At 49.1% G+C, this 115,717-nt stretch overlaps 7 protein-coding genes, 1 long non-coding RNA gene and 2 other non-coding genes across 28 annotated transcripts in view; 3 read left to right on the top strand and 7 right to left on the bottom strand.

Annotated features, from left to right (window-relative positions):
• The first annotated feature begins 503 nt into the window (after positions 1 to 503).
• JPT1 (Jupiter microtubule associated homolog 1) lies at positions 504 to 18,956 on the top strand. Its single transcript, XM_045490910.1, has 5 exons — positions 504 to 696; positions 10,733 to 10,875; positions 11,205 to 11,302; positions 12,210 to 12,228; positions 17,911 to 18,956. Exons 1-5 carry the CDS (start codon positions 641 to 643, stop codon positions 18,057 to 18,059), a joined length of 465 nt encoding a protein of 154 aa, XP_045346866.1. The 5' UTR covers positions 504 to 640; the 3' UTR covers positions 18,060 to 18,956.
• ARMC7 (armadillo repeat containing 7) lies at positions 2,640 to 43,100 on the bottom strand. 6 transcript variants are annotated; one of them, XM_045490900.1, is made up of 4 exons: positions 42,756 to 43,100; positions 42,518 to 42,661; positions 40,547 to 40,551; positions 36,573 to 38,330 (listed from the first exon to the last, which is right to left on the bottom strand). In XM_045490900.1, exons 1-4 carry the CDS (start codon positions 42,844 to 42,846, stop codon positions 38,238 to 38,240), a joined length of 333 nt encoding a protein of 110 aa, XP_045346856.1. In that variant the 5' UTR covers positions 42,847 to 43,100; the 3' UTR covers positions 36,573 to 38,237. The 6 variants fall into 6 exon arrangements, with proteins under 6 accessions (XP_045346852.1, XP_045346851.1, XP_045346855.1 ...); XM_045490896.1 differs by lacking the exons at positions 36,573 to 38,330; positions 40,547 to 40,551 and adding an exon at positions 2,640 to 2,674; XM_045490895.1 differs by lacking the exons at positions 36,573 to 38,330; positions 40,547 to 40,551 and adding an exon at positions 23,114 to 24,751.
• On the bottom strand, positions 4,202 to 4,286 carry TRNAG-CCC. Its single transcript has one exon. It is a non-coding gene; the product is annotated as a tRNA-Gly (tRNA).
• On the top strand, positions 21,285 to 23,112 carry NT5C (5', 3'-nucleotidase, cytosolic). Its single transcript, XM_045490892.1, has 5 exons — positions 21,285 to 21,510; positions 21,922 to 22,022; positions 22,106 to 22,166; positions 22,510 to 22,624; positions 22,742 to 23,112. Exons 1-5 carry the CDS (start codon positions 21,325 to 21,327, stop codon positions 22,894 to 22,896), a joined length of 618 nt encoding a protein of 205 aa, XP_045346848.1. The 5' UTR covers positions 21,285 to 21,324; the 3' UTR covers positions 22,897 to 23,112.
• A 1,716-nt stretch (positions 43,101 to 44,816) lies between the features above and the next one.
• Positions 44,817 to 61,768, bottom strand: SLC16A5 (solute carrier family 16 member 5). Of its 5 annotated transcripts, none has more exons than XM_045490835.1 (6): positions 60,313 to 60,425; positions 57,018 to 57,191; positions 56,500 to 56,758; positions 53,968 to 54,111; positions 47,617 to 48,426; positions 44,817 to 46,419 (listed from the first exon to the last, which is right to left on the bottom strand). In XM_045490835.1, the coding sequence occupies exons 3-6, from the start codon at positions 56,696 to 56,698 to the stop codon at positions 46,172 to 46,174; spliced, it is 1,401 nt and encodes a 466-aa protein (XP_045346791.1). In that variant the 5' UTR covers positions 56,699 to 56,758; positions 57,018 to 57,191; positions 60,313 to 60,425; the 3' UTR covers positions 44,817 to 46,171. The 5 variants fall into 5 exon arrangements, with proteins under 5 accessions (XP_045346791.1, XP_045346789.1, XP_045346792.1 ...); XM_045490833.1 differs by lacking the exon at positions 60,313 to 60,425 and adding an exon at positions 58,071 to 58,637; XM_045490836.1 differs by lacking the exons at positions 56,500 to 56,758; positions 57,018 to 57,191 and adding an exon at positions 61,649 to 61,768 and having other exon boundaries at positions 60,313 to 60,497.
• TRNAK-CUU lies at positions 50,970 to 51,042 on the bottom strand. Its single transcript has one exon. It is a non-coding gene; the product is annotated as a tRNA-Lys (tRNA).
• Positions 61,769 to 76,761: 14,993 nt separating the features above from the next.
• On the bottom strand, positions 76,762 to 84,052 carry LOC123604532 (E3 ubiquitin/ISG15 ligase TRIM25-like). 10 transcript variants are annotated; one of them, XM_045490803.1, is made up of 8 exons: positions 83,323 to 84,052; positions 83,127 to 83,240; positions 82,145 to 82,806; positions 80,024 to 80,119; positions 79,578 to 79,811; positions 78,522 to 78,684; positions 78,239 to 78,391; positions 76,762 to 77,350 (listed from the first exon to the last, which is right to left on the bottom strand). In XM_045490803.1, the coding sequence occupies exons 2-8, from the start codon at positions 83,140 to 83,142 to the stop codon at positions 76,788 to 76,790; spliced, it is 1,887 nt and encodes a 628-aa protein (XP_045346759.1). In that variant the 5' UTR covers positions 83,143 to 83,240; positions 83,323 to 84,052; the 3' UTR covers positions 76,762 to 76,787. The 10 variants fall into 10 exon arrangements, with proteins under 10 accessions (XP_045346759.1, XP_045346758.1, XP_045346760.1 ...); XM_045490802.1 differs by having other exon boundaries at positions 82,145 to 82,812; positions 83,127 to 83,170; XM_045490804.1 differs by having other exon boundaries at positions 83,127 to 83,170.
• Positions 84,053 to 86,692: 2,640 nt separating this feature from the next.
• KCTD2 (potassium channel tetramerization domain containing 2) lies at positions 86,693 to 103,318 on the bottom strand. Its single transcript, XM_045490864.1, has 6 exons — positions 102,918 to 103,318; positions 100,997 to 101,105; positions 97,955 to 98,046; positions 92,552 to 92,647; positions 90,377 to 90,502; positions 86,693 to 89,618 (listed from the first exon to the last, which is right to left on the bottom strand). The coding sequence occupies exons 1-6, from the start codon at positions 103,302 to 103,304 to the stop codon at positions 89,589 to 89,591; spliced, it is 840 nt and encodes a 279-aa protein (XP_045346820.1). The 5' UTR covers positions 103,305 to 103,318; the 3' UTR covers positions 86,693 to 89,588.
• Positions 103,319 to 103,448: 130 nt separating this feature from the next.
• Positions 103,449 to 108,877, top strand: ATP5PD (ATP synthase peripheral stalk subunit d). The gene is made up of 6 exons (XM_045490909.1): positions 103,449 to 103,578; positions 106,199 to 106,329; positions 106,605 to 106,701; positions 107,662 to 107,733; positions 108,469 to 108,531; positions 108,678 to 108,877. Exons 2-6 carry the CDS (start codon positions 106,208 to 106,210, stop codon positions 108,807 to 108,809), a joined length of 486 nt encoding a protein of 161 aa, XP_045346865.1. The 5' UTR covers positions 103,449 to 103,578; positions 106,199 to 106,207; the 3' UTR covers positions 108,810 to 108,877.
• A 4,919-nt stretch (positions 108,878 to 113,796) lies between these two features.
• The window catches only part of LOC123604594, a 4,676-nt gene continuing 2,755 nt past the window's right edge, over positions 113,797 to 115,717 (bottom strand). The window contains exon 2 of the long non-coding RNA XR_006715378.1: positions 113,797 to 114,901. This is a non-coding gene — a long non-coding RNA (uncharacterized LOC123604594). The remainder of the gene's footprint in view (positions 114,902 to 115,717) is intronic.

The raw sequence follows: 115,717 nt of genomic DNA, 5'->3' as shown, positions 1-115,717 counted from the left end.
GGCTTGCTTTCTGTTGCTGACTCATAGTGCTGCTGCTTTGAGACTGTCATGTTTCCAAACGGGACACACAGTAGGTATTCAATGAATGTCAATTTGCAGCAGTAATTTTCATCCCTTAAGGAGCATGCCCTTACTATCTCACCATGAGTAAGGCAAGTAAGTGAAATGGTCAAGACAAATCTGCCCTGGGCTTGGTGGGGGCTGACCGAGCTTTTCCCTCAGTCAGGTAACTTTTTTAAGTGACAGTGAGCACAACTTGTGCCCAACGCTGGGCAGGTTTGTCCTTTGTCCAATCATCACCAAGATTTGGGGGTGGGGGAGGGGGAACTTCCATAGACCCACCCTGACCAGGAAGGGGGCGGGTTTAAGCCGAGCAGGGCCACCGCAGCCCGTCGGGGTGCCGCCCGATGCTTGGCACTTCAGGGAACCAATAGGAACGAAAGAGCTATTTGAATTGGCCAATACAGGCACGGTGGGGGCGGGTTCTTTTGAGCCTTATAAAGGCTGCGGCCCGTGAGGCAGGCGGTGGTGGAGGCTCCTGCAGCGGTTGCTGGCGTTGCGGTGCGGAGCTGCTCTGCGCCCCTCGGACCCGACCCTCAGCACTCTGCTCCCACGCCAGCCTACCTCGCTCCTCGGCACCATGACCACCACCACCACCTTCAAGGGAGTCGACCCCAACAGCAGGAATAGCTCCCGGTGAGGCTGCGGGGACGCCCCCGCTCGGCGCGGGGCTCGAGGGCAGGGAAGGCCGCCGTCCGGCGGGGCCACGGGGGCAGGGCGGCGGGTCGTTGGCGGTGACGTGCCCTGGCTGTCGCGCTCGTGCCCGGCCGGGCGGCGGGGCTCGGCCGTCTGCTCCGTCTTTGTGCCGTCGGGCGAGCCCGTCGCGCCGGCCCCGCCCGACTCCCGCTTCTCTCCCATTCATTCCTCCCCCGGAGCGAGGGGTCGGTCGGGGAGGGCCGGGGCCGCTGGTCCTCGCAGTGCTGCAGGCTTTCGGTAGTCAGGCCAAGCGGACAGGGTTCGTTTCCTTCCCTTTGCGGTGCGGTTGACCGGCCCCAGGGCGGTGGTCTTGGCCCCCACGTGCCGGGGCAGCCCCCGGGGCGTCCCGGTCAGGCCCCATTGTCCCACCTCTGGCCACGCGCTCTTGCCTCTGGCCCCGGGCAGGTGGCGGTCCCCCCTCTCCCCCCCGGTGGCCACCCCCTTCGGCCGCAGCGATTGAGTCTTGCGGGCGCTTATCCACTGGGGCCCGCCCGGCAGGTGGCATTTGTGGTCGGGCGGGGCTGGTCATCGCGACCCCCACGCCCGTCCGGGACCCAACCGTCAGCCCTCTGCGAAGTGCTTCTCCTCTGCTAACAAAGGAAAGACCCCTGCTCCTTCCCCTCCCGCGCCCACCTCCGAACGCAAAAGGGGGGCGAGCCTGTCCGAGTGGGTTTTCTGCGCTCAAACCTTCGGACCTCGGCCTTTGCATCCCACCTCTTTCCCTCCCCCTTTTGACGTTTGTCAAACGAGTTCTTCCCTGGCCCGGGTTCCCTAGCAGGAGGAGGTTTCCTGTTCTTGGGCGGGGCCGGAGACATCCATTGTCTCTTCCGTACTATCTGCACCTGGGATGCCGGGGCCTTTCTGGCCACAGTCGCTACTGCATTAGGGGATGAGGGCACTGGGTGTTTGCACTGGGATCCTTTTCCAAGCCCTTGCCTGACTTGGTGGAAGGGTTTGGAACCGGCGGCAGGTGTCCACATTGTCTCGGCTAATTGCACACTGTTCTCTTTTAAGACGGGATACAGGCATCTGTGGGATCCTGCTCAGGTCTTGTAGGAAGCTTAGGTTCCACTTTTTCTAGGCATCTATTCTTCATTGATCACGACGTGCAGTCGTGTGCGGCCAGCCTGGGGGTCCTGGGCAAGTGGCACAAAGGGAGCCATTTTGTGGGGCTAAGAAGACAGCCGTGAAATAGCAGTGCCTCACAGGGGTGGGAGAACTTGGGGACAAAAAGCTGGCCTCAGCAGCGAGGCTTAGGCGGCAGGTTGGAAATGACACCCCTTTTCAACTCATTCCTTTCCCTTATACAATGTAGGAAAGTGGGAAAGATTTAAAATAAATTAGTGGGTCCTGGAAGGTTGGGGACCTTGAGGAGGATAGACCTACAAAAATACTGGTCACTCCCTCTTCTGTTGTCATTCTTGCAATGAGATCATTTTTTTTTTGCCGAGGACACTGGAACACGCCGAACCTTTCTTTTTGTGCCATGCGGTCAACTTTCTGCTGGTCAAACTGTAGTGACTGGAACATGAAAATTTGTACATTGTGTAAAAAAAATCAGATTTCATCTTTTGCGGTTGAGTGTAGTTTAGTGCTTCATAAAAAATTTCAGTAACCAGGTCAAAGGAATCCTCATGCTAGTTTTTTGATATGGATATTCGAAATGTGAGACCAAATGGTTTTGGGTTCTGCAGAATAAATGCTTTCATTCACCTTTTGTCATCAATTTCCCTCCAGTATCGTGATCCTAGGACTGGAGCTTTGTCCTTTTATTTACTTCCTACCTTTACTTCCTCTGTAATCTCACCTAATTTTCCTTCAGTTGTTTCTGCAGTAACATTCTTCTGGCTCCATAAGCACATTGTAAATTTAGTCTGGGACGGGATGATCTGCAAAGATCACATGGGAACTCTGGCATCTAGAGAAAGAAGAAAGAAAAAGTGATTTTTGTTTTTTTTAATTGTTATCCGTGGTACATGGGTCCATTTTTGGTGAGTCTCAAGTAGGTAATCCTGGTTTAGTTACCCTGTGTGGTTCAGAAAGAATAGGAGAAACTTAAAAAATAAAATTGGAATAATTTCTGTCTTATGATCCAAATCCTTTGTTTGGGGATGTCTCACTGTTACAAACGGGCTTTACAACACTGACGTCATCGGAGTAGGTATTACCTGCTCTTGCAAGAGGAACACAGACCTTTAAAAAGTTGGGTGCGCAGAGCTTTGACTTTCTTTTTAAGCCGGTGTTTGGGCACTAGTGTCTTTTTTTCTAAGGCCAAAAAATACTTCCCAGACCATTAGGGTTCTGGAGATTTTCATCTGGCTAATTCATGAGGGTTTAATTACGATGAAAAAGGAAAAAAAAAATCATTCTAATCTCAAGGGAACAAGTGAATTTTGATTTTATTGACTCTTTGTTGATTTGGGTACAAACAAGGGATAAAAACCTGGTTGCTTCAAACTTTAACATGAGAGAAAGCCTATTAAGAATTTATAATACACCTTTAATTATGATTTAAACCATTTAATTAAGCAAACCTAAAATTATCAACTTTATATAATGTATGCCTGAATACACTTATCTTAATTCATATAATGAAATTAATCCAAGTGGATATTTAATATCTAAAACTTGAAAAAAAAAGTAGAGTTATAAATATTTTTACATGTTACCAAAAACACAATGGGTCTCCCCAACCTCCCCTCCCCCACCACCTCCCCGCCCGAGGGGGAAAATAATGACATTTTTATTTAGTGCAATTTCTGTATTGAATTATACTGTGGACACACACAAATCTGTGATTCAGGGGAGGACGCTAGAGGACCTACAGAAGAAATAGAAGACACTCTAAGATTGGAAAACATGGAAACTAATCAAAGCACCAGTACATAGGTGTGTAGGAAAATGAAAGAGAAAATGGCCTTCTGTGCCTCCTGTATTTTAGCAGGTTGAGCACTTCTGTGCTGGCCAGAGACTGAGGATTTGGGTTCTGGTCCTCGTCACTGTCAGTTAACTAATGTTGGACAATTTCTTTTTTTTTTTTTTTTTTTTTTTTTTTTTCCAACGTTTATTCATTTATTTTTGGGACAGAGAGAGACAGAGCATGAACGGGGGAGGGGCAGAGAGAGAGGGAGACACAGAATTGGAAACAGGCTCCAGGCTCTGAGCTGTCAGCACAGAGCCCGACGCGGGGCTCGAACTCACGGACCGCGAGATCGTGACCTGGCTGAAGTCGGACGCTCAACCGACTGCGCCACCCAGGCGCCCCCGGACAATTTCTTCAGAGGCTCTCAGGGCTTGGCTTTGCCTCTTTAAATTTTTTTTTTTTTTTTTTACATTTATTTATTTTTGAGAGACAGAGTGAGACAAAGTGAGAGTGGGGGAGGGACAGAAAGAGAGGGAGACACAGAATCTGAAACAGGCTCCAAGCTCTGAGCTGTCAGCACAGAGCCCGATGTGGGGCTCGAACCCACCAACCATGAGATCATGACCTGAGCGGGAGTCAGACACTCAACCGACTGAGCCACCCAGGCACCCCAGACTTTGCGCTCTTTTTTTTTTTTTTTTTTTTTAATTTTTTTTTTTTTCAACGTTTATTTATTTTTGGGACAGAGAGAGACAGAGCATGAACGGGGGAGGGGCAGAGAGAGAGGGAGACACAGAATCGGAAACAGGCTCCAGGCTCTGAGCTGTCAGCACAGAGCCCGACGCGGGGCTCGAACTCACAGACCGCGAGATTGTGACCTGGCTGAAGTCGGGCGCTTAACCGACTGCGCCACCCAGGCGCCCCGACTTTGCACTCTTTAAAATGAGGCTGTTGAACTAGACAGAACAGAGCCCAGCAAACAATCACCCAAGGGCTAAACGCAGCAGGTACCTGATTTTTACAATTATAAATGGTTGCAAAAAAAAAGATTCATTTCATGACTTGTGGAAATTATAGGAAAGTCAGATTGCAGTGTCTGTAAATAAAGTTTTATTGGAAAATAGCTGCACTCGTTTGTTTGCATGTTGTCTGTGGCTGCCTCTGTGCCACATGACAGACCCCAATAGTTAAAATACTGCATGATCCACAGGCCAAAAATATTTACTCTTGGGCACTTCACACCAGAAGCCATCCTTTCCTCCGTGTTCTACCTGGTATTCTTTGAGCCTATGGAGAGCTCTACTAGTCTGCTTTATGGAGGAGGTTGAGGTTTAAGAGATGGGCCTGGTTTTGAGGGATGCTTGAGGAAAGGGTGGAGAGTGCTCTAGGCAGGAGTAAAGATGGGAGTAAATACCCCAAAGTGGAGATAAACCAGAACTGTTCTGGGGAACAGTGAGAAAATGACTGGATTGGTGAAGAAGATGGTAAGAACTAGATACGGTTGAGAGGCCATGTTGATAGTTTGTCACGTTACCTTGCATCTCTGCTGGCTTGTGGGTAGTGGCCACACGGGAAGAAGAGGCAGTGTTAGGGAGTCCAGGCCAGGGTGTCAGCAGAGGAGCCACGATTTCTGCTGAAAGATCCAAGGGGACACGGATGTCCACAAATGATCACATGCAGTGGCCAGTAGGAAAATTAGTACTGTCAAAAGAAAGATTGTCAGGGAGGGGAGCTTGGACTCCCACTCAGGTCACAATCTCACGGTTGGTGGGTTCGAGCCCCACATCAGGCACTGTACTGACAGCTCAGAGCCTGGAGCTTGCTTCGGATTCTCTCTCTCTCTCTCTGTCTCTGCCCCTCCCCAGCTTGTATGCTCATGCTGTCTCTCTCTCTCTCTCTCTCTCTCTCTCATTCTCGCTTAAAAAAAATGAATAAATGTTAAAAAAAGAAAGTTAAAAAAAGAAAGAAAGGTTGTCAGGGAATTCTGGAACCCAGAAGGAGTCTTTGAAAGAATTTTAGATTAGTGGCAATACAGAAAAATATGAAGTATAAAAAAGGACATTGAAATTCACCTGAAATCCTATCTGAGAGCACGAACCCTGGATGCCATTGTGGTGTGGGTACTTCTCAGGCCTTTATGTCTAGTTGTGATGCTAATAGCTACGACTGCTGCCTTCTAAGCACAATATATTGGATATTCTTAGAATAGTCTTATGAGGGGCGCCTGGGTGGCGCAGTCGGTTAAGCGTCCGACTTCAGCCAGGTCACGATCTCGCGGTCCGTGAGTTCGAGCCCCGCGTCAGGCTCTGGGCTGATGGCTCAGAGCCTGGAGACTGTTTCCGATTCTGTGTCTCCCTCTCTCTCTGCCCCTTCCCCGTTCATGCTCTGTCTCTCTCTGTCCCAAAAATAAATAAACGTTGAAAAAAAAAAAATTTTTAGAATAGTCTTATGAGGCAATTACTACTAACCTCTTTTGGTAGAAGATAAAAGCAGGGGCCACTGGGTGGCTCAGTTGGTTGAGCATCTGACTCTTAATTTCACCTCAGGTCATGATCTCAGGGTTGTGGGATTAAGTCCATGTTAGGCTCTGTGCTGAGCATGGAGCCTGCTGAAGATTCTCTTTTTCCCTCTTTCTCTGCCCCTTTCCTCTAAAAAACTGCTCTCTCTTTTAAAACAAAAACAGAAACAAAAGAACATTAGAAGAGAAAAGCAAAACGAAAGTCAAGCAGTTTATCTAAGATCACACAACCAGATAAATTTATCTCTGTACACGTCATTTTATGTAACACGTCATTGGGCTTATGTTTGTCTTCCAGCGTTTTTCTTTCACTGTGTTTTGGGTAACTTTTCATATCCACTAATGAAGGTAACTCTCACCCTAACGTATACAGCTTTCTGTTGTGTGGACATGCTTTGATAAGTAAGCCTTTGCTAATGGACAGTTAGGGTATTCCCAAATTTATTTGTAGATGAACATTTTTAAAGGAGTATCCTTGTATATATATCTGGTTATCTAATTAGGGCAATTTCTGGAAGTAGAAATGCTGGTTCATATAAAAAGCAAACAGTTGACACATATTATCAAAATGTCCTTTAGAAAGTTTGTACAGGGACACCTGGGTGGCTCAGTCTGTTAAGCGTCTGACTTCAGCTCAGGTCATGATCTCACGGTTCGCGAGTGGGAACCCGAATCAGGCTCTCTGCTGTCAGCGCAGATCCTGCTTGGGATCCTCTGTCTCCCTCTCTTCTGCCCTTCTCCCACTGGTGAGTGTGCGTGCTCGCTCGCATGCTCTCTCTCTGCCAAAAATAAATATAAAAAAAAAAAATTTTTGTACAAACAAAAGTTTGTACAAATGTGGTCCTAGTCTTGAAGAAAAGGGCTTTATTTCTAAGTACAAGATGAAAGCCAGAAACTGTGAAAAGATGGACGAATTAAACTTGGCAAAAATACACATAATCAACAAAGGATAACATCACTAGTATATGAAATGCTCTCAAAAAATAAGTAAAAGAGGGTGCTTGGGTGGCTCAGTCAGTTAGACATCCGACTCTTGATTTCAGCTCAGGTCATGATCTCATGGTTCGTGGGTTCAAGCCCCATGTGGGGGCTCTGTGCTGACCACACGGAGCCCGCTTGGGATTCTCTCTCTCTCCCTTTCTCTCTGCCCCTCCTCTCCCCTACCCTCTTCTCTCTCAAAATAAATAAATAAACTTAAAAAAAAATACATAAATTGGATAAATAATTTTGCCTAGCTGGAACTTACTTTGGTAAATAAAATGAGTGAGGGATATGTTTTGTTTTATCAAAATGATTAGTCAGCCCAATGCAGTTTTTCCCACTGATCTAACATTTACCCCAGTGGCAGTCATTCTGAGAAAGAACTCTTATCTTGACAGAATTCTGAGGAGAAACTGGCAAACTCTTCATTGTGGTAGGAATTAATGGATTCACTCATTAAGTGATAAAACATACTTAGGGGAGCCTGGGTGGCTCAGTTGGTTAAGTGTCTGACTTCAGCTCAGGTCTTGATCTCAAGGTCCGTGAGTTCGAGCCCCGTGTCGAGCTCTGCTCACAGCTCAGAGCCTGGAGCCTGTTTGTGATTCTGTGTCTCCCTCTCTCTGCCCCTCCCCCACTCGCGCTGTCTTTCTCTCAAAAATACATTAAAAAAATTTTTTTTAACATACTTAAAAATCAGATTTGAACAACTCATTAGCAAGCTTGATCCTAGTAGACATATAGAACATTAACAAATACACATTCTTTTTAAGAATATATAGATTTAGGGGCGCCTGGGTGGCGCAGTCGGTTAAGCGTCCGACTTCAGCCAGGTCACGATCTCGCGGTCCGTGAGTTTGAGCCCCGCGTCGGGCTCTGGGCTGATGGCTCAGAGCCTGGAGCCTGTTTCCGATTCTGTGTCTCCCTCTCTCTCTACCCCTCCCCCGTTCATGCTGTGTCTCTCTCTGTCTCAAAAATAAATAAACGTTGAAAAAAAAAAAATTTAAAAAAGAATATATAGATTTATAGAATTGAGTACATATTAGGCCATAAATCACATCTCATCACATTTCAAAGGATTCGTATCATACAGACTGTTGTCTGTGTTGTAGCTAAAAACTAGAAATTAATAAACCAGAAAGACCCCTGTGTTTGGAAACTGATACATGTACTTCTAAATAATGTATGGGTCAAAGAAGAAAATAATGGGAAGGAGAAAATATTTAGAGTGGAACAATAGTTAAAAAAACAAAACTTGGAATGCCTTTAGAGGGGCACTTAGGAAGGCATTTATGCTGTAAGTGTTTAATTTTTCCTTTTCTTATTTTTAAAATTTATTTTTATCTTTTTCACTGTTTTAAAAAGTTTAAATTTTAGTTGACATGCAGCGTGGTATTGGTTTCAGAAGTCATTGATTCAACACTTACATACAGCACCCAGTGCTCATCACAAGTGTCCTCCTTAGTACCCAGCATCCATGTAGCCCATCGTCCCACCCACCTCCCTCTGTCAACCCATAGTTCTCTATCACTAAGAGTCTCTTGTGGTTTGTTTCCCTCTTTTCTTTTTTCCCCCCCCTCTTCCCATATGTTTCCTTTTCTTTTCTAATATAAGGAGCTGTGTTTGCAAATGACAACTCTTCTTTATTTGGAAACTTGAATAAAATGGACATCCTCCTAGAAAAATATTTTTCAAACTGACTTAAGAAGAAACAGAAAACCAGACTACTCCTGTCTCCAGTAATAGAATTGAATCCGTAGTTAGAAAATCTTTCCTTCCATAAAACCATCTCCATTTTCTATGTTTTGAGCAGTGGCAGGACAAGTTAAATTGAGTTCTTCCAGGGATGGGACACATTGGTCAAGCCAAGCAGGAAGCTTTGGAAATGGACAAGTGCTGGGTTTCCTTGCTGAACCGAAAGCTATAGAGTCCAAAGGTGCCTGGTTATCGAACATTCTGTGAATCTTAACACCAGTTTCTCATACGGACTTCCTCCTTGTGGCTAATTGTTCATGTTTACTAGTGAGAATACTGTGGTGCAAGTGTATAAATGGGGCTCGCTGGTGATGCCTAGATAGGAAGAGACTAGTATCGCTCTCCATGGGCTTCTAAATTGGTCAACTTAACTTTTATATGTATAATCTTCCATTTTTAATTTTGGTGAAAATAAAAATGGAAATGCTTTCTGAATAAATAACAAGATATGCTTCTAAACTTTTTTGCAAATACATCCAGCTGATCCTATTAGGCAAGGTCTGTTAGGTCTTTTGCCATTATCTAAAAGGGGACGTCAGCCAGGCTGTTATTTGTGATAACTTTCAGGCTTTTTCAGCTGTCTTCATGTCAGAAGTCCTTACTACAAATATTATAAAACAGCATTTTGTATCTTAACATCCAGTGTTGAATTTTTAAAAACTTTCAGTTTTTTAATTGAGAATAATCTATTAGTCTCAGGTGTACAACATAGTGATTCGACAATTCTATACATTTATGAAATGCTAACCACGATAAATGCAGTCCTCATACAAATTTATTATATTCTTGACTGTATTCCCCATGCTGTACTTTTCAGCCCCATGATGTATTTATCTTATAACTGGAAATCTGTATTTCTTAATCCCCTTTACCTGGTTCACCCACCTTCCTACCTGTCTCCCTTCTGGCATCCACCAGTTTTTTCTCTGTGTTTGTGATTGTTTCTGGTTTTGTTTTTTAATGTTTTGTTTATTTTTGAGAGAGAGAGAGTGAGCGGGAGTGCGTGCATGTGGGGGAGGGGCAGAGAGAGAGGGAGACGGAGAAGCCAAAGCAGGCTCTGTGCTGTCAGCGCAGAGCCCAATTCAGGGCTCACACAAACTGTGAGATCATGACCTGAGCTGAAGTCAACACTTAACCGACTAAGCCACCCAGGCGCCCCATTTCTGTTTTTTTTGTTTGTTCATTTGGTTTTTTAGGTTCCACATATAAGTGAAATCATGTGGTATTTGACTGTTTCTGTCTGACTTATTTCATTTAGCATCATACCCTGTACATCCGACCATGTTGTCTGAAATGGCAGGGTTTCATTCTTTTTTATGGCTGAGCTGAGTAATATCCATTTTCTTTATCCATTCATCTATCAGTTGACAGGTAGGTTGCTTCCATATCTTGGCTATTGTAAATAAGGCCGCAGTAAATGTAGGGGTGTATATATCTTTTCAAATTAGTGTTTTTGTTTTCTTTGGGTAGATATCCAAAAGTAGCATTACTGGATCATATGGGATTTCGATTATTAATTTTTTCAGGAAACTCCATACTGTTTTCCACAGTGGCTGCACCAGTTTACAATCCCACCAGCAGTGCACAAGGGTTCCTTTCTCTCCACATCCTTGTCAACACTTACTTCTTGTCTGTCTGCTACTAGGCATTCTGACTGATGTGATCCAGTGTTGACTTTATACCACAACAGAATCAGTTCCCTTTTCCCATTAGCAGCTCTCTCTTGGAGGGGGTGGGGTGGGTGGGTGGGTAGGAGGAATGAATGGGTGAGGGAAATGAATTTGAAAGGTGTTTGAAAACATTTATGCTGAGAAATGTTTTGGCATGATCTGAAATGGATGTTTTTTGCCATTACTCCCAAGGGTTTTGCGGCCTCCAGGTGGTGGATCCAATTTTTCATTAGGCTTTGATGAACCAACAGAACAACCCGTGAGGAGGAACAAAATGGCCTCTAGCATCTTTGGGACACCTGAGGAAAACCCCCCTTCATGGGCCAAGTCAGCAGGTACTGCTTATATGTGTGACCACTGATCAAAGGTACAGACCCAGCATGAATAACTACAGTTGGTTTTGTGCTGAGGAGCAAAATCTAGCCCAACCATAATGAGATCAACAACAGTTAAATCTTGTCACTGGAGGAAAGCCTGGGAGAGGGGTCAGAATAGGGATTGAAGTCAAATTGGGCCATTTGGTTCCTCTGTAGAATTTTTAAGCTCTCACTTAACCTGTTTGCTCATTTTTTGATACAAGACTAACATGAACATCATTCACAAAAGAAGTGTTTTGCTTTCGGTCTTTCTGTCATAGTCCTTAAGAAAGTATGTTTTAATTCAGGTGCCAAGTCTAGTGGTGGCAGAGAGGATTCTGAGTCATCTGGACCCCAGAGAAGGAACTCTTCTGAAGCAAACTCTGGAGACTTCTTCGATCTGAAGGTCAGTGTGACAACACAGGGTTGGGGGGGAAAGAAAGGCTTTGAGGTTAATCCGGTTTGGAAATTGACTTCCTTCCTATTGTAATAAGAGCTTCAGTTCTGTCACTAGAGCCTTACATAGAGGTGACTAGGGAAGGGCCTGAGGCCATACTGGTGCTGGAAGATCCATAAAGAGAAAAGTCAGAAAACTGAAGTGACATGATTTGGGTTGGTTCACATGCCTCTTCTACCAGTTGGATCAGTCTCTCTCTTTTCACTATCGATTTTGGGAACTTCTGGATCACACTTCCTAAGTGGTATATAGTAGTGTGTGTGAGGTCAAAGACCTGACGAACGTTGCCCAGTTGTTCTGAGCTGAACTCGAGGAGACTGCAGCCTGGGTGTTATCATCAGTTGTCTGCAGAGGAACATGATCCCAATGTCCCCAGGCAGGTGTCTGGAAGCCTGGTAGGGTGGCCTCCTAAGTAGGGCCCTCTGAGCACACAGTGGTGTCAGCCGTCCCTGTGTGGAACCCTCTTAATGGACTTTGGAATTTATAGAGGCCCCTCAACAGCTAGATAAGGAAAAAGGAAAGGGAGCATGGAAAAATAAACTTACCAGTTTCACATTCTGATAAAAGATCCTCTGAAATGCTAATTGATATTAGGCCATCGGTATAAATGTTAAGGTTTTTTTGGTGTGTTGGGTATTGCTGGCACCGGGGCAATTTGTCATGCAGCAGTTTTGTATAGCATTGTCCCAAAGTCAGTATAAAGGTTGTAATGTAATTGTGTTGTGGCCTGACCCTGAACTTGACTGCATCAAAATGAACTTCCACGTTTGGTTTCAAATAGTAGCCTCTCAGAACTGTGACTGCTTTATTTGTTACAAAATTAAAATCTGAAGTAAAATTTTCTTTTCTTTTCCAGGGAGAAGGCGACATTCATGGTGAGTCTTTCTGAAGTACACATTTCTGGTTCTGTAAATGGTTTTAGAATAGAGCGGAATTTTTCCTGAAATAGTGTCTTGGGGAGTGAAACCTGGCTTTGCCCCAAGGGCCAGCACAGCATACCCTGGGTGGAGAGCAAAGAAACACAAAACTGGGAAGTTAGCAAACATGGCCACATGTGCATCCGCCGCAGTGAGAGCAAGGCCGGGAATGCACAAGAAAGGAAAAATGGAGAGTCCTTCACAGATATGTGTGCAGTAGTCGGGCTGGTGGGTGTTCCTGTTAATGAGAGCTTTTTAGTAAAAGGCTCTGGCATTTCAAGCTTGGCACACAGCATTTAATTTACAAACTTTGTTTGATTTTACACTGAGGTGCTTATTCAGCAAGACGTCGGCAACTCTGTGATCTCGTGGCTGATGATTTAGGAGGCAGATATAAATTTTCATCCATGTTACCAATTATATGTGGAAATGAGCTATAATCATTTCTTTAATGATGTTAAGTCTTTGAAGTATTTATTGGCACTTCCTTAACAAGTGCCAGAGAATGACTATTGCATGTAACGAAAGGCGTAAGTGTGTCGGGCAGCAGGAATCGGATGAAAGTTGACTCGGTGAAATGCAGCAGTCAGAAGGCCCTCTGGTCCGGAAGGAAGACCATTACATTTTGTGAGGCAGTCTTCCCGTGAAACAAGTGTTGAGGAACCAGACTCCTCTTCTGCCCTCTCACACAGCGTTTCTTTCTTTTAAAAACAAAATTTTTTTAACGTTTATTTATGAGACAGAGAGAGACAGAGCCTGAACGGGGGAGGGGCAGAGAGAGAGAGGGAGGCACAGATTCCAAAGCAGGCTCCAGGCTCTGAGCTGTCAGCACAGAGCCCGATGCGGACGGGGCTCGAACTCACAGACTGCAAGATCATGACCTGAGCCGAAGTCTGATGCTTAACTGACTGAGCCACCCAGGTGCCTCACAGACAGCATTTCTTGATGGGCACGGTGGGAAGAGAGTCTATTGGGCCTTTGTGAGCGTTACCTGGGTTCTTCCTCCGTGAACAAATCACTTTCTCACTGGATTGAAGATGTATTAGTTATTGTTCATGTCCAGTGTGTTCTGTCTGAAAAGACTCTTCCGGAGTTTAAAAAAAAAAAAAAAAATCTTGAAGTCTTTTCGTTCTGCTGCTTTTCATATTCTGAAATACTTCCACTAGCAGACCTTACTTAGCAAGAATTAGCTAATCCTTAGTCACTACTTTTGGGCAATGGATATAGTTACGAATTTGGGAAGCCTGGAGAAGGATGAGAGGGCCTTGATGGAGTTATTAAAAAAAAAAAATGTGTCACTTGACGTGCTACTAGTAATTCTCTCCCAGCTCGGTTTTTTTTCAGATTCTTCAGGTGAGTAGCACACTCATGAAATTGTCATGAAATGACAAGGGGCACAATGATTCAAGATCCATCTGGGGGAGTAGAGGTCAACCCCGATTCTGTTGCCAAATTTACTTCGAAGCCAAGCTATTCTGCTTGGTTTAAGATAGATTTGGTTTGGATATAAGGAAGATTGCCGTTCTCTCTTAGAGAATTAAACCTAGGGATGGCTAAAGGGAGCAGTGGGAAATCTGCAGCAGAGGGAGTAGGTCCGCAGAATTTAGGTACAAGTCTTTCCTGCCTTTAGGCAAGTTAGTCTGCTGCATCTCTTGCTGTTCTGATTCTTTCACCCTCGTAATGAACCACTTTATCATTTATCCTGACGTAGGTATCTGTTCAGTGCCTTGTTGATTTGCCAAAGAAGAAAGACAAGTCAGGAGTATATTAGATGTGTATTATGGTGAAGTGTTTGTTTAAAGTCCCGTTTTTCAGTCATTAGATTCAGCAAGCAAAAGCTTTCTCAGTCAATCCTGTATAAGTTTCTAAAGCCTCTCAGTTCCTGTACTTACTACTTCATTACAGACTAAGGGGACGTAGTAACAGACTAGCCTCTGTTCTTTTTGGCTGGAGCATTTCTGACTAGACAAAGGAGCATTTATTTATTAAAAATGTTTATTTATTGGGGGGTGGGCAGAGAGAGAGGGAGAAAGAATCCCAGGCAGGCTCTGAGCTGTCAGTGCAGAGCCCAACGCAGGGCATGAACTCACAAACCATGAACTCATGACCTGAGCTGAAGTCCAAAGCTTAACCAACTGAGCCACCCAGGTGCCCTGACAAATTTGAGCATTTATTTTTTTTTTATTAAAAAAATTTTTTTAATGTTTGTTTATTTTTGAAAGAGACATAGCATGAGTGGGGGAGGGGCAGAGAGAGAAGGGGATACAGTATCTGAAGCAGGCTCCAGGCTCTGAGCTGTCAGCACAGAGTCCAATGCGGGGCTTGAACTCAAAAACCGCGAGATCATGACCTGAGCCAAAGTTGGATGCTTAACCGACTGAGCCACCCAGGTGCCCTGACAAAGGAGCATTTAAATTAAGGCCTACTGTTGTTTATCCTCCATATGTGCTTTTTTTCTTTTTCGGCATGTTATCTAGTGAAAGACAAAACAGTTCCTTTAATAATGAAAGATGGGGGATACCTGGATGGCTCAGTCTGTTAAGCATCTTGATGTTGATCTGTTAAGACTCTTGATGTTGGCTCCAGTCATGATCTCATGGTTTGTCAAATCAAGCCCCGCGTCAGGCTCTGCACTGCGAGTGTGGAGCCTGGTTGGGATTCTCTCCCTCTCCCTCACTCTCTCTTCCCCTCTCCTGATCATGCACGTGCTCTCTCTCAAAATCAAAACAAAACAATAACAACAAAAAAAACTTTAAAAAAAATAATGAAAGACAAATATAAGAATGGTAGGTGTGAGCTTGATTTATCCAAAAATCAGTAGGAAATAAATGATCACGGTAGAGCTGCAAGGTAATGTTTTGTCCTTTAGAAGTACTCATAACTGCTTGATCCAGGCAGACAATGGATACCTGTGAGAGCCTGTGCAGTGGTGAGGCCAAGTCCTAGTAGCAGCAATGAAATTGCTTGAACTGATAGGCTGGCTGGCTCAAGTGGAACTCATGGCCCGTATTTGTCCATCTTGGATTATTTCAAATCATGGGTTTTGGGGTTTTGTTTGTATTTGTGGTAAATGGGACATATTTTTCTAGGTTATTCATGGGACACTTATCAGAAGACTTGGGTTCTCAGTGTTGATGCATTTAATCCTGCTTCCATTGCAAACAAGAATGTAGCAACAGGAAATTAAGGCGTGACCCTTTCTCACCAAGCTTTAAGTTAATTATCATGAGGGCTGTCATTCTGGAAAGCTCCATACTGATTTTTACTTGTAGTTCAATACTATAGAACATCATATGTGTTATGTTACTTCTATAGAATGTTACAAAAATTCTTAAAAGGAAATGTCAAAAGCAGCAGTAGCATATTTCTGAGATTTTGTTGAGTTTCTCATTGAAGACTTCTTCCCCCTTGGACTTCTCGGTATCAGTTCGCTAAAACTTGGTACAGGTGCTTTTAGGAACATGAGCTTTTAATGGTTAGTCTTTGGGGAACTTAAAGTACATTTTTTCAAAATTAGAACTTTTCATCAGTGTCAAATATGAGGGCCATATGAATTTCTTACATGGTATAGATCATAACCAGTATTTCTGTTTCACTGCTTCTAGGGCTTTGGAACACCTTAATCTAGGGGAGGAGGGAATAAATGTCTTTAAACCTTAAGGTAGTTTTCTCCCAAGTTTTATGAATTAGTGTTTGGTTTCTTTTTTTTTTTTTTTTTTTTTAATTTTTTTTTTCAACGTTTATTTATTTTTGGGACAGAGAGAGACAGAGCATGAATGGGGGAGGGGCAGAGAGAGAGGGAGACACAGAATCGGAAACAGGCTCCAGGCTCTGAGCCATCAGCCCAGAGCCTGACGCGGGGCTCGAACTCACGGACCGCGAGATCATGACCTGGCTGAAGTCGGACACTCAACTGACTGCGCCACCCAGGTGCCCCTACCTAGTGTTTGGTTTCTTACACTAAAGTTGCCTTTGTGTGTGTGTGAGAGAGAGAGATTGAGGAGAAGATATTTTAATTCTATTTTTTTAGCATTTATTTTGAGAGAGATAGTACATGCATACATCCAAGCAGGGGAGGGACAGAGAGAGAGAATCCCAGCAGGCTTCACGCTGTCAGGGCAAACAGAGCCCATCTCGGGGCTCGATCTCATGAACTGTGAGATCATGACCTGAGCAGAGATCAAGAGCTGGGCACTTAACCAACTGAGCCACCCAGGCACCCCAAGAAATTTTATTCTAAAAATTTTTTTAAATGTTTATTTATTTTTGAGAGCTACAGAGCACAAGTTGGGGGAGGGGCAGAGAGAGAGGGAGACACAGAATCTGAAACAGGCTCCAGGCTCTGAGCTGTCAGCACAGAGCGCAATGCGGGGCTTGAACTTGGGAATGGTGAGATCACGACCTAGGCTAAAATCAGATGCTTGACCGACTGAGCCACCCAGATGCCCTAAGAGATTTTATTCTAAAGCAGGTGTGAGATTATGCAACTGAATTGAGACCTGGCATTTTACTGTCACTTTGGACTTTGAACAAAGACTTCCATATTTTGGAAAATGCCTCATTAAGAATATATATTTGTTGGGAATTTCACAGATTAGTGAATCATCAAGCAGTCTCTAGGATGCTGGATAATAGTACACTAATTCTGAAGCCTTTAACATGGAAAGTACCTAGTTAATACATATGGGAGTGATCTAATTAATGGAGATATTACTAATCAGTAGGGGAAAGGTAGACTCTAATAAATGATGTTGGTACTATGGGTTATCTTTGTGGTTAGAAAAAGAAATCAGGCTCACCTAGTAATCATGGAAATGTAACATGAAACAGGAATGAAATAATATTTCACCCATCAGTTTGGCAAATTTTAAAGTGAGGTGGTTATCAAATGATGGATGTGCAAAGGTGTACGGACAGCACAGTCTGACACGGGTTGGGGGTAGAACGTGGCACAGCCTCCTCTAGGGAGGGCGATGCATAGTGTCTGTTCAGATTGAAGATGGTAGCCCTTGTTTCCCCGTGGGCACCTTTGCCAGTCTATATACATTCCAACTTTGTTTGGAATGGTTGGGTCGGTTCCGGTTTTCATGACTAGTACAGCTAATGCGGTACTGTATTATATCAAATATATTGAATCATGTGATAAAATACTATAAAGGAGTTACGTAGGGTAAATTATGACCATGTGTATAAATATGGGTAAATTTCCGAGTATAAAAAAAGGAAGTTGGTATCAGTACAACAACAACAAAACCCAGAAGTATATATTATCTGTTGGGAATAAAGTACGCTTCTAAGTAAGTATAACAGAGGGGCTAGAATGGACACAATTCCGAGTAGGGCCTCTGGGAGTCAGAAGAAGAGACCCACACGGAGGTGGACTTCTAATTTAAAATACTACATCTTCATATATTTGTACAATTTAGAAATGAGCACACACAGAAAAAGGCCTGGGGACAAATAAGGCAAAACACTAAGTGGTTAGTTTTGGGTTGTGGGAACATGGGTGAATGATTCTTGTCTTACATATCTCTAGGTATGATTTAAACCATCCTCCAAAAAACAAAAAAAAACTTAAGACTCTCCATCTTTCCTAGAAATAGTTGCTTAGTAAGCCTGAACCTCCTTCTGTTTTTCTAGAAAACGTGGACACAGATTTGCAGGCCAGCCTGGGGCAGAGCGAGGAGAAGCCCGTGCCCGCTGCCCCGGTGCCCAGCCCGGTGGCCCCGGCCCCAGCGCCGTCCCGAAGAAATCCCCCTGGCGGCAAGTCCAGCCTCGTCCTGGGTTAGCTCTGACTCTCTTGAACTCTGTCGTTTTATTTGTTTTCTCCATGCTTGTGAACTGCACAACTTGAGCCTGACTGTACATCTTTTGGATTTGTTTCATTAAAAAAGAAGCACTTTATGTACTGCTGTCTTTTTTTTTTTTTTTTTTTTTTTTTTTTTTTAGAACAGGTTTCTCTTTATCTGTCCTGATTCCTCCGGGTCTGTAGGCCATGGCATGAGTGTTTTCTAGTAGTAGATTGGAGGGAAAGTTTTGTGACACTTAGTATGGTGTTTTTAAGAATAATCTGGTTCCAAATGTGTTAGAGGATCTTTTGTACTGAGGTTTTTAAAACCCTTTTCTTGTCAGCTTTACTTGGGTTTACCAAGCCTTGATTGGGCAGACCAGTAAACAGTCCACAGGCATGTTCCTTCAGGCCCCCAAACACAGGGTTGTCTTTATGCCAAACCTACTCATTGTAGCCCTACCTTGTCCGTGCCCTTTGCTAAAAGCATCTTCCTGTGCCATATGGAACAGTAGAGGTCTGTGCCTCATGCCTTGCTGCCTGCAAAGCAAAAACAAAAACAAAAACTGCCTTTTTAATTTTTGAACCTTAAGAAATAAGCCAGATACTAACTCAACTAGCTGATGAGCTAAGCCTGCTGCTGTCTTGCAGAGGAAGGCTTCGATGTGCACTCAAAGTGACAAATTTCCAAGTGGTAAAGCAAGCGAGGGCGGTGGCCACACAGAAGTGGGTCTTCGTCATGAACAGACCCCAAGGGGGCAGTGCTCTTCTTAGATAACTTGAAGCCGTGTGCATGATGCTGGTGCTTGACCATGAACTGAAGTCTCATCCTTAACATGTGTGTTGTACTTCACAATCCTGGACTGTTGCTCAAAGTAAACAATGTGCAAATTTGGAACATCGTGTCCTGTGTCATCTTTTTGAGATCATTTCACTGTTCTACCTGTTCAGTTGCTTTTTTCTTTACTATAAATCCTGTTGCCCAAGAACCGATGAGTCACTAAAGTTAAAAGACTATTGGAAGGCCCAGAGAAGTAAGTGGGCTTCTCTCAAAAGAGAACAGGTTTACAGTCATAGCAGGAGTTCAAAATGCCAAAAAGATAGTTAACTGATACCTGTGCTAATAAAATACAGGGATACGGATAAATGATAAAATATTTATTAGGTAATATATTTTAGACTCTTCTACCCACTCTCTGTGCTGGGCGGTAACATGTAAGTTTTTAAGTCCTCTCCTCCATCAAGGTGCTTCTCAATGGTGGGTGGCTACAGAAGAGCACTCCAAACGAAGGGGAGGAGGATCTGAGCAGACAGAAGAGAGGAAAGCTCTTTGCGTTCAGGCAGAAGGTTCCAGATCAACATGCTATATTTATTTTAAATGTCCAAATTGGGCATTAAGACTTGGCTTTTAGGGGCGCCTGGGTGGCGCAGTCGGTTAAGCGTCCGACTTCAGCCAGGTCACGATCTCGCGGTCCGTGAGTTCGAGCCCCGTGTCAGGCTCTGGGCTGACGGCTCAGAGCCTGGAGCCTGTTTCCGATTCTGTGTCTCCCTCTCTCTCTGCCCCTCCCCCGTTCATGCTCTGTCTCTCTCTGTCCCAAAAATAAATAAACGTTGAAGAAAAAAAAAAAAAAAAAAAAAAAGCCTTGGCTTTTAGGTCTAGCTGCACTACTACCCAACTGTGTTCTTTGGGCTTGTCATCTTGGATCCAGTTTCCTATCTTAAAATGTAAGACCGTTGAGACGATGAGCATAACCACTGGCTTCATTTGAACTATTGGGACATTTCTTTGGGAAGAATAGATTCAGGGGGTGTAAAGCTTTTCTCCCTTAAGGTGCAAAGAAAGCATTTGCAAAATGGAGAATCAACAGCTTTGGTATAGGATCCGTCTGGTTTGATGAAAACAGGTTAGCCCCGCAAATACTAGCCTGAGTTATGGTTTCTATTGGAACCTCTTTGGAGGTAGGGAACCTGTCTGTACCCTTCTCTCTCTAATGGTGGGGATCCTGGAAAAGAGATGTCCCTGATTTGTGTCACACTTGTACCTTGGCTTTAAGTTTTTATTTTTTGAAGATAAGTGCCTAATCAAAATTCAAGTGTTGTGAGGGAGGGACAGCTCTGCCAATCATTCATATACTATCAGAACAGATTTTATGAAATTCTATGTAACATGTTTGCTAAGGGTGTTAAACTTTCTACTTAGAAAGCTTAGGGTTTACAAAGTGGAGTTGAATGATTTTATGATGATGGCAGAACAATCAGTATTTCGTTGACACTTTGGCCTGGGTATAAACTGGGTATAAACCCAGTTTGTGTGACTTGAATGGGAAGGAGGGGGAACATTGGAGGACTCACTATTGCCTACAGCGATTGTACCTCTTCTTGAGAGTTTTTTAATTAGATCACTTTAGAAGGAGAGGCTAGTCTCCCCTTTGTAATGTGTTTCAACACTGGTTTGGAAGTATTGGGTGCTCAGATGGGGAACTAGAGGAAGATGGGTCACTTAATCAAATCTGAGTTTATGGTTTGTAGGAAAATGTATTTGGACGTAGTCAGGAAGTTGAGAAAAATCTACAAAGGAGCGTCAACAAAACTTAGCCATGTTAGGCATTTTCTAGAGGGGGCTGTAACTGCCAATTCTAGAACAGCGGTGTCCCTTCCACAGAAAGGACCTTCCCCGATTACCTGAGCTTGTTGGAAATCGTGTCCTCTGGGTGGGACTGCATGCATAAAGTGGATGCTCCCAACTCTGGTGTATGAGTTCATCTCTTAGGAGCTCTACTCACACGAGTCAGGGGTCTTCAGCAGTCATTCACTTCAAAGTTACTGGGAGCCCCCATGATTCGGGTCTCAGGGAGTTCTGGCCCGGGATCCGGCGTGATCCTGTGCCCTGTCCCACAAGCAGGGAGTTGTGCCGGTGGCCCCGGGACTCGCGGTCGCGACTCTTAAGAGCGGAGCCAGCTCCACAGGATTCACCCATCGCAGAATTTGAGATCCGCCCTCGAGAGGCCCACGACCCGCCCGGGTCCGCTTGGGGTGAGCGGGTACGTTCCCCCGCGGAGTTCGGAGAGGTACACGTGCAGGCGGGCGCGCTCTCGGGCCGCCCCGCGCCGCCTCCAGGGGAAAGTCGCGCCCTCCCGCGAGGCCCGGCTCACCGGCGCCCATGCAAATGAGCCCGGTGCGCCCGCCCACCGCGCGCTTCCGGAAGCTGCGGCCCGCGCCTGCCCGCCCACCCCTCCCCCCCCCATCCCTGCCCGGCCTCTGCGGCGATGGCGGCGCGGCGCGCGCGGCCGGTGCGGGTGCTGGTGGACATGGATGGCGTGCTGGCCGACTTCGAGGCCGGCCTCCTGCGGGGCTTCTGCCGCCGGTTCCCCGGGGAGCCGCACGTGGCGCTGGAAAAGCGCCGCGGCTTCCTCGCCCGCGAGCAGTACCGAGCCCTGCGGCCAGACCTGGCGGTAAGTAGGGAAAGGGCGGGAATGCAACGCCGGGTGTCCGCGGGCAGGGAGCCCCAGTCCCCACAGTGTCCCCGGGAGCGAGGAGTCCCGACCCCGCAGGATACCCGGGAGCAAGGGCCCGGACCGCATAGGATGCAAGGGAGCCCGAGCCCCGACCCCACACGGCACCTAAGAATGGGAGCCCTCCCCTTGGGCAAGACTGTCTTCCCCCTTTGTTTAACAAAACCCTCCGTTTAGAATCCATTGTTCGCCCTGGACGAGAAAGTCTGTCAGAGCGCTTCCCCCTAAGCAAAATCGTCTCCCCGAGGCTTTGATTTGGAGACCAAAACCCCCCAGGAATCTTTTGAGAGTCCTCTCTGGGGCTAGATCTGCTGGAGGCAGAAGCTGGGACAAGAACATGGTATCTTTCAGGACAAAGTGGCCAGTGTTTATGAAGCCCCAGGCTTTTTCCTAGACTTGGAGCCTATCCCTGGAGCCTTGGAAGCCCTGCAGGAGATGAACAACATGCAGGAGTGAGAAAGGGCAAAGAGGGGAGGGGCGGTGGAGAAGAAGGGAGGGCACCACCCTAAGTCTAACCTGCGCCCCTTGCGTGCAGCACCGAAGTCTTCATCTGCACCAGCCCTCTGACGAAGTATGAACACTGTGTGGCCGAGAAGGTGCGACTGCCCCAGCGCTTGATAGCAAACTGCTTCCTAAATCCTGAGGATTAAAGTAAACTAGCAGAGGGGCACCCCGGGGGCTCGGTCGCTTAGGGCTCAGGCTCTGTGCTGAAGGTGCCTAGCCTACTTGGGATTCTCTCTCCCTCTCTCTCTGCTCCCCCTGCTCTCTCGCTCGTGCTCTCTCTCAAAATAATTAAACTTAAAAAGCCCTTTTTTTAAATAAACCGGCAGAAACACAGGAAGTGTGGGGGGAGGGGAGCAGCATCTCTCAAGGGCTGGAGACCCCACTCCCACCTACTTACTCACTGGCCCTGCTGACCGACCTGTGCCCCCTCCACAGTACCGCTGGGTGGAGAATCACCTGGGGCCGCAGTTTGTGGAGCGCATTATCCTGACGAGGGACAAGACGGTGGTCTTGGGGGACCTGCTCATTGACGACAAGGACACCATTCGAGGTTAGACCCGTTTTCCTGGCAACCTTCCAGGCATTTGGCCTGCTGGATTAGGGAGGGAGTAAAAATAACCAGATTATAGACTGCATCTCCCTGCCTTTCTCTTGCATCCTGTCCCAGGCCAAGAGGAGACCCCAAGCTGGGAGCACATTTTGTTCACCTGCTGCCACAACCAGCACCTCGCCCTGCCCCCCACAAGGAGACGGCTGCTCTCCTGGAGTGACAACTGGAGGGAGATCATAGACAGCAAGCGGGGGGGCCGGGACAGTGGGTAGTAGCTGAAGGAAGGGAAGGCAGGCCATCAGGGAACACCAGCAGAGCTGGATGACAGGGCAGTGCCATGGCGGTGGCCACCAGCACCGTGGAGCAGGGAGACACAGTAACCTCGGTTCTCACACGGCAGCCACCTGGAACCCCACAAGACGGCTGGCAAGGAATCATGGTGGGAAAACTGCTCAGGAACCTTTTTAATAAAACACTCTGGCTCACCACTCTTTAAAGGCCCTTTATTTGGGAAAGTAGAGGTACAGGAGCCCTAGGGAGGGCAGCTGGAATGCAGGCTGAGGAAGAGGCTTTCTCGTCCCTCCTCCTGTCCTCAGTCCCACCTCCACACCCATCTGGATACCATGCCTCTTGCATCTGCCATCTTTCATCGTGGCCATGGAGGTCAACCTTAAGGGACTGCAGAAGGGAGGCCAGGAAGCTCCTCATTGCTCCTGAACCCCAACTTCCCGTGGTCGTCCCACACCGCTTCCCCTGTGCTGGTCAACATACACTGTGGACTCTAAACCACAGATTTTTGTCAGGAGGTCCTCTGTGTTCCCTGAGCACCACTCTTGCATTTGCGAAGCCCTCCTGAGTCTGAGACTTCCAGGGCTGGGGACCTGCCCTCACTAACCCAACCCTGATGACAGAGGAGGAAGGCCAAGGCGTTCAGGCCAGGGCCATGGGGTGGCGAGGGCAGAATATGAAGCTTCAAGGGTCTGTGCCTTATTCTGATGTGTCCTCACCCTCATACTTGTGGTCTTAACACCTGATGGCCACCTTCACAGTCAGCAGACTGCATCACTCAAGAGTAGAGACCACACCTTCGTCTTTGAATCCCATGGTGCCCGGCAGATAGGCCTGTGTGGATAAACAGGTGATCCCGGGCCACAGAGTTCTCCAGGCCGGTGTCCACCATACCCAATGCCCAGCCTGGAGACCTTGTGGTGTAGGTACCCAGCTTCCATAGCCCTGGAGTGGGCATGACCAACTTCCCAGAGCTGGCTTCTCACTTGTATTCCTCAAGATTACTTCAGATATTTCTGTGAAAGGAGAATTCCTATTCCCTCAAGCATGAACAATTCTAATCCCAGGCCCAGCTGCTCCTCATGAAAACCCCCTACTGCAAGGCCTCTGGATCTAGGGTCCCAGCTGCTTCTCTCTCACATTAGGTTGAGAGCCTGGCTCAAGTGGGGGGTTGTGGGGGGGGGGGTAGGAGGCAGGCTCTTGACTTCTAGCTGGTTAAGGGTGCCAACCTATGGAAATGGCCTTTGCTCTCCTCCATGGGCCTCCAGGTCTGGCTCCCTCACTCATCTAATGCCTCTCATCACAGTGTAAATATGTGTCACACTGAGAAAACTCGCCTTTAAAATACCTTAAAGGGCACCTTTTGGGGAGAACACACTCAGTGGGAGCCAGGCTGCTCCCGCTCCCCGAGTCCCCACTGGGATCGTGGTCTTGTCTCTAGCAGTCAGGGTGTCAATGGCCACGAGATCTCCCTGGATCAGGGCTGCTGCAGGGCCTCAGTCCTTGGCAGTGGGATACCCAGGGCAGAGTGAGCTCGCCAGCTACGGGCTTCCGCCACCTGGCTTGGGGAACAGAAGTCTTCGAGGAAGATCTGGGCCAGGTTCCGGAGCCTGGTGTTGGCCGAGAGAGAGAAGCGCAGCATGCACTGCACCACGGGCATGGCAGTCAGCTCAGGGTGGGAGGCAGAGCCTGGCGAGCTCAGGTACATGATTGTGGTGACAGCGGACAGCACAGTCTCCTCGTTGGGACTGGACAGGCAGTTGATGATGAGGGGGATGCCGCCTGTCTGCAGGATGTGCTCCTTGTTGGCCCTGTCTGGACACAGGTTGCAGAGGCCTCCTGGGGAAGGGCAAAGGGAGACTGGATGCTCAGGCCTGGGCATCCTCCCACCGCCCCTCCCAGCTTCTCTCGGCCCACTTTGTCCTGAGAAAGGGCCCAGGCCTATGAGAAGGTGGCCCAGGGACAAGAGATCCAAAGTCCATTCTGGTACCCAGCCCTTCCTTTCAAGGTTCCCACCTGCCCATCACAGCCTAGCCTTCAGGAAGTGGGTACCAATCCCTTCCCCTCTTGGTTCAGCCAGTTCAATGGTTAATATGCTTTCCTTTTTTTTTTTTTTTTTAAAGCAAAAACACAGGGGCACCTGAGCGGCTCAGTCGGTTAAGCGTCCAACTTTGGCTCAGGGCATGATCTTGTGGCTTGTGAGTTTGAGTCCTACGTTGGACACTGCTGACGGCTCAGAGCCTGGAGCCTGCTTTGGATTCTGTGTCTCCCTCTCTCTCTGCCACTCCCCAACTCATGCTCTGTGTCTCTTTCTCAAAAATAAACATTAAAAAAAAATTAAAGCAAAAAAATAAAATAAAATCTGTAATACATCACTTCACAGAATTAAAAAACATAGGTAAGGTGATGGTCTCACAGGTGTATACGTGTCAAAACAGATCAAATCATATCCTTTAAGGATGTACAGCTTATACTATCTCAATAAAGCGGTTATAAATACTAGAAGCCAAATTACAAGCCATCTTAATCCTACCATCCATTTAACATTTGCTTTTCATTCCTCAGTTTCAAAATATGTGAATAAATATAAACATTTAATAAAAATGTGATATAGGCGCCTGGGTGGCTCAGTTAGTTAAGTGTCCAACTCTTACTTTCAGCTCAGGTCATGATCTCATGGTTTGTGGGATCAAGCCTTGAGTAGCGTGGAGCCTGCTTGGGATTCTCTGTCTCTGTCTCTATCCTGCTCATGTGTGTATGCTCTCTCACTCTCAAAATAAATAAGCTTATTTTAAAAACAAACAAACAAACAAACAAAACAAACAGGGTGCCTGAGTAGCTCAGTGGGTTGTGTCCAAATCTTGACTGCAGCTCAGGTCATGATCTTATGGTTCATGAGATGGAGCCTTGCACTGGGCTTTGCACTGACAGCACGGAGTATGCATGGGATTCTCTCTCCCTCTCCTCCTCCCCTGCACTCTCTCTCTCAAAATAAACAAACTTTAAAACACAAAACAACGTAGGGGTGCCTGGGTGGCTTAGTCGGTTAAGCGTCTGACTTCAGCTCAGGTCATGATCTCACAGTCCGTGAGTTTGAGCCCCGCGTCGGGCTCTGTGCTGTCAGCTCAGAGCCTGGAGCCTGCTTCGGATTCTGGGTCTCCCTCACTCTCTCTGCCCCTCCCTCATTCATGCTCTCCAAGTGAATAAACGTTGAAAAAAAAAAAAAAAAAAAGCCCCACAACGTATTTGTAAACATCTTTCCAGGCCCACAGATCTACAACCATGGCACCATCTAATGGCCATGCAGTGACTACCTTATGGATGCAGTGCAATTTATTTATTAAAAAAAATGTTTTTGGGGGGCGCCTGGGTGGCTCAGTCGGTTAAGCGTCCGACTTTGGCTCAGGTCATGATCTCGCGGTCCGTGGGTTCGAGCCCCGTGTCGGGCTCTGTGCTGACAGCTCAGAGCCTGGACCCTGTTTCAGATTCTGTGTCTCCCTCTTTCTCTGACCCTCCCCTGTTTATGTTCTCTCTCTGTCTCAAAAATAAATAAAATGTTAAAAAAAAATTTAAAACATTTTATTTATTTTTGACAGAGAAACAGAGCATGAACAGGGGAAGGGCAGAGAGAGAGGGAGACACAGATTCCAAAGTAGGCTCCAGGCTCTGAGCTGTCAGCACAGAGCCTGACATGGGGCTCTGGGCTTGAATCCACAAACCAGGAGATCTTGACCTGAAGTCAGATGCTTAACCAATGGAGTCACCCAGGTGCCCCTAGGGAAATGTCTTTAAAGGTTTTATCCAGTTACCCTCTAGGGACTTCTCACTGTATTTGGGATAAAATCTGAACTCCCCTTTGAGGTCTTCACAGCCCCGCACCATCTAGTCTGTCCTCTCTGTCCCTGTCACTCGCAACAGCCACCACCTCAGCCCATCCTTAGGGCCTTTGGGCCCCAGATTTTCACATGCTGCCTCCCTCATGCTGGGAATCAACCCTTCACTGCTCCCTCACCAGTAAGGTTTCCCTGGAATACCCACTAGCCACTCCCCACCATGACCATGGCACTCGCCTCATCACTGCACGTCTTCTTTATACGCTTAGTATTCCCAGAAACCATCTTGGCAGGTTGGTTTTCTTGCTAACTGCCAAGCCCCACCAGAAGGTACGTGCCTTGAGGTCAAGTCCTTGGTGCTGGGCGCAAGAGGCGCTTCACAAATATTTGTTGCAGGGGTTGTAAAGCAGTGAGCCGGGGGAGGGGGGGGTAAGGTGGGGGCAGGGGAGTAAGGGTGGAATGGCCGCGGGCTGGGGCATGGGACGGCTTCCTGAGGTGTTGCCCCCCCCCAGACTTCTGCAGTGCTGGCATTCGAGCTGTGGCTCAGAGGTGGCTCAGAGCACCTCCGAGGGAAGGAAGCAGCTTAGTGGCGCTCTCAGAGTCACGAGGTGAGGGAGACAAGGCACTCTGATGGGGAGCTCCCTCCCTATGGGACACTCAGAGGCCTGAGCATATCCTGGGGTCATCCTGTTGACTGCCTTCCATACTTGCTGTCTGTCCCTGTCACTGGACACCATAAGGCAAGGCCCTGCTTTCTGGTTTACTTCCGCAACCCAGGGACCTGCAATGGGGTACTCTCACCAGACACATGCTGGGAACATGACTGAACCCCATGAAGTGTTGCTATCACCCCTATTTCAGTGGAAGCTGAGCTGCTGAGTAACTTGCCCCGGGATGGAGTCCCAGGGATGGAAACCCTATGCCACTCTCATGGCACAAGTAGAAATGCTCTGGCAGGCCTCTGGCTTCCCGGACTCACCTACACCACGTCTTCTGAACTACAAGCGGTGAACCAGCCTCCTACCCACACCGTAGTCTAATGGCCCGGGGGCAGAGGGTAGGATTTATCTCCGCTGTAAAGTATGATAAGATGAATCCTGAGTCTCTCTCAGCTAGTGAGTCACCATCACACACAGATGTGCCTGGGCGGGACACTGCCACCCAGGCTGGGGGATAATCAGATGGCACGTGCTGGACGGTGAAGGCAGGAGGAGGCCTCAGGACAGCTGGCCCAATCTGCTCCCTGTCTGGAGACCTAGGAAGTCTCCAAGGGTGGATCCTGCGCCTGCCAGAGCTCACCACTGCCTGGGGCCCAACCACAGGCACTTCTTCAAGCCCCTCTGCCTTGCTGGCAGCGATCCTCAGAGGGGAGAACACGAAGGTCTGGAAAGAGAGGGGCTTGGGGGGGCAAGAAGTCTCAACACGAGCACCCAAAATGGAGCCAGAGGACCCAGGAGAAGCCCAGGCCGTGGGTGCTTTGAGCTTTCCCTCCTGAGTCTACCTCTGTGACCCTGCCCTAAAGAACTAAGGAGGGCTGTAGGAAGAGGGTAACACAAAACACTGGAAGCTTCCTAAACAATGCCCAACAATAGCAGGCTGGTTAGATAAAGTTCGTCCATCTGATGGAAGATTATACAGTTCTTAAAAATCATGTTTTCAAAGAATATTTAATACGGGAAAATGCTTACAACATAAGGTTGAGGAGGAAAGAAAGTCATCAAACTGTATGTACGATAAAAATGCAATAAAAAAAAGCCCAATAAGATGTCACCTCTTCTGAGAGCCTCCTGTGACAGCCCTAACCAGCCCCCTCCCCACCTTCATTTCCTTCCCTCACACCTAGTTACTGGTCATCATGTTTACTGAAGGTTGCCCCACTAGACAACAAATCCCACAAGGGTGGGAACTTTGTCTTGTCCCATGCTGTCGCCTCAGGCTGGCATATAACACATGCTCAGTAAACAGATACATTAAAAAAAGACAAGCTGGAAACACAGCAAAATGCTAACAATACTTATTTCTGTGCAGCAGGATTAGGAGTCATTTTTATTTTATTTTCCAAGTTTTCCTCCATGAAAAAAAATTTTTTTTGTAATCAGGAAAAGGATTTAAAAAAAACAAACCAAAAAAAAAGCTGAATTTCACCTAGAAAGTAAAAGCCAGGGCATGTGGGTGGTTCAGTCAGCTAACCATCTGACTCTTGATTTCGGCTCAAGTCATGAGCTCGTGTTTTGGGAGTTTGAGCCCCACGTTGAACTTGGGATCCTCTCTCTGCCCCTCCCCCACACGTGCTCTATCTCTCTCTGTAAAGAGAGCTTTCCTATTCTTCCTTTCTAATCTTATATTCTATTAAACTTTTGCTTGCTGCTCAAAAAAAAAAAAAAAAACCTCATCAAATGACACCATTTAAAAAAATTAATAGACTTAATATATAAAGTCTATTAATATATATTAAGTATTAAATTACATAATAATAGACTTAACATATAAAGAATATATATTACTGGGGCTCCTGGGTGGCTTAGCTGGTTGAGTGTCTTGATTTCAGCTGACTGACTTTTTTTTTTTTTTTTTTTCAACGTTTATTTTATTTTTGGGACAGAGAGAGACAGAGCATGAACGGGGGAGGGGCAGAGAGAGAGGGAGACACAGAATCGGAAACAGGCTCCAGGCTCTGAGCCACCAGCCCAGAGCCCGACGCGGGGCTCGAACTCACAGACCGCGAGATCGTGACCTGGCTGAAGTGGGACGCTTAACCGACTGCGCCACCCAGGCGCCCCTATTTGGGGTTTTAAATAATTTTTGTTCCAATTCTTTCACTGTAAAATCTCTTTTCTGAGTATGAAAGCAACACATGCTCTTTCTTTTATTTTTTTTATTTTTGGGACAGAGAGAGACAGAGCGTGAACGGGGGAGGGGCAGAGAGAGAGGGAGACACAGAATCGGAAACAGGCTCCAGGCTCTGAGCCATCAGCCCAGAGCCCGACGCGGGGCTCGAACTCACGGACCGCGAGATCGTGACCTGGCTGAAGTCGGGCGCTTAACCGACTGCACCACCCAGGCGCCCCTCAGCTGACTGACTCTTGATTTCAGCTCAGGTTGTGATCTCACAGTTCGTGGGACTGAGCCACACATCAGGCTATGTGCTGACAGTGCGGAGCCTGCTTTGGATTCTTTCTCCTTCTCTCCTCTGCCCCTCCCCGGCTTGAGCGTGTGTGTGCGTGTGTGTGTGTGTGTGTGTGTGTGTGTGTGTGTGTGTGCTATTCTTTCTCTCAAAATGAATAAACATAACAAAAAAGATTTAAAGTATATTACTATCAATGAAAGATGAACACAATGTAAAAAATGAACAGAGACATGAATAACTCTGCACAATAGGGCCAGCGTAGGACACAGTGCTCATAGCTACTTCTCAGAGGCAGGATCAGATGCCTCCACACACCTATCATGGCTAAAACAAAGCAGAACGAAAATAGTAAGAGCTGGTGGGAGGTGGGGATGCTGGAATTCTCACACACAGGGGGTATGGGGGTCTCACACTGCATAATGAAGGTGGAAAAGTATGTGGCAGCTTCACAAGTTAAACATCCACCTACCCTAGGACTCAACAATTTCACTTCTACGTAATTCTGAGAAAAAGGAGTACATACCTATACAAGAAAACTTGTGTACAAACTAACAGCTTTCTCCATAAAGGCTCTAAATTAGAAACAACTCAAATCTCCAGCAACAGGTGAACGGATGAACAAATTGTGGCATATTCATACAAAGACATGAACTAAGGACACTGTAAAAATCTGGATGGATGGGGCACCTGGGTGGCTCAGTCGGTTGAGCGTCCAACTTTGGCTCAGGTCATGATCTCGCGGTCCGTGGGTTCAAGCCCCGCGTCGGGCTCTGTGCTGACAGCTCAGAGCCTGGAGCCTGTTTCAGATTCTATGTCTCCCTCTTTCTCTGACCCTCCCCTGTTCATGCTCTCTCTCTCTGTCTCAAAAATAAATAAATGTTAAAAAAAAATTAAAAAAAAAAATAAAAATTAAAAAAAAAAAATCTGGATGGATATCAAAAACACTGAGTGAAAGAAACCAGACACAGGAGTACATCCTGTGTGATTGTACGCAGATGGAGTTCAAGAACAGGCAAAACAGGGGCACCTGGCTGGCTCAGTTGGTGGAGCATGTGACTCTTGATCTCAGGGTCGTAAGTTCCAGCCCCATGGTGGGTGTGGAGATCACTTAAAAATAAAATCTTGGGCGGCGCCTGGGTGGCTCAGTTGGTTAAGCGTCCGACTTCGGCTCAGATCACGATCTCACGGTCCGTGAGTTTGAGCCCCGCGTCGGGCTCTGGGCTGATGGCTCAGAGCCTGGAGCCTGCTTCTGATTCTGTGTCTCCCTCTCTCTCTGCCCCTTCCCAGTTCATGCTCTGTCTCTCTCTGTCCCAAAAATAAATAAACGTTAAAAAATAAAAAATAAAAATAAAAAAATAAAATAAAATCTTGGGGCACCTGAGTGGTTCAGTTGGTTAAGCATCCGACCTTGGCTCAGGTCATGATCTCATGGTTGGTGAGTTTGGGCCACATTGGGCTCTGTGCTGACAGCTCTGAGCCCGGAGCCTGCTTCGGATTCTGTCTCCCTCTCTCTCTGCCCCTTCCCTGTTCATGGTCTATCTCTCTCTGTCTCAAAAGTAAATAAGAATTAAAATAAATAAATAAAATATGGGGCACCTGGCTGGCTCAGTCGGTTAAGTGTCCGACTGTGGCTCAGGTCATGATCTCACAGTTCGTGGGTTCGAGCCCCGTGTCAGGCTCTGTGCTGACAGCTCAGAGCTTGGAGCCTGCTTCAGATTCTGTGTCTCCCTCTCTCTCTGTCCCTCCCCTATTCACGCTCTGTCTCTGTCTCAAGAATAAATAAACATTAAATAAATCAAATCAAATCAAATCAAGGAAGGGAGGGAGAAAGGAAGGAAGGACAGACGGACGGACGGACGGACGGACAGGTAAAACCCATGGGTTAGAATATTGGTTACCTGGGGGGGGGGGGGGGGGTGGAAGACACTAACTGGGAAAGGGACCTTTCTGGGGAGATAGAAACATTCTAGGTCTTGATTTTAGTGGTTACATAGATATACATATACCTTAATGAATTTAATAATCCAATAAACTGCACTGGATGTTGTGTGGAAATGCTGAATCACTATATCATACACCTGAAACTATTATTACACTGAATTTTAACTAACCAAAATTTAAAACCTTAAAAAAACAAGAAAAAGTTCAAGAAAAAAAATTCGTCAAACTGACACTTAAGATATGTGCACGTCACTGTAATGTTGACGGTGCTGCCATTTAAACCGTGGTTACCAAACAAAAGGGAGACCAAGTTCTGACTGGCTGATGAAAGTGTTTCAGGCAAACCAGACAAGACAAAAAAAAGAATAAGAGGCAAAAGCAGGGCTCTTCTAGACACACGGAACCACAGAAACCCCCAGGAGAGGCAAAAGAGAAAAACCCCAAGTAAAACCAAGGATGAGAAAGCCGAAGGCTCAGAGAGGTCAGGTAGGGGACCTCAGGTCACACAGCAAGAAGGGCGCTGATGCTGCGACAGGAAGGTCTAAGGATTGTTCTGGGGAATTAAATGAGGTCATGCCCTAGGAGAGAGTGGCCCAAGACTTTATGCCCTCTGATGACTCAGACGCCTCAGGGCACTGGGCTGGATACAGCCCATCCCAGATAAAAGTCTTCATCTGAGCCTATTTATTCTTGGGTTTTACTTTAGCATCTTGAAAACAGTTCTTTCTGAAATTTAAATGTGGAGAGACAGAACAGTACGTAGAGAAAGCTACCATTATGTGTAAAAAGGAGGGGAACAAGGTGACAGGCTTAGAGATGGAAGATAGGCTTCTCTGAAAATGCCTTGCACGTAGTTTTGACCTAAACTCATGAATGTTTCCCATCATAACAAACGTCAAATTACATCAAAAGAAGAAAAAACAAGGCTTTTCGTACTTCTGACCTATATTTCACTTCTGGAAACTTACTCTACAGGCATACCCCATACAGGGGAGAAATGACATACAAATAAGGTATTCCACCGCAGCACCACCTGTGAGGGCGAAGTGGAGACAACCTGAATGGCCACCCCTAAATGTGCCCTTGCTTCCGCTGCACAGAATAGCAGGCAGCATTCACAAAGAATGAGGCAGCTCCTTATGGGCTGATACTGCAGGTGCACGGAGACATGATGCTAAGCTAAAAAAAAAAAAAAAAAAAGAGAGAGAGAAAAGAAAGAAAAAGCAGAACATACATATCATATGCCACCACAAGTGTAGAACTTGCAAAAAGGTGTAAGTGTAAATACACATATTTGTTCATAAATCCTGAAAATAATCTCTGGGAGGATATAAAAGAAACTAGTAAATGGCTGCTTCCAGAAGAGGCTACAGAAGGTGTTACTGTTGACGACATATCCTTTTGAATTCTGTACCATGTGAATCAATCACGTATTCACATAAATTCACACACACACACACACACACACACACACACACACACACACACACCTTGCTTGGGTCCAGAACTAAGTGGAAGGGAAACTGGTCTCTGCAAGTCCAGGAGGGAGGGCAGAGACTGCCCCGGTCCAGCTAGTGTGGAAGGAAGCAGTGGGGTGAGAACACTGACATCACCCCCTTTCTGTAAGGGGAATCCTGCCACAGACGGATGGCTGAGGAATTCCTTTTTTTTTTTTTAATGTTTATTCATTTTTGAGACCGAGAAAGAGAGCATGCGCTCGAAAGAGAACAGGGGAGGGGCAGAGAGAGAGGTGGACATGGGGCTCCACACTGACAGTAGACAGCATGACATGGGGCTCAAACCCACGAACCATGAGATCATGACCCGAGCTGAAGTTGGGTGCTTACCTGACTGGCCACCCAGGCACCCCTTCCTTGTTTTTTGTTTTGTTTCATTTTATTTTACGTGAACTCTAAGCCCGCGAGGCTTGAACTCATGACCTCCGAGATCATGAGTTGAGTTGCATGCTCTACCTATTGAGGCAGAAGGTGCCCCGAGGAATTCCTTTTTAAGCAGAAAGCTGTATGATCCCAGGAGCCTACCTAACTCATCAGTGAGAGAAGGAGGTATAGTGAAGCCCCAGAATATGGAGGATGAAGCAAAGGTGGGCAGATCTAGTTAGATTCCTGGCACTGCCACTGAGGACCTAGGTGACCAGAGCAAGCAACTCAGTTTCTCTAAGCCTCAGTTTCTTTATCAGCAAAATGGCTCAAGATAATTGAAAGAATGTGATCAAGTACCACCACCACCCCCGCCACCCAGCACGCAGTACATGTGGACCAAGCATGCACCTGTTTATAGCCCCAGAGGCTGGCACAGGGCCATACCTTCAACCCACATGTACAGAAAGAAATGACACATACAGGTAGAGTTTAACAATGAGAATGCACGTGCCCATGTAACCAGCACCAAGGTCAAGAAGGAAAATAGTCAGCAACCCAAAAGCCTCTGCATGTCCCTTCCTGATCCAATTCTCTCCCATCAGAGGTGAACACCTTCCTGACTTGTAATAGTTTAATAATTTCTAATTAACAAGCAGGAACTTTTAAATTTTTAATAAAAAATAATTTTACTATATATACCCCTGCTATACTAATACTATAACTCACTTCCGCCTATTTTTGGATTTTACGGAAATATAGTTACACTGTACGTATTATGTGTGGAGCACCATTTGCTTAACGTCAGGTAAGATTACTACGTGTAGCTACAGATTGTTCATTTACCTTGCTAAGTGAGCAGTATGAATATCCCATAATGTCAGCATCCACTCTATTATTGACTGTTTCAAGTTTGGAACTGTTATAGATCATGCTGCTGGTGACATTTTTTTTTTTTTTTTTTTTTTTAATTTTTTTCAACGTTTATTTACTTTTTTTGGGACAGAGAGAGACAGAGCATGAACGGGGGAGGGGCAGAGAGAGAGGGAGACACAGAATCGGAAACAGGCTCCAGGCTCTGAGCCATCAGCCTAGAGCCCGACGCGGGGCTCGAACTCACGGACCGCGAGATCGTGACCCGGCTGAAGTCGGACGCTTAACTGACTGCGCCACCCAGGCGCCCCTGCTGGTGACATTTTTGCATGTGTCTGCATGTGCATGTACCCTAACCCTATGAATACAATTCTGGGTCATGGGGAGTGCCTGCCTTCAATTTTATTAAGTAGTATTTCCAGGGGGGGCGCCTGGGTAGCTCACCTGGTTAAGTGTCTGACTCTTGGTTTCAGTTCAGGTCATGATCTCACGGTTTGTGGGATCGAGCCCCATGTCGGGCTTTGCACTAATGCAAGCCTGCTTGGAATTCTCTGTCTCCCTCTCTCTCTGCCCCTCTTCCATGTGTGTGCGCTGTCTCTCAAAGTAAGTAAGTATTAAAAAAAATTTTTTTCCCCAGAGATTGCTGAGGATTTATCTTTGTCTTTTTTTCTTTTCTTTTCTTTTCTTTTTTATTTTTTAAATACTGGTCTTTTTCTGAGCACCACCACCATCTGGTGGCAACTACATGTATTGCAGGAAATAGAAACCGGGAAAGTAATTTAACAGGAATTCTGGGAAGCCACTTACTTGAACCCCGTTTTATTTATTTTTATGTATTTTTTAAGTAGGCTCCACGTCCAGCGCTGAACTCAAGACGTGAGCTAAGATCAAGAGTCAGACTCTTAACCAATGTAGCCACTTAAGTGCTCCCCAGAACCCTGATTTAGTAACAAAACTGCCAAGTATTCTGTGATATCCTAAGATTCAACCAGTTTTTTGGAGGCAGAGAATTCTCTTCTGGCATCTCTCTCTCTCTCTTTTTTTTTTTTTTTTTTTGTAAGTTTTCTGGCACTTTTTAAAGTTTATTTATTTTGAAAGAGAGAGATACAGCGTGAGCGAGCACAAGAAGGGCAGAGAGAGAGAGAGAGAGAGGAAGAGAGAGAGAGAGAGAGAGAGAGAGAGAGAGGGAAAGAGAGAATCCCAAGCAGGCTCTGCACTGTGTGTGTGCAGCCCCACTCGGGGCTTGAACTCATGAACCATGAGATGATGACCCGAGTTGAAATCAAGAGTCAGATGCTTGCTCAACTGACTGAGTCGCCCAGGCGCCCTCTCCTGGTTCCTTTGTGTCTCCATACATCTAGAACGCATGAGAGTCAACCAATAGTGCTTTGGGCAAACATTCCCAAATTAATGCCAAAGGCTTCATTTGGAGCAAGAGCTCCAAATTCTTTCACTCATTTGAGTATTTACTGAGATCCAGGCTTTTTATCTGGCTCTCTGTAATTCACCCACTCCCACCTCCCATCCCAAACAAGGGCAGCTCTGGCCCGAACCACTGCTGTCTCCCAGTGGCAGCTCCTCTTAGTGGGCGATCAAGCAAGGCCCCGGGCTGTGCACGGATAGCGTGGAAATGGCAAGGTGCAGTGGAAACAAAGAACAAAGGAAGACGATGCTCTGTAGTTTCAGCATTGGGTCTGCCAGCTGGGTCCCCTGGGCATGGAATTTGGATCCAGGGAGACTGGGTATATTCCTGGCTCCAGTCATCACTAACAGTGTGAGCCCCAGGCAATGGACCTAACCTCACTAAAGAGCTGTTTCCTCATACATAAAGAGGGCTGAGTCCTACCTGCCTTGCGGCTGGTGACACATTCAGAGACCTTGCAGGCAGTGCTGGTACAAGGTGGGCATGTGCTGGCAAGTGGTGGGCACACCGTGGGCAGACAGTAGGCATCCAGAAAGGCAGCTTTTATCATAACAGCTCCCAACCAGAGCCCTTCACCCTGAGGGGAAAAAGGCAGCCAGGACTACAACCAAAAGGTAAAACAGTTCTACAGTTGTTCTAAACGGGCAAATCCACAAAAGAAAAGGCCAAGAAAGGGGAAGGTACAGAGACTCAAAAATCCCTGCGGGCTACAGGCAACCACCGGAACCAGATTCTTCTTTAAGGTTGTAGTCATCCTCCCCAGGGTATTTCACAGGTCACAGGAAGATGGCCCCCCGGCAAGTCAATGGTCGGGGACCCCAACTCGCCACAGTGCAGCTTTCAGACCTGCCACCACAGCCCACAAAAACAACTGCAGCTGAACCAAAGGGCTGGCGGTCAGGCCCTCAGCCCCCAGGGCGGGCAGAGCCACTTGACAGGAGGTCTCATCTCAGCGCTGAGCGCATCAGCACCACCCCAGAAGCATGCCTGCCACTGTGGTGGGCTGCAAGGGCAGGCGGAAGGAAGCCTGCATTCGGACCCTGCCCTGCCATGAACCAGCCAAGGGGCAGTGCTCTCTCCATGCCTGGTTCCTCATCAGTAACATGAAGGGTTTGGAGGAAGTGCCTTTCAACCTTCCACAGACCTAGGAACTGGGAACTCCTCTGCCCTCTTCTAGAATCTGACAGCCTTGGTTTCCGTCCCAGGCTGGCACTCTTTAAACCTTGGGCCAACCCACTGATCCTTCCTAAGCCTCAGACTCCTCATGGAAAATGGAAGTTATGAGCGCCACTTCCAGTGTCTCAGGGTCAGAGGCGACAAAGCACAGAAGGCAGTGCCTGGCACACAGAGGGTGCTCCCTGAGTGCCAGCTATCACTCCACGTCCTCCGAAGTGCGAGAGCACCAGCTCTGTAGCTAGGGGGGGCCTGGGTGCAGCACCAACACATGCATTAGGGCCAGGCTCCCTTTGCCTAATGCTGCCCAGACACTCGCTGGGAGGCCAACGATCAACTTTCATTATTTTTTCTATTATTCAGTGTTTTTCCAGAAGGAAAGAACCCCTGAGGCAGACAAGTGGTTCCCCTCGTGAAGGACAGCATGCCATCCCACCTCCTCTTTGGGAGATGAGGGAACTGTTTATCCTCAGAGGGGGCCCTGGACACCAGGCCCTTGGGGTGGAGGCCTAGGGGGTCCTGCAGCTGCAGACACTTGATCTCATTTGATTCTCTCAACAACTCTGTGAGGCAGGTACTGGTGCTGCCCCGCCTGACATGATGAGAGAAGGCAAATCACAGGCCAGGAGTTAAGCGGGAGAGCCAGGACTTGAACCCAGGCCTGCCTGACCCCAAAGCCCAGCTCTTACCAAACTCACTACGCTCCTTGCCAACCAACGGACACTGGTTTTGGTTCTGTGGGCCACAGGCAATCTAACCCACCTCTTCTCTCTGCCAGTTATTCCAGAACCAACCCCACTCAGGGCTGCAGCAACAAGTCATGGTTAGTGCTCTGCACCTTCTGGTCCCTTCCCTCCCCTTCCCCAGAGATAGGCAAAGCTGGGCTCTGTCCTCGTGGAGATCACAATCTCGGGCCTGCCACAAGACACGAAAGAGTCAAAGCTACAAAGCACAGCACAGAGCCTGTTAGTGGAATAAGCACCCGGCAGCTGGCCATTTAGGGCCAGCGACATTAAGAGAAAAGGAAATGACAGCAATAGCAAAACGTGCACCTAAGTACGACGGGTACTCTCTGTCATGCACAATAAATACAAGAGAAATCTACTCTGCTGACAACCCCATGGAGGGATTCAAGGCTGGGAAAGCTACTATTCTGGGGATTAGGGATCTTGCGCTGGTGGGAAGGAGAGGAAGAGAAAATAAGGAGGAAAAGTGGCAGGGAAAAGCTTGGTGATAATGATACTAACAGAGTAACCAGCTAGACAAAGTACCTTCACGGAGACAGACACATGCACCCGTGCGTCTGTTCCCCCGACAGTCCTGCAGAGTAGGGCAAACACAGGTGAGGGAATGAGTCTCAAAGAAGGGGCAGATGGAACTCAGCCACAAGAATCAGCTAGGAAGTGGAACAGCTGGGACTGGGGATTCCAGGTCCAGGGCTTGATCACCCACTCTGGGAAGCTGCCCAGGAGAGCAAGAATCCAGGCCAGGCCCAGCACACCAGGGGCTCAGAGAGCTCCTGCCTTGGGAAAGTTACTTCCTGATCCTGCAAAAACTTTTTTTGGCTGACTGCTCCTTTCATGCAAGTTTTCTCCAGTCAAAAGCTTGAGCTGGAGGAGCTCTACTGCTCCCAGGTGGAGGTTTAGCCACATGCTCCGCAGGGGCCACTGTCACCATTCAGATGGCAGAAGCTGTGGAGCAGAGGGAGGGGCTGGAGGACGTACACAGAAGAAAATCTTAAAGTGACCGATTGTTTAGAATATTTACTTAGCATAATAACCTTCCAGAGGGACAGAGACACGAGCCAGCACCACTCGTACACCTGGGCAACTGGGGCTCCTGGCCCTGCTTCAGAGGGCCTCACTCTAAGAGCCTTCTCCACAGGTTGAAGAGTCCAGGGAGTCCACCCAGAGCCCATCCTCCTCTGCCCCATACCTGGAGCTCTAGGCCCTGAACCTGCTCCCACAACTGCATGGGCCTCTTTCCTGGATCCTGACTCCCAGGGGGGTGGACTCGACCGATGGTGTGTACAACCCCTGTTGTGTGGACACTCCTAAGTCCAAAGGAGTGGCCACAGAGCAGGTATGGACAGAGCCAGGATGTCCACACATAAGGAATGTGAGACCTACTGTGGTGACAAGAGGAGGGACGACCCCCATTTGTACTCTGGCCCCAGGTACCCCAAATAGAAGGGGCCAACCTGGATGGTCTTTCAAAATTTTAAATCACACCTACCTATGATGTATTCAGCGCAAAAAAAAAAGTGTTAGTTAATGCTATCAAGGCCTACAGCCTAACTTCTAGGCTACAGAAGATAAAGGGGAAAGAGGAACAAACTAAATGACACCAGAAAGAGGCAACCAGACAATTAGGAAGGTGGGAAATTCTGCAGAACTGGTCTGGATCCTTTAATATTTAGTGTTAAAAAAGAAGAGTCTACTAATGATTAAAAGAGATAACTTATTTTTTAATTTATTATTTTTTTAAAGATTTTATTTTTTAAGTAATCCCTACGCCCAAACTCACAACTCCAAGGTCAAGAGTTCGATGCTCCACTGACTGAGCCAGCCCAGGCTCCCCAAAAAGAGACAATTTATGTAGTGACTTCCTTCCAAAGAGTACATGGAAAGAGGAGGAAAAAAGAGTCACTTTACAGTGGAGAAACTTGACCAACACCACCTCAGCCAGGTGATCAAAGCTGTCACCCACAGTGAGAAGTCATGCTGAGAGCATGGCCCCATGACATGGTGTGATGTGATGAAAATGGCACTTAACCTCTGTGGCTGTCCTTCCCCAAACCCATAACCCAGTCTAATCAAGAAAAAGGCATCAGACAAATCCCAGTTAAGGCAGAGTTTACAAAATACCTGACCGGCAATCCTTGAAACCATCAATGCCATCAAAAAAAAGGGAGTGTCTAAGAGACTGGCAAGTCCAAAGGAGCCTAAGATGTGACAACTAAAAGTAATATAGTATCCTGGATGGGATCCTGGAACAGTAAAAGGCTATTACGGAAACACTAAGGAAATGTGAATAGTGCGGACTTTAGTTAATAATGTATCAATACTGGGTTTATTAATTGTAACAAATGTACCATACTAATGTAGGATGTTAATAACAGAGAAGCTGGATGTGGCATATACGGGAACTCTCTGTATTATTCTTGCAATTTTTCTAAAACTGTTGTAAAATACAAAGTTCATGGGGCATCTAGCTGGCTCATAGATGGAGCATGCAACTCTTGATCTCAGAGTCATGAGTTCAAGCCCTTCACTGGGCATACAGCTTACTTAAAAAAAAAAAAAAAAAAAAAATTTTTTTTTTTTTTTTTTTTTTTTTTTTTTTTTAGGGTGCCTGGGTTGTGCAGTCGGTTAAGCAGCCAACTTTGGCTCAGGTCACGATCTCACAGCTTGTGGGTTCAAGCCCCACAGTGGGCTCTGTGCTGACAGCTCGTAGCCTGCAGCCTGCTTTGGATTCTGTGTTTCCCTCTCTCTCTGCCTCTCCCCTGCTCATGCTCTCTCTCTCTCTCTCTCTCTCTCTCAAAAAATGAATAAACATTTAAAAAATTAAAGAAATAAAACACGAAGTTCATTTAAAAAGAGAGAAAGACAGAGAGAAAGAGAGAGCTAAGGAACATAACAACCAGATTAAATGCATGAATTCTGGATTGGTTCCTGGTTTATACAAACCAACAGGAAAATGTCATTTTGGGAACTATTAGAAAAATTTGCATAAGTAGGTATTAAGTGATAATGGATTTATTATAAAATGTTTTTTTCTCGGGGCACCTGGGTGGCTCAGTTGGTTAACCATCTGATTCCTGATTTCAGCTCAGGTCATGATCTCACGATTCGTGAGACTGAGCCCCACATGGGGCTCTGCACCGACAGCTCGGAGCCTGCTTGTGATTCTCTCTCTCTCTCTCTCTCTCTCTCTCTCTCTGCCCCTCCCCAACTGGCAGGCATGTGGGTTTTCTCTCTCTTTTAAAATAAATAAATAAACCTAATAAATAAATAAAAGGTTTCTTTCTCTATGTAAATAAGATTCCTTTGGTTGTGTAGAAAAACGTTATTTTTTAAGATGCATATTGAAAAATGAACATTTGTCCTCAGAATAAATCCAAACTCTTTTCCATGGCCTAGACCTAAGTCCCTATAAATTCTGGTGCTGCCCACCTCTGTAACCCATTTTGTACCAATCTGCTTCATTCACCATAGCCTGCCACATCAGCCTTCTTTCTGGCTCCTCCTGCTTTAGGGTTCCTGACCATGCTGGGCCTCTTTCTACAATGACTTCCCATAATGGCAGAAATGAAGCAGCTCCCACCTATGCTCTCCATCATCACCCTGTTCACTTCTTTCAGAGCCTCAGCTTTTTTGTTTGTTTGCTCACCATCTGTCTCCCCCTACTAGAATGTAAGTTCCTTGAGGGCAAAGACCTTTCCACAACTTGTTCCCCATATCTCCAGCATTTAGAACAGCAGGGGCCCCTGGGTGGCTCAGGCGGCTAAGCATCTGACTCTTTATTTCAACTCAGGTCATGATCTTATGGATCCTGAGATCAAGTCCCACATCGGGCTCTGCACTGACAGTGCGGAACCTGCTTAGGATTCTCTCTCCCCCGACTCTGTCCCGCCCCTTCTCCCTCTCTCAAAATAAACTTAAAGAAAAAAACAAAACAAGAACAGTAATTTCCTCACACAGTACATGCCCAATAAGTATGTCCACTGAATAATTCATAGGTTTTAGACCATAACAACTACAGAAGTCATAGCCATTCCAAATCACCTCTATGTCTCCTGATATTAATACATTAAGACACAGATGTTTATGGGGCACCTGGGTGGCTCAGCTGGCTGAGCATCCAACTTCTGCTAGAGTCATGATCTCTTGGTTCCTGAGTTCGAGCCCCGCGACAGGCTCTGTGCTGACAGCCTGGAGCCTGCCTCGGATTCTGTGTCTCTCTCTCTGCCTCTCCCCCATGTGCACGCTTTCTCTCTTAAAAATAAACATTAAAAAATTTTTTTTTTCTAATAGAGATGTTTAAAAACGGCATTCTATAAACGTTTTTCCCTTCAAGTGGCTTCAATCCATTCCCTCAATTATTATCTCATCTCTAAGTGGGAGGGAAAGCACGCATGCAGAGGAAGTCCTGGGCATTAGTTGCAGACCTGACTCAAGCTAGCTGTGACCCGGGACAATGTGTTAACCGAGGAGGTGGGACAGACATCGCTGGTACAGACAATGAGACGACCTGCCTTCTCAGCAGAGGGACAGCTTAAAAGATACCTTTCCCGATGACTCACTTATCTTACCAAGTCAAATCAGGCATCTGGGAGATCTGCCCCATCCTTACCAATAGCAAACTCCACCAGGTTTTCATTCTCCTCCGACAGCGAATCGAGGAATAAATCAAGGACCTGCAGCTGCCGCAGATACTGGTAGTTACTGGGGTCATAGGCGAAGTTGGCGAGGTTGGCCAGTACTTGCTCCTTGGCGTCTGCGGTAGAAAAGCGGCATTGGGGCCAGGTTCGGAACGGCTGTGGCGGCCGGACCACTGCCCCGTCTTCTGCCCCCCACCCTGCCCTTCTCACCTTGGCTCTCCGTCTCTTGGAATTCCGTGACCAGTGCCTGCAGGTATCCCAGGCGCCCGACGTGGGGGTCTACCTTCGGCTTCTGGGCCATGGTCAGGTGGGCAGAGGGGGACCGGGGAAGGACAGGAGAGTGGGAGGTGAGGCCGGAAATAGGTTCCTTTCCTGGCCTCAGGTTCTGCCGAAGTTGGAATGTGGGGGTGAGGTGGGGCCTCAGGACCTTGTAAAAACTGGGCGTGAAAACCTAAATTTGGACGCAGGGGAGGAGGACGAGGGACTAGCAACACCCAGAGCTTAGCTTCCGAGCTTGGTTTTCTGCTCGATTCCAGGTTTCCGGCGGAAGCCTCACTTAGCCCCACCCCAGAGGGCGGAAGGGGCGGGCCTAGGCAAACAAGGGGCCGGATCGTTCCTGCGCTCGGCGCGCGTGAGCGGCGCGTTCTGTGCCTTGAGCCCCTGGCTGGAGGCGACGCGCGTCCGGAAGGGTGGTGAGGGGTCGAGGTTGCATCGAGGGGTGTTTCTAAGGGCCCTTGGGAACCCAGAGGAGTCGGAGGGCGCCCATGTGGGGGGAACGTCGAAGCAGAAGGACCTCAAAACCCCCTTTGCACTTGATGAGGGGCGTACCCCAACCTCCCAGACCAAGGGACGACTCTGGAATGAGGGCGTCAGTTCCTTGCACCCCAACATGCGTCTTTTGACCATGGTGCCTGTAGTCAGCCCCTGCCCTATGCACACCCCTTGGGACAGGAGTTATGACTAGAATCTGGGTTCTTGGGTACCCTAGCGGCTCTACTTAGGACAGTGTCCCCAAGACCCCTCATCAAGCCCTTCAACTTATGTGGGGAGCTGATACAACCTGGGGAAGTACATCTCATCCCAAGGTGGCCAGGGGCTTCTCTGCCTCTGGCTGGACAGAGTAGCAAAGTCCTGGGCGCTAAGGGGCGCAGAGCTTAGGGACAGGATGTACGTGAGCTCTACTCTCCACTGGTCAGGAACTGCTCCAGACCCTCTCTAGAGAATTCCCAGGAAAACAGCTAAGTGTGGATTCTGGAATCAGATGGGCCGCCTTCCTTCATTTCTCTCTTCCTCATTTGTCCCCTCCGAGAGACTCAGGGGCTTTCCTCCTTGGGGAACAATTCTCAGTCCTTGGTTTTGTGCTGAGGGCAGCACCAAGACTTACTCTTCTCTGCCCAGCTCTGGCACGGAGTAAATGCTCAATATTTGTGGAAGGCATTCTGCCCAGAGATTATTGCCACTCTTGGCTGGGGGCAGATGAGGTTGAATTTCCCTCTGCTGAATGTTCACTGGTATCTTTTTTCCTTAAAAGAAATCTGTTTCCAGGAAGTGGGCCTAATAGGGGTTGCACACTTCAAAGCCTGGTGGCTACTAGCACCAAAAGCATCCATCTTCCCACCAGTCCCAACTCTCTCCTTTTCCACTCAGTTAAGATGGAGGAGACAGGACCTGGTAAAATGTGTCCAAGCATTTCCCCTTCGGTCCACAGGCTGTAGATGGTGGCCAAGCGCAGGACTGGGTGAGGAGCAGGAAGGCAATGGGGGTCTTCAGGATCAGATTTTTCAAACAAGAAGAGACTCTGATTCATCCAGTTCATCCAGGCCAACCTCCTCCTCTTTTTTTTTTTTTTTTAATTTATTTAAAAAAATTTTTTTTAACGTTTATTTATTTTTTTTGAGACAGAGAGAGACAGAGCATGAACGGGGGAGGGTCAGAGAGAGGGAGGCACAGAATCTGAAACAGGCTTCAGGCTGAGCTGTCAGCACAGAGCCCGACGCGGGGCTCGAACTCATGGACTGCAAAATCATGACCTGAGCCGAAGTCGGCCACTTAACCGACTGAGCCACCCAGGCGCCCCCTCCTTTTTTTAAGGCCCAGTGATGGTGCCCAAAATTACACAGCAAATTATGACAGCCCAGAGCCCTTTGCTTCACCTCTGCACTACTTTCCTTGACCATAAGGGGGCACTCATGGCAGGGTCCTGGAAAAAACTGAACATCCCCAAGGATGCTTACTCACGCCAGCTGGGCAGGAAAAGAAGGAAGGCTGAAGTCAGGTCACGAAAATAAAATTTATTTTCCCGATAAGGCTTTCTTGTTGGAGCCTGGTTGAGCCTGAATCAACAAACAAGGACTTGGGTCAGAGCGGACCCCTGCTGAGCAGGGAGAACTGTAGGGGGAGGGGCAGGACTTCCGCCTGTTTTCCGGTTTCATTAGTTCACCAGGTTTATAACCTGCGGCAGGAACGTTTTTGTGTGTGATTCAAACAAACTCTTTTTCCATTGCCTCAGTTGGTACCCTGCTGGGACAAGTTTGGGCTGATGACAGCTAGCCCCCAAGTGATGACCATGGTACCAGCAAAAAGAGTATGCATGTGGGGAGCACTGACCTCCATGTCACAGGCACAGGCCAACAGGGAGCAGCAGGGTGGACGCCTGTGACACAGTAAAGAGAGCAGGACAGGAGGGAGGAGTAAAAGGGCTTCTGTTGCAAAAGCAGCCCTGTCTTCACAGAGGTCCTTGGGCTCTGCCTAGCAATCCTTCCCCACCCTGCTCAGTCAAATGTCAGGTTTCCATCTACCCCAGCACTAATGTTCATGGCTAAGATTGGGGGGCAGGGGGAGGGGAGGGCAAGGGAGGGAGGGAGACCCTAGAGCAGGCCCTGCTCAGTGTGCAGGGACCCCTCACACTGATTCTAGGACTCAAGCCAAGGAGGGGCTCCCCTCCGGTTCTTTGCTCAGACGCCAGGATGGCTCTTCTACCCAACATTTCATCTGTCCGTAGCCTGCGTCCAGGCCAACCCCTCAGCCTGGCCCTCCACCATCACTGGCCATAACTCATTCTCACATGAGGTTCTTCTTCCCAAGGTTCCAGTAAGCATGAGGCCCAGCAACCTGTGCTGTGGGTAGCCCTAAGGCAAAGGCTGGGGCACTTGAGAAGAAATGGGGCAGGAGGGCCTCAGAGGTGGGGTGGGCTCTTTGGAACTGTCTGGAGGCCGGAGAAGGACAAAGAGATCACATCAGAGACATTGAGCTAGACTGGAGGGTCTAGTGTGCTGAGTTGCAACAGCAATACTGGGCAGCCAGCTGAGCCGAGGAGGGTTTAGACTCACTCTGGTACCCAAGGGGAAAAGTCAGGAGGACCCGCTCCCGGATTCTGCTGGTTGGAAGGAACCCTGAGTCTTTGGAGGCCAGCCTCCAAGGTCCCAGCTCCTGGCTGAGTCCCAATGTAGAGAGCCTGGATGGCTTTTGGTTCAGGCTTCCTGGTGAGCCCTTCACCCCAGCCTCTGGCAGCTGGACATCACATCCCTAGGCTGAGGCAGTGGTCACTCACTGACCTCAGGGCTCAGCCACTGGTCACACACAAGACCCTGGGGCTCAGCCGCTGGTCACACACACGATCCCAGGGCTCAGACGCTGGTCACATATGTGATCTCGGTGTATAGCTGCTTCTCGGAACCACGTGAGTCCTCCACTGTGAGGCCTCGCTCTGAGGCAACTTCTGTGATGGCTCCTTCGGCCTCGGCCGGCCTGCCTTGCCTCTCCTTCTTCTGCAGGACACAGAAGCTGCCACCCATGAAGAGGGCAGCTGATATGAGGAAGAAGCTTGACATGTAGAAAACGTAGCTAAAGTTGTTGGTGGTGTCGAGGAGGAGCCCTGGGGGACAGAGAGCAAGTTAGGCCACCGTCCCAGGGATACCAGGCCTCCTTCCCACTAACTTGTGTGCTCTCAGAGAGCAGGGACTTATTTTTGGCTCTGCCGTATCCCCAGTATCAGCTATTGTGCCTGGCATCTAGAAGGCACTCAGTAGAGATCTGTTGAATGAAACGAGAGGAAACAGGAAACCTGCTCTCCCAGGGGCAGGAAGAACCTCTGGGCCAGAAAAGCACCTAAGGGCCTGTCTCCCTTACCCTTGGTAGCAGGAAGCTAGCAGTCTGGGATATCTGCCCAGCCACGCCCAGGCCCTCCTGTACTTCCTCCTGGGTAAGCTGTCTCCACTTGTTGGCTTGTAGAACTCCCTCGGAAACTGGGACTTCAGTGCCACACTTGGGAAGAGTCCCCATCATCACTGCACTACAGTACTAACCCCTGCCATGTACTGACTGTCCCCCAGCAGCAAGGGCTTCACACACCTTCGCTGTCACTTTGAATGTCACACTCTCAGCTGCCTGGCAAGTCTGCTCATGGGGGTCTCTGCTCCCACATCGGTTTGTTTCCCTCCCGGCACAAATCACCGTGCTGAGCAAATCGTGTCTCTCTGCTTTAATTCCGGACTCTCCCACCAGAAAGTCAGCCCTGAGAGGTGGGGACTAGGCCTCCGTATTCATCCGTGCCCACCAATGCCTGGCATGGGCTGATCGGTGGCGAGGGCAGGTGTTCTTGTCTGCATTTTGTAGATGACACTGTGGCTCAGAGAAGGAAAATGACGTGCCTGGGTCCCACAGGCAGGAAGTGGGAGAGCCAGGATGTTAATAACAGGAAACATGTGCGTGCGTGGCATTTATTACGTGCCAGGCTTTCTGGTAAGCTCTTTGCTATGTAACAGTGATCCTCACAAGCCTACGAGGTAGATTCTCTTATCGCCCCCACTTTACTGATAAGAAAACAGAGGCACAGAGAAGAAAGGGAAGGGCTCCAGTACAGCTGGTACGAAAATCCTTATTTTTAACTATTTACACCCTGGGTGCCAGCTGGGGAACAGTCTGCAGCCAGGCCCCTAAGGTGTTTGGGAAAAATCGGATTCCAGGTTCCTAGCCCTGGAGATGCTGGATGGCACCCGAATCTGTCCAGACTGTTCCTCTCCTCCCTGTCTCCATATCCCGCCACCCAGGTCCCGCCCTCCCGGGGCCTCACCAGCCAGTGGCGGGGAGGTAAGGATGGAGACGCTCTCCAGGACGGTGAAGAGGCCCAGGGCGCTGGAGAACCGATCCATGGGCACGATGTCCATGAGCACCTGGAAAAGGAGGGCACCAATGCCACTCATGGACACGCTGTACACCAAGCAGTAGACCACCAACACCCGGAAGTCCGCTGACGCTGCACACACCAGGTTGGTGAGGCCATTGAGCAGGGCTGCCAGGCTGAACAGGTACTTCCGGTGGCCGGCAAAGTCCCGCCGGCCTGCCAGCAGCCCAGCCACGGGCCGCAGGAAGATGTTGCTGAAGCCGATGATGGAGATGAGCAGGGCCGCCTTGTGCTCGTCCACCCCATGCCGCGTGGCGTACGGCACCAGGAAGACGTGAGGCAGCGGGAAGCCCAGGATCATCCACATAACGCCCAGCGTGAACACTCGGTAGCCCGCGTTGTGCCGCAGGATGTCGAAGGCCAGGTGGCGCTGGATGGCCGCACCGCACGCTGCCAGGCAGCCAGGTGCGGATGTCTTGGAAGGTGGAGGGGGGCCTTCTTTGGTCTCAGGGGCCGTGCTGGTGGCCACAGGCCTCATGATGGCCCCGCAGACGCAGCAGTGGAGAAGGACCCCGCCGAAGATGAGGAAAGTGCCTCTCCAGCCCAGGTTCTCCAGGAGGTAGCGGGAGAGCAGTGGCCAGAGCGTGATGCCCAGGGAGACGCCCACTGAAGCCAGTGCGTTGGCCAGTGCCCGATGGCGGGAGAAGTAGAAGCCCAGCACCGTGATGCTCGACTGGAAGCTGAAGCACATGCCCAGGCCTGCAGGGGGAGAGAGACCAGCTCAAGGGCATTGGGGGGGCCTCCCACCAGCACTCAGAGCGGGGTCATGGGGTCGTGTCCCATGTCTGCCCTCCTTCCGCTCTAGCCCAGACCTACTTCCAGGTCCCCAAGGATGGATTTAAGATGGAAGCAGCCTGCCTCACCACCTCCTTAGAAGTGTCCCACCCCTGCCCTCAGATCTGCCTTCCCAGGACTGCCAGGGTCACACCTGTTTCCCTTGGCACAGCACCAGAGTGATCTTTAAAGACCTAAATTGAGGGGCACCTGGTAGCTCAGTCGGTTGAGCGTCCGACTTCGGCTCAGGCCATGATCTCATAGTTCATGAGTTCAAGCCCCGCATCAGGCTCTGTGCTGATAGCTCCGAGCCTGGAGCCTGGTTCAGATTCTGTGTCTCCCTCTCTGCCCCTCGCCCACTCATGCTCTGTCTCTCTCTCAAAAAAGAGTAAATAAACATTAAAAAAAAAAAAAAAAAACTAAATTGGGGTAAGTCCCTTCCCCGCTTAGCTTTCCAAAGACTTCCCATCACATCTAGGAAAAAAAAAAATGCCACAGAATTTACTATGCCCTGGAAGGCTCTGCACAGTCTGGCCCTGATCATCTCAGGCCATTGTCCCTGTCACTCACCATGATTGAGCGACATCAGCTTCTTTCTCTTCCTCTGGACACCAAGCTGCCCCTCACCGCTGGACATTTGCCGGTGCTGTTCCCACTGCCTAGAATACGCTTCCCTTAGACCTCCCTCTCCTGGCTCAGTTCAGATGCCACCCGCGACCCAATCCATGTCTGCCCTGCACAGCTGAACATGTTAGAGGGAAAGCTCACAACTACACCATGACCACAGCCCTTGGGCCACCTGCGATGCCACCGTCCATTTATTCTCTTGCCCTCCCGGAAGAGCACCAGTCCTTCTCCAGGCATCCCCACCCGTTCCCCATCCTCACTCCCAACTGACCACCTGCCTCCCACCTGTGACACTGGACGGTCCAGACTGCCAGCTGAGACCAATCCTCCACTTACGCCTGCATCTTGTCTACTCAAAGTTGTATCCCTCCAGCAATTTCCCTCTCCTGCACCAACCGTTTTCTCCTCTTTGCCAGATCATTCTCCTTTATCGTTATTTCTCCCATTAAAACCAAACCGAAACAGAAACCCTGCCATCGCTCCCTTCTCAGTACCTGCTCCTGGCGGCCCTGAGGGTCCCCAGCCCTCCCTTTGGAAGCTGGCGAGTATCATGAGCCTAGAGTAAATCCTAGGCCATTCTATCCTGCAGTATAGGTGAGACAGGAGTCAGAGGCTTGGAGAGCCACAGGCAAGGGTAAGAGAAGAGAATTTGAGAAGGATTGAGGAGGAAGTGAGACATCAGAGGGAAAAGCAACTCACTTGTGGCCTGCGAGCAGTTAGCACTGACCCTCCTCACCGTGACCATCATGATGAGTTTTGCCTTATGCCTTGAATCCTGATGTTTTCCCTCAAGTCCATAAGAAGACGCACCTGCTTCCTAAACTTACATGTTCACGATGTACCTAGATTGTAAACCTTTTGGTGTTACCTGTTTCTTGTGGGGCTCCTGTTATCAGCTTTTTTTTTTTTTAATGTTTATTTTTGGTTTTTTAAAAAAATTTTTAACGTTTATTTATTTTTGAGAAAGAGAGACAGAGCACAAGCGAAGGAGGGGCAAAGAGAGAGAGGGCGACACAGAATCCAAAGCAGGCTCTGAGCCGTCAGCACAGAGCCTGGCACGGGGCTTGAACCCACAAACTGTGAGATCATGACCTGAGCTGAAGTTGATGCTTAACCTACTGAGCCACCCAGGCACCCCTATTCTTGAAAGAGAGAGCGAGCAGGTAAGGGGCAGAGAGAGGGAGACAGAATATCCAAAGTGGGCTCCGTGCTGACAGCAGAGAGCCCAATGTGGGGCTCAAACTCACAAACAGAACTTGACCTGAGCTGAAGTCGGACACTTAACCAACTGAGCCAACCAGGTGCCCCAACCAGCTTCTTTTTTTTTTTTTTTTTTTAAATTTTTTTTTTCAACGTTTATTTATTTTTGGGACAGAGAGAGACAGAGCATGAACGGGGGAGGGGCAGAGAGAGAGGGAGACACAGAATCGGAAACAGGCTCCAGGCTCTGAGCCATCAGCCCAGAGCCCGACGCGGGGCTCGAACTCACGGACCGCGAGATCGTGACCTGGCTGAAGTCGGACACTTAACCGACTGCGCCACCCAGGCGCCCCCCAACCAGCTTCTTTTTAAAAAAATTTTTTTTTTCAACGTTTATTTATTTTTGGGACAGAGAGAGACAGAGCATGAATGGGGGAGGGGCAGAGAGAGAGGGAGACACAGAATCGGAAACAGGCTCCAGGCTCTGAGCCATCAGCCCAGAGCCTGACGCGGGGCTCGAACTCACGGATCGCGAGATCGTGACCTGGCTGAAGTCGGACGCTTAACCGACTGCGCCACCCAGGTGCCCCATCCAGCTTCTAATTGAATGTGGGTTTTGCTTTTGTTTTAAGTAGGCTCCATGCCCAACATGGGGCTTGAACTCATGACTCTGAGATCAAGAGTCACATGCTCTACCGACTGAGCCAGCCAGGCACACTTTTAACGTTATATTTTGACCCAGTCTGTAAGATTCTGTCAGCAGGGGAGTTTTACTCTATTGCATGGAATGATACTCATTATATATTGTGAAGTTAATAAAGCGGTTTAAAAAAGCAAAAAATGGGGGGTGGGGCGCCTGGGTGGCTCAGTCGGTTAAGCGTCGGACTCTTGCTTTCGGCTCAGGTCATGATCTCACTGTTCGTGAGATTGAACCCAGCATCTGGCACTGCACTGATGGCTTAAAGCCTGCTTGGGATTGTCTCTCCCTCTCTCTCTCTGCCCCTCCCCCACTTGTGCAAACATGTGCTCTCTATCCTTTCTCTCAAAATAAATAAACTTAAAAAAAAAAAAAAAAAAAAAACATAGGGCGCCTGGATGGCTCAATCTGTTGAGCATCCAATTCTTTTTTTTTTTTTTTTTTTTAATGTTTATTTTGGAGACACAGAGAGAGATAGAGTGCAAGTGAGGGAGGGGCAGAGAGAGAGGGAGACCCAGAATTGGAAGCAGGCTCCAGGCTCTGAGCTGTCAGCACACAGCCCGACGTGGGGCTTGAACTCATGGACTGCGAGATCATGACCTGAGCTGAAGTTTGATGCTTAACTAACTGAGCCACCCAGGAGCCCCTTTGAGCATCCCATTTTTTTTTTACTTTTAAAATTTTTGTTAATGTTTATTTATTTTTGAGAGAGAGAGAGAGAGACAGAGTGTGAGTGGGGGAGGGGCAGAGAGAGAGAGGCAGACACAGAATCCAAAGCAGACTCCAGGCTCCAAGCTGTGAGCACGGAGCCCGACAAGGGACTCGAACCCACAAACTGTGAGATCATGACCTGAGCCGAAGTCGGACGCTTAACCGACTCAGCCACCCAGGCACCCTGAGCATCCAATTCTTTTTTTTTTTTTTTTTTTTTAATTTTTTTTTTCAACGTTTATTTATTTTTGGGACAGAGAGAGAGCATGAACGGGGGAGGGGCAGAGAGAGAGGGAGACACAGAATTGGAAACAGGCTCCAGGCTCTGAGCCATCGCCCAGAGCCTGATGCGGGGCTCGAACTCACGGACCGCGAGATCGTGACCTGGCTGAAGTCGGACGCTTAACCGACTGCGCCACCCAGGCGCCCCTCCAATTCTTGATTTCAGCTCAGATTAGGATTCCAGGGTCGTGGAATCGAGCCCTGCGTCGGGCTCTGTGATGAGTGTGGAGCCTACTTAAGATTCTGTCTCTTCCTCTGGGTGTGAGTGCATCTCTCTCTCCCTCTCTCTCTCTCTCTCAAACAAACGAACAAACAACACAATCTAAAAAAGGCAGGGAGGAAAGGGCGCCCGGGTGGCTCAGTCCCTTGAGTGTCCAACTCTTGATTTCAGCTCAGGTCATGAGATCCAGCCTGTTCTGGGCTCTGCACTGAGCATGGACCCTGCTTGAGATTCAATCTCTCTCTCTCTCTCTCTCTTCCTCTACCCCTCCCCTGTTCAAGTGTGCGCACGTTCTCTCTCACTCTCTGGAAAAAAAAAAAAAGGCAAAACAAAGCAAAGCAAAACAAAAAAAAAACCCCTCTCTTGACCCCAGCCTCTTCTGGATACTGGCCCATTTCTCCATTCCCCTTCACTGTAACTTCCTGGAAATACTGTTTTATCTTGGCTGTCTCCAATTCCTGTCTTCCTATTCTCTTTTGAATCTATTCCAATCAGACTTTCACTCTCACCTCTGCTCCAGAATTGCTCTTACCAACGTCACCAACCTCCATATTGCCAAATCCAAAGATCAAGGCTGGTCCCCTCCATCTGATCCACAGCAGCCCTCACTCCCGCCACGACCCCGTGCACTTTCTTTGCTTGCTCTCGTGAGAAATCCTGCTCTCCTGTGTCTCTTCCTGCCTCTGTCACTTCTTCCCACCCAGAATGCTGGGCACTGCAGGGTCCTGGGACTCAGTGTTCAGGCCTCCTCAGCCACCCACCCTTGTTCCCTCAGGGAGAGCAGGATGATACTTCGCCTCAAGACCTGAATGCCAGCCATGTCTTGATCCCTAACTGCCTCTTGCAGCTCAGATTGGATGTGTCCACACCTGAGCTTCCCAAGCGCCCACAAACCTGCTCCTCCCCTAGTTTCCCCATTGTAGTTAAAGGCTACTTCATCCTTCTGGTGGTTTGGGGCAAAAACCTTGGTGTCACCCTTCTTGGGTCCTAGAAGCTTGGGTTGTCCTTGATTCTCTTCTGCACCTCACCTGCAGTCCTGAACCTGACCACTTATCGTCTCCATCACATTGCCCTGGTTGAAGGTATAGCCACTTCCTGGCTGTACCTGTTCTCCTGCTCCAACCTGGTGCGCCGCCCCCCCCCTCCCCCCCCCAGTGCTCAATACAGGAGCCAGAGTGGTGCTCTACAAATGGCAGTTGGATGATGTTACTGAACCCCCCATCCAGCCGCCACCCCACCTTTTGACCCCCTTACTCGTGTGCTTCTACCCTACTGGCCACCTCACTGCCTGCTGGGCGCTTCTGGGCCTTTGCCCTTGCTGTTGGAATGCTCTTTCCCCAAGGGCCTGGTTGCAGATTCCCTCACCTCCCCATTAGTTCTCTGCCCAAATGTCCCCTTCTCTGCAAGGCTTTCCCTCACTGCCCTGTTGAAAGTAGTAACCTCTCCCGCCCTTGCTTTACCTTCGGCATGGGGTGTTCTAGGTATTTTACCTCTTTGCTTGTTGAATCTCTGCCCACCCCCATCCCGAGCCAGGACACGATCATATCAGCTGTCCTGTCTTCTCAGGTGCTTGTCATGATCAGCAACAATCCTTCTTCATTTATCTGTTCGTTGTCCTTCTCCCTCGTGTGGCTAGAAGCAGCCCCAGAAGATAAGGCACACTGCCTGCACTTACGTCTGGCACTTTTTAGGAGGCACCCAGAAATTCTAGAAATGGGAATACAGTCACCTGTGATGAATCCTGCCGTGAGGTAGAGCTGGCTAAGGGTGTGGCAGAAGGAGCTGGCCACCATGCCGAGGCTGGCCAGTGCGCCCCCCAGCATCACCGTCACTCTGCAGCCAAAGCGTCCCACCAGGATGCTGCATAGGGGTCCTGTGAGGAGGAGCAGGGAAGGGCAGGGGTGAGGAGGCAGCCAGCAGGTGGCAGCTGAGTGAGGAGGACTGCAGGGAGGCAGACAGGGGGGTCGGGAGGTGCTTCCAGCAGGAACTAGTGTGGCAGCTTAAAGGGCACAGCCCTGAGGCCTGTAAGCCTAGATTTTGATTGCCACCCTGCCACAGGCTGGCTCTGGGCTGGGGCAAACGCAATCCCTCTCTGTGCCTCAGTTTCCTCCCCTACAGGAGGTCACACTGGATGACATCTGACCAGCTGCGAGGGGAGGTCCCACGAGTGTTCAGGCCCTTGCCTACCTCCCATTCTCAAGAGGACTGGCCACAGTCCTCCCACTATGCTCCATCACGTCCAGGTGGGCAGCCTGGGACCCTGGAGAAAACTGGGTGGGGTGCCCTCTCCCCCTACCCCCATCACATCCAGCCAACACAAAGTCTTGCACTCAGATGTTTGGCTTTCTGGTGGAGAAGGGCCTGTTCTCTTCCACCCCACGCCCATCCCGAGCTGCTTTCTCACGACTCCAGAGCCAGGGCAGAAAGCAGCCAGTCCTGGCTGGCTGCTTCTCCTCACCTGGCAGGGCTTCATTCACCAGGTGCCCTGCCCTCAAGGACACATAATGGAGTCTCTCCAGAGTTGCTCTCCCAGAGAGCAGCCAAAGGGACAAGGGAAGTGTGTGTGTGCGCGCGTGCGCATGTGTGCCTCTGGGGTTGAGGGGGGTGTGAGCCAGTATGAGTACGGGAGTGACAGAGGAAGTGAGTGGCCCATACTCAGAGCTAATCAAGCAGAGGCCGCTATAGAGAGGCAAGCCTCTGCAGTGAACATGACTGCTGTCCCACACTTCTGCCATCTTCCCCACCCCAAATTCTGGCCTGACTTTGGAAAAGTCCTGAGTCATGGAGTTCGGGGTGGGGCTGGGACCTGTGCCAGCTGAGGGTGCCGGGAGGCAGGGGGTTTCCTCTGCAGGGGCACTGCTCCCCAAACCCACTCGGCTACCCTGAGCATGTCCTGCACTCTGTGCTTGCTTGTTTTCTTCATCTCTAAGATGGGTGGGGCAGGGAGTGCCTGGGATCAAGGACATATTCAAGTTTAAAATGTCTACAATACTCTGAATGAGTATGGGCTAAAGGCGTATGTATGTGAGACAGACAGGAATCCCAGGCCGACTGAGGGGCTGGTGTGCCTGCCAGGGGGCGGTGAGTCTAAAGCTGGTGGAGAAGTGGGGGTCCCCACTGGGTGCCGGTTTCCCAGTACCTGACGCAGACCCCGCTCCGGAAGCATGGAAGCAACTGCCTGAGGTTCCCACTTCTGCTCCAGCCTTGTAGGTGAAAAGGTCATGCGGTCTGGGCCAGTCCCAGCCTTTCCCAGGGCCCCGAGCCCATGCCCTGGGGTGGCAGGTGCAGGGATCACCTCAGTGAGGGCATCTATCCCAGTCTGACCTCCCACCCAATTGGAAGGAAGGACCTGGAATAACAAGGAGGCTGCTGGTACCAGGTGGAGGGAGTGGCAGGAGGTTGGTAGGGAGATGGGGTCACCTGAGGCAAGCAAGCACACCCATGGGGAGAGTCCTGAGGACTGGGAGATCTGGCTGCAGTTGACCGGCCCCCACCCTGACACCGGGAGGAGGTCACTGTCTATGGAGTCTCCGTGATAGAGCTCTCAGGAGCCAGGGGCAGGCCCCTGAGCCCAAGTCTATTGTAGAGAGCCTCGCAGGCAGCCCTGGCCTTCCCCCTTCACAAGGCGAGGGGGCCACATTCCTGGAGGAGCCAAACAGGAAATGAGGTGGGGCACTGCCTTCCCGGCCACCTCCCCAGCCCTTCTGCCTCAGGGTGAGAGATGGGGCTCTTGCCCTGCCCCGATCTTGCACCTGGTGTGTACCTCAAGCCCCCTTTCCCATACTGAAGACTCTAATGAGGGCCTCCAAATACTACTTTCCGGGGAGTCATGTGATCTTCCCTATGATCCCATGTAGGAGGTGGGTAGGGTGCTGGGCATTACCTCTATATTGCAGAGGAAGCAACAGGTTCAGAGAGATCGCTCAAGTGTCTCTTCCTCAAGTCTGCTGAGTGCCTGACATTCCTACAGTCCGCATTGATCCCCCAGCCACTGAGAGGATTGGCTTTGTATCCCAGGAGCCTCTAGCCCTCTCCCCCCTCCCCAGCCCAGCCTAGCCCAGACCTGCCCAGCCCAGACCTACGGGATTCCAGCCAGGGGGGCTGGTCCTGCTGAAATCAGGTGACATCTTAGGAATTCACCCCATGAGACAAAGCCTGTGGTCGCAGAGAGAGGGATCCAGGAGGCCAGGGAGACTGTGGCTTCCTCTCTCACCCCCTGCTCTTTCTCAACCCTCCCTTGGGCCCTCCCCAGGCTGCTCACCCCCAGCGTGGAGCATGGCTGTCAGGATGGAGGGGAACCAGGAGGTCTCACTGTTGCTGGCCTGGAACTCATGCTGCAGTTCAGTGAAGAAGATGCCAGTGCATGTGGGGAAGCCCAGGGTGAGGCCCTGGGTCACCAGGGAGGCCAGCAGCACTACCCAGGCCCAGCAGCCCTCTGCACGCTCCAGGACCTGGGGCATCCTTTGCCACAAATTCTGCTGTCACCGCCTCACTGTCACGGCTGCCACTGCCTGGGCCACCTGTGGAGGGGACAGAATGGAGCTGCCGACCCTCCCCGTGTTCACCTGCCACTTTCCCTGGGTGGCTGAAACCATTCCTTCCTCTTGCCCCAGCACTAGGTATCACCAAGTGTACCGCCCCCTAGGAGATGGCCAGAGGCAAACACGCTGGCCTTGGCATTTCCTTTCACCCACTTCCCAGAGCCAGCCGGGCAGGAGAGGCAGGTAGGTGAGCCAACAATGCAACAGGGCAGGTGGGTGGAACTCTTCCTAGACTTACATCGTTTGGTGGTCAGCGGGTGGTACTTCCTGGCCCAGTCTTGGGGTCCCCTCCCGCACACAGCAAGCACTCAGTAGTCGCTTGTAGAATGGAACAGACCTCTAGAGCCAGCCTAGTCCCAATGCCCCCGCAGGCACACACAGATGTATTTTCAAACATCCATAAGCAGGCTTCCTGCACACAAACACAGACTTTCACAACGCTGCCGGCTCTACCGTCATTGCTGTTGAGACTGCCTAGGTGGGTGAGCCGGTGCTGAGTGTAGTCAAAGGAGCACACACAGAATAGTCCTCCAAGGGCACCAAACCAGCAGCTTTCGGGAAAAGGCTCAGGTCTCATCCAAAGGCCCTTGGCACTTACTCCTTTCACAGGGAGCCCATGACAGAGTCAAGTTCTACAGTGATTCTGGATAATGACCCACCACCTGCCAGGGCTTCTCTGAGCAACCCCTCCACCCACCCCGAAACATGCAGATACATACACAGCCACACATGGGCATATGCCAAGATACATGTTCACGGACACACACACACATACACACACACACACTGCATAGACAGAAACACACAGAACCACACAGGTACACAGACGTATGTGCAGACACACTTACACCGATACACGCTCACACAGAAAAATCTAGAGACACAGACACACACACAGAGTCACACATGCAGACATGCACATATACAGACAGACACATGCAGACATCACATGTACAAATACACACCTACATGAACACATGCAGACAAGCCCAGAGATAAACAAATGCTACACAAATATACAGGCACATCACATGCACATGGGGTCACACACCATGCAGATGAAACCGTACCACCCCCATATCTGGCTCAGTCTTATCTCAGTTTCTCGCCTCCCCCCCCCCCCCCCCCCCCCCCCGACACCGCCCATCCGGGCCGCCCTCCCATCACAGAAGCTGCTGTAACCAGACCTCAAAGCCCCAAGGCCCCCTCCTCAAATGCAGAGTGCTTTTCCAGTCCCCTCTCTCTGGGCTCTCCTCCTGCTTCCTGGTTCCCCGTGGCCTTCAGACCTCACCCGCACTCAGAGCTCTGGGCTCTGGCAGCCTTCACCCCAGTGAAGCCAATGGATCCCCTGAGCTCCGGTTCCCACAGTTTTCTTCCTTTTAGCCCCAGGTCCTGGGAAGATCCATGGAAACTCAGGAAACTATCAGAAATATGCAACCCCATCTTCCCAACATGCCGAGCGCTCCACACCTTCTGCCCCAGGCTCAGGTGCTTTAAAATAGCACCTATGGGAACCGCCCTAAACTGCCTCCTTCACACGCTCCAATCTCTCTCTTCTCTGGACACAAAGTCTGCTCCCTCCCCCAGAGGACCCCCAGGAGCCCTGCCAAAGTGAGTGGTCCATTCAGCCCAACCTCAGGGTGAGTGAGAGTGTGCGTGCGTATGCTGTAAGCGCTGGCGTCCTGCCTTCCTGGCTCCCGTATGTGATACTGGCCCTAGAGATCCCTCAGCCCCAATCCTCCTGGCCCAGTTCCGGGCTCGGGCAAACATCAGACTCAGACACAGTCCCTTCTAGGATTTCTGTATCCACAGCAAATGGAAAGGCCACCAGCGCCACCTGATCCTGTCTGTGCTGGCCCAAATGTCCCCTCCACACCCTTGCCACAGTTTGTACCCCCCCCCCCCACCAACCTTCCCGGACCCGCTGCTCTCCCCTCTTCCTCCCAGGACGCCCAGGCTTCCTCCACAACCTTCACCTCCTCCTGCCCTTTCCATCCCCACTGCTCTACTCCTGTCCCATCTGAGCCCTGGGACCCTGCCGGTTCCCTTCAGAGTAGCACACTGTCACTGACCCCAAGGTGGCAGGGAGGAGGTGGGTGACAGGGGAGACATGTGGGGGAGGGGGTGCTGGAGGCTGGAGCTCAGCCCAGCCCCTCCGCATTTCCCAGTTCTGGTCCTTTCTTGTTCCTGCTTGTCCTGCCCCTCTACAGAGAGGTTTCTAGAGTACCCTTCTCAGCAGCCACTTCTCTGGGCAGCCCTTTGGGGACTTTGTCCAGGATTCTGATCTTTACTCTGAATCTTTCAATGGGGCTGACTCTTCCCAGTTTCTCCTTCCTCCAGGCCTCCAGGGACAGTCAGAGCCCAGGAAACCCCAAGCACCTTTGCTCTTTCTTTGCCGGCTGGGAGCCCTGCCTCCCAGGTCTGAGGACCCCTGGCCTCCCTCTGGGAGTTCCCTTGTAAACTCTGCCTGCCACAAGGGGGCGTCCTCTCCCATACCCCCAGTGACTCCTAGGTCACAGCTTTTTGGTCCCTTTGGTCCTCCAGCCCCTTCGTCCAGTAAACTGGGCCCTCCTCAAGAACTAAGCTGTGGACATTCCAAAATCCTAGCCAGAGAGAATCCTGTTGGTCCTTCAAGATTCAGTCCTGACAGCACTCCTGGGAAGCTCCCCTGGCCCCCACCCCAGGCTGGGCTGGGCCTTCTTCCTCTATTTCTCTCCTTTTTTTTTTTTTTTTTCAAATGTTTTATTTATTTTTGAGGTGGGGAGGGGCAGAGAGGGAGGGAGACACAGAATCCGAAGCAGGCTCCGGGCTCTTGAGCTGTCAGCAGAGCCCAATGCGGGGCTAGAACCCATGAGCAGTGAGACCATGACCTGAGCCAAAGTTGATGCTTAACTGACTGAGCCACCCAGGTGCCCCTGTTTCCCTTTTTTGAAAAAGTGTTTTATTTTGGGGGCACCTGGGTGGCTCAGTCGGTTATGCATCTGACTCTTGGTTTCAGTTCAGGTCACAATCTCCCGATTAGTGAGTTTGAGCCCTGCATTGGGCCCTGTGCTGACAGCTCAGAGTCTGGAGCTGGTTTCAGATTCTGTGTCTCCCTCTTTCTCTGCCCCTCCCCCACTCACGCTCTGTCTCTCTCTCTCAAAAATAAACAAAAAAATTTAAATATAAAAAAATGTTTTATTTTATTCATTTTTTAGAGACAGCAAGTGAGAGAGGGGGGAGTCAGAGACAGGGAGAGAGAGAATCCAAAGCAGTCTCTGCACTATCAGCACAGAGCCTGATTCAGAGCTCAAACTCACAAACTGTGAGATCAAGACCTGAGCTAAAGTCAGAGGCTTAGCCTACTGAGCCACCCAGGTACCCCTATTTCTCTCCTAAATAGTACTTTTCACACCACATTGGAGTGGATTATTCCCTTGTTTATCATTGTCGACCCTCCTCCCCCCACCTCCACGCTATGAGCAGGGACTTCTTCACACACCTCACCCAGCCTTGGGTGAGCACAAAAGATAATATCAATGTGAGTGACCCACCTGTGTTCCCTGGGAGGCAGGCAAGGCCAGGACCAGGGGTGACCTGGCTTCCTGGCTGACAGGTCCATTCCAGGAGAGTCAAGCAGAGCAGAGCAGAGATGGGGCTGGGTGCTTTGGCTCCAATTCTGTCCCAGCAGGGAAGTGGTCTTTCCTTTGTACTGGGCACCATGAATCATGATCACTGCCCGGCATGTGGTTGAGGCAAAGAAAGAAATGCAGCTAGAGACACTTCACTCTCACTTCCTGGGACTGGAAGTGAGCAGCTTTTCACAGGAGCTGCCCACCTCAGCACTCAGGAACCCCAGCCCAGAGTGAGACTACCTTCACGCCCAAGTGGCAGGGAGCTGGGTTTATGGGCAGGGCACAAATTCAAATAGCATTTCTTGTCCTTCACACATTGCACACACACCTTGGTTTGTTTTTAGGGCTTCCCATCTGATGCCAGAGCCCTCCCGAGGCCCTCAGAATCCCCTCTCTGCCCCGCTAAGCTTGCAGGCATGGTCACAGGAGTGAGCCAAAGCTCTCTTGCAGGGTCTTGGTGTGCTGAGTGGAGGGGATGGCTCCTTTCCCACGGTGAGGGGAAAAGGAAGAACCACCAGCCCCAGAGCAGTCCCTGAAGATCCCTCCCTTCCCAGACCCCATATGAGGCAGGGCCCAGGACACAGGGTGGCAGTGGTAGGGCTTCCTCTGGACAGAAGAGCTGCCAGAACCAGCTTGAGGTTGGGACTGACAAGTCTTCAAACCTCTGCACTTGGCAGGGGCTATGGAAGGAACAGGGCGTTCCAGATCTCCTCGAACTGGGGCAGGTCACCCTCCTCCTCTCTCTGCCTCCAAAGGTTCCCCCACATTCAGGGGCCGGCTGACCTCAGCCTGGGTGGGGGATGGGATAGGTAGGCCACAGGGACTTCATGAGCTCTTCCCAGCCTGGCCCTGTCCCTGCCGTCCTGGCTCTCGTTTCCATGCTGCTTTCCCACCCTCCCCAGGACGGATCTCCTCTGGGTGGGGCGTCTGGGACGCCCAGGCGGCGCCCGCGTGATTTCAGGCCAGGCCTTGCGCCGTGCCGGTGCCGGTGCCTCCCCCAGCCCCCTAGGCCCTGGAAGGTGGGAACGGCTTGGGAGAGACCCCTCAGGCATGGGGGTCCCCAGCCATCCCAGGCTGGGGCAGCTCAGGAATGGGACAAGACTTTCCTGGATCCTCAACCCAGAGCCCGTCACAAGCGGGAAGGGGCCCAGGACGCCCACAGCGAGGCGGGTCTGCGACGGCGCTGGCGAGGACCTCGGCGGGAGGGCACCTTTGGGACAGTGCGGGGGAGGGGGGTCCCAGGGGGCCCGCTCACCGGCTCGCGCGGCCCGGCAGAAAAGCGGCTCCACTCCCGCCGCGCCCGGTTTCCTGCGGCCCGGCCAGCGGGCGATGGAGGAGGCAGGACGCCGACAGGCGGAGAACCGCGCCCTCGAGGGGCGGGCACAGGGCGCCGGTGGGCGGGCCCACCTCCGAGTCCCCGTCCAGTGGGGAAGGAGGCGGGGCCTCGTGGTGGGGGGGCGTGGCTGGGCGTGACTGGGTCCTGCACCTCCAACCTCAGCCTGGCCCAGTGCTCCGAGTGGCCTGGACCTTCCAGTAGCCGGGCGGGGCTTGAGATGCCGGCTCCGCGAGACGATTAGCATATCATTAGCTTGTGATTTGCATAGGTCTCAGACTCTTTTCCACTTGGTGGATTTTCCTGCTCCCTCTACGCGCTAGAGCCTCCAGGAATGGGAGGGAGGGAGAAAGCGTGCCATTAAGGGGCTCCACCTCCCAGCGGGAGTCGGGTGGGAGGCCAGGGTGGAGCGTTCTTTGGCGTCTTTAGCTCCCCAGTGGTCCTTGCGTTGAAAGCCTGGAGCTTGAGGGCCGCACCAGGAGAACGCAGGCAGACACCCGCGGTCGAGCGAAGAGGGCCACCCTCAGACCTTTGGAGACAGATCAGAGGACGCCCACCACTTCCGCATGGGCTCTTCAGAGCTGCGGGCTCTTTTCCATCTTCTTCCCCACTAGCCAGCCCTTAATATGTATTATTTAAAGCTTATTCAGTTACTACAAAGTTACGGTAATCAAGACAGTTTGGTGCGGGCGTCAGGATAGACATAGGTCAAATAGAAGAGAATTGAGAGTAAGCCCTCATATTTCTGATGGGCTGATTTTCCACAAAATCAGCTGGGACAACTGATTTTCCACACTGGGTTTGAGACAACCCAGTGTGGAAAGAATGGTCTTTTCGGCAAATGGTGCTGGAACAACTGAAAATCCACATGCAAAAAGATGAGCTCGGATTCTCACCACACACCATTTTAAAAGGGGGGGGGGGGCGGAGGGGAGAGCGCCTGGGTGGCTCAGTCGGTTAAGCGTCCAACTTTGGTTCAGCGTCCGACTTTGGCTCAGGTCATGAACTCTCTATTAGTGAGTTTGAGCCCTGAATCAGGCTCCGTGCGGACAGCTCAGAGTCTGGAGCCTGCTTTGGATTCTGTGTCTTCCTCTCTCTCTGTTCCTCCCCCCACTCACACTCTGTCTGTCTCTCAAAAATATATAAAAAATAAGGGACTCCTGGGTGGGGTGGCTCAGTTGGTTAAGCCTCGGGCTTTGGCTCAGGTCATGATCTCATGGTTGGTGAGTTCCAGCCTAGCATCGGGCTCTGTGCTGACAGCTGGGAGCCTGGAACCTGCTTGGGATTCTGTGTTTCCCTTTCTCTCTGCTTCTCCCTCACTCACAATCTGTCTCTCTTTAAAAAAAAAAAAAAAAAAAAAAAAAAAAAAATATATATATATATATATATATATGTGTGTGTGTGTATATGTGTGTGTGTATATATATGTATATACACACACACACACATACACATATAATTTTTAAAAAAGGATCATCGGGGCACCTGGGTGACTCAGTGGTTAAGCATCTGCCTCTGACTTAGGTCGTGATCTCTCAGTTCTCAAGTTTGAGCCCTCCAGTGGGGCTCTCGGCTGTCAGCCTGGAGCCGGCTTCAGATCCTTGGTCTCCCTCTCTCTGCCTCTCCCCAACTTTCTCTCTTTCTCTCAAAAATAAGTAAATAAATAAATAAATAAATAAAATAAGTAAATAAAAATAAATAAATAAATAAATAAATGAAAATAAAAAAATAAATTAAAAAAATAATTAAACACTTTTGTGTGCCAAAACACTATCAGGAAAGTGAAAAGATACCCCTCAGAATGGGAGAAAATATTTGCAATAATATAGCCGAGAAAGAACTTGTATCTAGAATATGCAAAGAACACATATAACCCAACAACCAAAAGACAAATAACCTCATTAAAAAATGGGTAAAAGGTCTGAGTAGACATTTCTCCAAAGAAGACATACAAATGGTCAACAAGCACTTGAAAAGATGCTCAACAGCATTAGTCATCAAGGAAACGCAAATCGAAACCACCATGAGATACCACTTCACCCACCCTAAGCTGCCTTAACTTCTGGGTGAATTGTGTAGGAGATGCCTGTATTAGTTATAAGGTACATCTTGGACACATATCATCACTGTGCCTATGTCTCATTTCTTGCCAGCGGTCTCAGTGCTGGGATTGGCTCTTACATGAGGGGTCATTTAGCTTAGCCTGAATTTCCTTAGATGCAAACACTGGGAGGAGGGGATGGGATCCATTAAAGTGCATCCTTGGTCCTCTAGGGATGGTCTCAAGCCTTGGGGGGTCTGGTATGGGAGACTGAGGGGATCATACTCAGGGGTCTGCACCATCTCAGCACCCCTCATCTCAGCCTGGCTTAGTCCTGTCAGTGGCAGTTCCTGCCCCTGGGTACTCAGAACAGGCAGGATACAGCCCTCCACCCCATCCCTGGGTACTCTGGTGGGATCCAGCATCTCAATACCCAGGGATTTCCTGGAAGCTCCTACCCTCTCTTTGCCCCAGGATCTCACTGTCCTCTGGGGACCTCCACCCTTACATTTGACCTCTGCTTCATCAAGATAAAATTTATACAGCTGTGGGCACACTCCTTCCACCACCCTGGATCCTGAGTGCCTTTCCACGCTGAGGTTTCCTCCAGGCTGGGGCATGGTCACAGTGGCTGCAGAGCTCAGAGCCAGTGTCTGGGGCTCTCAGACATTCTCTACACCTTCCCCAGCCTTCCTCTGTGACTGTCCCCTAAGTGCTGGTCTAAGTGCACAGCCTAGTTTCAGGTCCTGTGTTGTTAGGGCCTATGACAGCTGTCAATAAGGAGTGGGTGACCAAGGACAGAGTTGGAAGGGTCATCATCCTACAGATAAGGGAACTGAGGCATCTGCTCAAAGAGAGAGGGAAGCACTTGCTCAAAATCATAAATCTTCAGGAATTAATAGTAAGTAATCAGTTAATAGCACCATTGCCATATATCAGTAATGATAGCAGCCACCACCACATTTTGTCGCTGTTTGGTCAAACCCCCTGAGATCTTTGCATGTGCATGGTTGTTCACTCTCCCTGGAACACTGTTTCGAGGAGCCTTGTCTTTAACTGATTGGTTCCCGGTTGGTCTTCAGGTGTCAGCTTAGAAGCTCTTTCCTCCATCCAACAATACATTAAAAAAATTATTCACCACGACCAAGTGGGATTTATACCTGGGATGCAGGGCTGGTTCAATATCTGCAAACAATCAAAGTGATTCATCACATCGATAAAAGAAAGGACAAGAACCACATGATCCTCTCAATAGATGCAGAGAAAGCATTTGACAAAAATGCAGCATCCTTTCTTGATAAAAACCCTCAAGAAAATAGGGATAGAAGCAGCATACCTTGAGAGCATAAAAGCCATATATGAAAGACCCGATGCTAATATCATCCTCAATAGGGAAAAACTGAGAGCTTTCCCCCTAAGGTCAGGAAAAAGACAGGGATGTCCACTCTTGCCACTGTTATTCAACATAGTATTGGAAGTCTTAGGCTTTGCAATCAGACAACACAAAGAAATAAAAGGCATCCAAATTGGCCAGGAGGAGGTCAAACTTTCACTCCTCGCAGATGACATGATACTCTATCTGGAAAACCCAAAAGATTCCACCAAAAAACTGTTAGAACTGATTCATGAATTCAGCAAAGTTGCAGGATATGAAATCAACGCACAGAAATCGGTTGCATTCCTATACACCAACAATGAAGCAACAGAAAGAGAAATCATGGAATCGATCCCATTTACAATTGCACCAAAACCCATAAAATACCTAGGAATAAATCTAACCGAAGAGACGAAAAATCTATACACTGAAAACTATAGAAGGCTTATGAAAGAAATTGAAGAAGACACACAAAAAAAGGAAAAATATTCCATGACCCTGGATAAAAAGAACAAATATTGTTAAAATGTCAACACTACCCAAAGCAATCTACATATTCAATGCAATACCTATCAAAATAACACCAGCATATCTTCACAGAGTTAGAACAAACAATCCTAAAATTTGTATGGAACCAGAAAAGACCCCGAATAGCCAAAGCCATCTTGAAAAAGAAAACCAAAGCAGGAGGCATCACAATCCCAGACTTCAAGCCGTATTACAAAGCTGTAATCATCAAGACAGTATGGTACTGGCATAAAAACAGACACTCAGATCAATGGAACAGAATAGAGAACCCAGAAATGGACCCACAAACGTATGGCCAACTGATTTTTGACAAAGCAGGAAAGAATACCCAATGGGATAAACACAGTCTCTTCAGCAAGTGGTGCTGGGAAAACTGGACAGCGACATGCAGAAAAATCAACCTGGACCACTTTCTTACACTGTACACAAAAATAAACTCAAAATGGATGAAAGACCTAAAAGTAAGACAGGAAGCCAACAAAATCCTCGGGGAGAAAGCAGGCAAAAACCTCTTTGATCTTGGCCGCAGCAACTTCTTACTCAACACGTCTCCAGAGGCAAAGGAAACGAAAGCAAAAATGAACTACTGGGACCTTATCATAATAAAAAGCTTCTGCACAATGAAGGAAATAATCAGCAAAACTAAAAGTCAACCAACGGAATGGGAGAAGATATTTGCAAACGACATATCAGATAAAGGGTTAGTATCCAAAATCTATAGAGAACTTACCAAACTCAACACCCAAAAACCAAATAATCCAGTGAAGAAATGGGCAAAAGACATGAATAGACACTTCTCCAAAGAAGACATCCAGATGGCCAACCAACACATGAAAAAATGCTCAACATCACTCATCATCAGGGAATACAAATCAAAACCACAATGAGATACCACTTTACACCTGTCAGAATGGCTAACATTAACAACTCAGGCAACAACAGATGTTGGCAAGGATGTGGAGAAAGAGGATCTCTTTTGCCTTGCTGGTGGGAATGCAAGCTGGTGCAGCCACTCTGGAAAACAGTATGGATGTTCCTCAAAAAGTTAAAAATAGAACTACCCTACAACCCAGAAATTGCACTACTAGGCATTTATCCACGGGATAGAGGTGTGCTGTTTCGAAAGGACACATGCACCCCCATGTTTATAGCAGCGCCATCAGCAATAGCCAAAGTATGGAAAGAGCCCAAATGTCCACCGATGGATGAATGGATAAAGAAGATGTGGTATATATATACAGTGGAGTATTACTCGGCAATCAAAAAGAATGAAATCTTGCCATTGGCAACTACGTGGATGGAACTGGAGGGTATTATGCTAAGCGAAATTAGTCAGAGAAAGACAACTAACATATGACTTCACTCATATGAGAACCTTAAGACACAGAACAGATAAACACAAGGGAAGGGAAGCAAAAATAATATAAAAACAGGGAGGGGGACAAAACATAAGAGTCTCCTAAATACGGAGAACAGAGGGTTACTGGAGGGGTTGCGGGAGGGGGGAGGGGCTAAATGGGTAAGGGACATTAAGGAATCTACTCCTGAATTCGTTGTTGCACTATCTGCTAACTAATTTGGATGTAAATTAAAAAAATAAAATAAAATATAAGAAAAAAAAAAAAAAAAAAAGAAGCTCTTTCCTCCAAGAAGGCCTTTCAGACCTCACAGTTTGAGGCATTAATCCCACTGAGTGCTGTGTGCCTCCCACTAAGCTCCTTGAAGCTTAGGAGCTTTCGTGCTGGATGATCAGTGCCTCCCCAGCCCTTAGCACAGTGCATAACACAGGATTATAAGAGCTATGAGAAGGGTCGATGTGTATGGAGTGCTGTCCAGGTACTGCCTCATTGGCTGAATAAAGAATTGCCCCTCCAGGTCACTCCTCCATTCCCGGCTCTTAACACCCCAAGCCCACAGCCTGGGTTTCTTTAAAAACATTTTAAGGGGCTTCTGGGTGGCTCATTTGGTTGAGTGTTCGGCTCTTGGTCTCCACTAGGATCATGATCTCACGGTTCGTGAGAATGAGCCCACGTCAGGCTCTGCACTGGCAGTGCGGAGCCTTCGTGGGACTCTCTCTCTCTCTCTCTCTCTCTCTCTGTGTGTCTCTCTCTTTCTCTTTCTGCCCTTCCCCCACTCACTCTCTATCTCTCAAAATAAATAAATTGGAAAAAAATTTTATGTACTTAAAAGTTCCAGGATGGGGTCTTGGTCTCTCTGCCCCTCCCCCCAGCTCTTGGCCTCTGGCTGTGACCCTGTGGTGTCCCTGGCATGGCCAGAGTACCCTCTGCCGGGACAATGGGGACAACCTGTCTGGCCTCCCCTGGGCACTGCTGGTGGCAGGGCCCCTTCACTGCCTTCTTGTTTACAGCTCCTTCCCTTCTCCACCACTGCTCAGGCGGCTTCTCTAGACTTTCTCCTCTTCACCCCTTCTGCTTGTTGCCCTACTCTGCTCAGGGCATGTGGCAGCTTGTCAGCTGGCCGTGGAGGTCTAGGCCATGCCACCCAGCTGGCTGTTTGCCCAAAGACCCTCTGAATTCAGATCTGATGGGCACAGTCTGTTCTGGAACTGTTCATAGATGCTGGCCGTGATGTTGGGCACTCACTGCTCCCACTCCCCAACTCTGCTCCAGCCCACACTTCCCAGGTGACAGATGTCTTGCTCTCTCCCACTCAGGGGCAACATGTTGCCTAATGCCGAGGCTGGTCTGGGAAGCAGAACACGAGGAACCACAGGTGACCTCATATCCCCTGACTTGGGATTGTTGCTGTGCTAAGCCCTGCCCTGATTTCAGGTGTGTGGGAAGGGGTGATGATCATAAATCAGGCAGGCAGGCACTTCTAGAGCCCTGGCCTAGATACGGCACACTCCCCAAATACTGCCTTTGCTCTCTCCTAGCCTAGGAGGGGGATGTTGTGGGGGGTCTCCCTTGGCTTTGGTGATACTCCCTCATCTTTTAAAAAAGACTTTTTTTTAGTCTTTATTTTTGAGAGAGAAACAGAGCATGAGCAGCGGTGGAGCAGAGAGAAAGGGAGACACAGAATCCGAACCAGGCTCCAGACCCTGAGCTGTCAGCACAGAGCCCGACTCAGGGCTCAAACTCACGAACCCATGAAATGATGACGTGAGCCGAAGGCAGATGCTCAACCGACTGAGCCACCCAGGCGCCCTGACACTCCCTCATCTTGAGTCCCCTCTTTCTTCCTCCTGCTTCCTCCTTGTCTCTTACCCAGACTCTCCTCCTCCAGCCTGGCCCCCATCCCTCCAGAGCTCCAGGCCCCTGTCCTTGTGATTTTCCCACTGTCAACCCAAGTCAGCCTGTCCCCACTCCGTCTTTGCCATCTGCCTCTTCAGACCAGGCCTCATCTCTATTCTCTGACTTGGGCCTGGGCCTCCCTCCCTCCCCTTCACCTCCATCATCATATCCAGCTAATCGTTAATTCGGCTGACTTTCCTCTCTCCCATCTTGTTTGTATGCCTTCTCTCCTTCTGATGCTGAGCCCACATTGGGCCTACGCAGCAGACACTGAGTCTTGATAGGATCTCTCTACTCAGCCTCCCTGCCTGGACCGCCAGATTCATCTTCCAAAAGCACCCACTTACTCAGGTGCTGTACCTGAACGCCTTCCCTGGCTTTGAGTTCCCGGACCGCTGTGCCCACACCTTGGCAGGGCTCCGGACTGACAGCCATTTCCTGATACTCCCAGCCCACAGGCCTATAGCTCACCCACTGGATTCATCTCTTCATCAACCCCACCACAAGTGGGTTCCTGCCCTTACTTACTTCCCCTGCTGGTGCCCTCACTTAGTCTCCAGGGGCTTTCTCTCTCACTCCCACCTGGCCTTGATCATGCAAACCGAACCATGCCACTTCCAGAAGGGCCTTCCTCCACGGTGCCCAGAGCACACCGGAATCAAGTTCAGATCTCTGCTGGCCCCTTGTCCCTTGCTGGCCCCTTCCCTTCTTTTGCTCCATTCTTGAGTAGAGCTTGGTCACCTCCCTGTTTCCACACAGGCACTACCCCCCTACCCTGGATAACTCCCACTGTTTATAATGACAGACAGAGACTAAGTGCCACCTCTTCTAGAGAGTCGTCCCTGGTGGCCCCTGAGGTCACAGCCTCCAGAGAGCCAGGACCACCTCAGGGATTATCTGCTTTGGTATCTCCAGCGCCAGGCAGAGCACCCAACACATAGCCTTCAATATGTCCTGTGTTGGTTTCTTGGAGCTGCCATAATAAAGGACCACAAACCGGCTGGGCTTAAGACAACAGAAATGTATTCTCTCACAGTTCATTGGTCAGAAGCCTGAGATCAAGGGGCGTCTGGATGGCTCAGTTGGTTAAGCATCCGACTCTTGGTTTCGGCTCAGGTTATGATTTCACGGTTCTTGAGTTCGAGCCCCGCATCAGGCTCCACACTGCCGGTGTGGAACCTGTTTGGGACTCTCTCTCTCTCTCTCTCTCTACCCCTCCCCTGCTTGCTCTCTCTCTCTCTCTCTCTCTCTCTCTCTCTCTCAAAATAGGTAAATAAACTTTTAAAAAAATTTTAAAAAGAAAGACGCTGGTCATTGGATCAGGGCCTGCCATACTCCAGTATAACCTTATCTTAACTAATTACCTCTGTGAAGACCTTATTTCCAAATAAAGTCACATTCTGAGGTTCTGGGTGGATACGAGTTGGGGGGGGCACTATTCAACCCAGTACAGTTGCCCAGGATGCATCCGTGGCCTGATGGAGTCACCCATCCTCAGGGTGCTGCCCGGGGCCCATCTCCTCCAAGACATCTTCCCTGGTGCTCCTGGCCTGCCCCTTCTGCACCTTAGTCTCCTTCCTGTGGGAACCGTGCGGGCTTTAGTGTTTCCTGCTAAATCTAAAATTCCTGGGGGGTTGCAAATCTACCCGGAGGAATTCTGAATCATCATGCTGATAGGCTGTTGTGCAAGATTGGCATTTAAACAAGCTCAGGTCTCTCCTAAAATGAAAGCAAGCCAACAATGTATCCTCCTTAAACTCATATTCCCCTCCAGCTCCTGCCCCAGCCCCCTCCACAGTCCAACTTGAAATGAAAAGCGTCTCCTCCCACTAGGTCCTTTTCCACACGTTCCCTTCCTCCCTCCGTCTTCAGAAGCTGAACTTCTGCCCCTTCTGATCATTTTCATGTCATCACATCCAATGGACCTGTTTCGTCCCCACCTGCCTCAAGTGTCTGACCCCGCTGACCCCTCCCTCCTTGAAACTCCTCGGGCCATCATTCTGTCCTGGGTTTCCTCCCACTTGTCTTGCCACACTTGGCAAGAGCCACTCAGAGGTCATTTGTGGAACATTGGAACAAACCGGGCAGAATGCTAACCACGAGTGTCCTCTCCAACTACGTGTGAAACACAAAAGCACTAAGGCACACGTTGTCCAGGCAGGAAGAATCTAGTTGTAAATGAGGAAGAATCAGCTTCCAGAAACACTTGGCAGGGAACCAAAAACCTTTTAATGGGTGCCCTTGGGCTTCTGACACTTTATTACTGATTTTGGCAAGAGTGAACAACTAAATGAATGTTATTTAACTTTTGACTTGAAGTATCTGTGCACATATATATACTGCTAACAACAGGGGTATTTGGGGATGGCTCTTCTTTTTTTAAAAAAAATTTTAAATGTTTTATTTATATTTAAGAGAGAGAGAGAAGGAGCTGGGAAGGGGCAGAGAGAGATGGAGACAGAATCTGAAGCAGGCTCCAGGCTCTGAGCTGTCAGCACAGAGCCCAATGCGGGGGGGTTGAACCTGCAAACTACAAGATCATGACCTGAGCCGAAGTGGGATGCTTAACCGACTGAGCCACCCAGGCGCCCCCAGGGATGGCTCTTCTGAGCCTTGCAGGATATTTGACATCCGTGACACCTCCCCCTGGTCCAGCTACTCAGTTTAGCTACGCAAAGTGCCCATCTAGGTAGGGTGAGGTGAGTGAATCACTTGCCTGGGGCACAAATTTTACAGGGATACCAACAGAATTCAGTAATCAAGGTAAGTAATTTAAAACAATAATTATAGACAATCAGATCAACAAATTATGGCCAATGGAATCATCTAGTTTCATGGATAAAATTTTGTCAGAATCAGGGCCAGGCTTAGTCTGAGGGGTTACAAAGCAGGTGCTGCAAGTCCTGGGTCAGATCTGGCCTTTATTTACAATTTTGATAATCTGTTCATCATAGATTTTTGCATTCATTTTGATTTTGTAAAATATTGCATTAAAATATTTATCCTTTTTTTTTTTTTTTTTCGAGAGGGTGCGTGCATGCAACCGTATGCTTGGGCAGGGGAGGGGCAGAGGGAGAGGAAGAGAGAGACTCTCAAGCAAGCTCCACACCCAGAGCAGAGGCTGATGTGGGGCACCGCGAGATCATGACCTGAGCAGAAATCAAGAGTTGGAGGCTCAACTGACTGAGCCACCCAGGCGCCCCAAATATTAATGTTGATTACTGAGTCTTTTTGACCCTTTTCTTAAATTTTGTGCCTGAGGTGAATCCCTTACTTCTTCACCCTAGTCCTGGCCCTGCTCAAAATGCACGTTTCCCCGCTGCTTGGTTTGAGAAGTACTGGGAGTTGTATCATCTTTAGCAAATATGAATGGTATCCCTATCCATCAGGAAACAAAGGCTGGGAGAGGTATGTGTTTCTCATCTTCGCACACTTGCTGGAGGAGACTCAGCCTCAAAGAATCTTCAGGCTAAAGGCAAGGTTGAGGGGCACCTGGGTGTCTCAGTCCATTGAGCGTCCAACTTTGACTCAGGTCATGATCTCGCGGTTCTTGAGTTCCAGCCTTGCATTGGGCTCACTAGTGTCAGCGCAGAGCCTGCTTTGGATCCTCTGTCCTGCTCCCCTCTCTGCCCCTCCCTTGCTCTCCCTCTCTCGAAAATAAAAACAAATAATAAATACAGGGAAGGTTGAAAGTGGAAGCAAATGGAGGAATAACAGGAAGGTGCTTTGCTTCCGCCTGGATGCAGGGCGTGAACAGACTTAACTTCGCAAAAGGATGGCAGAGGGAAGAGAAGGAAGTCCGTGACAGCTGTGCCAGGACAGTCACACCCAGCCTGACCTGACCCAGGAAAGGATCTGGGTGGCCTCCCACCCTCCAAGCTCTGAGAAGCTTCCTTCAGTCCTTGGGTCAATGCTTATTAGGCACCTGCTCTCTGACAGGCATCCCTTAAAGCACCAGAGGCATGAAATATGCAGCCTGCCCCTACTTCCAATGGAGAATTCACACATGAAACAAATGGATGACAGCAGGGATCCATGCAGAGGTGTTATGGGAGCAGAGAGGAGGGAACCCCACTTGGCTTAGGGAGAGGGGGGTTCAAGACAGGCTTCTTGGAACATGGAGCATCTTAGGACCACCACAGTACCTGATAAGTGATCAGTAGGACTTAAGGGCATGAGGAAGAGGGCTCCAGGCAGCGGGGACAGTATGAGCAAAGGCCAGGAGGGAAGATGCTTTGGAGGGCTACTGGAGCCTGATGTTTGTGGCAAGGAGATGGGGGGTGGAGTTGGGGTGGGACTGGGCCAGCAGGGCAGGCTGGAGATGGCCCCCCTCTCCTTAGCTGGTGGTCTTGGTTCAGGTCACCACCAGGGGCCTTCCTCACAGGGAACGTGCAGAGTTGAGCTTATGCTCTCTTGGGTGGGATACTCCCGACAGCCATTGGGTACCCACCATATGCCAGGCATACTCTGCCCGAGGCTCCCACAGACATCCTCTCCCTTCTACACCCAGTCTGAGCACACCATTCCTTGGGGGTGGGAAGGGTTCAGGCTCCTTCCCTAGGTTCCTGCCACCTGGTCCTGCTTCTGTTCTCCCCACACTGTGGGACGGCATGAAGAGACGGAAACGATTGCTGCTGCCAGCATCCTTTGCCTTCCGCTTTGACCCTTCTCTGAGTTTGGGTCACACTTGAACATGGAGGAGGCAACATCTGTGGCTTTGGCTAGGTTTCCGCATGCCACCCACCTCCAGTGGGAATCAAGGAATCAAAGACAAAACAAAGCTACGGGAGGGGTGCCTGGCTGGCTCAGTCAAAAGAGCATGTGACTCTTGATCTCAGGGTCCTGAGTTTGAACACACCCACCACATTGGGTGTAGAGATGAAATATACTTAAAAAAAAAAAAAAAAAAAAGGCCACCAAAGCTATAGGACAGATTTGTAGGATGTAATGTTATGCAGCCAGTGAAAAATTTCGTATTTTGAAAGTAATTTTTTTGCATTTTGAAAGTGCACAACTATATCGTATAAGTTTTCTAGAGCAAATGCAGTACGGGAGAGGCGGTGTAGCATAATGGTTAAAAAAAAAAAAAGCTTAGATTTGAATCCTGGCTTCTCAGTTATATACCTTCATGACAAGGACATGGGACAAGTCACTTAATCTCTTCTCAGTTTCCTCATCCACACAACGGGGATAATACCTATTTATAAGGTTATGAGGATTATGTGAGTTCGTATTTGCCATGAACTTTTCATTTGCCATGAATGGTGGCTGGCCTATGATAGTTGCTATGTGTTGTTAAATAAAAGCAAAATTGCTTTGGGGTGCCTGGGTGGCTCAGTCGGTTGGGGGGCTGACTTCGGCTCAGGTCACGATCTCGCGGTCTGTGAGTTTGAGCCCGGCGTCGGGCTCTGTGCTGACAGCTCAGAGCCTGGAGCCTGTTTCAGATTCTGTGTCTCCCTCTCTCTGACCCTTCCCCATTCATGCTCTGTCTCAAAAATGAATAAACGTTAAAAAAAAAAAATTAAAAAAAAAAAGCAAAATTGCTTTTATGAAAATGCAAAAAGATTAATTTTAAAATTACCCAAGTAATACAAGAACACAATCTTTTTGTAAGGTACAACATGGGCATTTTTAAAGTGAAGCAACTCTTGGAGACAGACTAGTTTATAGCCTGCTCGGATTCACAATAAAAAAAAAAATATTTGTTGAGTGCTAAGGCAGAGCAGGAAGGCATGAGAAGTGTGTGGGTGGCATTCCAGCGACGGTCCCCTCTCTGGTCTCTCCACAGGGAGAGACCTTCTTCCCGTTTTCCCTTCTTCTTCCCTTCTTCCCGTCTTCCCTTCTTCTCTCCAGGGAAGGGGTGGGATTCACAGGCGTAGATTATCCAAGAGCACTGGCTGATCTTGCACCGGGAAGGACCCCTCTATATTTCCTCCACGAGGCGCATGCTGAGCCGGGAGCAGAGACCCTGACATTTCGGTTTGCTGGCTAGCCCCCCTGATGTGCAGGCTGGCTTGCTGGTTGGCTTTTCGAAATACTAAAGACTATTTGAGGACCCCCAGCGCTCTCATTGTGAATTCCCAGCAGCCCAGGAACTGCAAACGAAGAGCTGTTTAGGAAAGCAAATACCCCTATTAAGTTCAGATGTGGATTTCATGCCAAGTGCCTGAGGGTGTCAGGATGGTTCCAGCATCACACAGTACCCCGGGAGGAGCTGGCGAGGGTAGCCTCTTCCTCAGCTCCTGGATGGGGAAGAACTCGGAGATCCATGCAGCCAGCTAGCCCAGACACGTCTGCTTGCACCCTACATTCACCTCCTCAGCACTTCTGGACCCCAGCCGGGTGCTGCAGGAGCCTGCAGCCCCTTGAACCAGGGAGAACGAAGGTTGGAGGCGGGAGCCAAGATTAAGGCATTTCGACATGAAAGGCTGCTCCGGAACGTTGAGGAAAAAGTGTACATTTCATTCCTACCAATCAGCATGGGGAACAGCCCATGGGGGAATAAGAGTGATGGGGCGGGGATTGATTGGAATTGGTGCTGAGTGAAGGCTCCAGAAAGGAAGGTCGGCAAGAAACCACAGCCACAGCTTGCTCAGAAGAGCCAAAGGGTGCCTCCCTCTGAGAAACCTTGAGGGCACCCCCTACATCTGTTTCGGGCCTGGTCCCACCCTGGCCCCACAATGACCTCTCCAGATGGGAAAACCAGGGTCACTAATTTCTCTTCCAACAGGCCAGGTGGGGATGGAATTCAGGGACACACCCATGGGGTGCTTTTAGGCCTGGTTCTGGACTATGCTGCCCCAGGGGTTTTCTCCCTTGACTTGTATCATTTCCTTTTCAGAGCCAATCATTAACCCAAGAGACTCAACCTGAGAAACCAGAGAAACCAGCGGCTGGTTGATGCTGGAAATGCTGCCGTGGTTTCGCCAGAGGGGCTGAGTCTCCAGTCATGCTCCTGCCAGGGTTGCAAGGCAGTAACCTGGTGCGACCCAGCCTCTGGAGCTGACTCCCACACCCTCTGCTGGACAGGCGGGATTGCAGGGTCCCGGATGAGGAAGCAGCCCCTTTGCTTCTGGGCAGTGCTATACTCGGGGTGGAGCGCACTGGGCAGATGGCTGGGGAAAACAGCTTGCAGCAACACAGGGGATGGTGCAGAGTGGATAGCCTCAGTTCCGCATCCGCCCCAGACTATGAGACACCAGCTGTGTGACAGGCCCTGCTCTGGGCAGTAGGCCCTCACCTTTTTTCTCTGGGCCTGAGATCAGCCTGGATTCTTTGGCTTAACTTCCCAGCCCCGCAGTTAAGCAACTGGGACAGAACACCCCTAACCCATCCGTGAGGTGCCACTCTCAGTCTGGCCTCCTGGAGGGGAGGAATAGAAAGCAGCCACCCGCGAGGCCTTTGGGGACAGGGATCTGTCCCTGGGCCCCTGATGCTGAGTAGCCAGGACTCGCCTGGAGAACCAAAGTCAGGAGCCTCTGATGGGCCGGGGGGGGGGGGGGGGGGGCGGGCATAGAGCCGGAGGCTGTGCACCGGGCCAGGAATTCCCCCCTGCCCTCCGGAGGCCACCGGACTGTCCCCAGGCCGCTCCCCCCCCCCCCCCCCCACGGGAGGGGAGTGGTGTGGGACTCCATCCTGGCTCAAAGCCCTTCTCCCATGGCTGCGGGAACGGAGGGGTCTGCCTGTTTCCTAGGATTCCTGGGAACACCCGGCAGCGGGTCAGCGGGTCAGGGGGACGGGAGGCCGGTTCGCCGCCCACCCCAGCCCTCAACCCGGGGGCCGCGACCTCCGGCGGCCCGCGTCCCCGGCGCCCCTTCCCGCGGGCCCAGCCCAGCGCTAGAGTCCAGCTTTATTGGCTGCCGCCTACGCCTCCGCCTCGGGGCGCTGCTTGAGCGTGACCGAGGCGCCGCTGCTGACCATGACCGCGGGGTAGAGCGGCTCCAGGAAGGAGACGAGGAAGCGGTAAAGCAGGCTCACGCCGCCCGCCACGCCGTAGAAGGAGAGGCAGCCGGTGCCGCAGTCGAGCGCCACGCCGAGCGTGCGGTGGTAACCGCCGTGCAGCACCGTCTGCGTGTTGTTGTGCCACACGGAGAACTTGAGCGAGTCCCACTCCAGGCACCACGAGTACGGGTTGCGGCCCAGCAGGTAGACGATGTTGCGGCGCGGGCGGCCGCCGAGCGGGGGGCTGCGGCGGTAGGTGAGGCCCAGGCACACCCACGAGTTGGACACCTCGGCTTCCCAGTAGTGGCGGCCCTCGGACAGGCCGCGCGAGCACAGCACCTGCGGCCACTGCTTGAAGCCGGGGAAGGGGCCGCCCGCGGCGAAGGGCTCCAGAAGGATGCCCAGGTTCAGCACCGAGTGGGTCTCCTTGAACAGGAACAGTTCCTCGCTGGCCGTGGTGGGGTCGAAGTTCAGGTTGCAGTAACCTGGCGGGGGTGGGGGGTGGGGGGTAAGGGAGCTTGGGTGAGCGGCCCCCAGGGCTGCCGAAGAGGATGCTAAGCTGCGTGGCATCTGCACAGAAGTCACCAAGTGCTTCCCACCCCCTGCCCATCTCCTGGGATTGGCCCTTCTCTTCCCGCCCCGCCCCTGCTTTTTTCAGTCCGCAACTCTGGCCCCGGGTCACTGACCTCCTTTGGAGGAAGGAGTTGGGTGCTGTCCAAAGGTCTACCTTTCTAGAGTAGCTGAGAAACCAATTCCTCCTCCCTGCCCCCCACTAGACTCTAACATAATCTCCCTTTTTATTTACTCAGGACACAAGAATGAGTGGGATTGAGGGAAGGTCAAGGGCTCCTGGAGGAGGTGACTCAGGGGTTCACCAAAGAGACCCATGATATCTCAGAGAAGTCCCTGGGATTTGCCTCCCAGCCCAGCTCAGGAGAGGGGCTGCCTAGGCATCAAATGTATTCGATTTATTTATTGCCTAGCAATAAAAGGGAGCTTGCTTGAGGAAGAAACGGACAGAGTCATCCAAGCTGGCTTGGCTAAACCCTGGTGGGGTGGTGGGGGGACACTGGCAGGCCCCCAGCTGAGGGCAATGGTTGTGCCACACCAGAGCCAGGGAGGGGGGCAGAGCCAGCATCTGGGCAAGGCCCTGCCTTGCCCACCCACGGGATGGGACAGGATAGTCCCCTCCCTATCATGGCCTTGAAGTCACAGGCTGAGTCCTTCTGAGGTCTCCAGTCCCAAGTACGAGGTCTGGGCAAGAGAGTGCTGGCATCTCTCTGGTGCCCTGGCCTGAATGGAGAGGGGACTGGGGAAGTCAAGGCCCCCCGGGGTCCCACCCTCAGGTTCGGACCTCGGTACAGAGGACTCACACTTGAGAAGTGTTTTCCTGTCCACAGCTGAGGGCAGCAACTCATAGGAGTTCATCTTAATGCCTGGAGGAGATTGAGGAGCTTTGCTGAGGACACTCTTACAGCCCAGTGTCCTTTCAGAGAGGGGCATGGGCTTCCAGGAGGCTGCGTCACCTGGGGAAGGTGCACATGGGCAGGCAGGGCTCTCCACCAGTGCCTGGAACCCCAAACACTGCCCTGCAGGGCAGTCCCACCCCCAGGGGGCAGGTGAGTCTCCAGTGGCCCCAGGCTGCCAGATACTGACCCTTCAGGAGGAGCTGATGGATGAAGCTGAGACCCACGTCCAGCAGCCGTGTCCGGAGCTCCGCCAGGGTCTCCGGCAACTGGAGAAAGCTCTGCTTCTCCTCGCAGTTGGTGCTCATCAGGGCTTCCGAGCAGGCGGGAAAGTGCTTCAGTCTGGGGAACTCCTGGATGCAGGGAGTGGCCAGCAGCACCACCCGTTAGCCCGGGGCCCAGGCAGATGCCAGGAGCTCCTGCTTATGCCAGGGACCCCACCGAGCCCAGAATCTTGGGGCAGGTGGAGAAATTGCTGGTTTTCAAACCTGGACATCTCTCTCCCTCCCCCCTGGTTGTGATGTCTTAGATCAGGGCTTTGCCAAAAAGTATGGCAAAGTGCATTAAGCAGAGTGGATTAGAAAACAATGGGAGGACGATTTCTTCTGAGCTTCGAGTTGCTTAGTGAAACACCTTGCCACATTTTTCCTGGGGTGTGTGTGTGGAGGGGTGGACGCTGTGAGCAACAGCTTTAGAAATCTGCTGGGGATGTGATAATCAGCCGAAGAAAGGTCTTTGCTCAGAGTTCCCGAGCACAGGGTTTGGGTAGCCCTGGGCCCCACCCTCAGAGAAGGTTGCTGTCACGCACGCCTCCACCAGTGACCCTGCCTGGTACCCTCTTGCAACAGCAACAGGCTGCAGGACTGGGCCAGGGCTGGTGAAGGAAATGGGGTTTTCATCCCAGGCTGTATGGATCGGTCTGGTCTCATTCCCATCCCTGGTCTGGGAGAATTTGGAGAAACTTAGACTGTGGCAGATGCCAGGAATCCCAGGGTATGCTCCCTTCTGTTCCAGGGACATGAAGGCAGGAACGTCAGGTAAGCAGCCAAGGGTGTTGGTGTAAGCCCAGGGGAGCCCAGGTAAGCTCGGAGGCTCCCCGAGGCAGAAGAATAGATGATGAGTTGCAGCCCCGAATGCTGATGGCTTAATCCTAGGTCTGAGCAGATCTGGTGTGTCTGGGGGTGGAGGAGGAGTGGAGTTCGGATCGGGGCCTGGGGCAGAGACAGGAGTGGGGGCGGGGGCTCGCCTGCAGGAATTGCTGGTCGCTCCTGTTGGCGAGCAGGGCGCGGAGCCAGATGCTGTCCCCCTCCAGCTTCAGGAGCCGGCTGTGGCTCTGCTGGATGGAGCTGCCCAGCTTCCCCAGAGCGGCTGCCTCCTCTTTCTCGACAAAATCCAAGACCTTCATCTGCAGCTGTTTGACCTCCTGGATGATCTCTGAGAAGCAGGCGTTCACCTCATCGCGTGTTGTCTGGATCAATTTCTGTGGGTGGGGCGGGGAGCGGGTTGTGGAGGGTGGGTTGAGAGGCATCTCTGAGCCCCGGCCCCTACTGTTATAGCCCGGAACCTGCCTAGGCATCCTGTTGCCAACTGCTGGGCCCCATGACATCCACTCCAGGCCCTGAGAGTGCCCCTCAGCCAGATGCAGGGCACTGGGGGGAAGCCTGGGCCTGGGAGAGGGTGGGCCAGCCTTACCGAGAGAAAGGCCACCTGCCCCCGGTGCCTCTGGCTGTCAGAGTTGATGATCAGCATCTGGTTTTCCACGCTGGCCTGGACCTTCCGAACCTCCACCTGGGGTGAGGCAGGGGGAGGAGGAAAGGGCCCCTGATTCAGAAAGGTGGAGATTCTTTCTTCTCCAAGGCCTTCTTGGAGAAACCCTTCTGCAAGCCCAGAGAAGACATACCTCTTACATTCCTAAGACGCCTCTATGAGAGACAAAGGCAGGGCTGAAGGGCAGATGGCCCGGGTCTTCTACCCTCTGCTCATGCTGCTCATGGTCTCTCACTCCCTGAGACTCTCTCCCCATTCTTGTTTTTTTTTTTTTTTTTTAGAGGGGGAATGAGAGTGAGAGAGAGAGAGAGAGAGGAAGAGAGAGAGAATCCCAAGCGGGCTCCACACTGTCAGCATGGAGCCCGATGTGGGCCTTGAACTCACAAACCCAAGATCATGACCTGAGCTAAAATCAAGAGTCAGACGCTTAACCTGAGCCACCCAGGTGCCCTTTCCCCATTCTTAGGAGTCAGGTTCTCTGTGCCTGACAGTGATGACCACGGGCTTTCAGATCACAAAAAGGGGCTGAAGAGTATTCAGTGGGTTGAGAGGGGGCAGTGCGTCGAGAAGGGGCACATCAGACATGGAGCCCTGGCGAGACCTCACTGGGGTGGCGCTGCCTGGGACACGCCGTGTCCCAAGTTCTGTGAAGAAGCCTCCAGTCTCCACCTGTTCTGGGAAGAGTCATGTTCTTGTTTATGACAGGTGATAGAACTGTGTTGTTCCAGGTGGCCGTCCAGTGGATTGTTGCTGGCACACAACAAAATGAGCAGCTCAAGCCAGACTGTACATCAACCCACTGCTTGCTTTGTTGACCACGTCTTACTATGGACAAAGTGTCCACTGAGCTGAACGGTGTGGCCACTTGGCTTATATGCCCTCAGGAGCTCCTTGCAGTGGACCATTAAGGGGTGGCTACGTGGAAATATTACTGTTACCAAATATATTTGATAGAATGCCTGAAATAGAAGTGTTCCACTATAAAAAGCAGTTCAAATCTGGTTTTCCACATTTTAATTTTGTTTAATATTTCCATATATGAAACAAAATTTGAAAGTAGAGAAAAGGAGGGAATCTGCCCAACCTAACATGACATATTTCTACTTTGACAGGTTTTCTTCCAGCCTTTCCTTTATCTACGCAAGAAAGTTAACATGGAACTCATACATACAGTTTTGGATCCTTGCTCATCAAACCCACCAACGTTTTGTTGTTGTTGTTGTTATTTTATTACTTTAAAAATTTTTTTAAATTTTATTTAAATCAGAGCTAGTTAACATATAGTGTAACAATGGTGTAAGGAGTAGAATTTAGTGATTCATCACTTACACGTAACACCCAGTGCTCATCCCAGCGAGTGCCCTCCTTAATGCCCATCGCCCATTTAGCCCATTCCCCCACACCTTCCCTCCAGGAACCCTCAGTTTGTTCTCTGTATTTAAGAGTCTCTTATGGTTTGCTTCCCTCTCTCTTTTTATCTTATTTTTCCTTCCCTTCCCCTATATTCATCAATTTTGTTTCTTAAACTCCACATATAGTGAAATCATACGATATTTATCTTTCTCTGACTGACTTATCTCACTTAGCATAATACACTCTAGTTCCATCCACATTGTTGCAAATGGCAAGATTTCATTCTTTTGATCCCCAACATTCTATTATATATATATATATATATATATATATATATCTTCCATTATATATTATACATATGCATTATATATTATATATTATATCATCTTTATCCATTCCACAGTTGATGGACATTTGGGCTCTTTCCATAATTTGGCTATTGTTGCCAGTGCTGCTATAAACATTGGGTTGCATGTGAACCTTTGAATCAGCATTATTTTTCTGTCCTTCTACCAAGCCTTTCTCATGTAACGGGCATGTCCACCCTCCTGACTGTCACTTTGATGGTTGTGTGATTTCCCTCCGAGGAAAGGTGTGCCTGGGCTGGTGAAAGACTTTCAGGGACCCGGAACCACGAGTCCCGCTCCTACCCACCCCCCACCCCTCCTCAACCCCTCCCCCACTCCACCTCACCTCCTTCCTGGCACGTTCCTCCTCCAGGGGGATGGTGTCGTGGTTCTTGTGTTCCTCCAGCAGACAGGCTCCGCACACGCAGCTGCCTTCCGTGCGGCAGTACAGCCGCCGCAGTTTGCGATGCTTCCGGCACAGGCGGCTCTTGAGATCCCACACGGGCTCCAGCAGCTCGTGGTCCTGGAACATCTGGTCCTCGAAGTGGCTGCTCAGGTGCTTCTCGCACAGGGAGGCCATGCACTGCAGACACGACTTGACTGACTTGAGCTTCTGGGCGGAACAGAAGTCGCAGGGCACGTCCCTGGGCCCGGCCAGGGGCCGTGAGGACCCCAAGGTCTGGCCCTTGACCTGGGCCAAGCAGGTCACCATCTCCTCCAGGATGCCGTTCTTGCAGAGGCGCGGTCTGGAGGGGAAGCTCTCCCGGCACTGGGGGCAGTACAGTGTCTCGCCCACGGCAGCCAGGTGGTCCCAGAAACCTTGGAGGCAGGCCATGCAGAAGTTGTGCCCGCAGGTGGTGGTGACCGGGTTGCGGAACACCTCCAGGCAGATGGGACAGAGGACTTGGTCCTCAAACGTGAGGAGACTGCTGTTACTCATCAGGAGCTGAGCGTGGGAAGGGCTTGAGGGCTGGGCCGGTGGCTGCGGGGCTGGCTTGTGGTCCTGGACTGGCCCTGAGAAGATAGAGCAAAGCCACGAAGAAGCCACGGCAGGAGCCGAGGGGCCTTGGAGGGGTACACTAGTCCTTCTCATAGAAACAGCTTCTGCCCACAGGGTACAGAGACTGTGTCACTGGTCAACCCATGGGGGGGCGGGGGGCGGGGGGCGGGGCATAACATGGGGATTGTGTTCTCTGTGTCCCAGCCCTGACCCCTGCAACAAACCTTGGACGAGCAAGAGGGTGGGCAGAAGGAAATCACATCAACGGAAAGGAAAGGAGCCACTTCTTTGGCCCTTCAGAAGAAAGGCAGGAAGCCCAAGTACTTACGTGAGACTTTCTGCATGTCAGGGAGGGCTACAGGCTTGGCTGCCCTGCGGTGGGATGGAAAAGGACCCCCAGGCACTCAGGTGCAGCGGCCTAGCCCTGGTCCCACTTCACCAGCTGTTGGGAGGGTCCCCATCAGTCCCGCGTGCCCCCACCCCAGCCCTCTCCATCTCCTGGGATCTGACCGCTGCCTTCTCACCTTTCCCTTCGGCTGCTGTGTTTTGATCTCCCTATCAAGTTGGCCCCCCTCCTCGAAGGCTGCCCCTAGTTTTGTTCCCTGACATCACAATTCAAGCGTGACCAGCCCCAGCATGCTGCTTGTGATGTCAGCAGAGCAAAAGGTGGGCCACCGGACATGCTATGGGTGCTGATGTGGCCTGTCCTCTCCATGGGTGATTCTTCACACCAGGGCAGGGTCGCTGGTGCACCTGGAGCCGCTGGCAGTGGACCTAAGGGACTCACATTAGGGACCGGAGAGGAAAATGGCAACAAAGTGGCAGTAGGATCTTGGGCAACTCCTTCACTTTGTCTGGACCAGACATTCTTTTCTGGTGAATTGACAGGGTTGTTCCAGGAGATGATGTTCCAAAGCCTCTTCTTGGTCTAAAGTTGAATGATCAACATCATCCGATTGGTGATTCTAAAGACTGTTGCTTCCACTCTGGTTCTGATCCTCAGAAAGAGAAAAGGGATGAGCGAGGCGAAAGAGAGACTCTTCATGGCTCTGATTGCTTCTTTGTTGCTTTCTGTTTCCTATTCTCCCCCATCCCATAGGATAAACGCCCTGAAAAGCTTGCAATACATCACTGTCTTTCTCCAAAACATTAGCATTTGTTGGCTAGAAATGGGAAATAGAAGGCCTCTCCTTTCCCCTTCTTAGAGGAAACATTTCAACATTTCTCCATTAAGAATGATGTTTGCGGGGCACCTAGGTGGCCCAGTGGGTTAAGCGTCTGACTCTTGACTTCAGCTCAGGCCATGATCTCATGGTCTGTGAGTTCAAGCCCTGCATTGGGCTCTGTGCTGACAGTGCGGAGCCTGCTTGGGATTCTCTCTCTCCCTCTCTCTCTGCCCCTCCCCCACTTGCTCTCTCTCTCTCTCTCTCTCTCAAAATAAATAAAATATACAACAAAAAAGGTTTCTGATAAATTCCTGTTAAAAAAAAAGGCACACACGATCTTCTCTCCATGTTGTTTTATTAGAATCATTAACAGAAAAATGACATCAGCTAAAAATACACACATTAAGATATGCGAGACTTGATTCTGAGCAGTCAGGTTTGACTTGGGGAAAATAAATACAGAGGAGGTAATAGCCACAAAAGAAAGCCCACAAAGGCAAAAGCTACAGTCCGTAAGGGCAAGAGCTAGAATTAGTTAGGTTGAGTTAAATTTCCATGGTAACATTTCATGGAAAACAATGATCTTAATAAAAATATTTTCAAGTAAAAACGAAAATAAAAACAAAACCGAGATACAATTTATTTATTTTTTATTTTTTTTAACGTTTATTTATTTTTTGAGACAGACAGAGACAGAGCATGAACGGGGGAGGGGCAGGAAGACAGAGGGAGACACAGAATCGGAAGCAGGCTCCAGGCTCTGAGCCATCAGCCCAGAGCCTGACGCGGGGCTTGAACTCACGGACCGTGAGATCGTGACCTGAGCTGAAGTCGGAGGCTTAACCGACTGAGCCACCCAGGCGCCCCTAAAACCGAGATACAATTTAATGGCACTGTATAGAAAACTCATCAAGGAATTGGGCCGCGTGGGTGTCTCAGTAGGTTGAGCACCCGACTCTTGATTTCAGCTCAGGTCATGATCCCGAGGTTCAAGAGTTCGCATCCCACATGGGGCTCTATGCTGGCAGTGCAGAGCCTGTTTGGGATTCTCTCTCCCCTCTCACTCTGTCCCTATCCTGCTCATGTGCTCTCCCTCTCAAAATAAACAAACTTAAAAAAAAAAAAAAAAAAGAAAAAGAAAGCTCATCAAAGAATTAACCTGGCTTACCAGAGTTATAGTTCACTCCAAGGGAAAGCTTTACCGATGGAAATCTATGGGGTGTGATTCTTACTAGAAATTTAGCTGCCACTGGGGCTTTATGACTGAACAGATTCAACAATACTCAAATGATCTATTGCAAAGGCTGATACTGTATGGAGCTTCCAGCAAGCCCTGACTGGAGAATTACCATGCAGAGCTCCAGCGTTTTGGAAAATCGCCCTGCCTTCTTTTGCAGGTAACTCTTCTCCTTTTGAGAGCCTACCTAACCATGGGACATCAAGCGACCATGCGGCCTGACCTGCCTGATATGAACTAGGTGTTGTCTAACCCACCAAGTCAGCCTGAGGAGTAGTTAACCTAGCCCAGAAATCGATGTGACTGTCTCTCAGACCGGGGAACACTGGCAGTCGACACTGTGTTTCACACTGGGCAGAGGGCAAGATCACCTTTGTGTAACGCGTAGCTATGTCTTGTTAGGTAGAGGCATGAAGTTTTGTTTTTACCATTGTAAGTTCAAATACGCATGGGAGCGTGTATACGGATGCCGAGCAGCCCAAGCTGCTGGCTATTACGTCTTGGCTCCAAGCCACCCTCCAGACTCTGCTCTGTGCATCTTTAACAGCTCAGTCCTGGACAGGTGCACCCATGGGGAACGTGAGAGGGGGACTGCATGACTGGGGAGGCGGGAGGGGGCGGGGCGGGGGGCGGGGCAGAAGGGACATGCTTCTTCCTGTTAACGGCGAAACCACAGCACCTCAGCTTTGCTCTGGCAGCAAGAGCTGGTTCCAGGAGTGTGGTCCTAGAACGGTTCCAGGAGTAGCGTGGTCCTACGACCAGTCTCGCTGAGCCCCCTGGGACCGCAGCATCTCCTCTATGCGGCCCCTCGACCCCTCCTCCAAGCCTGTTACTTTGTAATAATCCCAACCTCTTCCTTTGGCTCCCCTGCCCTAGAACAAGAACTACGTCCTGCAGTCACTCCACCTGTGACACCTCAGTGGGCCTGGGGGCCCTTTCCTCTTCTTACCACTTGTTAACTGCTGTGGTCTGTCCCCCCATTGGGCCCTGGCTGGTACAAACACACACCTCGTTCGCTGTGTGTATACACGTCTCTCCAGCTGTAAGCACCCTATGGCGGCGGGGGGGGGGGGGGGGCCGGGGCGGGGACTAACACCTTTTGAGGGTCCCACACCTTGCCTGGTGCCTTAAGTGACCAACACTTGGCTTGCTGGCGACTCACCTCACTTTTATTCCTCATTCTCTACCATGCAGAGAAAAATGGACACCTAGTCAGTTACTCTCTTCCAGGAAGCCTTTTTTCCCCCCTTAAAAATGGTCTTCTACTCTTCCCCTCCTCTTCCCAGCTTCCTGGTGGGTAGACCATCTGTCTCACCTTCTGTTCCTCACCACTCTCCTGGTCGTGAGGAGGAAGGCCCAACACGCCCTCAGGCAGTTTCAGCGGCGGGAGAAACTAGGACTTTCTAAGAAGCCCAGGTAGGAAAGGTGCAGTGAAACTCCTCTCCTGAGAAGAGTGTGAGAATCACCAGTAGTGACAGGAAACCAAGGAGATTCGGCTGTTTGTTTCTTGTCTTTATTGACAAAAAAAGGTCACAGCATTTCAGACTTTATTCAAATACACAAACAGTAACAAACAATACCCACAAGTGACAGGCATGGTCCCTAACCTCTGCGCCAAAGGCCACGTCGGAGGATGTGGTTGTCCTCTGGGCCACCCCCCAGCATCTCTGTCCCTTCCTCCCCTACACCTCGCTGACACCCCTGAGATCAGTTAAGACTGCAGAAACGAAGTCGCTCTAGAGGAGGTTGGGCTGCGCCTCATTGGCAAGGAGGAAGCAGGTTCTGAAGGAAAGACAGAAGCGTGCTAGTGTGGCATCTCCTAGGAGAGGCCAGGCTGCTTTGTGAGCTGGGCCTGAGTCGCCCGCGGCCTCAGGCCTGGGCACAACACGAAGAAGGAAGACACTCCCCACCTGGCAGCACTGGGCTGCTGGAGAGAGTGTGGGTCCCTGGCCACGTGACACCCCCAAACCGATGGATGGCCAGGCCTCCCTCCGAAGTAATCAGCTGGGCTCTCCCAGAAGGCTTTCAGTAAAAAAAAATACTGACTTGGTTCCTAAAGGGCTGGGGCGAACACTTTTCCAGAAACCTTAAGAACTGAATCATCCTCAGACTCAGGAGCACTGGAACAATTGTCACTGGGCTGCCAGAAGGAGGAGGACCTCGTGAAAGCCAGCCCTCTAGGGGAGCAGAAATGTCACTTGTGTTAATTTCTCAAGAGCATCGAGTGAGGGGCTCAGCAGTTTTTCTACAGGATCCACTGTGGGGCTCTGAAAAGAGAAAAGACTAACTATGCGTTCCTGAGGGGCTTGCCACCTCTGCCCTCTGGCCTGCCTCGCTTTACCCCTTCGTGCAGGTTCGGGAGCGCTAGGAGCACTAGAGCATGGGGAGCATGAAGAGCACGAGGAGCACGGGCTGATGCCCAGGCATGCCCCAGGGAAAGCAGATCTGATTGGGCTCAAGGTCCCAAATGAAGCTGCTTTCCCTCCTTAGAGTCAAATGTTACTTTTCTGGCCAAAGAGCAAGTCTTCCAAAGTCCTCTGTCCTACTCAGGTCTGAGCAGCTTTTCCTCCACACGCCCAATCTCTTGCTTTCTGAAAGATGACAGGAGGATGCCTGCGACGTCTCTGAAAGGTGACTGCTTTTGCTGCAGGTAGAAGTTCCTCTAACGTGTATAGCTGTAGAAATCGTGGGCACAGGCCAGAGTCCAAGGGGCCGATGTCAACATGCACGCTCACATTGGTGTGCAGACACACACGGAGCAGCAGACACCCCTGTACACACATTTCTATCCTGCCCTACACACAGAGAGATAAGGTCAAAGTGAGATCCGGAGAAGAGTTATGCCATCTGCACACAGGCAGGTCATGAGTTCCTAAGACATTCGGCACCGTCTGTGAGTCATTTCCAAAAACCATGGCCCCAGACCCCCCTAGTAAGCACTGAGCTGTGGAGCAGAGGGAGCCTCACTGTGAAGGAAACCAGGACTGACCAACGTGAGTGGCTGTTACAGGTGCAGCGTGCCCCAGAGGCGCCTTCCCCTTCTCTGGGCCATTTGCCACACTGGGAAAAGTCATCGAGGGAAGAAGGATTCTCCAGCCCTTTGCGTTCAGTGACTGTTCACTAAGACTCAAAAGCGCAGACAGAAGGTCCAGATACCAGCTCTGTGGTCCCAGCCCGAAGGAGGGCTTTACTCCCCTCCCTGGCCAAACAAGCACTTGATTCTCGAGGACGCGGCAGTCTGCAGATAGAAGTGATGGTAAAGGGTCGGGCTCAGAGACGCGGGGAGTCCTCGGACTGCCCAGCAAACACATATACCCTGCAGGGGCTGGCGTGGCGTCACGGACACGGCTGCGGGGCAGGTTTGCCAAGGTTAGAAACCAGGAGACTCGGACAAATATCGAACGTTCGGTCAAGGCATTTCCAAGAGACAGTCACAGAAATAACGACACTTTTGGATACTACAATAGAACACATTTGGCAACTTTCAAAGAAATAGCTGTCCCCACCCAAGCCATCAGAGAGAGGATCCAAAGTCCCTTTATCTTCGGTCCAGTTCAGAAAGCCAGGGAAGGAAGATGGGTCAATGGAGGGTGTGGCCTCCCTAAGTGCCCCTCTGTGTGTGGCAGGTGTGGGATGCCGCCTGCCTCTAACCTCCACCTGAGGAGCAAGCAAGCTACTGGAGGGTCCGGGCTGCCGGAGACAGATGAGGCAAGGACGAACACGGTAGCAGCTGAGTGCCCCGAACTCAGAGCGGCGATCCCCAACCTCCACCCACAACCACGGATACCCCGTCCTCCCCTTCCTCAAAGAGGTTGCGTCCACAGGAATATGGGGTATTCTGCGGATCTATCCTTTACCCGAGACTTCAATTCGACGAACTGAAGCTAGAATCCTTGGCACCTGCTGCATTTGTGTGGGGTGCGGGGAAGAGGGGAAAGATAGTGTTACAAAGTGGCTGCCAACGTCCAACGTGGCACCCAGGCAAAAACATGGCACGGCCCAGGGACGATCCTCTGGCGTTTGCTCCAGCGTCCCTGAAGCACAGGCCTGTACGAGGAGCTAGGCCTTCCTCTTCCCCTCCCCCGCATCCCCCGTAAAGGCCCCCACTGGGAGCCCAGCCCAGCTGCTGTGGTAAGGATTTGATCTAACACTGGCTAAGAAGACAAAAGCAGGTTTCTGAAAAGGTATTCTGCAGCCGGAAGTGCGTCTGTCTTCAGGTTCCTGTGGGGGGCAGGCAGGGGTTCCTTTGGTTTTGACCAGAACACTTCTCCATTGGGGGGCCAGGCTCAGCCGTGCCTTGCAGGAGCTCGGTTACTGTACAGGAGCAAGTTTTAACTTCACAAGGTGCTCTGCCGGCTTGTTCTCTTGATGGTTAAGAATCTGGAATTTACATCCGAGATCCTCTCTCCTGAAGAATCTGCAAATGGAAGATGGGGGAGAGGGCTGAGGCTTGGGCCGAGGCTGCTAAGCAGACTGCTGAGGGAAAAGGGACCCGCGGCCGCTTTCCACTGGACCCCGCTGGGCAGCACAACAGTCCTGTCACCACAGGAAGCAAGGCAGGGCTGAGCCCTAACCTCCCCTGAAGCACTTCAGTTGTAAAAAGCCTCTTGCCAAACACCACTGCACCCACAGTATCCGTGCTGTCAGACCCCTTCTCCCACGCTAAAGGAAATTGCCGACTTAGAAGTGTTTATGAGAGACAGAGAGAGTTGGGGGGGGGGGGGGGGGGTGGACACAGTACAGGAAAAAGAGGATAACAGTGTACAATTTTCCAGTAACTTAAGGTGGGGGAAGTCACAAAGGTAACCAAATACCTTTTCTCTTGAGACAGGACAAAAAAGAGAGAGAATGGTTTCAAAGAATAAACACAAAATATTTTCCAATTTTGAGTTTCACAATTCTCACTTTGCAATTAGATTTTTCACTGATTTGACAGGTGGGTACATAAAGTCTACTCTATTTCAGTACCTACTTCCTAACTAAGAACCCTTGGTCACTGCTCCATAAATCCTGATTTAAATGACAACAGTCAACAACCAAAATGAAGGAAAAATGCAAAGCTAGCTTTGGAAGGAAAGAGAAGAAGTCAGGAGCAACAAACAGTCCAGGCCAAGTCCACTGAGGGGCTGGGAACAAACGAGTCAGAGACAAAATTCTGGTGACGCGATTTCTTACCTTTGCCTTTTCACTTGGCTCTATGACAATGCCATTGGTAGAATTATTGAGTTCTCTGGAGACAACACAGAGGAATTCTGCCTGATCCTCATTTCCGTAGTTATAGGAAGATCCAATGCTGATTAGCTGACAAAACCAGAGCATGGTGAACAGTCCTCTTAGAGTGCTAAAGTGCCACACAGACCCAACCCGCCTCCTGTCCGAACTTTGTGGTTTTGCTTCTCACAGGATGATGAACTGTCTGGGACTATCACGGCCCAGGGGATACCTGGATCTGTTATTCACTTGGGCGTCCTCAACAAGGCTTCCCCAGAGAAGGAAAGGATGGGATCTGCCACTGTCTCCCCACCCAAGCGCTTGAAACAATCCCAAAGGCAGCAGCTAGGACGAACATGATCATATTCCTTCTAGCAAACACTGAGGTGAAAGAGAATGTTTCTGTGAATGAAAATGGACACTTGCTTCAGCCAAACACCTACACAGGGCTGGCTCATCTTTAAGCAGAAGTCCCAGACAGGAGACTGGCACTCAAAAGGCTCTGGAAAGCACCGAGTGAATCACTGAAGAGTTACCATAAGCCATATGCTGCTGAGACTTTTAACCTTTTCGGCAAATTGAATTCAGGATTTAATTTTAAACAGGAAATGCACATGCACCGAGAAAAGCGGAGCCCAAGGGTAAGGTCATCCCGGCAATCATGTAGGGCCTCAAGTCAGAAGAACAGGACTGACTTGCTCTATGAATGGGCTTTGGGTCCCTCTGCCTTCCTGTGCCTGAACTTCCTCATCCATATAATAGAGTCAGTGGGAACATGACTTCATGTTTCATGCTTCACCTGCCCCCTGAATGTTAACAAGATGAGAAAAAGAAAATAAAAAATTATTCACTGGTTTCATCAAGAATACTTAAAAAAAAATTTTTTTTTTTTTTTATTTGGGAACATTCTTTGCTTAAGACTTAGGGAAGGGCGTCTGGCTGGCTCAGTTGGTAGAGCATGTGACTCCCGATCTTAGGGTTATGAGCTGGAACTCATGTTGGGTGTAGAGATTATTTAAAAAGAAAATATTTGAGGAAAAAAAAAGACTCTTCTCAGGGAAAATACCTGTGGAGTGGAAGTATGGCAACATGTTGCAGCCCCCACATGAATAAGAACTGGGCTGACCTATAAAGGAAGGGGCGCCTGGGTGGCTCCGTTGGGAGAGCACGGAACTCTTGATCTCAGGGTCTCAGGGTCGTGAGTTTAAGCCTCACATTGGGTGTGGAACTACTTTAAAAAAAAAAAAAAGGGAAAAGAAAAGAACCAGGCCAACATACACAGGCAGAATTGATTCTGCAGTGGAGGGGTGAGGAATTATCCAGTGTTGGCTCTGACGACTAAAATACCTGTGTTTTTGATCCATAACCCAATACCGTTAACACGACGAACAGAAGTTATTTGAGAAGGTAAGTTTATGGTGACAGTTCAACTGACACTTAAACTCTACATTAAAAATAGGCACGATCCACACAATACATATCCCTTCTATATATATCCATTCTATTCATGCCAGGCTCCCTGTTGCGCACACAATAGATGAACTGAACAATCCTGCCATCTAATGGAAGAAAACAGTACAATTCTGCCTGTCTGGTTTTGTTTTGGTAATTCTGCCACCACGCCAAGCTAAAGGAACAGAAATCACAGCCTGATGGGAAATGGCCAAGCCCCACTTCTCATCACGTCTGGCTCCTCTCATACCTGCTCTTGCTTTCTGCAGTGGATTATATATGTTCAGAATGACAGAGTTCTTATCCTGGGAAGGAAAGGTAGGGTAGTTGCTGAATCCTAGCCTTCTTTATGTACTTATTCTAGAATGTTTCAACTGAGTGCTTTTGAAAGAAATCCCTCTGAGGGAGAAAAAACCTCAGAGAGACACTTTCAAGCCTAAACAGGCTGGCTGACTCCCTCTGGGCACAATGAAATTAAAACTTGGATATGAAGTCAGGAGACATGATACTATTCTGAATTCTTCCCAACTCATCCTATACAGCTGACAGAATAATTCCCACGTTTCTGAACAGGTTCACACGTGGCCCTACGAACCCCTGGGGTTAGCTGGTTACCGATGGCAGCTGTTTGAGGGACGTGGGCTCTTGGGCTGAGATGCTGCGGTGGCTGCCGCTTAGGAAACATACCTGTTCGAATTTCCAACCATCAGACATAGTGGAGACCATCTGTGTAAGCTCCTCTTCCTGGCACTGCAGGACTCTGTACACGTGCTTCACGGGGCCCTGCAACAAGCAACGGACTTAGAAGAACAATTTCAAGGACATGACAGTTCGCAGCTGCGCTAGGGAGGCTCGTCCAAAGAACGAACACTGAAAAGGAATTTGCTTGGACGTTTTTTCTGGACAGCCACACACCGTCCCCTCTTACAAGTGGCACTGTCATCTTTCTCTTCTTAAGGTTTTCTTTTAGAAGAATGTTTACTTACTTATTGTGACAGGGAGAGCAAGCGCACGTGCATGCAAGCAGGGGAGGGGCCGAGAGGGGGGAGAGAGAATCCCAAGAAGGCCCCCATGCGCGGCGTGGAGCCTGACGTGGGGCTCAACCTCATGACTATGAGTTCATGAGCAATGTCATCCTTCAGTAAAAACTTATCCAAGGAAAGAAAGAAAAGAAAAAGGCCCAAGGATATGAATTAGTGGGTAAAATAATTCTGAAGTTCAGAGAAATGAATTATGTGATTAGATTTCATCTATTTCCCAGAGTAGAAAACAGAGGAAAATTGCTTTGGACAAGAGAGCCACATTTTCTTTTTAAGTTGTTCATATCACGACATACATGCTGAAAATGTAGACCATAATTTGGTTTATCCAGGGCAATACCTTATTAAGGGAATAACATATTAAAAAGGAACCCCACAATATACCAATGTTCAAACTATTTTCACCCTCCGCTGATGGTACCTGGGAGTGTTTCAGTGTTGAATGGTAACATTCCTGTTACAAAAGTGTGTAACAAAAAATAAATATTTGGTCTTCGCTCCTGGTTCCTAGCACAGAGCTCCTAAAACCCTTGGAATTTCCTGAGTGATAAAAGGGTCTTTTTTGTGCTAATGACTGGTCTCCAGAAAGACCAAGCACCATTAGAGAGTTAGAACTTTCAGTCCTACCCGCTGACCTCAGTGGAGACTGAATTCAATCACCAGTGGCCAATGGTTTAATTGAATCAGTCATGCCTACATAATGAAACATCCTTAAAAACCCCTGAACAGGGGGGTTCAGGGAGTTTCCGAGTTGGCAAACACATCGATGTCCTGGGCAAGTGGCATATCCCAACTGCACGCACAGAGGCTCCTGTGCTCAGGACCCCACCCCACGTCTCTCTTCACTTGGCTGTTCCTTAGTCTGCTGGAGATCAACTGTAATAGTAAGTTTAGCATTTTCCTGAGTTTTAGGAGTTGTTCTAGGAAATTACTGAACCCAAAGGGGATGTCATGGGAACCCTTGAATTTGTAGCCGAATTGGACAGAAGTACAGGTAGCCTGGGAACCGGGATTTGGCACTGGCGTCTGAAGGAAGGGCAGTCTCGTGGGACTGAGCCCTGAAACCTGTGGAAATAGTTACTACTTATTAGTGTCAGGATAGGATTAAACTGTTGGGACACCCCAGCTGGTGTCAGAGATTCAGACAGAAGTCATTTGCTAGCTGACTCGACTTTCTAGAACAGAAGCGAAAGGCAGGATGCCCTAAAGTTGCAGCACTAAGGCCCCTATACTCTAACCACCTGAGGACCCCTCACACTTACGACTCGGCCAGAGTCAGGTGACAGCCAGGGCTGCTGCAAGGAGGCATGCTCACCAGATGAAAGTCCCTGTTCGTCAGAGGACAATTAGAGGCCCACAGGGAGACTTGTGTTTAGCAGTCTTGGACCACTCAGTGTTGGGTCCAATAAATAGCTGCACATCCACTGCCCGTCCTGGAGGCCAGGAGGCATTTGTTAGAGCACAAACAGCAACTGAAGCTCAGAACAACGAAGCTCCATCAGGGAGAGAGGGACTGGTTAGAGTCATGTGACTTTAAGAAAATGTGGACCGTTTCCTGAAGAATAATGAAAACTTGGCTTTAGTACTTTTGCAAAAGGATGACTGGGCTTCAGTTATCTGGAAAATCAGTTTTGGAAGAACTCACTACTGGGGAAATACTGGCTCAACAAAAGCAGCTGTGGATCACGGAGCACTAGGAGCCCAGAGTGGCTTTCCCTCTCCTCCCGTCTTCAGTGGGACACTGATGTCAGCGCGGTGTCTCGCCTGAGCGAGGCGGTGCTATTGGGTTGGAGGCAGTGCCAGGCCTTGGGCTGATCTGCCAACCACACCGCGCTTTCTTCCACGCTCTCCCCTTCTGAACCGAATGCAACTATTGTTACACGAGGTACTAAGAAAAACATTCCCTCCACCTAAAATATAGGGCAAATCTTGGGAAGACTTCAACTGGCTCTAACCACACATTTTGGAAACAACCAAGTGTTTCATGTTACAAAACTCAGTGCATCGCGAAAGATCTATGATATCAGCCACAACTGTCAAAGTCCCAGGTATTTAAGATGCATGTGTTAGCTCTTTTTAATTTTTGTCTTCCAAAGAAAACCACGAGTATTCTCAAATGCACTAAGATTAATCACCTAACATAAAATACCAAAGACAGCAAAGTTGGTAGAATTGGTGGCAGCCGCTAAGAGATATGAGGGGTCACCAAAAGAAGGTGGGGTGGGAAACCCACATCTTGGGCTTTGCTTGAATGTCTGCCATGTGTGTCTCCTTTTTTAATTAAAAAAAAAAATTTTTTTTTAACATTTATTTATTTTTGAGACAGGGAGAGACAGCATGAACGGGGGAGGGTCAGAAAGAGAGGGAGACACAGAATCTGAAACAGGCTCCAGGCTCTGAGCTGTCAGCACAGCGCCTGACGCGGGGCTTGAACTCGCAGACCGCGAGATCATGACCTGAGCCAAAGTCGGATGCTTAACCGACTGAGCCATCCAGGCACCCCATGTGTGTCTCCTTAAAACACAGATAAGTTGGGGCGCCTGGCTGGCTCTGTTGGAAGCAGCGTGCAGCTCTTGATCTTTGGGTCGTGAGTTTGAGCCCCACATTGGGTACAGAGATTACTTAAAGATAAAATCTTAAAAAAAAAAAAAAAAAAAAGACAAGTTGAAGGAGAGAATGTGTTTGAAGGGACAGCTACAAAAATACACACATGGCCAATTTGGCCTCAGAGCCATGTGTGACACATGCAGAAGAGGGTGTCTTTGAACAACCTCGAATCCACTGCTCAGAGTTTCACTCAATAAAAAGGACAGATGGAAAGATCAATTAACATCCAAAAGGCCTTTACATCCCTAGAACAAAAAAGCTTCCAACTGGGTCTATATCCACAAGCCTTCAGAACCTAGAAGACTAATTAACTTCATCGCTGTCACCAAAGAGAAAACTTACAATGCTCTCAAGGAATCAGCTAATGGCAGAGCTGCGAACGCTCAGGGTCGAATGGCTTCAAGTTACAGAATTCATGGCACCATGAATTTACACTAGGCAATCAAAAGCTTTTTTGGAATGTGGAAAATTAAGGAGAAAGCTAGATTTTCAGAATGCCCAGCTATTAAATATCCACGAGAGTAAAAGATGCCATGTAAGTTTAACACGAGATGGCGAAAGGACTGGCACCACCGGCTCCTATTTTACACAATAAAATGGCGAACCAACTATAAATTCATTTTTTTTTTTTTTTTAATTTTTTTTTTTTTTCAAAGTTTATTTATTTTTGGGACAGAGTGAGACAGAGCATGAACGGGGGAGGGGCAGAGAGAGAGGGAGACACAGAATCGGAAACAGGCTCCAGGCTCTGAGCCATCAGCCCAGAGCCCGACGCGGGGCTCGAACTCACGGACCGCGAGATCGTGACCTGGCTGAAGTCGGACGCTTAACCGACTGCGCCACCCAGGCGCCCCTAAATTCATTTTTGAACATTAGAAGTCTTTCCGGGGTGCTGGGTGGCTCAGTCGGTTAAGCGTCTGACTTCTACTCAGGTCATGATCTCGTGGTTCGCAGGTTCGAGCCCCGCATTGGCTCTCTGCCGTCAGGAGCCCGCTTCAGATCCTCTATCCCCCTCTCTCTCTCTGCCTCTCCCCTGCTTGTGCTCTCTCTCTCAAAAATAAACAAACATTAAGAAAAGTAATAATAATAAAAAGAAGGCTTTCAGCCATCAGCCAGCGGGAAGAAAACTAAGGAAGCTCTTCTCACCTTTGCAAATGACTACAGATTAAGCGAATGAGAGAAATCATTTTTGAAAAAAAAAAAAATAGGTGTCAGTTATTCAACCAGATAATTCCATTCAGAGCCAGAAAACTTGGATATGTAAACTCTAACACAGAACGAGCAAGGAACTATTTTTTATTTTTTTGAGTTTTGAAAAGAAACATATTACCTTCTGCTTAATCACAGGAAAATTCTACACTGCAACAGAATGGATCCCAGGAAAGCATCTACCACCAGCATCTGATGGGATAAGAGGCAAGTCCTGCTACAAGACAGATGGTCACAGCAGAGTCCAACCATGCCCTCTGTTCCTGCAGTGGTACGTTCTTAAAATAGAACCTAAATACAGGAAAGGGAGCGTCTGTTTTCCCTGCTAGACTTCAAGCTTCTGGAGGGCACAGACCCTCCCTAGGAAGCAGAGAATCTCAAGGGCCTAAAAGATGCCGCTGTGGCCACTTAAGACATGTGACGGGTGATGTGATGTGAAATAAGCTACCTGTACCCCCTCAAAACTAGGTGGCAAATTGTGTGTTTCTTCCTGTTACTGTATCTACCAAGTTCATCTAAAAACCCAGACTTCATAATAAACAGAGAAGCCTATTTCCTCAGAAGCATGATTCACAAGCAGCTCCTAAAGTCTAGGCCATGAGACTGCTTTCACGTGGCTATCAGGAGCTGAATGCGACATGGTCACACTTTAAAAGGCTGGTCCTAATAAAGAGTTAAAGAGTGGCCAAAAGGTGGAAGTAAGAGCCCGCTGGGTCTTTATGTGGAGGGAGACAGATACTCTGCAAGAACAGGTTCTGGGCCTAAAGTGCTGCGGGTCCCTCCTGCTGTCCCATGATAAGCAGCCACAACCTCCCCACTCTTCTAAAGGGATGTGGGGGCTGTTTTGCTTTGCTATTTCTTCTTCTGTTTCCTTGTTCTGAATAAGTCTGGTGGCGTATGCGCTGTCTGCCTGGTGGATGGCCCATGTTCCACACAGACCTCCAGCTTTAAGGGGAGAGGCAGCTCTTGCCAAGCAGCACAGCATCCTTTTCAAATCCCACCCAGACGCAGGGACAAAGAGAGCCACTAAGACCTTTTCCCTTTAAGAGTTCAAAACCATGGGGTGCCTGGCTGCTTCAGCCGATGGAGCATGCATGGAGCGTGTGACTCCTGATCTCAAGGTTGTGAGTTCAAGACCCACATTGGGTGTAAAGATTACTTAAAAATAAAATCTTAAACCAAAACAAAAAGTAAAAACCAAACCAAAACAAAAAAAGAGTTCAAAACCCATTACCTGAGAAGTTCTGTTCTCATTGTCCCGTATCCGTTCCTTAACCAGCCGCACAAGAGATGCAATGTTGTAAAACTCCGCTTCTTCCAGAACACCTAGGACAAGGACCAAACCGTATGTAGTTAAAGATGTGTTACACTCCCTGGAAAATAGTGAGAAAAGGCTAAAGTTTACATGCTTGCTAAGAACTGCATTTTTTTTTGAGAGAGAGAGAGAGAGAAAAAGAGAGCAAGACCATGAGACAGAGCATGTGCAAGGGAGGGACAGGAGGAGAGGAAGAGCATTTTTTTTTTAAATGTCTATTTATTTTTGAAACAGAGACAGAATGCGAGTGGGTTAGGGGCAGAGAGAGAAGGAGACACAGAATACGAAGCAGGCTCCAGGCTCTGAGCTGTCAGCACAGAGCCCAATGCGGGGCTTGAACTGACGAGCTGTGAGATCATGATCTGAGCCGAAGTCGGACGCTCAACCAACGGAGCCACCCAGGTGCCCCGAGCATTTTTTTAGAGTTTAGTTATTTTGAGAGAGCAAGCACGTGCAACGGGCAGAGAGAGAAGGAGAGAAAATTCCAGGCAGGCTCTGTACTACCAGAGTGGAGGCAGATACAGGGGGGCCAGAACTCACACACAAGAGATCATGACCTAAGCCAAAATCAAAGTCAGGGGTGTCCGGGGTGACTCAGTGGATAGAGTGTCCGACTTCAGCTCAGGACATGATCTCACGGTTCATGAGTTTGAGCCCCGCATCGGGTTCCTGTGCTCATAGGTCAGAGCCTGGAGCCTGCTTCAGATTCTGTGTCTCCTTCTCTGTCTGCCCCTTACCCACGCATGAGCTCTCTCTCTCAAAAATAAATAAACGTTAAAAAAAAAAGATGTCTAACCGACTGAGCCACCCTGGCGCCCCTTGAAACTTGTTTTTAGAATTTTTTAAAGTTTATTTATTTGAGAGAGAAAGGGCAAGTGAGCAGGGGAGGGGCAGAGAAAGGAGAGAAAGAATCCCAGCAGGCTCTGCACTGTCAGTGAAGAGCCTTATGCGGGGCTTGAACCGTGAGATCATGACTGGATCCAAGGTCAAGAGTAGGACACTCAACTGACTGAGCCACCCAGGTGCCCCCTTTTTTTTAATTTGAGAGAGAGAGAGAGAGAGAGAGTGCAAATGGGGGAGAGGGGCAGAGGGAGAGTGAGAGAGAATCTGAAGCAGGCTCCACACTCAGCTCAGAGCCCAACACAGGGCTTAATCTCACAGTCTTGAGATCATGACCTGAACCAAAATCAAGAAAATCAAGAGTCTGACGCTCACCTGACTGAGCCACCCAGGTGCCCCTGAACCGCACTTTTCAAATTGAAGTCTAGTCCCTCTCCTTCAGCCTGGGAAACATTTCTTTGCTATTTAGGGTGTACCCCCCTCCCTTCTCCCTAAATTGAGTGAGTCAAATTCTGGGTCTGCTCTGTTCACTCTGTTTCACCGCTGCGGCTTCCCACTTGGCACCTTCTCTGACTCTCTCTGCACCTGCCCATTAGCTGCAGGGCACCTTTCCCATATGTCACTTAGTTTCTGGAACTTGTTACATTGGAGAATTCCTGAGCTTGCAAAGCTTACCTAGTCGGTCCTAAAAATTACCGGGGGTGGGTGTGTGTATATAAATTTATGTGGACCAAAGTTTAATAGGGTGCTTATTATTTGAACAAGATAAAAAGCAATCACTGAGAGAATGCTTTGCCAAATAAAATCAAAGGCCTTGGACAGGACAACAAAGGGGATGTGTGATTCAGTATCAGAAAAAAAAAAACAAAAAAAAAAAAAACAAAAAAAAAAAACTTGCTATAAAGGACATTGCTGGAACTGATAAAATTGGAATATAAGCTGTAGATAGAAGTATTTATCAATATTAAATTCCCTGATCTTGATAACCATACTGTGCTTCCATAAGGGAATAACCTTGTTCTTGGGAAATACACTGAAGTATTAAGGGACTCATCTGTAATCTAGTCTCAAATAGTTCAGAAATAAAAACTATGGTGGGGGGAGGGAGAAGCGTGGTGGGGAGGGACAGAGAGAGAACAAAGGGTAACACAGATCTCAAAAAATGGTGGTGAAGCTGCGAGTTCTGTTATTCTCGCCTTTTTCTCTGAATTTGAAAATATTTCAAAAAAATTTTTTTAAAGGCCTTCAGAAAAGATGCTTAAGATTCCTCTTTTCCAGAAACAGGACTAACCATGAGGTGGTAACTGCTGAAGCTAGATGGTGGGTGCATGAAGTTTATCGTACGGTTCCCATGATTTTTGAATGCATCTGAAATGTTGAAAAAAGAGACAGCACATGCACAAGTCCTCTTCTTACTGGTTGAAACAGATGTGCTTCGCAGCCATTTCATTAACTTTCTCACTCAGAGCTAAAGCCTCCAGGTCAGGGTGCCCTGGATTTAGGGAGAGGCCCCAGTCTTCAACGGAATGCCTTTGGCGAGGCCACGCCAAGTCTTTTAGAAAGATATCTAGACCCACTTAGAGTCCAAATGTCGTACCAACCAAAAAGATGATACAGCTGACAATGGACTGGAGAATGAATTAGGTCAGCTGCAAAAATTTACAAGGAAGCATGAGACCAGTCTTACAAGAAATGAGGCCAAGCCTTTATTACTTTTTACAGCTGCAAGTTCAAACTAAAAGTGAAAATATAAATAATTAATGTCAGAGATGTGATGCTTCAGGGTATGGACATTTCACTGCTAGCAAGCACATAAGTGAAAGTAAAAAGGGATCCTGACGATTCTGCACGTTTGAAAAATGCTCCTGAAGTGATTTGCAAAGCTGAGTTACCTATTTTTCTTCTCATTAAGGAAGGCTGGACAGAGCCCAGTGGGGATCCCTTAAAGAAGACTTCCTCAGATAAGACTACGTAACTAGAGACTCCCTGTTCACTTTCATAAATGTTTACTACACCCGCATGTGACCTTGATGAAAATCTCAAACAAAATTCCAATCTGTGAAACGGCTTTCAAGATATGGGCTGAGTTCTGAAAATGCCCAGTTAAAACACTGTTCTTACCTTCTTCAGCCAACTCCTTTGTAATGATGAGTTTCCCGTGGCGGAGGTAGTTGAGGATAGGACCGAAGTAGGTGGGGTCCCTGTCAATCAGATAGGCTCCTGTCTCGTCCTGCCAACCAAACACAAAGATAACACTTTGGAGCTGTCGGACTAAGTTGGGGCAGGGTTTCAGCCTCTCTGTCACCATTCATTAGCAAAGGGGCAAGTCTTGCTAGACATTTTTTATCACAAACTACTGGCAAGAAGGCTAGCTTTATGTATCTTGTATTCTGACATCATTTCAGGCACGGAGTTACAGATAGATGTACAGTCATCATGCAGGCATTTACTTGAACTTCCAAAGTCTTGTTTTTTTTTAATGTTTGTTTATTTTGAGACAAAGAGGTAGACAGTGAGAGGAGGAGGGGCAGAGAGAGAGAGGAAGACAGAGAATCCCAAGCAGGCTCCACAGCTGTCAGTGTAGAGCCTGATGTGGGGTTTGAACCCACAAATTGTAAGATCATGACCTGAGCTGAAACCAAGAATCAGGCGCTTCAGTGACTGAGCCACCCAGGTGCCCCTGAACTTCCAAAATCTTTACTTGGACACAATTACCACCATTCTTCTGTAAGACATCTATTATCAAGAAAGGGGAAGAAAATGCCATATTTTAATTATGCAAATCTTTGCTTGAGATGGACATTCTGACCTCTCTCTACTGCCCCCAAATCACATTCCCAATTCTAAGAAAACCTCTGTATAGTTGGCAATGCTTCTGAGCTCAAGGCCAACATCAGAGGGAGTCTGCATTGCCAGCTGTAACTCACACACCCCAGTTCTGTGCCCAGAGGAAGCTTGGCACCGCCTGGACTTGGCTCTGAGCAGCTTTAATCCTACTCATCTTTACAGTAAAAGGAACAAGAAGAAACTGGCTTCTACTGCAACAAGAAAGATTTAGGGTAGATAAAAATAATTCCTTTATAAGCAAAGGTTTTGAAATTTCTTTAAAGTTCGGGTGGGACAGGTTTCCATAAGTCTGAGATTTATTAGAGAGGCAGTTGGTGAATTAAAAAAAAAAAAAATCAGCGAATCTTTACCCAACCCCAACTCTATTTCAATGTAACTGGCTGAGTGCTACATAGGATATACAGGGGTATAAGCAAGGGTCAATGCCTTTAAGCTGGCAACTGAAAGATGAATGTGTAAAGTTAATCAATAAACACGTCAAACTGGAAACGGGTTGGAAGTGCCTCGTCACCTCTCAACTTTGCTCGTAGCCATGCATCTTGCCTGACAGCAGGCCTCACTTTTCACTTTCCGATGGTCTTAACCGGTCAGCTTAGGTTTGCACTGGCAACTGGTAATCTCTTTCCAAGGAATGTATCTGAGCTCTAATAGTCCTAAAACAGTGGCTGTCACCAGATAAGAGCTCAGGGCCCAGGACCACAGGAAAGAAGTGTGGTATCACCAGAAACACTTCCTGCAGCTGTCAGACCGAGGCTTTCACCCAACTTGGCAGAGGGGTCCGAGAGGAAGTCTGAGAAAGCTAGAAAGATGCCTTAGCTCACCCTGACCCAGTTCTGGACGCATCTGGCACAGGCAGTGAGGGGCTGACGAGGAGCCAGGGGAAAACTCATGCAGATCTGAGGGGCGGGTATGAGATGTGTACGGAGAAGGGGTGTGGAGCGGGTTCTCGTGGGTGCGGGTGGGCACAGCATGGGGACCGAGTTGCTTAGAGTGAAGGGCGGGGTCAGAGAGACAGCCAGGGTGCGACTGAGGATGGGGGAGATAGCCCCCAGGGCCAGCCTGGCGGGAGAGGGATGGGAAGGGGGTCCCGGCCCGAAAAGCCCGCCTGTGAGGAGCGTGTCGCAGGAATCTGGGGACGAGCTAGGAGGAACGAGGGGGTCCGAAGAGCGGGGGCGCGCCCGAGGGCGGGGCGCACCTTGTCCGAGTCCAGCTCCGGGTCCTCCTGGCAGCAGAGGCGACAGAGGAAAGACTTGGGCTCCCGGCCTAGGGTCTGTCTGGTGGTCACGAAGTAGGTGCCGCCCACGTTCAGCCGGACCCAGCGGGCCGCACCGCCTCCCCCTGCCCGCTCTGGCGGTCCGGGACCCGGCTCCAGTGGCGGCGCGGCGGCGGCGGGCGGGCGGCCGTGCCCGCGGGGCGTGGGGCCGGAGGGGCGAGGGCTGGGGGGCCCGCGGCCCGGGCCACCCCCGTCGCCCAGCCCGCTCCCGCCACCCCCTCCCAGCCCCGCCATCGCCGGGTCCAGCTGCAGCTCCGCCATCTTGGGCCGCCGCCGCCACCACTGCCCGCGCGCCGCCGGCCGGCCCATCTCTCGGCAGGGAGAGCCGGGCCGGCCCATCGGCGGGGGTGGGGCCGGGGGAGAGGGACGGGAGCGCCCCCAACCAGCTCCCGGGGACCCGTGCAGGGGGAGGTGCCGTGCCCGCCCTCGCGGGCGGGACTTCCGGAACCAGCCTCCATTTCTACGGGCTGACCTGCGAAGCAAGGCCCTCCCCTTTGGCGTTGGGATTGGCTCTGGGAAACTTTCCGGTGACCCATTTCCGTTCCTTGCTGCTGTGGACTGTGGGCCGCCGCGGTAGGTGAAGGTGAGTGGGGTTTGGGGCGTTGGGCCCGGCTCTGGCGGGCTGCCGTGCCTTGCCTCCTTCAGACCTTGCGCCGACCCTTGTCGCACCCCTGCCGAGGATGCCTGCCCTGCCGTTGTTCCGCTGCCAAAGTGTCCGGGTGTAACTGCAGCCGCCGCTCTGCGCCGCGCTCCTTTCCGCTCCCCTCCCCCTCGCGCGAGGTCGCTGGGGTCGACCTGCCACCTTTGACCGAGGTGCTTCCCCACACCTGATCTGGTTCGGTCCGCCCCCACCAAGGCCGACTTCGGCAGTTCGGTCTGGGGGCTGGGGAAATGTTACCCCGAGATCGTGTTAACTTGTTGAGGGACACTCAGTCTCTTCCTCTTGAGGGTCCTGGCATTCGAGCGTGTGGAGCGTTCAGAGCAAGACAAAAATCCCATCATTTATGAAGCCTACCTGCACTGGTGCTTGGAAAAGTCTCTGTCAAGGCGCTTACTTCTCTGGCGTCTTTTAAGAGTCACCTGCCCATCACCTCCACTTATCCTGAGAGGGAAAGAGAAACCAAGAGGCAGGTGTTGGAACAGTTTCTTTTTAAGATCCCGAGGAGGATTTCTTCCACCTTCCTTGTGATCCACCCCGTAGTTTGTAAAGACTTTTGACATTGTCTTTCTCCTCATGTCTGGCACTGATCTTAAATTTAGTTTTGACTATTTTCCCATTTTCTTAGTTAAGGAAAAAAAAATGGATGCAACTACTTTCTACCTTCTCTCACGTTCACACATATGGAATACCTGTGTTAAGGTTATTGCTAGAATCCACAGGGCATGTGCTAGTGCTGCGAGGATAATCAGACCTGAATTAGAAAGTGCAGGTATTACCAATCCGGTAGGGAGGGGGAGAGCCCCTTAAGCTTGTAGGAGACTGTAGGGCAAATTGGTGTGCACAATTTCACTTGGTCCTTTTTTTTTTTTTTTTTTTCAACGTTTATTTATTTTTGGGACAGAGAGAGACAGAGCATGAACGGGGGAGGGGCAGAGAGAGAGGGAGGCACAGAATCGGAAACAGGCTCCAGGCTCTGAGCCATCAGCCCAGAGCCCGACGCGGGGCTCGAACTCAGGGACCGCGAGATCGTGACCTGGCTGAAGTCGGACGCCTAACCGACTGCGCCACCCAGGCGCCCCGGTACTTTTTTTTTAACTTAAAAAAAAATTTTTTTTCCATTTATTGTTGAGAGACACAGAGAGACAGAGCACAAGTGGGGGAGGGGCAGAGAGAGAATGAGACACAGAATCCAAAGCAGGCTCCAGGCTCTGAGCTGTCAGCAGAGAACCCAACACACTCCACAAACGGGGCTCAAACTCCACAAACGGTGAGATCATGACCTGACCGAAAGCTGGAACCTCAATCGACTGAGCCACCCAGGCGCCTCTTAATTTTTTTAAATGTTTGTTTATTTATTTATTTATTTATTTATTTATTAAATTTTTTTTTCAACGTTTATTTATTTTTGGGACAGAAAGAGACAGAGCATGAACGGGGGAGGGGCAGAGAGAGAGGGAGACACAGAATCGGAAACAGGCTCCAGGCTCCGAGCCATCAGCCCAGAGCCCGATGCGGGGCTCGAACTCCCGGACTGCGAGATCGTGACCTGGGTGAAGTCGGACGCTCAACCGACTGCGCCACCCAGGCGCCCCAAATGTTTATTTATTTTTAAGACAGAGTGCAAGTTGGGGAGGGGCAGAGAGAGAATGAGGGAGACACAGAATGAGAAGCAGGCTCCAGGTTCTGAGCTGTCAGCACAGAGCCAGAAGCAGGGCTCAAACCCATGAGCTGTGAGATCGTGATCTGAGCTGAAGTAGGACGCTTAACCGACTGAGCCACCCAGGCGCCCCTCACTTGGTACTTTTAACAGCTTTCTGAGATAAGCAGGGCCGGTATTATCCCCATTTTTTCCGGCATAGGGTCTGCTGTATTTAAGCTTTGTTGAAACTTGGGTATGTATCAGGTTCTGTGCACTGGAGAATCAGTGAATAAAACACATTCATTCTGAGTGGAAATGTATTTAAATGATTAACTTTTGGGGCGCCTGGGTGGCTCAGTCGGTTAAGCGTCCAACTTCAGCTCAGGTCACGATCTCGCGGTCCGCGGGTTCGAGCCCCGCGTCGGGCTCTGGGCTGACGGCTCAGAGCCTGGAGCCTGCTTCCGATTCTGTGTCTCCCTCTCTCTCTGCCCCTCCCCCATTCATGCTGTGTCTCTCTCTGTCTCAAAAATAAATAAACGTTAAAAAAAATAAAAAAAAAAATGATTAACTTTTATGTAATGCATGAGTGTTACTTTAGCAATATTTCCGAAGATAAGAGCAAACACTAAAGAACTGGGCTTAAAAGGAGGAGTAGGAATTGGGGAATAGAGGGGGACAGTTTCAGGGGAAATAATGTAGTTATATGGCAGGTTGCATGCCTTGAATTTGAAAAGCTAAACTTGTTCCTTGTTTAGTAATCCTGATTCCTTCAGTTGATAAACATACTCACCAAGTGCTCAGAGGATGCTTCTCTATTTCTTACAGATTTGCATGTTTCTAAGGTGCCCTTTAGAGGATTTGCTCTAAGAGTCCTGTTTTGATCTGACCTGTTTTATTTTCCAGGATCTCAAGATGGCTGGGCGAAAACTTGCTCTAAAAGCCATTGACTGGGTAGCTTTTGGGGAGATCATACCCCGAAACCAGAAGGCCATTGCTAACTCCCTGAAATCCTGGAATGAGACTCTCACCTCCAGGTCAGTACCATTCTGAGAGGGACCCTCTTAACTTGCTCCAAATGTGGAAGCAAAACAGTGCTTTGGAATTAAATATGAATTTCTGATGCTCTTCTGGTGTAAAGAAATTCATACATTTTGCCAATGAAAGTAGTTTTTGGCATTCCTGGAATCTCTCTCCTAGAGAAAAGTGTGATAATAGCTCTAGGCCATAGGAATAAGGAACAGGGAAAGTACTGTGTGGATTTTCTGTTGCTCATAGAAGAATCTTAACTTTTTTTCTTCCATGTGAGCAGGTTGGCAACTCTCCCTGAGAATCCACCTGCTATCGACTGGGCTTACTACAGGGCCAATGTGGCGAAGGCTGGCTTGGTAGATGACTTTGAGAAGAAGGTGAGACTTCAGGCAGCTAAAGCACTGGTCTTGTAATGTGGCTTGTGGGTATGGAGCAGAACAGTAGGTAATTACCTGTGCAGGATGACAGTGTGGAAAGAAGGGTGCTGTTAACAGGTCCCATATTAAGGAAATACAATTTTAATGTTGGGGTAAAAAATAAAACAGGTCCAAAAGGAACCTCAGGAAAAATGGGTGTGGCCAAAGGTCTTGAGGTGGTAGTTTTATATGGTAAACGTGGAGAATTCAGGGTCTATTTATTTGGCAGATTTCTTATCCAAAGAAACAGCCCATACAGCCTTAATCAGGGAGCCAGAGGGCTGTGAAGTTAAATGTTTCCATCCCAACTCTTCCGGAATTATTTTTTAGCCCCTCACCTGTCTCCCTAACACCTTTTCTACCCTTTTTTTCCCCTTTTCCTGCTCCTTTTTACTGTGTCTTGTGGCTTAATTTCTCACCTCCGTATCTCCATTTCTGGTGTTTACATGTTAAACCTCAGTATCTGGAATTTAGTTGTTTACCCATTTGACAGATGCTTTCCAAAGGCCTACCCTGTGCCAGGTGCAGTGCTCCGTGCTGGGGCTATAGGACTCGGCAGTCTTCTAAGGAGACCATCTCCATCCCCATTATGCAAACGTTCTTCTGCCAGTCAGTCCAGAAAGAGAAATCAGAGTTTCTTCAGACCACAAGGTTCTAGGAGGCCATTTTTGAGGTCATCAAATCCAACCATCCTTTTCAGATGATGACACTGAAGCTCATTGTAATAAAGAATTGTCCAGTTAGCGACAGGACTGAGAACCTTGAGCTCCTGTTTTCAGGCTAATCTTTCTACTACAACACTCTAGATGCATACTGGTTTCCTCTTGGAATGGAGAATGTTTTTATCTATAAGGATCGGTGGTTTTGAGCCCTTTCTTGGACTCCCGGGTATATTAATAACAACTGTCCCTGTGTTTGTAGTTTAATGCCCTGAAGGTTCCTGTGCCAGAGGATAAATATACTGTCCAGGTGGATGCTGAAGAAAGAGAAGATGTAAGTAGTTGAGACTCTGATTTTAAGATTTTCCTAATTCCTGATGGCTCCGTATTTCTTAGAAGTTAGGTGAAGTAGAGTGAGCTCTAGAAAATGCAAGTAATCTATGGCAATAGTGCTTCAGTAGTTGCCTGGGAATGGGAGGGAGGGGGCTGATAAATTTGTTCCCTGTCTCGATTGTGTTGCTGGTTTCGTAGGTGGATACATAGGTCACAAGTTACCAACTGGCATTCTTTAAGTATGTGCATTTTATTGTATGTCAGTCATACCTCAACTAAGCTGTTAAAAACAATTACGGAGTTAGAATTAGGTAGAGAAATTATCCAAGGTAGTAGTCAAATACCTATTTGCTTGAAAGTATGAAAGCCAAATGTGGGAACACCGGTGGCTCCACCAAAGAGAAGTCTGGCTAGTGATCAGACGGCTTGTCCTGACTGTACAGTAAGCAGCCCCTGTGAAATACTGGCATTTTGTAGGTTGTCTAGGTGAGCAAATTGTTGACAACCCTGGTCCTGCTATTATAAGCTGGCTCTCCTGTATGGGCTTCTTTGTGCATTTAGGAAAAGCTGTAGTTTGCTTCCCAAAGCATGCTCCCCTCAGGAGTCGGCACGTGCAGGAGTCTGCACAGAATGGGAAAGCAAGAGGGGTGGGCTCTGGGACTTTTCTGTCTTGGGAGCCTCAGAGTCAGGACAGTACAACTTGGTTTCAAAACAGAATGTCTCCCTTCTCTTTAAGGTGAAAAGTTGTGCTGAGTTTTTGTCTCTCTCAAAGGCCAGGATTGTGGAATATGAAAAAGAGGTAAGTGACCCTTGGCTGTTGTCTGTAATAGGTCCTCTCTCTCTCTCACGGCCACAGTCCTTTCACCCAGTGGCAGTAACCTACCTTGGATTCGTTTCTGTATCTCTGTGGCCCTCTTTACCTTCACCCAATTGCCCTCTTTCCAGCTGGAGAAGATGAAGAATATAATTCCATTTGATCAGATGACCATTGAGGACCTGAATGAAGTCTTCCCAGAAACCAAATTAGACAAAAAGAAGTATCCCTACTGGCCTCACAAGCCAATCGAAAATTTATAAACTTGAGTTGGGAGAAAGCTCTGGCCCTTGTATTATAAATTCTGGACATTAAAAATAATGATACGGTGCTGTGTGTCTGTTCCTTTGCAGCGGAGATAATTATAACTCTGAGGTGCCCTCACTGGAAGTGGTCTTTTTATTAAAATGGAAAGGTGAGCCTACAGGTTTGTGCTGGTCCAGTTATCTCATGGTTAGGATATGTAGGAGCCAGTTAGCCTCCAGAGCTGCTGAAATCTTAACAAATAACAATAGGAAAAAAAAGAAAAACAAAAAAACCCACAAAAAACAAATAACAGTAGGGCTGATGACCGTGTATTTCACTGGAATGTAATAAGGAAGAAACATCTACTGATCCCTTGAACTTCCTCTTTGATTTCAAACCACTGGTTCCTAAGCAGTGCTCCCTTCTACTTGTCCCTAAGTCAGTCACAAGGACAGATGGTCCACATTGCAGATATAACAGGGTGAGTAGCAAGCAGGGATCTCCTCTGTTTCAGCTCTTCACCATAAATGTGGGATAAAAGGAAATTTTGTTGCAAAGTTAAAATGTAGTACAGCTTTGTGCTTGAACATAGAAAATTATTTTAATTCTGTCATTTCATTAAAAAAATTCCTACTATTGATCCTAGTTAGCAGGACTTCTGAGCAGTGCCAAGAAATACATGTGGCTTAAATTTATTTTATTTTTTTATTTTTGAAGGAGAGGGAGACAGAGTGTGAGCAGGGGAGGAACAGAAAGAGAGGGAGACATAGAATCTGAAGCAGGCTCCAGGCTCTGAGCTGTCAGCACAGCCCAATGCGGGGCTCAAACTCATGAACCACGAGACCATGACCTGAGCTGAAGTCGGACACTTAACTGACTGAACCACCCAGGTGCCCCAGGTGGTTTAAGGTGAGGTGCAGGGGCACCTGGGTGGCTCGTGATCTCACGGTCTGTGAGTTTGAGCCCCGCATCGGGCTCTGTGCTGACAGCTCAGAGCCTGGAGCCTGCTTCGGATTCTGTGTCTCCCTCTCTCTCTGCCCCTCCCCCGTTCATGCTCTGTCTCTCTGTCTCAAAAATAAATAAACATTAAAAAAAAATTTTTTTTTTTTTTAAAGTAAGGTGAGGTGCAGGTGTCTGGCTAGCTTAGCCATCAGAGCATGTGACTCTTGATCTCAGGGTCCTGACTTTGAGCCCCACGTTGGGTGTAGAGATTACTTTAAAAAAGAAAGAAAGAAAGGAAGAAAGAAAGAAAGGAAGGAAGGAAGGAAGGAAGGAAGGAAGGGAAAAGAAAAGAAAAGAAAAAAGAAAAGAAAGGGGCACCTGGCTGCCTTGGCTGGTTAGGCATCCCGCTTCAGTTCAGGTCATGATCTCACAGTTCGTGGGTTCAAGCCCTATGTTGGGTTCTGTGCTGATAGCTCAGAGCCTGAAGCCTCCTCCTGATTCTGTCTTTCTCTGCCCCTCCCCCACTTGCAGTGTGCTTCTCTCTCCCTCTCAAAATTAAATAAACATTTTAAAAAATTAAGAAAAAAAAATAAAGTAACGTGAGGTGGTAGAAAGCTTTCTATTACCCTTGAAGTCAGAGGACCTCGTATGCCTGCCACTTTATTCTTTTGACTGTTTTTTTTTTTTTTTTTTTTTTTTCAACGTTTTATTTTATTTTTGGGACAGAGAGAGACAGAGCATGAACGGGGGAGGGGCAGAGAGAGAGGGAGACACAGAATCGGAAACAGGCTCCAGGCTCTGAGCCATCAGCCCAGAGCCCGACGCGGGGCTCGAACTCACGGACCGCGAGATCGTGACCTGGCTGAAGTCGGACGCTTAACCGACTGCGCCACCCAGGCGCCCCTCTTTTGACTGTTTTAATTGCTGGTTTTCGACTACTTATTCCCTATCTTAAGACTTGCCTCTTCTCATTCACAAACATCAGGATTATAATGAGAATTCAATGTGAAGTTTCTAGGGAAGCAGCTGTTCTGAGCAGAGGCATCTGACTGGATGAGGCTTAAGCCCTGTAGGAAAAACCTGGAAGAGGAAGGGTAGCCCGCACAGACCAACAGTTTTGTGACATTGCTACCAAAGACTGCAGACGGGCTGTACTGGAGAAATGGCAGCGATGGCTGGTAGCGCTTAGAAGGTGACGTGGTCCTAAAGGACATAAACAGGAGAGCCTAGGCACCATCACCCCCGATCGTAGGGGCAGGCACTATGCTGAAGGTAGAAGGTTAAGGGGCAAGGTGTGTTCCACTTAAGAGCTGCTCTAGTTGTGACGGTCTGTGATGTAGCTGTGCCAGAGGCCTTTCATGCACCAAACAGAAATTAGTACCACACGCTTTCCACTGTGAATCCTTCACTCAACTGGCGCTGAGTCATCCCATTGAATATCGAAGAATTCAGACGAGTGAAAACACGGGGGATCTGAGAAAAAAGCCGTTCAGTTTGCTTTTGGACTGCGGTTAGAACTCCCCTTCAAGGAATCTCGATGCCCACTCAGGAAGTTTTGTAACAGGGGTCCCTAGCATTGGAGGGAGACCCTTTGTAAGACTTACTGGAAGAGACACAAGTGAACCACTGAGAACATGCTCTCCTTCCAAGGCACTTGCATAGTATTGGGGCACTTCTAAATTGTATACCCTCCTGGGTGGTTTGCAGTTTTTGCATTGAGTGGACATTGATTTTACAGAAAAATTAGTCACTAGGGGCGCACCTGGCTGGCTCAGTTTGTGGACTGTGCAACTCTTGATCTTGGGTTGTGAGTTCAAGCCCCACACTGGGTGTAGAGATAACTTAAAATCTTAAAAAAAAAATCACTAGTAAAATAGGATTATATCTTTCAAATCAATAGAAAAAAGAGCAAGAGTTAAAGATAGAAATCAGCAAAAACAGTTGCATCAGGGTGGCTCAGTCTGTTAAGCGTCCCAACTCTTGATTTCGGCTCAGGTCATGAACTATGATCTCATGAACCAGGAGATGGTGCCCTGGCTCTGTGCTGAGAGCAAGGAGCCTGCTTCAGATTCTCTGTCTCTCTCTCTCTCTCTCTGCACCTCCCCCATTCATGTGCATGCTCACTCTCTCTAAAATATTTTACATTAAGAAAAATTAAAAGTATAAATACAGAATCAAACATACTTAGGATAATTATGAGTCAGTAAACACCCCTATTAGGAGGCAAATTTTCACACCGGGTCAACCCAAAATCCAACCACAAGCTGTCCATCCTTAAAAAAAAAAAAAAAAAAAAAAAAAAGTATCAAGATTCCAAGTCATTATTTAAAAACTGGCATCCTGGGGGTCCCTGGGTGGCTCAGTCAAGCATCTGACATTGGCTCAGGTCATGATCTCACAGTTTGTGAGTTCAAGCCCCACATCAGGCTGGCTGCTGTCAGCACAGAGCCTGCTTCGGATCCTCTGTCCCCACCCCCCACCCCCCCGCCCCTCCCGTGCTCCTGCACTCTCTCTCTCAAAAATAAACATTAAAAAACAAACAAACAAAAAAAACCCGGCACTGAAGGGGAAAAAATTAAGCATTTATCCTACCTTTTTAAACAACTGTATTTGGGATAAACTAATAGACAATGAGAGAAAGTTTTTTACAACGTATTTCAGCTAATAAATGGAAAAGAATATTAGAAAAGTGACTATTCTGTAATCCATAATGAAATAGTTAATTCAGGCAAAGCTCATCAGTGGATGAAACCATTACATGAAAAGTTGAGGAACTTGACCATGATCAGGCTGTCACCTCTTGATGCCAAGGCTATCTTCTGTACCTTCTGATCTGTATTAAATACATAGCACTATTTGAAAGTTCTTTTTCCCCCCAAACGTTGAACCTGAATTTAATTGAGGCATTGAAACTAACTTCCAATTGAGAAGAAATATCTGGTGCAATCCCAAGCAGGCTCTGCACCGTCAGTGCAGAGCCCAACAGGAGGCTTGATCCCACGAACCGAACCAACTGAACTGTGAGATTGTGACCTAAGCCAAAATCAAGAGTCAGATGCTCAACCAACTGAACCACCCAGGTGCACCAAGAGGAAATATCTAGGATAGAAGAACAAGTTAAATGACACCATGAAGAAGTAAAGATAAACCTAAAATATGAGACATTTGACCTTTGCTTTTCAACAAGTCAGTGGGTAAGGTAAGGACAGCTTACCCAACATCCAAACGTGGTGTATAACCTTATTTGGATCCTGATTTGCACCAATCAAGAGATGAATATTGAAATATGTGAATGTCTACTGTGGTGAAATGTTACGATGTCTGGGATTACTTTAAAATACTTAAGGGGCTCCTGGGTGGCTCAGTCGGTTAAGCATCTGGCTCGGTTCCGGCTTGGGTCATGATCTCAGGGTTCGTGGGTTTGAGCCCCAAGTCGGGCTCTGGTGCTGGCAGTGGGAAGCCTGCTTGGGATTCTCTCTCTCCCTCTGCCCCTCCCCCGATCATGTGTGTGCTCGCGCTCTCTCTCAAAATAAATAAAAGAGAGAAAAGGGGCTCCTGGCTGGCTTAGGTTGGTAGAGCACCCAACTCTTCATTTCAGGGTTGTAAGTTCAAGCCCCATGTTGGGTGTAGAGATTTTTAACACCAACAAAACCCCAACACTTTAGGGGGAAAAAGGGATTAATGGAGCAAATGTGAAAACATCCTAATGGCTGATAACTCTAGGGTGGTTCATGCACTATTCTCTGGTTTTGTGTATGTTTGAAAATTTTCATAATACACATTTTTAAAGGATGGGCAAGAATGTAGACTTATATTACCATCTAGCAAGGTAGAATTCAAGACAAAAACATGAAATGTGTCAAATGTAATTATTAAAGGGAACAGTAGACATGAAAAATGATTGGAACCTTGATGTGCTGAAAAAAAATATGAAGCATCAAAATATATAAAGCAAGAAGAGTTTTAAAAATTGCTGGACACATAACATTTGTATAACGTTTGTAAGGATTTTAACACACCTATTTTTGGCATTTGCAAAACAAAGACTATAGCAGACTAATAAAAAGGGTCACTTAATAGCTTATATACTAAATTCTATGTCATACAAACAAAATAACTGGAAACTGATAATGTTAGACAAGAAAGAAAGCTTCAAATTAAAAAAAAAAGAAACAACTGATCCCAGAGCAAATGTTACATAAAATCAACAATTAATTGCCAAAGTATAAGTTATAATAACAAAACAAGACAAAAATGCAGGCACTTGGAAAGTAACTCCTCGTTTTCATGAATTCCAATGAAAAACCAAGTGATTACAGAGTGTTGGAAGATAAAAATAATGCAAACATTTCATAGAAATGTTCAATCCTAGAGGATTAGAAAGATCTAGAGGATTCTAGAAGATTCTTTGTTGAGTGCTAGCATTATACCTTAGTCATATCTATATTCCCCAGGGCTTAGCACTGTGCTTGGCATTCAGAAGAATCTTCCTATGAATTCATAATGAAGGAAGGAAAAGAAAAGATGAAATTTGAGCTTTCAGGGATTCACATCTAGCTGAGAGAATATCCTATCACATATAAACCTTGAATAATGGGGCAAAGTAGTCTGTTAGTAAATGGTGACAATCAAGACTTATAGAGCACATATTGTGCTCCAGGCATCTTTCTACTCACTTTACATGAATATCATCTCATTTACTCCCCACAACAACCCTGTGAGATGGACAGTGTATCAGCCAAGACATTAAAGAAATCCCCTGAAGGTGACAGGATTGCCAATGATGCCCTTGCTGTCCCCGAAGTACCCGGAGGCCTTCTCTGAGTACTCAACCAAGTGTTCCCCATCACCCCTTTTATTTTGAAACCATCCTATTCATCAGTTTACTTGTTTACTGCCTTCTCTCTCACTGGAATGGAAGCTCCATGGAGTCAGGGTCCTGAGGATGGTTTTAGAAGTGAAGCCTGAAACCGAGCGAAAAAGCAGTGGCTCCAGCGGTACAGTCTAGGGCCATGATGTTGCAGCCACGTGGAAGGGCCTGGGAGCCAGAGATAGCTTAAAAGTAACATCCACGGAGTGCTTGGCTGCCTCAGTCTGTAGAGGGTGCAACTCTTGATCTCGGAGTTGTGAGTTCGAGCCCCACGTTGGGTGTACAGATTACTTAAATCTCAAACAAACAAACAAACAAAAAAACATCCTGAAAACTTGGTGACTGGTTTGGAGTAGAGAGGGCATGAAGAATTCTGGATGATCCTGGAGAAAGGAGAGGAAGATTCTGTACTTCTGGAAATTTGTTGTTTCTTTTGGAAAAGTACAAGGAACGGTGGTTGTTAAACTTTTTGGGGTAAAGAGTTAGGAAAATCTCATGAACACTACAGCCGCCCCCCACGGGTAGACATGGTATCCTCCAAGTGCACATAATGTGAGAGTCAACCTGGAAAGACCAACCCCTGCCCTGTGTGCTCCAAAGTAAAAAAAAAGACAAAAGACAAAATCTGGCCAATAATAGGTTTTTTTTTTTAATTAAGCATTTTACTAAAGGATCATATACATAGGAAAGTGCGGAGATCATAAACGTACCTCTCTCCGCCAGCCCCTTTTCAAGCACTCCAGTGCCACCTTTTTCCTGAGGGCCTGGGCTGATAGCAGAGGCTGCACTGTCGTCGCCTTGTGCACTGCGCGTGCACGCTTGTGCTTCCGCGCACCCCTCCTCGTCCCAGCCCGGGCAGTGGGCAGGTGTGCCGTTTCAACAGCGTTGAGGGCGCGGGAATGGGCAGCACCCCCACCCTGCAAGCCCCCACCCCCCGGCTCCGGCGGGAGGTTTGAGGGCCAGGGGGCTGCCTTTTGCGCTGCTTGTAACTTTCCTGTGACGGACTCACACGCACGTGGATCTGTAGCCTGCGCAGCACTTTCACGAGGTGTATATGGATACCAACCGCGGCAACAAGGAAGTGGGCTGTGTTCGCTCTCACATGGATTTATC

This window comes from Leopardus geoffroyi, chromosome E1, assembly GCF_018350155.1.
Source record: "Leopardus geoffroyi isolate Oge1 chromosome E1, O.geoffroyi_Oge1_pat1.0, whole genome shotgun sequence".
Classification (NCBI taxonomy): domain Eukaryota; kingdom Metazoa; phylum Chordata; class Mammalia; order Carnivora; family Felidae; genus Leopardus; species Leopardus geoffroyi.
Note: the sequence above shows the minus strand (reverse complement) of the source record. Positions and strands in the feature narration are given on the sequence as shown.

Coding starts and splice junctions, on each gene's coding strand:
- JPT1 (XM_045490910.1), top strand. CDS start 641: ATGACCACCACCACCACCTTCAAGGGAGTCGACCCCAACAGCAGGAAT. Junction 697..10,732: donor AACAGCAGGAATAGCTCCCG/GTGAGGCTGCGG, acceptor ATTACTCCCAAG/GGTTTTGCGGCCTCCAGGTG. Junction 10,876..11,204: donor TTCATGGGCCAAGTCAGCAG/GTACTGCTTATA, acceptor GTTTTAATTCAG/GTGCCAAGTCTAGTGGTGGC.
- NT5C (XM_045490892.1), top strand. CDS start 21,325: ATGGCGGCGCGGCGCGCGCGGCCGGTGCGGGTGCTGGTGGACATGGAT. Junction 22,023..22,105: donor GAGATGAACAACATGCAGGA/GTGAGAAAGGGC, acceptor CCTTGCGTGCAG/CACCGAAGTCTTCATCTGCA. Junction 22,167..22,509: donor AACACTGTGTGGCCGAGAAG/GTGCGACTGCCC, acceptor CCCCCTCCACAG/TACCGCTGGGTGGAGAATCA.
- ARMC7 (XM_045490895.1), bottom strand. CDS start 42,846: ATGGCCCAGAAGCCGAAGGTAGACCCCCACGTCGGGCGCCTGGGATAC. Junction 42,662..42,755: donor CCAAGAGACGGAGAGCCAAG/GTGAGAAGGGCA, acceptor TTTCTACCGCAG/ACGCCAAGGAGCAAGTACTG. Junction 24,752..42,517: donor CCTGGTGGAGTTTGCTATTG/GTAAGGATGGGG, acceptor GCCCTTCCCCAG/GAGGCCTCTGCAACCTGTGT.
- SLC16A5 (XM_045490835.1), bottom strand. CDS start 56,698: ATGCCCCAGGTCCTGGAGCGTGCAGAGGGCTGCTGGGCCTGGGTAGTG. Junction 48,427..53,967: donor CACGGCAGGATTCATCACAG/GTGACTGTATTC, acceptor CTCCCCCTGCAG/GCCTGGGCATGTGCTTCAGC. Junction 46,420..47,616: donor TACCTCCCCGCCACTGGCTG/GTGAGGCCCCGG, acceptor TCTGTCCCCCAG/GGCTCCTCCTCGACACCACC.
- LOC123604532 (XM_045490797.1), bottom strand. CDS start 82,891: ATGAGAAGGACTAGTGTACCCCTCCAAGGCCCCTCGGCTCCTGCCGTG. Junction 80,120..82,144: donor AGGAACGTGCCAGGAAGGAG/GTGAGGTGGAGT, acceptor GCCTCACCCCAG/GTGGAGGTTCGGAAGGTCCA. Junction 79,812..80,023: donor GGCAGGTGGCCTTTCTCTCG/GTAAGGCTGGCC, acceptor CCCCACCCACAG/AAATTGATCCAGACAACACG.
- KCTD2 (XM_045490864.1), bottom strand. CDS start 103,304: ATGGGCCGGCCGGCGGCGCGCGGGCAGTGGTGGCGGCGGCGGCCCAAG. Junction 101,106..102,917: donor CGGAGCTGGACTCGGACAAG/GTGCGCCCCGCC, acceptor TTTGGTTGGCAG/GACGAGACAGGAGCCTATCT. Junction 89,619..90,376: donor AGCCAAGTGAAAAGGCAAAG/GTAAGAAATCGC, acceptor TTCCATTTGCAG/ATTCTTCAGGAGAGAGGATC.
- ATP5PD (XM_045490909.1), top strand. CDS start 106,208: ATGGCTGGGCGAAAACTTGCTCTAAAAGCCATTGACTGGGTAGCTTTT. Junction 107,734..108,468: donor ATGCTGAAGAAAGAGAAGAT/GTAAGTAGTTGA, acceptor CTTCTCTTTAAG/GTGAAAAGTTGTGCTGAGTT. Junction 108,532..108,677: donor TTGTGGAATATGAAAAAGAG/GTAAGTGACCCT, acceptor CCCTCTTTCCAG/CTGGAGAAGATGAAGAATAT.